Source organism: Calliphora vicina, chromosome X (genome assembly GCF_958450345.1).
Source record: "Calliphora vicina chromosome X, idCalVici1.1, whole genome shotgun sequence".
Lineage (NCBI taxonomy): Eukaryota > Metazoa > Arthropoda > Insecta > Diptera > Calliphoridae > Calliphora > Calliphora vicina.
This window is the reverse complement of record NC_088785.1, coordinates 4,745,476-4,889,654: the sequence shown is the minus strand read 5'-3', so window position 1 is coordinate 4,889,654 and position 144,179 is coordinate 4,745,476. Positions and strand designations below refer to the sequence as shown.

The 144,179-nt window shown below is 32.0% G+C and overlaps 1 protein-coding gene and 1 long non-coding RNA gene across 3 annotated transcripts; both read right to left on the bottom strand.

Annotated features, from left to right (window-relative positions):
- Positions 1–39,763: 39,763 nt before the first annotated feature.
- On the bottom strand, positions 39,764–108,509 carry LOC135962857 (serine/threonine-protein kinase Wnk-like). 2 transcript variants are annotated; one of them, XM_065514768.1, is made up of 13 exons: positions 107,483–108,509; positions 107,232–107,404; positions 104,419–105,694; positions 101,082–101,684; positions 79,760–79,891; positions 70,948–71,010; positions 64,256–64,970; positions 62,866–63,263; positions 52,131–52,529; positions 48,033–48,906; positions 44,474–44,568; positions 40,538–40,709; positions 39,764–40,440 (listed from the first exon to the last, which is right to left on the bottom strand). In XM_065514768.1, exons 1-13 carry the CDS (start codon positions 108,419–108,421, stop codon positions 40,013–40,015), a joined length of 6,267 nt encoding a protein of 2,088 aa, XP_065370840.1. In that variant the 5' UTR covers positions 108,422–108,509; the 3' UTR covers positions 39,764–40,012. The 2 variants fall into 2 exon arrangements, with proteins under 2 accessions (XP_065370840.1, XP_065370841.1); XM_065514769.1 differs by lacking the exon at positions 70,948–71,010.
- A 17,137-nt stretch (positions 108,510–125,646) lies between these two features.
- Positions 125,647–126,541, bottom strand: LOC135962809 (uncharacterized). Its single transcript, XR_010576695.1, has 2 exons — positions 126,379–126,541; positions 125,647–126,308 (listed from the first exon to the last, which is right to left on the bottom strand). It is a non-coding gene; the product is annotated as an uncharacterized LOC135962809 (long non-coding RNA).
- Between the last annotated feature and the right edge of the window lie 17,638 nt (positions 126,542–144,179).

The following is a 144,179-nucleotide window of genomic DNA, read 5'->3' as shown; positions in this document are numbered from 1 at the left end:
TCCGTCTGTCTGTCTGTTGAAATCAATTTTCTGAAGACTCCAGATATCTTCGGGATCCAAATCATCAATAATTCTGTCAGACACGCTTTCGAGAAGTTTCCTATTTAAAATCTGCAAAATTGGTCCACAAATGGCTGAGATATGAGGAAAAAACCAGGACAACCCCGATTTTTGACCTATATCTGGATTATTAAGTCATTAATATAGACAATATGGATATCTAACCAAAAAAAATTAAAAAAATTTCGAAACAATTCGAAAAAAATTTTTTTCCAATAAATGAAAAATACAACTTTGGAAAGAAAAATAAATTTTATTTAACTAAAAATATTAAAAATTTGTATTTTGAAGTATAATTTGGTGAAGGGTATGTAAGACTCGGCACAGCCGAATATAGTTCTCTTACTTGTTTTTTGTCAAATTACTCTTACATCAAAGAAATGGTTATTTTCGAATATTTTGTGTAAATTATTTTGATACCAGTCCGCTGTTTTGCCAAAAATAAAACGGATCGGAATTTAAATATTTATTATCGAATATCTGCAGAACAGTAATAGTGAGATTGTCTAAACATTGTGAAGGGGTGGATCGAAACAGTGGGCGTGACCCCACTATATGTGAATTGTGTGTCACATATAGAAAAGCGTGTCAACGCTTGTGATTTTTAGAGAATGACACTCATTGGGAATACACATTTGGAGATGCTGTCAAATGCTCATCAAATACGAACATTATTTTCGAAAATGTTTGCCGAAAAAATTCAGTAAGTAAAGCTCTTTACGGTTAAAAAAATAAATTAAACCCCACCTTGGATCTCACATTTTTTTAAAAATCGCCAAAAAAAATCCATTTATGATCGGAATGAGCAGATATTTAAAATATAAATAGTTCTTGATAAGATCTACAAAAAAAAAAAGATATATACATATGTAGGGCATCACTTTTAGGTCAAGATTTATTTAGGTTTATTTATTTATTTTTTTAAATTTTGCTCGATCTTTTTTTATTTTTTTAGATATGTACTATGTCGGGCCATCTGTATTTGCGATAAAATTTCGAATACAATAAAAACAAATTGCTAATAGTTATCTCTTTCCTGCAAAAAGTTACACGCATTCAAAGTTGGAACATGTAAAAATCGCCATATTTTTTACGCTTTTTCCAAAACACATTTTGCATTTTTTAAAAGGGAGCAAGATTTGTGGAGCTCCTGATGAATAAATATAAGCTTTTTGTATAAGTAGTTGGTATTGGTGAAAACCAGTAGTGAAATTAAATAATTTTATGAATTTTTCGGACGTCATTTACCTTAGAAACTAAAGAATTATAATATAGGGATTTTCCTTGAACAAAAATATAAAATTTGAATTAACGTAACATTTTGTGATAGTAAAATTGATTGATTGTGGAGCTCTTTCGAGGATTGGTGCTTTGTCTTCTTACAATTTTTTTCTTAATTTTTTTTTAATTGGCAAAGTTTCGATAGGACTGGTAGCGAATAGGTCCGCTTAACCCTCCGTTATTGTAAATATTTTTAAACACCCTAAGTTTAAAGCTATTTTTTGATAAAAATATATTTATACTGCAATTTTATTTTTATCATTCTTTTAAATACTTTGAATTTAATATTCTTTTTATGATTTCGAAATAAAAAGTGAAGAGATTCTTTTATTGATATCAATTTGATACATTGCGACTAGTCTCGATTGAAAATAATTGCGACTAACGGAGGGTTAAGTGAGCCAAACTTTACTTTTGCATTAAGTTATCCTTTCGGATCATATACAAATTATATATAGTCCCGAAAATTCTTTTTTCTACAAACTTTTTTTTCCAAATTTTAATGCATTAAACTTTTAGCAAGTTATTTATATTTTATTCAGAATTTAATAGCAAATATAGATGATACTTTAAAAAAATTCGACTCTCCATAGGCGAAAAATGTTGCCGGAAAATTTTATTGGGGGTCACCAAAGATATCAAAGTTGAAGAAATTTAAAATATAAATGCAATGTTCAAGAGTTTATCATAATAAACAAACAAAACAAAAAAATATCCAGCAGAATTAAAAAAAAATAAACCTAAATATCTCTTGAACATTAGACTATTTTTATGTTCTCGAAAAAATGGTCTAGAGGGTTAAGATCTTCCACAAAAATCATGATCCCCATAAAATTTCACAATATAACTCTGACAATAAGAATGCTGTCAGACATTAACATTTTCTTTTCATATAGTATAATGCTCCTTTGACCCATTATAAAACAAAAAATGTTTGTAATTGAAATCGGAACACAAACGAAGAAATAGGATCGTTTTAAAAATGTAACATACCCGAGGTGTCCTACTTTGAAGACCCTTGGTCGCGCCCCTAGTGGGCCAATGAGGTCCAAGTTCAAAACTTAAACTCGACTTCCTCTTTTTGCATGTGAAATTTCATTCAAATCGGACTTACCGTTTTTTTTACGCTTTCTCGCATTCTACGCTACTGTCAAGAAAGTTGAATCAATGTATTTGTACGCTGCAAGTTACAAGTACAAAAGCGTAGAATGCTTAAAGTAGATCTACTTTTACGAACATGTCAGCTGATTTTGACAATTTATATTCTTCTTTAATGTTTATTTTTAAATTTTAATAAATTAAAACAAGTTTAATGGTGAAAAAATAATTAAAAGCTGCAGAAAACGCGACGTTTTTTTAAATAATAAAACAAAAAATTGACGCTTAAAAAGCATCGCATGTAACTTGAAGCGTAGAATGCGAAGTAGGTATGAAAAGCACGCAATGCTTTGATGCGAAGACGCATAGTGTGGACCTCCAGCTTTAGAAGTTACATATTTATTTCCCACTATTTTTTGTATACCACTGTTTTCAATTTTGCCACGTAAGCTTTTAAAAATCCAAACTAAAATTTCATAAAAGTAATGAAAATGAACGAATACGTTGCAATAATTTAGGCAAATCACTTTTTTAAATGTTTCTTTGTCAGTATTGATTTCTTAGACGTATTCTCAAGTTATTTTCCAATGATTGTTTTCTCACAGTTCTGGAACTAATATTGATATTAAGACCACTCAGGGTCTTAACTCTTTGCGGTTTGGTGGTTAGTTTACTAACCACATTTTCTATAGTCTTTAAAACATAGTTTATTGGAATTTATTGCCATTTTGCTAAACAATTATAGTTTTTGAAGTCATCGTTTATGATTTTTAGCAAAACTTTGCCGTCAGGGTGCTCTGGTTAGATAAATATATTAATTTGCCATTACTGGTAATTGCAATTGCCAATTTTGCAATTACAATTACTGTTAATTGTAATTGAATTTTTCAAATTACAATTACATGTAATTGTAATTGAAAAATGGCAATTGCAGTTACTAGTTTAGTAATCATAACTCTCCAATTAGAATTACATTTAATTGTAATTAAAAATTATCAATTGCAATTACACCTGAAGTAATTTAATGGAAATTTTCTAAACCACTGTGCGATATTAGTCATTCTAATTTACATATGTATGTACATTTTTTTATGAACGCCCTAATGCTGTAACATACAGATGTTACAGCATTGGTTTGTGGGTGGGGGTGGCAGGATTGTTTGTTGGCTCTGTTAAATTAAGGGAAATAGTAACATTATGGTTTTAGGCAAATTGAGTAAATACGGATGCACACAATACAATAATTGAAATTTTGCCACAGTCAACAACGATGACTTTTTCAATTAATTTAAATCAACCATGCGTTTTATGACGTTTTGTTTTTGGTGGTTATTCTTTTTAAGTCTATTTCTGTTTTTTTTTTATTTTTGCAATGTGATACATATGGGCAATTCCATATCATCGTACGTGACATTTGTACGCCTATAGAGTGGAATAGATTTTGCAAAAATAAGAGTATCTGAAAAATAATTTTGTCTTTATGTTACATTGAGAGGGTACTATATTTGAAAATAATAAAAAGTTGTTTCGAAACATTGTTGTCCAAAATATCGAGCGAAATAAGGGTATATCGTACGTGACATAAAACGGAAGTAATTTTGAGGTACATGTAGAAATATGCGATTTCAATAAACAATTTTATAATTGCAAATAAACAATCAGAGTCAAATTCATTTCATACTATATGCTAATTTGGAGCTTAGTTTTAACCGCAATTTTAGCCTAAAGCATGCCAGTTAAATTAAAAAATTAAATATAGTCAGTTTAAACTATTATTGTGCCAATTAAATGTTGTAATAAGCTCCAAATACTTACACATATTAATATTTTAGTGTTTTCTCCTATTCAAATCATATTGAAAAAAGAGTTTCAAGGGTTTTTACGTTTTCAGTCGTGGTAGTCATTCTCGTGGAATTGCCCATATGACACTAAATAATAGGAATATAGACTACGTATTAAACACAATTTATATGTACATTTGTAAGTTAATATGCTTGTGTTATGAACCTGTATTAATAACATTAATAAAACAGGTTATACAAATATTTAAATGACAAAAAATTTTGTTAACTTTTAGGGTATCCTAAAATGTATAATGATTTTCACCATCATCGTTGCGTTGTGGTCCAATTGGACCAAAATTGGTAGTTTCAATTTAATAAAATGTCGGTAGTTTGGTTGGGTTGTTCCGATTTTTGTCGAATAAAAAAATGTTGGTAAATATTAAAGAAGTGGCCACTTAAAATCGGTACGCACTGTAGTAATCATAACAACGCCCCCTGTTATCAAAATGGAAAAAGATTTACATATGTTTTTAACAACAAATCTACCGTTATTCTACAACCGCGATCGGCAGACATATACTACTACATTTTGCACTTGTATAAGTGTAAATAAAGGCCTAATTAGTTTGTACATTCCGTAACGAATCAGCTGTTTTGTTTTTAGCATAGGGAAAGTTGTGTATGTCGTTAGTTTTTCTGTAACGTTGGCGTTCTGTTGCGGATGAATCTGTTGAAAACAGAATTTTGTCCGCAACGTTAAGTGACAGCTAAAACAGCTGATATCATATACACACAAAAATGCTATCAATATGAAAGCAGTGGTGCCAACATTTTTGAAAGGGAAATATTTATTATTAACAAAAGAATAAAGAATATAATATTTTCAAAAAACATTGAAATTTAATAAAATAAATTTCTTCTAATGTATGTAAAACAAATTAGTTTAAATTAAATCATTAACAAACAATATATGTATGTATTTATAAAAATGTTCACAATAATATGTTGACGGTCTAAATACAAACAAGTAAGAAAGTATGGTCGGTCAAGCCCGACCACATAATACCCTACACTAAGTAAAAGAGCAAAAAAATGTGTCTTTTAAAATTTCAATAATTTATATTTTTGAGTGATTTTCGGTAGTGGGCCTTATATGACCAATTATGGACCGATCACCATGAAATTAGGTCGTGTGATTTGTGTCTATATGAAAGTTTACTATGTTGAATTTTGTGAGTATACCCACATTTTTAAGCGATTTATGCACGTTAAAGTGATTTTCGGAAGCGGGTCTATATGCGAGCTATGACTAATTATGGACCGATCGTAACAAAATTTGGTGACATGAATTTTGTGTATATAAAATTTATTTGGAGCGGAACTTGTGGAGATACATATATAAATTAAACATTTATGAACGATAAAGTCCAATTTCGAGAGGACATTTATATGGGGGCTAGGTGAAATAATCGACCGATTTCAGCCATTTTCAATATTCTTGGTCCTTGAGCCGAAAAAATAACATGTACCAAATTTTATCGAAGTATCTTCAAAATTGCGACCTGTACTCTGCGCACAAGGTTTACATGGACAGCCAGCCATCCGACCAGACGGACGGACATCGTTTAATCGACTCAGAAAGTGATTCTTAGTCGATCGGTATACTTTAAGGTGTGTGTTAGACTAATATTTTTGGGCGTTACAAACATCTGCACAAACGTATTATACCCTCCCCACTATGGTGGTGTAGGGTATAAAAACACTAAAAATAGTAACAAAATCACGAAGTTGGTTTTTTGGTTATTATTTTAAAAACAGCTGATACGATCTTACGGAAGAACTAACTACAATATAACAGCATTCAGAACGGCACAGAACAGAAACGTTGCAGTACGCAAAGACTAATGGTTAAGGCTCCATTTAGAAAACACAAGAAATGAGAAATAGTTGTACTCTCATCTTCACTACAAGACAGGCATGGAAAACTGAAATTTAGATATAATACTAATCTGGAACAAAAATAATACTGTTTTAGTTCAAATGTAGTAAATATTTTTTTGGGTTTCTTTGCTCATATTTATTTATGAGGAAAATAAATGTTATAATTGAGTTGTAATTTTTTTTAAGAATATACATGTTAATTAACCTATATGTCTATATGTACAACAATAATATGAATTATCCACCTCTGCATTAACATGTATTCATAAACAAAAGCAAGAAACGAGCGACAACACAACCTTCTTCTGTGACAACTCATATGAGACTGAATTGTGAGTAGTCTGTGTAAATTTAGTAACGCCCAAAATGCACTGTGCATAGGAGTTGCCGATCGTGGTTCTACAATGAATTGCAAGTCATTATGTTAAGTTTTAAAAAGTGTAGACACAATGATAAAAGAAGCTAGAGAAAAAATTGTGCAGAAATATCTAGAACCATGGTAGGCGTTCATATTGTTCAGGTTACGATGATTTTCGTCAAACAAATGTGAACAAAAGATCGTAATAGAGCGTAAAAATACACACATTTCATTCAGTTTCTTGATGTTGTTGTGGATATTTTATTTTTTACCCAAAAGTGCACACAAATTAAATGCCTCTTTTGCCTACCAATGATCTAGAAAATCCGACTTTGTCGGGTTATAAGATAGCCAAAATCTGATTTTCCGCAGATATCAGATCAACAATTTTACGTCTCGGCAGCTCGAGGTTGCCTTTAAATATGAATACGTAAAATTGAACAAAAATATTAATTTTGCAGAATTATATATAAAGAATTTTCAGAATTATATGTATATAAAAAGAGAGTTTGGAAAAGCGATTGCTGTCATTTATAAGACATCACACGTCTGATGAATAATATGCTGGAATAACGGTAGAAGTGGGAAGAAAATTTATTAATGGGAGGCATAAGAAGAAAAGCCAGAAAATTTATTTGCAATAAAGACACATAAACCTACAGTTATATTTTTTAAAGCTTAATAAATTACCTTTAATTTCATGTATAAAATGTTAACATACGTTGTTTAATTTAAAAGTAATGCTCACTTTAATCCGTACTGATTTTAAGGGCCACTTAAATTTGGAATTATGAAAAATGTTAAACAAATTAAAAAATTTAAATATATTTGTACATTTATTCATTTCATTCGATTATTCATCATCAATACAATCGAATTGTTCGTTATTCGAAAATGGTAATTTTTAAATCGTTCGAATAATTATTCGTAAGAAATTGTACGATTAATCGAACGATCATTACTCGAATGAATACCCTAGCCATATTACATGAGTAGTATTTAGGGATTTCGGAGTAGTGTTTTGGCAAAATCATCAATACAACATAATTCAAAAAGCTATCAATGTGATTTTTGGAAGAAGAGTTGATACACTTTGTTAGAAATTATTAACTATCATTGACTACCATGCTGCTTCATTGCTACTTATGTAACTTCCTGTACTTCATTCCTCATGTCTACATTGCCACGTTCCTGTTGCATATATTTCCTTATACATATGTATTAGAGTGACAGCCGATTTTTTTTTTTTAGATTTCAAAGAGTGCCGGGTGGAATATTGTGACACTAGGCCTAAATGTTAAGTGCTGAAAATTTGAGCCAAATCGGGCAACGATTTCTGGACGCGCATCGAGGTCAAAGTTCAGATATATGCAAAATTTTACTGTTAATATGGAATAAATAGGTGAAACTCAATAACTTTCTGCATTGTTTTCTAGAAATGTGTAGATTTATTTATATTAATGAATATTACATTAAAAAAAAATTTTGGAAATTAACCCTGTATCTCCTTTGGTTCAAAATGACCCAAAAACTGTATTATCGCTAAAATTAGAGAAAAATGCAAATTTTTCAGTTTTTGAAAAAATTTTGCTACTAAATAAATACTTTTGCAATTGAATGCAAAAGAATCGAAATATGTACGTAATTATCGTTGTAATGAGATATAAATGACAAAATTTGATTAAAAAATTTTAAAGTTATTACCAATTCGCCAGACCATTAACGTGTTTCAGGCCACTTGAACAAAAAATTTAGGAAAAAAATTAAGATATTTCGAGAAAAATTAAAATAAAAGCTAATTTTTACTTAAAATATGTCCATATTTACTTGTATATGAGTTTTTGTCTTCTTAGGGTACCGTTAACCTATTCGGAGGGATGGCCAAAAAAAATATTTTTTTTTAACGGCTGTTTCAAAACTCCATTTTCAAATTTTTAAAAATTTTGTTAAACAAATTTCAGATTTTTTCGATCATCACATTGGGGTTTATTGAGATCAAAATAGGGAATAAAAATATGAAAAAATTATGTCAATACCTCTTACAGTTTTTCCGTACCTGCGATTTAAATTTTGCGTTTTTCAAGAAAAACTAATTTTTTGTCCATATTTAGGCGAATGAGTCCAATTTCCTTACTGTTATAAATTTTAAGTAAAACCAATTCATAATATTATAGTCCTTGTAATTTTAAATACGTTCTGAAAGTTGTACTAAAATCGGAAAACGATAACCTTTGAATCGTGAAGGTCAAAGGTCAAATTTTTCAATATTTGGAATTTCTAATGAAAATATAGCGAAATGTTATATATTTTTGGGCCGATTTTCATGAAACTTGAGGAAAATATATAATGGTGTCTAGCATTTACAACAACAGTACAAAAATGGATTTTAACCTTTAAGAGTACTTGGGGTCAAAATTGTTGTGTTTTTCGTGATTTTAAAAGTTGAGGGTAATTTGGACCCCAAGTGCTGCTAAGGGTTAATTTCCATTTTTATGCTGTGATTTTAAATTCTGGACTTTATGTTATATTTTCCTCAAGTTTCATGAAAATCGGCCCAAAAATATATAACATTTCGCTATATTTTCATTAGAAATTCCAAATATTGAAAAATTTGACCTTTGACCTTCACGATTCAAAGGTTATCGTTTTCCGATTTTAGTAAAACTTTTAGAAGATATTTAAAATTACAAGGACTATAATATTATGAATAGGTTTTACTTAAAATTTATAACAGTAAGGAAATTGGACTCATTCGCCTAAATATGGACAAAAAATTAGTTTTTCTTGAAAAACGCAAAATTTAAATCGCAGGTACGGAAAAACTGTAAGAGGTATTGACATAATTTTTTCATATTTTTATTCCCTATTTTGATCTCAATAAACCCCAATGTGATGATCGAAAAAATCTGAAATTTGTTTAACAAAATTTTTAAAAATTTGAAAATGGAGTTTTGAAACAGCCGTTAAAAAAAAATATTTTTTTTGGCCATCCCTCCGAATAGGTTAACGGTACCCTAAGAAGACAAAAACTCATATACAAGTAAATATGGACATATTTTAAGTAAAAATTAGCTTTTATTTTAATTTTTCTCGAAATATCTTAATTTTTTTCCTAAATTTTTTGTTCAAGTGGCCTGAAACACGTTAATGGTCTGGCGAATTGGTAATAACTTTAAAATTTTTTAATCAAATTTTGTCATTTATATCTCATTACAACGATAATTACGTACATATTTCGATTCTTTTGCATTCAATTGCAAAAGTATTTATTTAGTAGCAAAATTTTTTCAAAAACTGAAAAATTTGCATTTTTCTCTAATTTTAGCGATAATACAGTTTTTGGGTCATTTTGAACCAAAGGAGATACAGGGTTAATTTCCAAAATTTTTTTTTAATGTAATATTCATTAATATAAATAAATCTACACATTTCTAGAAAACAATGCAGAAAGTTAACGAGTTTCACCTATTTATTCCATATTAACAGTAAAATTTTACATATATCTGAACTTTGACCTCGATGCGCGTCCAGAAATCGTTGCCCGATTCGGCTCAAATTTTCAGCACTTAACATTTAGGCCTAGTGTCACAATATTCCACCCGGCACTCTTTAAAATTTTAACAAAAATTTTTTTCCATACAACTGATTGTCACTCTAATATGTATGTATGTTTAAATATACATTATCGCATTCACAGAGTTGCAAACTATGTATAAGCTTTGCAATTACCGATAACTACTTCTTCCTGCATATTTCGTTACGTGATTTTAGCAGTCTGGCCGCCATCGTTTGATGCTCTACGCCTATATAACGGATATCCTTTTTCAATTTGCGATTGCATTGAAAAGTTTTTGGTACATTTTCCATAAATGGGGATGATAATTTCATGTAGTTCCTTGTTGTTTTTGAATATCTGCAGGACTATAAAAGTGACAGTCTTCAAACTTTATACGAATAAATTTCTTAACACAGTATGAAGTTTAACCAATGAAACACATCGGAATAGGGGGTGTGGCACCTTCCATGGAACTGTAATTGTGGAAGTCTTCAAATTTGTATATAGTTAGGTTGAAAATGGGTAGTGTTGGGTTATTGGGCGTGGCACCTTCCATACAATACAATTTATTAATTTCGAATATCTGAAGAACATTAATCGTAAAAGTATTCAAAATTTGGAAAGTCTACAAACTTTACATGATTAAAGTTCTTAACCAAAAATGGGAGGGATCGGAACAGGAAGTGAGCCACCTCCCATACAAAGTAAAAAATTATTTCTAAATATTTTGAGAACTATAATTGCAAGACTCTTTAAACATTGTCCGAATGGCTCTCTTACCATTTTACATAGTTTTGCTGGAAATTTTCTAGATTGGATTTATGGTCGTGGCACATCCCATACGAAATACTTTACTAATTGTAAAGTATTTAAACTTTATATGAATCAATTTCCTATCACGGAGTTTAGTTAAAAATGGTCTGGATCAAAACAGAGGGTGTGAACACTCCTAAACAGAGTACTGAGTTTTGAATATCTGGATAACAAACTGTGTCTGAAGAATATTTTCATAATTTTACTTTCGAGAGCCTTAAAGCTTTGCCTAAACACTTTCTAATATTTTTACGATGTTTGACTGAAATTGGGCAGGATTGAATTAGTGGAAATGAAAGTGGGAATACATATAAACAAAATAGTTATAATTGAATATCTGGAGAATTATAATAATTAAAGTGAAGCATGAAATGAGTTATTTTGTTATCATTGTATGGTATTTATCAGAACATACATAGTAAATAGTTATTTTTGAATTACTAAAGAACTGTTATAGCTAGAATCTTCTAAGTTTTTATAAATTAATTTCACAACATTGTAAGTAGTTTGAAAAAATTGGCTGGATCGAAACTTGCACACTGTAAAAACGAAATTATAGCGGACCGAACGTTTTAAGAAAAATATCAAGATTTTTTAAAAACGCAGGGTATTTTTTTCATTATATTTTATTCATTTAATTTTTTTTATAAAATTCTTTCATATTTGTTTATATTTTACGACGATAGGGTTAATGAAGCGCACCGGGTTAAGCTAGTATGCATACATATGTAGATACAATACAGAGAATCTTAGAGACTAGAATGCGAGAACATAAAATGGACTTAATAAAGGCGTAAGAGACAACTACATTGGCACGACATACATACATATATTTTGAAAACAGGGAGCTTAGCTGATTTTTAAAGCTTAAAAATATTGGACAAAGAAAACATGGATAGACTTTGGAAAGGATTTGGCAGTTAATGAATGTAGGTATAATTAATGATATATTTTCTATAACTGGGAACCTTATCCAAAATTTTTTTGGAATTCTTTTAGAATAAAATTATAATACGCGATATTCAATGTCATTCCCGCGAAAATCGGGACATTTGGTAACGCTAATATATAAATATCATTATTCCATTCCATAAATATTTATTTAATATTATTACGTTTTCGTCCTTAAAAAACTATGTTTATTTTCCGTTAAATAAACCGGATTATTTTAAATTGCAATTAAAAGCGCCAAGTACAGGTAGGCCTCCATTTACGCGGTTTGTTGGGCCCAAAAAAAAAATAGCGTGTAAATCAAATTCGCGTAAAACGAGGTTCTAATTTAGAACGAAATGTTTTTGTGGGGCCAATATTTTTTTATTTCGTGTATAACAATACATCAGTCACATAACAAAAAAGAAATTGGGGCCTAAAAATCGCGTTAAATAAAAACATACTTACATATAGTCACTTTAAATGAAAGCGGACGTAACTACACAAAAAATTAAAATCGAGTTTTTGATTGATTGAACAATTACCAAGAATACTCTATTATTATTGATTTTATAACGTATACTGTAAAAACAATAAAAATGTAGTTACGTCCATTTGTATTTAAGTCGACGATATATACTTTAAGTAAACTTATTTTATTTGCACTTTTAAAAACATACTGAAAACAAAAGTGAAGTAAAAAACTCAACTAAAAAAATTATTTCTTATCGAAAATTAAGGAAAAAATGTCAATTCAAAAAACAAAATATTCTAATACATAAAAGAGATCAAAACATAACAAAAAATTCATAAAAATTAACGAAGTTTTCAAAAAAGAAATCTGTATTCGATTGTGTTTTTTTTTTATACCCTTCAGCTTCGTGAGAAGGGTATATATAAGTTTGTCATTCCGTTTGTAATTTCTACATTTTTCATTTTCGACCCTATAAAGTATATATACTCTGGATCCTTATAGATAGCGGAGTCGATTAAGCCATGTCCGTCTGTCTGTTTGTCCGTCTGTCTGTCTGTCTGTCTGTCTGTCTGTCTGTTGAAATCAATTTTCTGAAGGCCCCAGATATCTCCGGGATCCAAATCTTCAACAATTCTGTCAGACATACTTTCGAGAATTTTGCTATTTAAAATCAGCAAAATAAATAACGGAGATATGAGCAAAAATCCGAGACAACCTCTGAAAATTTCATCAAAAAACACAATGTATTGCATGCTTTGACAAAAAAGCAACAAAACGTATGTTTTTGGATGTGCATGCTTTGCGTATTTTGTTTTTTTGTGTTTTGTTTCTTTTGGCGTTGTTGTTGTTTTTTATACAACTAAACGTTTGTTTGATTGTGTGTTGGTTTTTTTGACAAAACAGCAACAAATCGTATGTTTGGATGTGCATGCTTTGCGTATTTTGTTTTTCTTTTGTGTTTTGTTTCTTTTGGCGTTGTTGTTTTTTATACAATTAAACGTATGTTTAGATGTGTGTTGGTTTCATTGGCTTGCGTATTTTGTTTTTGTTTTTTCTTTTGGTGTTTTGTTTCGTTTGGCGTTGTTGTTTTTTATATTCTTGATAAATTTAGGATGCTGTACGCTGAAAGTGGGCAATGTACATACATACCTATATACTAATTATAAAAAATAATAATGCATCCACAACAAAGGTGAAGGGTATATAAGATTCGGCATAGCCGAATATAGCACTCTTACTTGTTTCGTTTCTTGTTGTTTGTTGCCGCGTTATATAAAAATCGTGTAAAAAAGTCGCGTATTTCAAAAAATGGTTGCTAATTTGAGTTCGCGTTATATCGAATTCGCGTAAATAAAGTACCGCGTAAATGGAGGCAATTGTTTGCTTATTAAAATTCACACAACAATTTAAATACTCACGGTTGCTGTTAACTCAAACAGTGTTTACGATATACAGTTGATACTCTTTCTACAGCTTTTAAAGAACAGCGCCATCTTCTAGAAGTTTCAAGAATTATTTAACGGAAAACTCGAATGTTCTCCATATTTCCAAAATGCTTCACATTTAATGTTGTCATACTTATAAATAACGTTAATAAGAGTGTGTTATCTATATTGTTATACCCTACACCACAATAATGGGGAGGGTATATTGGGTTAGTGCTGATGTTTGTAACGTGCAAACGTCAGTATTTGTTGAGCTGTATCAACGGATAAAAATATATATTTTTTAAGGTTTTTATGTTTTTTTTATATCTCGCGAAGAAAACATATGAAATATTGGTATATTGTGAAAGGTCTTTGGATGGCGCAGAGTATGAGAAAAAAAATATAAAAAAATGAAATGAATGAAATTTGACATGCGCAAAGTAGCATACCTCGGGTATGTTCAATTTTTAAAACGATCCTATTTCTTTGGCTGTATTCCGACCATTACACCATTACATATGTAGAATCTCCTCGTCGAGCACGTGCACTACAAAAAACTCATAGTGCTATCAATTATCTCTTATAACTTAGGAGATATTCGCATTTGAAAATTAAATTTTCAAAATTTTTACCCACCCTACTCCAGTTTTTTGATAACAGCGGATCCCAATATTTCCCGATTTTCTCCATTTTTCTTTTATTGAACTAACAATAACTGTATATGTCAAACAAAAAAAATAATTGTTTAAAAATCGTGACTGACTCCAAAGTTATATGCATTTGAATTGAAAATTTAAAAAAAAAATTGATTTTTCGCTAGTTTTTGGGAAAAAAGTACTTTTTTTCTTTTTAAGTTATCTAAAAAATTTCTAAGAAGGTGTATTATGAATTTATACTTTTTTAAAAGCTAAATTTACATTAAATATTTTAAATGAAACAAATTTGAAAATTGTTATTACCGAGGGGACCAAGTCCATCCAAAAAACGCCTATTTTTTATCTAAAATTCAACTTTAGGAAAAAAATTCCCAAATCACATACTCTATATCAAAAATATAGTAACTCATTTTATATGGCCAAATATGTTTTTAATTGTTTTGTAAAGGGTTCCGATAACCCAGCCCTTGGTATGGATAGTATAGCCAAAAAACTAAAAAAAATTGTATGGTTTTTCCACACTTTTCAGGAATTGCGGGATGCCTGATTACAAATTTCAAAATTTATTTTTAGTTTTCTATTTTCAATGGCAAAATCTATATACATAACTGTAAAATTTTATTAAAAAATATTCATAAATAAAAAACTCAATAAAAAGCAATTTTTGTCATATTTTTCAAAAAAGTATTCCATGAATTTTTTAATTGTAAAAAGTTATATATATATATCATCAACAGTTCTGTCTTCATTCTCGGAATTACTTTTGTCTTCATCTGGAATAACTTCAACGCAAGGCTCATTACTATTCAAATTCGGTAATTCGTTCAACTTTCCGAGCTCTTTCCTGCATGATCCACAAATTTCCAATCGTTTTGACAGCGTAGGGAATTTTTTTAATAAGCCGTCGGAAATATTTCGCATATCTGATGATCTGTGCTTCATTTTGTTAAAGGGATTAAAACAAAAAGACGAATAAATTTCATTTTCAACCTTAGCCTTTTTAGAAGTCGTAGACATTTTGAATTTTGTAAGTATTTATGTAAATAACACACGTCTTAACTTAAACGCTGTTTCTAAAAAACTGATTTCCGTATGTCTTCAGAATGACAATAAATAGTTTTTTAAGATCATATAGGTAGTACGTTTTAATGAATGAGTCTAAAATCTTGTATTAGGGTCAAGAAGGGCTTACATACTAAAGTACCTAGTTTAACCAAATGTTACAAATAATAATAAAAATAAACCACCATATAAATAACCTACCTGTCAACTTCTACCTCTCCACCCACTTCTTAAAGTCAAATGTCATAAAATAATAAATAAACTGGTACTTCGGAGAAGGGCCATAAAATATTTCCACTTGATTCCAAAAATTTGTTTCTGGGGCACCTGATATTTTAACAATGAAAATCACGTGCGCTGAAAACTACCTCTAGGATTGACTAAAAAAGCCGCTAGATACAAAACTCAGACAAATTTTGGGGGTGGAAAATTAATAGCGGTCGGCTTCATATTGCACCCCTCCAGTGGCTATTATCGGTCAGTTGTTGTGGTTTTTATTTTTAAGGTTTTAGAAACACTTACACACAAATATGAAAAAAATCAATTTAAAAACATTTGTCTTGAGTTACAAAACATTTATTTTGATAGATATCCCACTCGCATCCCACTAAGCGACCAAAAAGGTTTTAAAGGAAAAGACCTAAGCTTTCTTTTGAGAAAAAAAAAAATTAATAAAAAAAGAGTCCATTTTGGAAAAAAAAAGTCAAAAAGGTTTTTGATTTTTCAAAAAAAAGTAAAAAATTGTATGTCTTGAGTTACAAAACATTTTTTTTATATAGATATCCCACTCGCATCCCACTAAGCGACAAAAAGGGTGTTAAAGGAAAACACATAAGCTTTCTTCTGAGCAAAAAAAAATTAAAAAATGGGTCCATTTTTTTAAAAAAAGTCAACAAAGTTTTTGATTTTGCAAAAAAATTCAAAAATTTTAAATCTTGAGTTACAAAATATTTTTTTTGATAGATATCCCACTCGCATCCCACTAAGCGATAGGTCGCTTAGGAAAAGACCTAAGCTTTCTTAAAAAAATAAAAAGGGCCCATTTTGAAAAAAAAGTCAAAAATATTTTTGATTTAAAAAAAAAAAATCAAAAATATTTTATTAAATTTTTTTAATTTTTTTTTTTCGAAAGATTGCATAAATAGCTATCTAAACTATTTGGGACACATTTTGCTAAGAACAATAGGTAATAAGTTATATGGATAAAAAAAAACACCTGTTTGGCCAAAATGTCAAATTTTGACCTCCTGTAACTCAGAGAGTTCTTGACCGATCTTGTTGAAAAATGGTGTCCGAATTACTATCCAATAGAACTAACATTGGTGCAAATTTCATCGCGATCGGAAGACATCGATTTCAAAAGTTGGTTCACTTGACGTGAAATGCCCCATATATATATTTGAAAAATAGACAAAATCTCCTATCCATTGATATATAACATGTCTACCTTATGGTTTTTAAGTGGCAAATAAATTAGGGAAAACTTAACCAACTCACAGAGAATTTATCTAACATAAATTTTATGAATGTATGTAAATAATAGTATTAAGTAAATTCTCTGCGAGTTGTTAAGTTTTCCCTAATTTATTTGCCAAGTAAAAAAATAAGGTAGAGTATTCAACTTTTATTCTAGATGGGAACATCCTCAATTTTATTTTGGGACCACCATACAATACATACATATCGCTCATTTGCTGCAACAACGTCACGTACGGGTTTCAAAAAAATATTTATTTACGTATAACTTATTGAAATATATGAAAAAATATTCACACATTCTCCCGACTCTTCCACAATCACCTGACATGAATCCCATAGAACATCTGTGGTATAAATTTGCCGAACGTGTAGGAAAGCACCATATTATTAGTAAGACTCAACTTAAAGAAGTCCTGTTATAAGAATGGCAAAATATTGGGGCTGATGTCACCAAAAATTGGTCGATTCAATGCCAAGACGATTAAAAGAAGTCATTAAAAAGATAGGCTACTCCACAAAATATTAAACTATTAAAAAAAACTATTTTCCTATTAAAAATTAGAAACTGTGTGAATAATTTTGTCCCCTTAAAATCGAACTTCGAAACATTAGTTAATTTTTTTTTCTGAAATGTGCCAACTTATGTTTAGTTTTTTCGTATATTTCAATAAGTTATACGTAAATAAATATTTTTTTGAAACCCGTACGAAAGTTGTGGCCTTCGTTTAAAAAATATGGAAGATTAAAGATAAATCTGTATGCTGTGTGAATATTTAAGTCCGGCACTGTAAATAAAATAAATGATTTCACGTTTTTACTTGACATTTTGTATATTTTACTATTTTCGGGTCCAGTTTATTTTTTCTGGGAAAATTCGATTAGTCCATATATAACTAAGAAAACTTTCAAAATATTTCATATATTTGCAGAGATCTACGAAAACTACCCGTAAACGTCCTTGTGAGAAATTGACCAATGACGACAATGAAAAAATAATAACTTATATGCATGAACATGATATTAGCAATAGTGTAGCAAATGTGAACACATATAAAGATGTACAAAGTGATATTGGGAATAGTGTGGATTCTAGTACAAAATACAGAAGGAAATCTCTTGAACCCAACTCAAAGGAAGCACAAATTTTTGAGGCATTGACTCAGAAATATGAATTAACCTATTATAAAAATAACAACTCCAACAGTAAAAATAATCACACAAACAACAATAACAGCAACAACAACAATCAAATAATAAGCAATAATAATAGCAATGAGTTTTGGCAAATGGCACGATTGTGCATGCAACGACCAATTAACTATGAACAAAATAACAAAATACAACAACATAATCATCAGCAATTTGCACGATTGCCAACATTTTACTATCATCAGCAACAACTTCTTCTATCGCCAGCCGAACACAATCAACAACAACAACATCAAAATAGTTCAACACAAGCTGTTCCCGGCACACAGCAAGTCTACCTACATCTTCAACAGCATCATCAGCAAGCAGTACAAAAATCTCAAAATCATTATTCAAATGAATTATCACAGTCGTCCCACTCTTCCAATCATAGACCGGTGTCAACGCAAGTATACCCTCCTGAATCCGCTGACTTTGCATCCGCCTACATCAACATGCGTCAAAATAACCACGATCCAGCTAATAAACTAAATCGAGCGAATGGAGTTGGCTAATTCATTTTATGTTATTATATTATAAAAATATTAGCCTACAATTAAAAATATGTACGTTATTCGTACATACATATTTATTTACTAAATAAAATTAGGTTAATTTGATGTTCCTTTTCAATTATACATACATATTTACATATAGAGTAAGTATGTACATATGTAGTATGTCAAGAATGACATTTCACATTGAAAATAAATTTTTATTTTCGATTTTGATAGCAAGAAAATACAACATATTGTCTCGTTAAATGTACATACATATGTATTAAGGTAGGATCACACGATTGCCGCAATGCACTAGTTTAATACAATTTCTATTGTGCCGAATAAAGAAATTGTCCCAATCAAATTCCCTGCAGTCACCTGATTGCCTCATTTTATATAAATTTGATTGTCGTAAATTGGCGCAAAGCTATTTAGTGGCAATAATTGTCTCATTCCAGTCACACGATTGTTCTAGTTTACGTCAACTCAGAGAAACAGCTGTTGTGCTAGATGTTCAATTTTGTTTTGAATATTTCATTTACAAAAATGAATATTGGCGCTAATTGTCTTCTATAATTGCCGCACTAGAACACAACAAATATTGGTGTATTTTTAACTTTGTTTTATTGGTGCATGTTGCCTATCAAGCATTCACATGATTTTCGCACCAGGGTTGAATTTGATTGGGCCAAATAAGCACAATATTGTTGTGGTTTAACATATGAGTTGTGAAATCACACGATTCACGTATAAAATTGACTAATAATTGCTGCATAATTAAGGAAAATATACATTGGGGTCTAGCATTTACAACAACAGTGCAAAAACAACATTTAAGAGCACTTGGGGTCAAAATGGCTGTGTTTTTCGTGATTTTAAAAGTTGAGGGTCATTTGGACCCCAAGTGCTGTTAAGGGTTAATTTCCATTTTTGTGCTGTTATTTTAAATTCTGGACTTTATCTTATATTTTCCTCAAGTTTCATTAAAATCGGCCCAAAAATATATAACATTTCTTTTCATTAGAAATTCCAAATATTGAAAAATTTTACCTTTGACCTTTACGATTTAAAGGTTTACGTTTTCCGATTTTAGTAAAACTTTCAGACCATATTTAAAATTACCAGGACTATAATATTATGAATAGGTTTTGCTTAAAATTTATAACAGTAAGGACATTGGGCTCATTCGCTAAAATATGGACAAACAGTTTTTCTTAAAAATCGCAAAATTTAAATCGCAGGTACGGAAAAACTGTAAAAGGTATTGACATAATTTTTTCATATTTTTATTCCCTATTATGATCTCAATATATCCCAATATGATGATCAAAAAATTCTGAAACTTGTTTAACCAAATTTTTTAAAATTTGAAAATGGAGATTCGAAACAGCCGTTAAAAAAAATATTTTTTTTGGCCATACCAGCGAATACTTTATCGGTATCCTACCAAATTTTGTCATTTATATCTCATTACAACGATAATTACGTACACATTTCGATTCTTTTGCATTCAATTGTAGCTTTGTAGTTTTGGTAGTTGTAGTTTTTGGGTCATTTTCACCCAAAGGAGATACAGGGTTAATTTCCAAAAAAATAAAATTTAATGTAATATTCATTAATATAAATAAATCTACATATTACTAGAAAACAATGCAGAAAGTTAACGAGTTTCACCTATTTTTTTCATATAAATAGTAACATTTTTAAGATATCTGAACTTTGACCTCGATGCGCGTCCAGAAATCGTTGTCCGATTTGGCTCAAATTTTCAGCATTTAAGTTTTAAGCCTAGTGATACAATATTCCACCCGGCACTCTTTGAAATCTAAAAAAAATCGGCTGTCACTCTAGTATGCATGATATAAAAAATACAAAAAAAAATAAACTGCAAAAAGTCTCCGGAAATAGAATGGAATTCTCCCTTTATGCCGCGCATTATCTCGAACAATAGTTTCCAATATAAACTCCAGGAATTTGCCATAATCACGCACATCCCGAGCAATAAATTAAAAACATTTGACGGCAAAATTGCTAACATGTGCTTCATAGCGTCTCTCGTCCAGTACACAATTGAAGACAACGCCTATATTTCGTTTCAAATAAGGCTTAAGAACCTTAAATAGATAAGCCAACCACATTAAAATTCCACTTCAGTTGGTCAGCATCGTGGGTATTGCTCAAACATATTAGTCTATCCAGAACACGTTGGAACTAGGGATAAAAGTCTTCTCGAAAATATCTAGCCAACACATAAAGTAGTTCCTGCAAAGACTGCAGTGACAAGTTTGTAAGTTGGGCACAAAATCCCTTTGATGCAACAATTTGAGGCAACGTTACAATGAGTATTCCTCGGATAAATTTAAAACCATATATTTTTTAATGTCTGATGAAAAAAGGTTTCATTATCTTCGGGCATCTCTTCATTTACATTGCCTTTGTGATATAAAGCCAAACGTCTTATACTACGTTTATACGCACGACTTATTCGCAAATAAATATATTGAAAGTAGAAAAATTTGCCGTATAAACAGTGAATTATTTTTTTTATTTGCGAAGAGCTAACTCACGAAAACAATTCCTGATTAACGACACTATTTGCAAATACGATTTTAAAAATTGCCATGTTTTTTTAATTTTTTACTTTTTCTATCGTTTTTTAAATATTGCATTGCGTTTTTGCATTAATTGGATTGTAAGACAAACAAGAATTTTTAATTCTTTCATTTTTGAATTTAAAAAAATAAGAATTTTCCGTAACCAAAGTGACATATAAACAGAGAGTTAGTTAATTGCAAATTATTTTCATTTGCGAATAGGTTACGTATAATCGTAGTATTAGATTAGTATTGTGAATTGTTACACACTACACATATTTCATTGAAAATTTCTTGGAGTATTGTAACCCTTCTCTGAATGTGGCAACGCTGAATATTTATAAATAAAATAAACTTCAAAAATCTCCTTTCTTGTCAAAAAATTATAAATGAAACTACCTTGTAATTTTTTTATATCATGCTAGTATGTATACATTTTTGGTTTATTATGAATACCCAGCAGTTTGAAAAGTGCCAATTGGAAACCTAACACTAGCTATATTACTAGTTGTACAATAAACTAGTTCGCTGTGGCTGCTAAAGTGGCAGTTAAATGGTTATCATTTGCACTACATTTCGCCAGCGTATTCAGTAACAACCCAGCAGTTTGAAAAGTGCCAATTGGAAACCTTCACTAGCTATATCCTCCTCGGTCCTGGCGTGCAGCTAGGGATGCCAGATTCAGATTCGCAAAAAGCTGGACCTTGGCAATAAAAACTGGACATTAAAAAATGACTGAGAAATTGTTAATTTTGGTTTTGTGTAAATAATTTTTATTAAATTATATTTTTATCCATTCCCTGCAGGAAATGTCAATAGTGAAACTGTACTGACTTACAATTACTGGTGAAGTAGTGACTTATTATACCCCACACAATGCAGTTTGAGGAGGACTGAGAAGGATATTACAACTAACTAGTTCGATGTGGCTGGTGAAATGTAGTGCAAATGGTTATCATTTGCACTAAATTTCACCAGCATATTCAGTAATAAACTTTAGTTTTTGTAATAAATTCAAGAAAAATAAAATCCTCTAAAATATACCTCTTCGATGGCTACATGTAATGCTGAAAATACAAAAGAGCAGTACAAATAAGAACTCAGCGGCTTAGTGATTAGCGCATTTGACTATAAAATGAGGGGTTATGTGTTCAACCCCGCTCTCAGAAAAATTTATTTTTTCTCAAATGCTGGACTATTCGTACTATTGAATTTAATAGTGAAGTGTTAGGCAGAGTGTGCCAATCGGCCACCTGCAGTGACATCCCCATGTTAAATTCACCAGTCAATAACGTTGCGAGTGGGTTGAAAATTCACTAGTGCTAGAACAATTCGACCTAGCTGAACTAGTTCAATGAACTGCAGGGTATATATCAGGGATGGCAAAATTGGTACAATTGTACTTTTTTTGGTACAATTTGATATTAAAAGGTACAATGGTACACCAATGACTCATTTGGTACAATTTGAAAATTTATTTCAGAGTTAATATATCAAAACCAATTTACGAATTTATGTTCTCTATCAATTATACCAAAATACTAACAATAAACTTTTTAAAATTATACTTATGAGTTTTTGAAATAAAGAAAAAATAGCGACATTTGACTAGTCTTGTCACACTCGTAATTTTAAGTGTTTTTCAAACCAAAAAGTATTAAAACAATTTAAGCCAATATTTTCTGTTGAATATGAATATCCATAGAATTTGTATTTCTTAATTTTTCTGTTGTGGCTAGAAAATGTTAGACTCGCATCTGCCCACCCCAGATAAAAATTTGGAAAGTCGCAGAAAGATTTTTTTTGGAGATTCCAGTGCCCTAGAACATTAATCATGGGGTTTTTGGAACCCAAAAAGTTAAAAAAAATATTCCAATGCCAATCGTAGAACGGAGCACATGTAATGTTTGGTTTTAAAAACCGTTTACAAGCTAACATAAAGGAGTCAAATCCGCAAGCCATTTTGGTTCATGGTTTATCCGACAGGCTAAACTTAGTTATTGTGGATTCGTGTTCACACATATGTATCATGTATGCATGCGTAGAATAAAACAATGGTTACGTAGTGTAATGCTTCAGGAACGATTTTCAAATTTAGCAGTTTTTTTTTTCAACTGAATTCTTTATTTATAACAATATTTGTACAAAGGCGTATATATGTATACAATATTACATTTTTAAATATAGAGAGTTTAGATATAAATAAATCTTTTCAACTCAAAAATAGTATTTTGTCTAACTAATATAATAAGGAACAAATAACAGTTTAGATCAAGAGGAAAAAACCCATTTAAATATAAAAAAAAATTATAAAAATATTTTATAAAATAAATTTGCAGTTTTAAATATGGAAAATGAAGTAGTTATGTTAGCAAACTCAATTTTTGTGATATTTTAGTCATAGATAATAGACATAGAGCGAAAACTCTCCTGTCAAAGACCTAACTCAGTTGTCAGAAACCTACACTCATAAAAAAAATTGAGTAATCCGTACTTAAATCAATCCGGAGCGGTGTCAATAGTAGGGTAAGTACGGATTTTCTTAAACCGAGTATATAATACTTGACTCAAGTACGGATTCATTAATCCCAAAAATCTTAATTTTAGCTATCCCTAAGTACGACCGAGATTGAATTAATCCCAAAATGAGCTTGTTTCAAGAATTCTAAACTAGATTTAAGCACGAATTCGTACTTGATATAATCCAAAAATCTGATTGATTTAAGAATGTCCGAGATTGAATTAATCGCAAAATAAGCTTGTTTCAAGAATTCTGAACTAGATTTAAGCACGAATTCGTACTTGATATAATCCAAAAATAGGATTGTTTTAAGCCTGAATTCGTACTTGATGTAAGCCAAACTAAGATTGATTTAAGAAAAACACATTATTTTTAATTTTTAATAAATTTTATTTTGTTTTTTTTTTAATTTAAATTTAATACAATTTAACAATTATTACCTTGCTTAAAACTCGTTTGCCACGGAAGTCATCTTCTTCAATTAGCCAGTTGTCAACTGTGCACATGTCAATACATATATAGGTGTTTGTGTGTCTATAATATAGAGTCTATATTATAGACACACAAACATCAAGCACGAGAATTCTTAAACTAAGAACAAAATGCTTGTATTATTTGTTTACAAGTGCAAATTTTGTTGTTTGCGTCTTAAAAAACCTGTTTCTAAACGATATGCGCAACTACATATGTATGTATGTGTGTGTTAGTACAAATGAAAAAATATTTCTTATTGAAAAGATTTGTACGTACATACCACGTTGTACCGTTATTTTGTTTTTAAAGAATTTGTTGCAAATTCAACAGTCTATTTATAAAACATAATATAGTAAGCCAAAAGAAAACATGTAAAAAGAATCATATCCAAAGTTTTCGATTGCCTTGCTGTATTATGTTTTATAAATAGAATAACTGTATTATTTAAAAATAAATCACAATAATAAATAAATTATAGACTTACCTTTTAAATAACCATAAACACTGGGCTGATGAAACCCCTGGAGAAGCTGGAGCAGGAGGGTGTCTTCTTTGTCCGGAACCACTTCTGCCTCACTCATATTTTTTTCACACAACACAAAAAAACACAAAAGACCGAAAACAATACAGAACAACACGGAACACGGAACGCACAACACAGACTGATGAAATTTATTCATGTAACTAACCGACAGCGCGAGTAGAAAATTACTTTGAGAACAGCTCAGAGAGTAAATTTTATACCGCTCTTTTTCTATTATGGATCAATATAAGAATTTTTTTCTTATTTCAAGTTATCTTACTCTTAATTTGAAGTTTAAGAATTAACTACTTGATTTAACTTCTCACTTCTACTTAAAACAAGATTTTCTTACTTAATTCAAGAATTTCGTTCTTGTTTTAAGAAAATTTCCGCTTGATTTTTGTAATCAATCCCGTTTATACTTATTCTAAGTACAAATGAGTATGAATCGTACTTAAATTTTTAAGTACACTTCTGGCTAAATTTGAGTAAAATAAACTTAAATTTAGAAGTGCTTTTTTCTTTCTGTGTAAGTGGTGAGAATGTATTAGTAGAAAAAACTATGTGAAAACAAAAACAACACTCGTATGTGTGATTATTATTATTAATTTTTTGGTTTGATCTTTTTTCTAGTTTTCGCTCTATGTTTCTCTATGATTTTAGTTTTATTTTTACTATCTGGGAAGTGTACTTGCCCACCCCAGAGTAATAGTCTAGCTACGCTTATGGTTGTTGTTAACTGTGGCTAAAAAAACACTAATGTCTTTCATTATGTTTCAATTTCGAACACTGGTTCCAACGCTAAATCATAATAAGTATAATTGTTAAAATTTGCATTTTTAACCCTCAAAACAATTTTTTTAACATTTAAAAGCATTTTTGAAAATGTACATATTTAAAATTAGTGATTTGAGATATGTCCCAACAATGAAAATAGCTTCACCAACAATATATTCGATTTTCAGTTTTTAATGCAAATCGAATACATCATGATACAACAACATAAGGTACATCCAGTAGAAAATAAATTCTCAATTATAGAATTCTTGTAACGTCAAACAAAAGAAAATATAAAAAAATATGAAAAAAATCAAAATCAAAGTTTGATGTTATAGGACTAAATATTGAAAACTCTCCCAAGTGATTCTACCTTCTACAATTATTGTATCATGGAATACATAAAAAATTTGTAGGTAAACAAAATTTATTTTTTTTCAAAATTGTTTTTTTTTAATTTTTTAGAAACATTTTTGTTTGAATTATTTTAATTTTAATTTTAATTTTTTTTTTTTATTTTTAAAATTTTTAAAAAAAAAATTGGTTTTTTAATTATTTTTTTTGTGAAAAAAAAATCGGGTTAAAAAATATTTTTTCCGATTTCGACCCTTGTAGGTCCAACTTACTATGGTCTCAAGAATGATAAACTAAAGATTACGCCATCAAGCAAACTCATTTAAAATTTTCTGCGCATGTGGTATCTGTGACGTCACGCAACCTGTGTTTCTATTGGTTCAAAATTTTCAGATGTCAAACTATTATTTTATATATAAAAATAACAGTGGGACAATTTATATTTTTTCCCGCAATTTATTTGTTTATTATAAATTTAATTAAAAATAATTATATATGATTATTATTATGTTGTTATTTTACTTAATTTCCTTTTTCTTTTATTCATATTTTGAGAAATTTCGGCAACTGTTTCTTCACTTCTTCATTTCCCTCAATATCCTTTGCTTCCAACAAATGTTTTTGGATATAACCACTTGTAAGCATTAATTTTTCGCCATTTAATTTTAAAAAAATAGCATCACATTTTTTTAACGTTTCCATTAAACCCATTTCCATTAACCCATGAGAAATTAGAATCTGTTTGAGGATTAACTATAATTTTTCGGTTTTCATTTTTTAATTTGTGGCAAATATATCCGGCCAAATTTTCCAAACCGTCATACTGCAGGTTTTCTATCTCGTTGTCATTACTTTCTGTTTGTAATACATCCTCTTGGATACCAGTATTAATGCTCTTAAATATAAAACCTTAATTAAGAACAAGGAAAAATTAACACTATTATTTCAATTCTAAATGTTTAAAATTACCTGTTGAAGAATTCTTCTTCAGTTCTAAATCGGGTGTATTGTCAACCTCGACATTTGCGTTGTTACTTGAAACATCTTCATTGTACCCCAGAATATATGACCTAAGTTTATATTTGAACTCTTGGCGATCGGGTTGATCGTGAAGTCCACCTTTAGATCTAATTATTCCAAAAAAGATTCCAGAACATCCTGCAGCATTTTTAAAACGTTATTTGATTGAATGATACCTGTGAAATAATTCAATGTTTTACATTTAAAAAAATTCATAACAAGGAATGTATACCTTTTTGAAAAGGTAACAGTGTTTTTTTGCCAATCACAATTATATCTGACATCATTTGCGACATATTATTTAAGATTTCATTTTGTATTTCTAGTGCCAAACCGTATGCGTGGCATCGCTCTCTTGTGTCTTGCCTTGGCACCCTTGTGTTCATTACTTTACATTCAAGAAAAATAAAAAAAAAACAAGTAAGAGTGCTATATTCGGCTGTGCCGAATCTTATATACCCTTCACCAAATTATACTTGAAAATTTTAAATATTTTTAGGTAAACAAAATTAAATTTTTTTTCCAGTTGTTTTTTGAATTTTTTGGAAAAAAAATTTTTTCGATTGTTATTTTAAATTTTAAAAAAATTTTTTTTTTAAATTTTTTAAATTTTTTTTTTGTTTTTAAAATTTTTTTTTTTTTTTTAAAAATTCGGGTTCAAAATTTTTTTCCCGATTTTGACCCATTGTAGGTCCAACTTACTATGGTCTTATATACGTCGTTGCAAATGTCTTTGAAATATCTATCATTAGATATCCATATTGTCTATTAATGTCTTAGTAATCCAGATATAGGTAAAAAATAGGTCAAAAATAGAGGTTGTCTTGGTTTTTTCCTCATATCTCAGCCATTTGTGGACCGATTTTGCTGATTTTAAATAGCAAAATTCTCGAAAGCATGTCTGACAGAATTATTGAAGATTTGGATCCCGAAGATATCTGGGGTCTTCAGAAAACTGATTTCAACAGACAGACAGACAGACAGACAGACGAACAGACAGACACAGACAGACAGACGGACATGGCTTAATCGACTCCGCTATCTATAAGGATCCAGAATATATATACTTTATAGGGTCGGAAATGAAAAATGTAGAAATTACAAACGGAATGACAAACTTATATATACCCTTCTCACGAAGGTGAAGGGTATAATAAGTTTACTAATATTTGAAATAAAAGTCATTACCAGTTTAAACAATTGACTACATTCGCTCCAATTTTGATCTTGCAAATGTCCTAAACTCGCAGCACGCGTAATAGATTGCGCAACAGTATGCGAGAAAAGTTTGGTAGCCAGTTTTACCTTCTGCCTTTCGACTCCAAATACATATAGATTATGTGCAGATATTTTATGTGTGATTTTTAAGTCATTGGATTGGAGAGACAGGAGATTTAAAATAACATCTTTTTTAACTTCCTTGTTATTAATGATGAATCCACTATCAATAAAATGATTTCTTAACAGTATGATTAGATGGGGAACATCATTGAACACAAATATTTTTGTATCGTCGTACAAAAATCTGAAAATTTAAAAAATAAACTAACTATAATACAATAAATGCGTATTTGCATAAACCAAGGCTTGTTAAAATCAACTCCACCCAGCTAGCATTTTCGATCGTAGAAGAATCTTTCGCGAAAGAAGCTGGCGATTAAATTAATCGTCCACGATATCGTATTCCGATCGCGCAAGTTCAGTACAACGGTAGAAACTGTGTCCTGAAGGCGACTCTTTCATATGAGAATCGTGTAAGACTCATTTATTCCTACTTCAAACGAGCCTTGAATAAATCGCTGTAATGAATCTTCTACGCTGCGCCAAAAATAATCGTGTAAGACTCTTTAAAACCTACTTTAAAAGTGTCTTGAAACAATCGCCAAAATAACCTTTAATTGATCCTAACAGTGGGTACTAAATAAATAAATAGTTTTTTTTTGTGTTTTATATTCTTTAATAATAAATAGAAATATGTATAGTTAAATATATAAAAAATTTAATTATATTATTATTAAATTATACTACGTTCAGTCACCTTTTCAAGTCGGTCACCAGCATGCACAAAGTGTTGATGCAATACTTTATTCGTCCCTGCATCGTCCGCTTTGGGGAATTTCGAATGTCATAAATCTTTGAAAAGAAAAAGAAAGAAAAATTTAGAATACTGTAAGAGCATGTCATAAAATCCACTTGTTATAATATGTTTTATATTAAATTGTTGAATGCTGGGCTTATTGTTTGTTCCCCGCCAGCTTAACTTTGAAGCCACCTCGACGCTCAGAATTTTGTATGACATTCCTAATAAATGATTTAGAGTGGCGACTGCTCTGTGTGTTGAAATCACTTTTGTTAGTCGCCCACTTTTGCTAGTTTGCCCATTTTTGGCCTAAATGTGTAATTTATACAAAGTTTCAATTCTTTACATATCAAAATTATACAGATAGATATGAATATTGTATGGGAGGTTCCACGCCCTCTATTCATAGTCCGCCTACTCTTGTCCTAAATATTAATATTGATGGTAGAATAACCGTACAAAATTTATGGACTCTATCTCTTATTGTATCCCATATATTAGATTTTTTTTTAATTATCATCATATGGGAGGTGCCACGCTCTCTATAGCTACTACTCCCATTTGCTTCAAATATTTATACAAACGGTGGAATTGCTTGAGGACTGTAGCAATTATAGTTTCCTAGATATTTGATTTTTTAAATTAACTTAGTATGGGAGTTACCACTTACCCACTTGAAATTTCAAAACAAAAAGTAGTCTATACATCCTTTCAGACATACAGAAACATACTGTCAACATTTCAAGCAAATCGGTTCAGCCGTTTAGACGTCTATAGAGCTCAAACTGCTAATAATAAACATACAAACACACATTCACTCTTATTTATACAGTAGTTTTCGCTTATAGTCCACAACTATAGTTGCACAATTTTTGTGGACTATAAGCGAATTAGGACTATAACCGAATTTCTCTTTAAGCCACTTTATGGTTTATTTATTTTCATACCTGTCACGTAAGTTTTCCAAAGCTAATTGAAAACCATCATTAAATTATCGCAGGTAGCAAAATCTTTCTACACCAGACAAATCCGCACCATCCATATAAACGGCATTAAACATGTCCCGAAAAGATGGCCATCACCTTTAAAAACTTCGGTGATACAAGATGGCAACTTCAAACTATGCCTTTGACACAGAGGTCTCTTTCTACCACACTAAATTTATGACATTCCAGGTTTATTAAAGAAATAATCTGACAACTCTAAAATTTGGGCAGAACAAGAAATGTATCCTATCCGATATTCTTTAAATACTGTTAGAACTTTCACAATCCTCTTCCGAATCTACTTCGTTGTTTTTTGTGGCAAAATCTTCGTAAGACTTGCTTGTCCACAATGTTTTAAACTCTTCCGTTCTAATTTCAAACAAATGAGAATTAAGAGTTTCATGTGGCAACCATTACATTCGCGCAGTCCTTTCAAAAATAACATGTTTTCGTGATTTAGGCATTTTTATAAAAACAAAAATGAAAAATATACAACATATTATTATATAGGACTGTAAAAAATTTTTTTTGTTTTTTTTTTAATTCGGGTTAAAAAATATTTTTTTCGATTTTGACCCATTCCAACTGGTCCAACTTACTATGGTCTTATATACGTCGTTGCAAGATATCCATATTGTCTATATTAATGACTTAGTAATAATTTTTTCCTCATATCTCAGCCATTTCTGGACCGATTTTTTTTTCTTTGACCAGCACTCATTGGATGGCCCCTACTCATGCAAAGCATTGTGTTGGAACTAGGAAAATAGGTTATGGGAGGGAGGATAGAGGGAGTAGTGTTTGTGGACATTAGATCTGAATTTTCCTATATTGAAAGTGATAGGAAAGACTTCAGGAGGAAACTTATTTCACATACGAACAGTACGGCTAAAGAACGAATTTTCTCTGTAATGTGATGTGTGATCCACTGTCCAGTCGACAACGAATTGGTGAGCCCTTGCCGAAGAACATGTGTTGCGTAAAAATCTACGGGTTTCGGGAACAAGTTCCCTAATTTCTGCAGAGCACATACCATTGTAGTATCGGTAGAACAGTGAAACATAACCCACATTGCGACGATGTTCCAGTGAGTCAATAGAGCTGGATACCCTACTGTCACCGATAAGCATCTTCGCCCTCTCCTGTACGCGGTCGAGTAACTCCAAAATATATTTCGAAGCACCGGCCCACACATTAAAGTTGTATTTCATTTTAGGTCGGATATAAGTGGTGTAAATAAGTAGTAAGGAGATCATATGGAGTGAAGTAATTCTTACACCGTTTTAGAAAACCAAGGCACTTGAATGCTTCTTTCGACACTCGAAAAATGTGTTTTGTCCAGCGGACATCGCACTGAATACTCATGCCTAGAACATTAATTACCGACACCAATAGCAATAAGTTTTAAAATATACAAAAATCGTAATGAAAAAAACGGAGACCTAAAAATAAACGCTATTGTTTCATAAAATTATCAAAATTTCAACAAAAAAAAATAACTCAAGAAATCTAAACTTTAAAATGTAAAAACACTTCAAAGTTTTAAAATTCCAAAAATTCACACGAAACAAATTTTCAAAACTCGAAATTTTTCAATAAAATTATGAAAAGATTAGTTTCATTCGGAACGCTAATATCCAATAAAATTGCAAAAGTTTTACAAACTGATAAAAAGTTCGAGTATAGAAAATAAAATTTCAACAAAACCAATCGAAGTGCCAAATAATCATAATATTTATCAAATTATATTAGATTTCGATGTTATCTTCGCTATCATTCAAATAATTAATTTTTGGTTTGTTATACAAATTATGTTATTGTTTATTTAATCGCTGTTTGTACTTTGGGATTTATTGGCCAAGATTAGCTCGCCACTATTGGCCAATGCAACTAGCAAATAAGTGGTTGGTTGCCAAATGGCAAACAATAACAAAATATTTATACACTGTATGTATGTACATACTAGGGTATTCGAATTATTCGATTTTTCTCTTGTTCGAATAAAACGAATAATTCGAATAAGAGATTTTAACTTGTTCGAATAATTCGATCACACGTTTAAAATTAATCGAATTATTCGAATAATTTGATTTTTTTTAAAAAAGTAAAGAATAAAGTTTTGATCTCGGTTTTTTAATATTTTATTGTTAAAGAAAAACAAAAAATAATGTTAAAGTTAACAATTCTAGTATTGATAATGTTAAAAAACATTCGAAAACAAAGTCCATCATTAAATTTTCAATGGATATACTGTTCAGATTAACTCCCGAACAATCTACAAAACAATTGACTAGCAAACCCTTTTGTTTCCGTTTTGGAGCTATGCTTTAACAAATTTGAGCTAGTTGGACATGATCCTGAATTCAAATACAATATAAACGTATTAAAAACTTTTTTATGGCGTTCATTAATTCGGGTTTTAAATTGAGTAACTAATTCTATAGTAAATTAATTATTCACTATTTCTAAATTATTTATAACAAATTCTATTCTACATCAAGGTCTATCAACGTTGCCAAATCTTTGCTTAATAAAGTGGTCTTGGGGAATTGTACAATAAAGGGAATCTGTCCAAAGTTTGATATCATTGTCAGTGAACGTGGCTAATTTGAAGTCAGGCAGTGCATGATTGACGCATTTACAAATACGCAAAATGTTTATTACCATGTTAGACAAAGATATCTAACGATGTTTAATATCATGTATAAGACGAAGTCCATGCTTTTCTTGCAACAAGACGTTAGTTTGCAATATTTGTGTTTATCATTCGATTTATTAAATATTTTGCAACACTTACGTACGCGGTTAATGACATCACTTAAATATATATTTTAAGATCATTGCCTTAGTCTATTGCAACGTAATCATTATAAATGTCATCCTCAATATCACTTTCGACGACCGTTTCAAAATCACATTCTCCATCATATTCAACTCCACTTTAATCTAAGTTAATATTTTGATTATTAATTGCGATTCTTCCAATATTTCGCTAGCTAAATAACAAATATTTTATTCCATACCTTTTATTTTCATTGGTTCAAGTCCTAAGTTAAAAATTTTGAAAGATTTGTTTTTAGAATTGTAACTTCTTGCAGTAATATTTATATATTTATAGAAGGAGCTATCGGAACACTCATCTACAGTGATCGAAAGTCCCTTTGTCTTTAGTAATTTGTCGAATTTCAGAAACAATACAATTTTTGTGAGTCATTATTACTTATTTAAATTTGAAATTATGAACAATTTTAAGCAATTTAATAAATTTAAATATATATGAACATTTGTTCGTTTCATTCGATTATTCTACATAAAATTGTTCGAATTATTCGTTATTCGAAAATGGCCATTTTTAAATTGTTCGAATAATTATTCGTAAGAAATTATTCGATTAATCGAACGATCATTAGTCGAATGAATACCCTAGTACATACCCAGCAGTTAAGCAAGTAGTCAATGTATCCCTTAAAGACAGTAATTGTCACAAATGTCTTATCACACGTTTGTGCACTTTGTAGTGCAGAGAGAAGACAATTGGTTACTTTATACATCCCAAGTAATCTAGCGTGAAGACAATTGACACTTAAGTGTCTCTAAGTAATCTGGAGTGTAGTCACTTTAAACGTTTTATGAGTAATTCGTACAAACTTGTTTTATACAAATTGTGTTGATATAATTCTCATACAGTTTATTTTTGCTTAAGTATACTGATATCTCATGAAGTCAATAGTCACTTTAGTGTCTCTTAGTAACCTATGGTAAAGTCACTTCAATTTTTTTTTTTGTACTGCACTTTATTTTAGCCACCAGAAGCGTTGACTACTTTCGATCAGCTATCAGATAGTCACATTGTAATCAAAAGGATCAATTGACCCCCTGCTTAGGACATGCACGTGTTAAAATAACTAGTCAAGTAGCTGATCAAGTAACCAATTACAAAGCTAGTAAGGTAACTGACGCTATGTAACCAGTATGTGAAGCCAATGCGTTGCCTACTTTGGATCAGCTATTAGACAGTCCCATTGTAATCAAAAAGAGACAATTGATCCTCTGCTTAGGACATGCCCGTGTTAAAATGACTAGTCACGTCTCCTAATCCTTTTAGCATATAGTCACAGAATATAACAAAGCAAGTCCATTATTGTCTTCCTTTAAACATAAAAGTTGACTTGGTTTTATGTAGGCTACTAGCCAGGTGTACTTTTTTCAGCTGTATGCATACTTCTTTTAATCAGTGTACTGCTGTCTGCATAACCCCTAAAAAAGTACTTTTTATGCCTTTTGTACTTGTTTTCTCTGTTTGGAATCTTTAGTAACATATTTTTTTTAGTGCAGGAAGAATTTTCATGAATTTGCAGATGTCATTAAATCGTTTTCTATCAAAAACATTGACATGGATCAATTGTTTGATAAATTCGTTAATTTACAAAACTTTTGCTGAAAATGTATCAAATGGAAAAACTGTTGAGGAAAATGGAAGGAGTTTTTAAATAGTGGATCATTTCCAAATTTTGAAAATATTTTTATGTTTAAATACCACTTTCAAATATTCAGAAATATGATTTTAGTTGAAAATTTAGAGAGTGAATTGACTATTAAAACTAATTTTGAATGTACATGTGCCGAGTATTGTTTATAAATATTTGTAAAATGTACAAAAACAAGTGATATTCAGTATTAAAAATATTAATATAAACTTGTTTAAATTAACTTTCAAGTTATTAATTTGTTGTAAATAATATTTACGTTTTCATTTTTTTGTTCTTTGCTGAAGAATATGTTATTTAATGAATTTAAGGACGTTTTCAATAAAAACACAAATGTACGATTTTTTTATTAATTTTACTGCTGTTTTTTCTTTGGTTTAATTATTTTTTTTCCACATCAATATCAGGCTACCCTAGTTTTATGATTCACTCAATTCGTTTCGATATGCTTATAATGATTTTACTAATTTAACAAATTAAATAGAAAACCACAAAAAACAATGCAGAAATTAATGTAAATAAAATCAAAACAAAACCAGCTGTTGAAATTGACATTAAAATGACATGTATGATATGTGTGGATAATGATGTTTTACGATGAAATGGCAGAGTTTTTGAACAAAACAATAATTTGTATTGCCAACTAAATTTTGGTCAATGGGTTTGTATATCAACTAAAATTATCGAATTCACACACATTTCAATCAATATGGCTCTATTGTGAGTTGTTTGTGATAAAACAGTATACAATGGTAATACAGTGTAAATTAGTACTTATCTAATTCACATACCTTTTGCGCTGTATTACCTTTTATCACAAAGCATTTAACTTGTATTGAACCAAAGAATCATAATCGCACAAGAGAAATAAAAACAAATAAATTTAACCTGATTTTTCCGAGAAAGTCCTCTGTTTTACCATGAATCCACTAATCCGGCTCGAAGGACCAATAAATAACCACCGATGAGATTGCGCTGGAGAGGATTTGGAACAAATATGAGCAACGACCAAGTTGCTCATAGTCCAATTTCGGAAGGACATTTGTATGAGGGCTAGGTGAAATAATGGACCGATTTCAGCCAGTTTCAAAAGGCTTGGACCTTGGGCCGAAAAAATAATATGTACCAAATTTGATCGAAATATCTTCAAAATTACGACCTGTACTCTGCGACTTAGAAGCGATTCTAAGTCGATCGGTATACTTTAAGGTGGGTGTTAGACTAATATTTTTGAGCGTTATAAACATCTAATACCCTCCCCACTATGGTGGTGTAGGGTATAAAAACAACAAATGTGATCTATATGTATATCACTTTCCTTTTTTTATTATTCGTTTTTTTGGTAGTTTTGCTTGGGGTTTACAAATTAATTTAAGTTCAAAATTTAACTTTAGTTCAAAAAGCACAACTTCACAATTAAAAGTATCAAAAAGCTATGGCAACGATTTACAACAAAAACATGACATTAGAGCTTCCAGATGCATGCCATAAGATTTGGGATAATACAATCCTAAAAAGTACCAATACCGTTCGTTCATACTTGAACAGTGTGTATTTTCCATATAGATCTTAAAGAATATATGAATTTAATATTAAAAAAAATAATAAACAAATATTTGTATTACAATGAGACTAATTCTATGATCGTAATAGCCTAATAATTGAAAAATTACCTATAAGAAAAATTCCATTGGATGTCCTAACTTTATTAGAAAAAATGTCATAAATCTTATATATGTATGTATGTAGCGATTTATTTTTTGTTTTTGAAAAGTCAATTGGGGTATTCACACAGTCTACTATTTTGTCATATTGTCCTAATATATTTTGATAGTTTAAACAAATTTTTGTTGTGTTTCAAACAAAAAAATTATAAACTTATGTTTATAGTTTTGTCATAAAAAATACTTTTTTTTGTTTAAAACACAACAACAACTATTATAACATATTAGGACATTATGACAATATGACTAATATCAGACCATGTGAATAGAACCTTTGGTTTTCCTTCTATCTAATTACAGTTCTGGTGATTTAACGGTAGTTGCACTAGAGCGACAAGGGTTACCAACTCTAATCATATCATCTGCGTACCTACCTTACAACGAGGATAATCCTCCCTCACGTGCCGTACGCACACTTGTAGACTGATGTAATAGAACGGTCCATGATCTCATCACAGGATGTGATGCTCATCATACTCTGTGGTGGAGCTCGGATATAAACGACAGGGGTGAGTGTTTACTTCAATACCTTCTATCTAATAACCTAAGTGTTTGCAATAGGGTAATAGACCAAAGTTCTTCAATAGGATCAGGGAGCAGGTCATTGATATTACTTTGGTAGGCAATACTGACTCAGTTAGAATACAGGAATTGGACTCTGTAGTTTTTCTATCAAGGTCACTAAGGGAAGCCTACTATGCTTCGTGTAGGGAAATTCCGGCAACCATGGTGGAATCCTGGGCTAATGCAGCTAACGAAGGAATGTAGAAAACTTTTTAATAAGGCGAAAAGGGAGCAGAACCCGTTAAGCTGGGACGATTATTGTCAAAGCTTCAACACTTTCAAGAGGGAAACCAGACGGGCAAAGAAGGAATCTTGGGAACGTTTCTGTGAGAACTTCTCGCGTTGGAAATTTTGTATTTGTGACGAACGTTTTCTCCACCTAAAGCAATCAGCAATCGCTGTGCTGCTGTTCTGCCGACGTTATTGCTTGTGCTTAGCAATAAAAATTGCTACGTGTAGACCTAGGGTAAGCAAGCTTGAGTTATAGTCGGGGCGGTTCACACAAGACACGAATGCGCTATAGAAATCTCGGAAATCGGATTTTGGTACAATTTGATCTTAAAAAGTACAATGGTACACCAATGAATCATTTGGTACAATTTGAAAATTTATTTCACAGTTAATATATTAAAACCAATTTAAGAATTTATGTTCTCTATCAATTATACCAAAATACTAACAATAACATTTTTAAAATTTAAAATTTTGAAATAAACAAGAAATAGCGGCATTTGACTAGTCTTGTCACATTCGTAATTTTAAGTGTTTTTCAAACCAAAAAGTATATAAACAAATTTAAGCCATTATTATTGCCATATTTTCTGTTGAATATGAATATCCTTAGAATTTGTAATTCTTAATGACAGAATTTTTCTGCTGTGGCTAAAAAATGTTAGATGGATGACAAAAATTCGATAATTTAAACTACGATGCTTCATTATCAACTGAATATCTGTTGCTAGAACCAAAATAATGAATGGATGTAATGGAATCAATCTAAATTTAATCATTACAACTGTTCATTAGTTCATTGTAACTTTAAAAAAATCCCGAAATTTCACTGGAATTTTAAAATATATATATATTCTCGGGAAAAATTTTTCCGTGGAGGAACACTAGTTTTGGTACAATTACAGTCGAAAAAGTAGAATTTCTGATACAATTTCTGGTACAATTTTTAAATTCCATTCGCCATCCCTGGTTCTCACCATAGCTGCCAGATTTGACAATTTTTGGTTTCAAAAATAGCAATTTGACGATTTCTTTCTCGAAAATTACGGTTTTCTGCATTAAAGAATTTTCCCATTTTGTTGGAGAATATGAAAAACAAAATATTTAGATTTTGAAATTTGTCAATGTCTATTTTATGTGTTTTATTTAAAATTAAAAGAAACTTCTGTACAAAACCTTATATTATGATTAAATTGAGCATTACTTTTTTATTTTAGTGATCCCTTATTTATAAACTTTAATTTTAAGAAATGTTTTTTGATATATGTTATGTTTTCGTTCACTTTTTAAATAGATATTTAAAATTCCTGTTAGAAATCTTGACCTTTTTAATTTTCTGATTTTTTGACGATTTTTAAAATTCGAAATGACTTGATTTCTTTTTTAATGATTTTTTTCTTTTTTATCGGCATATTGACCATTTTTTCCCAAATTCATCTGGCAACCCTGGTTCTCCAGTGATTTTGACTGTCTGTTCTCACAGTGACTTCGGTTGTCTGTTCTCACAGTGGCTTCGGCTGCCTGTTCTTGTAGCATAAGCAATCATTTACTACGTTTATACGTAGCCTATTCGCAAATAAAAATTATTTGCAATTAACTAACTCACTGTTTATAAGTCGGAAAATTTATGTTTTTATGTGATGCCGGATGGTAAACTTTAATAAATTGGTAGTAATGTTTTTGAACAAAATATGATAAATTTTTTATTTTTTAAATGCAAAAATGATAGAATCTAAAATTCATATTTGTCTCGCAATCCAATTAATGCAAAAACACAATGAAATATTTAAAAAAAGTCTTAAAAAACTAAAAATGTTAAAACATATGGCAATGCTTAAAATCGTATTTGTAAATAGTGTCGTTAATCAGGAATTGTTTTCGTGAGTTAGCTATTCGCAAATAAAAAATTAATTCACTGTTTATGCGGCAAATTTTTCTAAATGCAATATTTTTATTTGCAAATAAGCCGTGCGTATAAACGTAGTAATTGTAATATTTAGAATTTAGATACTAAGAATTAAAGATTGTAGTATTTTAAAACCATCCCGATCAAAAAGCACCCGAATGCAGAACGCGGAACCTGCGTTAAGCCGATCCTGATATAAACCCGAACCTGTTAGCACTGAACCCGAATGCAGAACGCCAAACCTGCGTAAAGCCGATCCTGATATAAACCCGAACCTGTTAGCACTGATCCCGATTATACTACCCGAGCCTGTGTCAAGCCGATCCTGAATCTAAACCCGAACCTACTAACAGCGATCCCGATTACGCAGACTGATCCTGAACTTAAACCGAATCCCAACAGTAGCCGATACTAACTCGACTAAATCAACGTAGCTATTCCATCGTAATTTATTTCATATATATTGATTGTATTTAAAATTAAGAAAGTTTTCAATAAAGTACTATTTTAATTAAACCCAAAAAGGGTAAATAATAATCGTCTTGTTACTTAAGGTTTGTGGACCCGTAAGTAAGCCCTGTACACGACTAAGTTACCTCAGCCGACGACAAAACCACGTTACAACTTTAGCAATAGCGTTATTTCACTACATTTGCGAATACAAAAAAGTTATAAACGAAGTGATCGAGAATAATCATTTCCGAACTCTGTGAACTCCAATACAATATACATAATTGCATATTCTTGGTCTGTTCTAAAAGAAATAGATAACGCAATATAAATCGAATCGAAGTATACTAGGCCACGATATCCTAGTTGGACAAAAATTAATATCTGGGCATTTATTAATAGAAAAAAGTCTTGAATTGCAGAATATTTTAGTAAAGTGTGATTCCAATTTATAATAATTCAAATATTTTTCAACCGATTTTTGCATTTTATATTTTGTTTCAATCAAATTCTATATACATATATTGCGTGTACAGGAATATTTAATAACAATTTTTTTCTCAAATGATAAATGAATAAATTTAAAGGTTATGGGATTTCCTTTTAGTTTTAAACACATTTGATTTGGATGTAGTGTCACTCAACCTGAGCTCTTCTGTATTCGAAACGCTTTTATCGGAATTCCGCATTTAAATGAAACTTGCTGCCTAACTTTACTTAGAATTAGCGTCTGTTCCAGATGAGTTCTGATTAACTAACTGTTGGTTATGTGTTGAATCTGCGGAACTTTGTTGTAAACCTGAACTCGTTTGGAATTGTTTAGGAGGAGCCTGTAGTTGCTGTTGTAGTTGCATATTTTGATTTGTTAAAATAGTATATGGCGAGCTAATTTGCTGCTGCAAAGCTGCTGAATGCTGCGTTTGTGTTGGCATAGTTAACTGAGGATTAAACATAACAGTATAACCTTGTGCTGCGGCTGACATAGCAGCTGTTTGTGAGTTCGTATTGACAATTTGTTGTTGAGTGTGAGCGGATTGCCCTGTATTAGGTATAAAACTGCCAGCAAAATTAATAAAGCCTTGTTGACCTGCACCAGATGGCTGTATATACAAAAGAGGCTGTTGAGTTGGAACATCATTAGCTAAATTATAGAGATAAAATACAATAACAATAGTAAACATTCAAATCACATTATTTGATTTGTCCTATACTGTCCAGTTATGTGTAGAGACACTTACATTGACGCATAGCCTTTTGAAACTTCTCATATTCGACGTAATGCTTCAATCGCAACTCATCTTCTTCAATCAGCTGACGTTGTCTTAAAAGTAACAATCGTTGGTGTTGATTTGTACCCAATCGTAAACTGCACAGCTGGTTTACCAAAGAGTCCAAATTATGTTTTATATCCTTCAAAGTAGAAATAAATGTAAAAAAACACTTTATAAATTGAACATTTAATATGATTAAAATAATAATAATAAATACATATATTATAACCATTGGTAGGCAAAAAGAGGCATTTAATTTGTGTGCACTTTTGGGTAAAAAATCAAATATCCACAACAACATCAAGAAACTGAATGAATTGTGTGTATTTTTACGATCTATTACGCTCTTTTGTTCACATTCGGGTTGTTTGACGAAAATCATCGTAACCTGAACAATATGAACGCCAACCATGGATTATAACCCAAACATTATTGCATATATCATATGTATATTAGGGTGATCGGCCTGGTTTTTAGTAACCGGTTATAACCGTTTTTTTTTGGTAAGGTCGGTTTCGGTTTTTTTGAAAAGCTCACATTTCGAATATCGAAGAAACCGGGTTTTTCTCCTCGAATGGCCGGTTTTTTCTAAAAGTGTGTTTTTATGAGTTTTAGTGTATTAAAAACTTTAAAAAATATTCAAAATCCAAAAAAATTAAAAATTTAAAACAAATACTTCAACTATTTTAGAAGACTTTTTTTATATTTAGAAAATGTCACAAGTGATCTGGTAAGCCTGAAAACGTACTCAATGCTTTGTTTTCTATATGTCCTACAAATACACCGAGTAAAAGATGATTTTCAATGTCTAGTTTTATAAAAACAAAACAAAAATCGATATACATACTCCAACGCATTTAAACTTTGTTTTACTTATTCCTAAGAGATTATTTTACCTTCATAAGGTCTTCAAATTTACTGACGTTAACGATCTTCGGGTCAAATTTGACACAAATAGAAAATAGATTGTTTAAAAAAAAAAAAAACTAACGTATAAAATATCAAAAATATCAACCACTCATTTTTAGAAAAAATGCAATTTTAATTTTAAAATGGGTAAAATTTTACCCGAAGACCTTATGAAAGATAAGAAAAAAGGTAGTTCGATTATAATGTTCAGCAAGTATGATAAAAAGAGACAGATATATATTCCAGCTACCAAAGATATATTGTAGTACTACCAAAGCTCTAAAAAAATGTAACTTAATTGTGCGTAACAAAAGTCCAAACAAGTTTATAGATATTTTTTTGCCAATTCGTTTTTCTAAAAACCTAACGTAGTTATTGACATTTGAAATTAAATAAAATTCATTAAATATCAAAAATATCAACCACTCACTTTTAGAAAATATTAAATATTAATTTCAAAATGGGTCAAATTTGAACCGAAGACCTTGTGAAGGATAAAAGAAGTAATCAAAATTGTTTTAATCACTATTATTTTAATAAATAAACCATTTCTTCATCTTATTTCTAGGCGTTTTAATATTTTATCAAAAAACCGGTTAACCAGTTATTATAAAAAACCCGAAACCGGTTTATATTAAATTGCAATTTTTCGAAGAAACCGAAAAGCGGTTTCTAAAAAATGTCGAAGAATCGTTGTATATGCATATCATCAGCATATAGTATTGCAGTAGAATTATTTGTCAGGTTGGGAAAATCATAAAGAAACAGATTAAATAACTCGCCTGGGGGACTCCACTTTTCACCCATCCATAGTCGAGAAATAAATCGGGAATAATTTTATAAAGAATTTGTCAACTTTCTGCTCAAACAATTTGAATAAAATGCCCCTATGAAAGCTAGCATCAATATTAAGGGATATGTCCACAGAACATGATTTTACCGCAGATTTCTTTTTGGAAATATGTGTTCCAAAAACTGAGAACTGATAAAAAAAAAATGTTGTATGTACATATTTAAAGAACATACAGGGTTTTACGAAAATTGAGCTTTTTCGAGGATCGGTGGTGCTTTGCGTTTTTTGAATTTTTTCCTCAAACCTAAATTTTTTTAAAAAAAATTGGCTTAGTCTGGATAGGTCACCGCGGTACCCCTACCTCAACTAAACAGCTCTTCGCAGCTAACGGATACCACACTCAATATTAATGCCATCGTATCGTATAATATGCATTTTATAAATACACTAGCTAAAACCCGGTGTGCTTCGCTACCCGTACCGTAAAGATTTACCCCCATATGCATAAACAGTTTATAAATTTATCAAAGGTTTATGAAACAGATTTTGTATGGAATTTTTGTTTTATAAACCTTTGATAAATTTATCAACTGTTTATGCATGTGGGGTTACAATATATTTATAGTGCATTTACACTTGTAATTTTCAAACTAGTTTATGATCATAAGCTACTTCCATAAACAATACCGTTTACATCAGCATTTTAGACAGTTAATATGGTCCAATGTGAGTGAGAATTTAAAGGGGGACTTTATGGTACTTCTTCTATTTTCTTCACCATATTTCCGGAATTCTTCCGGTTCGGTTGCTATTTAAAATCGAGAAAATCGGTCTACAAATGGCTGAGATATGAGGAAAAAACCAGGACAACCTCGATTTTTGACCTATATCTGGATTACTAAGTCATTAATAAAGACAATATGGATATCTAATGATAGATATTTCAAAGACCTAACGACGTATATAAGACCATAGTATGTTGGACCTACAATGGGTCAAAATCGGAAAAAATATTTTTTAACACGAATTGTTTTCTTCACCAAAAGTTTTTTTCGCTAAATATTAAAAAAATTATAAATGCAAAAAAAATTAATATTTAAAAAACAAGTGGAAAAATGTTTTTTCCAAAATATTTAAAAAATTGAAAAAAAAATAAATTTTGTTTACCAAAAATTATTTAAAATTTTTATTTATAAGTATAATTTTAGCTCTCTTACTTGTTCTTTATTCTAATGGTACTTTTTGAATTTTCTATAAAAATGTACTTAAAAACATGAAATTAAACATACATATGTATATGGTAATAAGTGAGTGAGAATTCTAGGGGGAGACTTTTTGGTACTTTTTCATTATTCGAATGGTGCTTTTTGTATACTCTTCACGAATGAACATTAAATAAAGCTTATATGTACCTGATCGAGTGGGAATCCACAAGTGGGGTTTATGGTACTTTTTCTTTATTTTAATGGTACTTTTCGAATTTTCTATAATAGTGGACCTGGAGAAATTAAATAGAAATCAGATGGAATAGGACGATTAAATATTTTAAAAATTATGTACAAACGTTATTTGCTAATCAAATAGTTTGGTATGTTAAGATGTTTCATGCTGCATAAATAATACATTTTTAATTGTACATTTGCATACTTTTATTTTAATATCAAAATACATCCTAACGAAGTAGCGGGTAATATGCTAGTATTTAATAAAACAATTTAAAAATAATATTTTAATTGTTTTATATACTACTTTGATTGTTTTTTACGGAAAAGTTGCATAGGTTTCGAACAATGCTGTATATCGCTACCTTAATATAGAAAGGCCCTAACTAACATTTTCATTACTTTGGAGGAGAAGGAAACTACTTAATAAAACTTAAAGTTCTGTAGTTGCAATTTTTTTTTAACACAGACTTTTATGAAGGTCTTCAACCAATTTAATGTTGTGACATTTAATTTTATTTTATTGATGGTGTATTACGGGATTATCTATTGAAGTATGCAAAAAACTAAATTTTGTGAAAAAAAACGAGTTAGGACGTTTCTATATTAAAGTAACGATATGTAGATATTCGAAAATAACTATTTGCTCTGTGTTAGATCGCATGATAAATTTCTGTATGTATATGTATATAAATTTAATAATAATAAACTATTACAATATTGATACATGAAAGTTTGTTTAATTTTTTGTTAACTTACCGATTGTATGACTGTTGGAAGTAAATTGGGGTGCGTGGCTGCTAAGGATACGGGTTCTTCCTGAGGCATTTGCATGCGCATAGAATTTTCAACACCTAAAATCAAAAATAATAGAAATTTCGCTTAGGCCCCTTTCACATTAGGTAATTAGTTGTGTAATTTTTGTGTTTGTTGATGTCAGAGGTAAGGTCGGGTAAAGGCAACAATTTTTGTATATAGCTTTTATTTGTATTGTTTCATATTTGTTTCTCCTGCTTTTAGTATTTGATAAGCTGGATCAAATGATCCAGTGGAATAGATTTTGCAAAAATAAGAGTATCTGAAAAATAATTTGGTCTTTATGTTCCATTCAGAGGGTACTATATTTTAAAATAATAAAAAGTTCTTTCGAAATATTGTTGTCCAAAATATTGAGCGAAATAAGGGTATATCTTACGTGACATAAAACGGAACTCATTTTGAGGTACATGTAGAAATATGCGAAAATATTCGAATCGTGATAGGCGTTATGTTATCTTTTAATTTCTTATACTAAACGAAATATTTTTCCTTTACAATCCGTCATATTTAAATAAAAACAATCTTTGGATGATTTTATAATAAATAAAATTTAATATCGTACGTGACAGATTTTTCTCTTATAATAAAACAATATATATTCAGTAAATATGTATATGTATGTATACAAAAACTAAAAAAATTAATAGAAAATATACATTCGGTTACAATAAACAATTTGACAATAGCAAAAAAACCATCAATGTCAAATTCATTTCATACTACAAGCTAATTGAGAGCCTAGTTTTCGCCGCAATTTTTGCCTAAAACATTAAAAAATTATATATAATCAGTTTAAGCTATTATCTTGAAAAAAAGTTTCAAGGGTTTTTGTTTTTTCAGTCCTGGTATCGATTCTCGTGGAATGGCCATATTCTGCCATATTGTGCAAGTCCAAAAATATTTGAACTTTTTGTATTTTTTTTTCGCAAAAACGTAAAGATTTGATTTTTAAATACATATAATTATTTAAAAAATTTGTTTAAATTAATACTTTATAAAGTTCATATAATTTCACATAAACGGGTTTTCGAAATTCAATCTAGTTCGAATTTTATTTGAATTTTAGGAAACCTATTTTCTTCTTGATTTGTAGTGCGATTAACTAATAATTTTTAACGATCACAGACCTTGAGGTATATTTTTCGCCACTTTCATTAAAATCGGCACAAAAATATATAATATTTCGCTATCTTTCATTTAGAAATTCCAAATATTGCAAATTTTTACCTTAAGGTTAACGTTGTCCAGTTTTAGTAAAAAAAATATATTTTTAATTATCTGGCCTATAATATTCTGTATAAGTTTTACTTAAAATTCATAACAGTAAGAAAATTGGTATCATTCGCCAAAATATGGCCAACAAATTTTTTCCCGAAAATCGCAAAATTTAAGTCGCAGGTACGGAAAAACTGTATGAGGTATTGACATAAAAATTCTGAAATTTGTTTAACAAAATTTTTAAAAATTTGAAAATAGAGATTCGAAACAGCCGTTAAAAAAATATTTGTTTGGACATACCTGTGAATTGGTTAACGGTATCCTACGAAGACAAAAACTCATCCACAAGTAAATACGGATATATTTTAAATAAAAATTAGCTTTTATTTTAATTTTTTCTCGAAATATGTTAATTTTTATTCCTTAATTTCTTGTTCAAGTAGCCTGAGACACGTTAATGGTCTGGCGAATTTGTAATAACTTTAAAATTTTTTAACCAAATTTTGTCATTTATATCTCATTACAACGTAATTACGTACACATTTCGATTCTTTTGCATTCAATTGCAAAAGTATTTATTTAGTATAACATTTTTTACAAAAACTAAAAAATTTGCATTTTTTCCGAATTTTTGCGATAATACAGTTTTTGGGATGTAATATTCATTAATATAAATAAATCTACATATTTCTAGAAAACAATGCAGAATGTTAACGAGTTTTACCTATTTATTTCATATAAATAGTAAAATTTTGCATACAGTGGTGGCCACCAATTTAAGACAAATACTTGAATTTTTTTCATCAACTGAATTTTAAGTGCGATAGAGCGAGCCAAAATAAAAGGACCTCTAAGGGTATGAAATTTATTATTAATGTTTCTAGTTTCTGAAAAATGTTTGGAAAAATCGGTAAAACATATATGGACAAAGATATGTGGAAATACGTTGACCCACCTCAGCGAACATCCGCTGTTAATAACATGAAATGACCGAAACTAATGGAACTAAAAATAGGAAATTTGGTCCGAATATTTTATAATAATCAAAATATAATGATATAAATGTGAGAAAATATGTTTATTTAAAAAAAAAAAAAAATTGGTCAAGTTGTAGAAAAATTTTATGTGTTCATGGTGAATATGTATGAATTGACACAGTCGAATAAAACACACTTGTGTGTTAAAACAGTCCTCATGCATACATATTTGTGGAAATATTTGAAAAAATAATTGACAATCACGTGGAATTTAGCAAATAATTTTTGTCTTAAATTCCTGGCCATCACTGTATATCTGAATTTTTACCTCGATGCGCTTTTACCTTTCAGCACTTAACTTTTAGGCCTAGAGTCACAATATTCCACTCGGAACTCTTTAATATCTAAAAAAAAATTCGACTGTCACTCTAGAGGGCAGATTAACTGTTGTTACCAGTGATTTTTCAATCACAGGTATTGAAATATAACGAGTGGTCTATTTGTGGTACACTTTTATATATGTTATTCTCCACTAATATTGATGATATATGGTTTAAAAGGTTATTTTCTCTAGATATCCACAATATACATATATAAAAATCTTTTTAAAAGTGGTCGAATTTCGGCCAACCAATCCGATCCTAGTATACATAAAAAAGTTACTGAGAGACAAAAAGCCTTAGTTGTCAGAAACCCAAGGGCCGTTTTCTCAATAGGTGATTATCTTATTTCCCAACGAAAACTGCCGATTAAAGAAATTTGGTTTTCTCAATGTCTCATTTGCTTCTATTCTGTCGCAAAGCTAACCCGACCTCATCTGCCTATTATTTATTTATCGTGTAGATAAATTCAATCAGCTGACTGCTGTTCATAGTTTTTATGAGTTTGTGTTTTTGTAAACGATATTAAAAAGATTTAACAAAAAAAAAATTTTAATAGACGAATTAACATTAATTTGATGAAGGATGAACTCGAAGAACATGAGTTCCAAGTGAATGCCAGGCCTAACTACCTAGCAGACATGCAGGATAATGATTTCAAAGGATTCCGGCTGTTGATGGCCACATTAAACAGCTGATTTATGTAAACATGTTGTCACTTGAAGGCAGGGTTCCCAACTTTCACATCTATTTTGAGAGGTATTGTCGGTATATTGAGAAAACCAAAATTGTTAACGGACAGTTTATCGGAATAAAAATTAATGTCGACATTTAGTAACAGCCAGTTTGTCGATACATTGAGGAAACGGGCCCAAGTCTTGCAACAACTGTAGTTTCTTTAAAAAAAAAATAAAATTTACATACCATCGCTGTGCATATAAATTGGTTGCTGGTTAGTGGTTTGAATCTGCGATTGCTGTGAATAAACTGGATTTACCATATGTTTTAGCGAAGGCGGTTGAATAATATACGATGTGGAATTTTGTGGTAATGTTGGTGTAAGTAAAGAACGAATAACAGGGACTGGTTGAGTTGGCGGAATTTGTGGCTGAGTCAGATTTGTTTGAAGTGTCAGCATACTGGATTGCTGAGTAGTTGTCAGTTGCTGAGGTATTAAAGTGGGAGTATGTTGTGGTTGTTGCTTTGGCGTCTCTGCAGGAATCGAAGAAGCTACTGTTTTTTGTTGATTTAGTGACGTAGTCGTATTTTGGGATAATGGTTGCTGTAAATTTGGCATTAAAATTTGTGTGCCAGCAGTTGGAATATTTTGTTGTTCCACAAGTTGTTGCTGCATCTGAACTGTTGAATTGCTGTTACTAGGATTATATAAAACCGCTGGTTGTGTTTGTTGTTGCAAATCTAATACTGGTGGCTGTATTTGTGTCGGTAAGGGTAAAATAATAGCAGTTACAGCACTTGAGTTAGCAGGCTCTGGTTGAAACTGTTGGTGCGGTTGTTGCGAGCAACTTAAAGGCGTAGTTAACTGCTCCGTAGGCGTATTAATTAAGCTACTTATATCATTGGTATTGCCACTATTCTCTGCTTGTAAATCGATATTAGGAGGAATGTCTAATGGAGGTGTTACTATGTCATTTGTCGACTTTTTATTGCTTGCATTTTCGCTAGATTTTTGCTCCTGAACGCGGCTCACACAAAAGCGCGAAATTTTGCGCACGCCACCACGTTGCTGCTCATCTTCAACTTGACTTTGAGTGGTTGATGTAGTTGAATTTTTAGTCTATTTTGTATGAGTGTATAAAAGAAATATGTTAAAATAATGGTAAATAAATGTTTGGGAATTTCGTGGAATGCGGTTAGGTTTTTGTGTGACACTTAATGCAATTGGAATTCTTTCTAGTTCAGAATTATCTTTCTAATGATCAAATTTATTCAGTAATTAAAAATTGATATTTAATATAAACAAACAATTACTTCATTGTCAACTGCAAATTGACACAGTCAAAACAAAAACAAATAATAATGATAACAAGTAAGAGTGCTATATTCGGCTGTGCCGAATCTTATATACCCTTCACAAAATTATACCTACTTTAAAATAATTTTTTTTAAATATTTTTAGGTAAATAAAATTTAATTTTTTTTTAAATTGTTTTTCAAAATTTTTTTATTTTTTTTTTCGAAATCGTTTTTTATTTTTTTTTTTTAAAGTCTTTTCAATTTTTTTTTATAGGGAACTTCTCGAAAGCATGTCTGACAGAATTATTGAAGATTTGGATCTCGAAGATATCGGGGATATTCAGAAAATTGATTTCAACAGACCGACGGACATGGCTTAAACTCATATACAAGTAAATATGGACATATTTTAAGTAAAAATGAGCTTTTATTTTAATTTTTCTCGAAATATCTTAATTTTGTTTCTAAATTTTTTGTTCAAGTGGCCTGAAACACGTTAAGGTCTGGCGAATTTGTAATAAAATAAAAAGAATTTTGAATCAAATTTTGTCATTTATATCTCATTACAACGATAATTACGTACATATTTCGATTCTTTTGCATTCAATTGCAAAAGTATTTATTTAGTAGCAAAATTTTTTCAAAAACTGAAAAATTTGCATTTTTCTCTAATTTTGGCGATAATACAGTTTTTGGGTCATTTTGAACCAAAGGAGATACAGGGTTAATTTCCAAAACTTTTTTTAATGTAATATTCATTAGTATAAATAAATCTACATATTTCTAGAAAACAATGCAGAAAGTTAACGAGTTTCACCTATTTATTCCATATTTATTTTTTGCATATATCTGAACTTTGACCTCGATGCGCGTCCAGAAATCGTTGCCCGATTTGACTCAAATTTTCAGCACTTAACATTTAGGCCTAGTGTCACAATATTCCACCCGGCACTCTTTGAAATCTAAAAAAAAAAATCGGCTGTCACTCTAATATACATATGTACATATTAGTATCCAAGATATACATATGTATGCAAAAATAGTTCCCAAAGTCAATAGTCGTAAGTATTTGTAAATATTTGTTATTTTGACTGAAATATAACATTATTTTTTCTACCACCAACATACAGTAGCCCAATAAAGTCTACATACAGGAATTCTAATTAAATTTCTTTCGTTGAAAGCTGTATTTGTTAGTTAAAAGTAATGAAATATATTTGTTAAAAAAATAAATTCACACCAAAAAACATTAAAACAACATCACTTAACTCGGGTTTAGCAACATTTCCTATCACGTCCAAAATTTCACCGTTATTAGAATTTTTGATTCTGAGTCAAATAACGAAATTTTTTTAGGTATAGCCCCTAAAAGTAGGCGTGACCGAGAATAATTTTTTCGTTATTTTACTCAGAATCAATAACTCTAACGGTGAAATTTTGGGCGTTATTTGAATTTTTTTTTGCTATAATCGACATAAGCCATGTATTATTATCAGGGAAACCGGAAATATGCTCTAAAAAAAGCGTTTTAGGCGCTTTAAATATGCAGTAAAAACTTTAAAATATGCTCTTATAATTTAAAAAATATGCTCTTAAAAAAACAAACTTTTACATAATTTTTAACCAAAAAAAATTTACTTAAATTTTCAAATAAAAATCGATGTCTATTGGATCTGAAAACATTTTTAAACATAGAAAATGTTCTTTCGACATCAACTGATGTTACAGGAGCAAATTTAAAAGACAATATTTATTTAACACTTAGAACGGTTAAGTTTGAATTAGAACTAAAATTTGATATTTAGATGGAGCTATTATTAAAATAGTGCTTATTTTATATTAAAAACAAGTAAGAGAGCTATATTCGGCTGTGCCGAATCTTATATACCCTTCACCTAATTATACTTCAAAATAAAAAATTTAAATATTTTTAGGTGAACAAAAATTTGTTTCAGTTTTTTAATTTTTTGGATAAAAAAATTTTTCGAATTGTTATTTTAAATTTTAAAAAAATTATTTCTGTTTTTTAAATTTTTTTTTGGTGAAAAGCCATCTATTTTTCAATTTTGAATTTTAAACAAAGGAAGTAAAAACCTGTAACACAACAGCGAAAAATAAGTAAGACAAAATTTGTTTTTGATACTTAAAAAGTAAAATATGCTCTAAAAAACGCAAAATATGACATAAATATGCTCTTAAAACAAATATATGCAAAAATATGTATTTAAGGGTAAAATATGCAAAAATATGCACTAACAAATCGATGCCAAAATTCTTAAATAGTTCTGAAACGTGTAAATATCTTATCCATGTGCTCATTAGACTCACCAGAAAAAACATGCATTTGCATATTTTGGTTTCCCTGATTATTATATATCTCACAAAAAAAACTTAAAAAAACTGCTTTAAATTAAAGTAACATAATAATTTTTACTGTATGTAGACTTTCTTGGGCTACTGTACATACGTTTAAAATTTAAATAAGACACATTGAACAATTCTGCATACATATATCATTTATATCCAAAACCAAAACCCATTTTTTATAACTGCTAAATAATCGTCATGTAATAGTTCTTCTGTGTCTAATAAATGGCTGTGATATTTTTTTAAATTAAACAAAATAACTATACAAACCGGTTAACCGATTGAAATTACCAAAGCCAAAACTGTTTATACTTTACTTCCTTGGTTTATTTAGATATGCAAGAGATCTATCTGTTAAACGAAATAGTTATTACAACGAAAAACAACAAAAACAAAATAGATCAATACTCGTTAGATTGTTTGATTGTCATGCTTTAACAATTATTTTTTAATAAAGCATATTCTTAGGCGCATAATTTTATTTATAAATGCATGAAAATCCGCCCCCTATGCATATCTTATGCATAAACAAACTTGCGAACTTTCGCACATTTATCTACAACAAAAATTGTGACGTGAATTATCTTAAAGTTTTGAGGAATTCATTTAATGGACTTAATTGAACTATAGTGAAAGCTGTAAAATATATATAAATAAATATAATTAAGTTATATTAACCTCATCTGTTATTTCAGCATTCCTTAGGGCAGCCAATTTTTTCTCTAGATCTGCTATTGAACTTTGAGTAAGAGCACCTTGTCGTTGATTGAAATTATTTGTTGTTGAATCAGCGCTACCTGCTGAAATTGATTGCACCGTTTTTTCCAAACTATTTTGCTTCGAGAGCTTTTGAAAAACTTGAGTATTCTCCGTTATATCATTTTCCAAATTTGTATATTGGGCTTGTACACTTTCATTACTCTCTATAAGATTAGTTAAATTTTGCAAATCATTACCAACACTATTGTCAAGAGAAGTTCTTCGGGAATTATATGTTGAAGAAGATCTTGTAGAGCTCAACGGACCAGTCGGTGTGCTGTGACCCAAAGAATGACATGACGTATTCGCTACTGATTTCTACATGAGTAAAAAACAAACAAAAAAACATATTATATATCATAAATGCATAAAACGAAATAAGAAAATACAACAAATCACCCTTCAACACATTTTCAATATAAAATATATTTCCTTTTAAATTGAAATCTACACAGACGAACAACATAAAAATAATAGAATAACTAGATAAGAAATTAAGTAAAAAATAACTTAAACTCTTTGCATACGTTATATATGTATAAGATAAATTATATTTTTATAGACACACACCATCTTTATATTTACATAAGATAATAAATATACTTCGTCCACCCATTTTGCATGAAGTTTGGTTATTAATTATAAGTTTACATTTTCAAGATTTTTGTTCTAGGAATAACCGATTACTCGTAAATCAAATTTTATAATCCATTATGTTTAAATTTCTTAGCCTGTTCCTATATGTGTAAGTAATTAGGACATTTTATACAGAACGCAGGCAATGTACCAATAGCTTTTTAAATATTTATATTCTGACTATATTTAAATTATTTTAAATTTTCTAAAATCGAAATAGCAACCCTGCAGTTCATTGAACTAGTTCCGCTATGTCGAATTAGTTAGCCACTGAGAACTACCACTAGTGAATTTTCAACCCACCCGCAACGTTATTGACTGGTGAATTTAACACGGGGATGCCATTGCAGGTGGCCGATTGGCACACTCTGCATAACACTTCACTATTAAGTTCAATAGTACGATTAATCCAGCATTTGAGAAAAAAAAGAAAAAATAAATTTTTTGAATCCGCTAATCACTAAGCCACAGAGCTCCTATTTGTACTGCTCTCTATTTGTTATTAAGAAGTACATGTGAGTCTACCAGTGTTGCCACTTCATGTGTAATTACACATATTGTGTGTAATTTTAACTTGGATGTGTAGCCCATGTGGAATTGAGTGAATGTGTAATTCATGTGTGATTTTAAATTCCAATTATATCCAAAATATATTGTCAATGTATGTCTTTTATCTATATTTTGGATTTTAATTGAATGAATAATGAATTGTGGATTGTTCAGATTTCAAAACCGACTGAAATAAATAAGTACATTTATGAGGAAAAGTAGCTATATCCTCTATTTTAGTTGATAAATAAAAATCCAGTATCTCAAAATGTATTCATATTTATTATATTGTACTCGTTTGTTACTCAGTATAATGGAATTATGGTGACGTGAAATAAGGCCATAGGTAATAAGGTCATATGGCCTTATTACACATTGTATTGAGAAATAAGACCATATGACTTTATTACCACCGTGGTAGTGAAATAAAGTCATAATCAATAATTGGCCAAAGTAGAAATAAAGCCATATCAGTGCAAAATTGCTTGTTATCTATATATATAAAAGAGTAACGTTACTGACTGACTGACTGACTGACTGACTGACTGACTGATTCATCATCGCACAGCCCAAACGGCTGAAGCTAGAATCACGAAATTTTAACTGTGGGTTCCTCCCTCCCCAAAACGATCCGATAAGAAGGGATTTTTGGAAATTCGAACGTTTAGGGGGTAAAAACGGGTAAATTCGGTAACCTTATATCTTCAAAACTAATAAAGATACAAAAAAACTTAAAGTTTCATGTTACTCCATTTAAAAAATAAGCTGACAGGTGTTTCGTACTTTTTCGAAATTCGAAACATTTAGGGGAGAAAAAGGGTAAAAACTGTATTTTGGTACTTTTTTTGCACCCTATGTATCTTTTAAACCATTAAACATAGAAACAAATTTTAAAAAATAAAAAATATAAGTTTGGTACTTTTTGGAAATTCGAACCCTTAAGGGATAAAAATTGTGTTTATTTTTGGTACTTTTTCATAAAATATGTTTTTCTATAATTTGACATAGGCATACGAATATTTTATTATGAGCTCCCACCACGATACAGAAATTTATTTGAATTAAATTTTACCAAAACAATGGGGATAAAAAAGGTACCAAAAAGGGGATAAAATCGGAAAAATACATTTTATTGAAATTATTAAGCCAATTTTGATAATTTTTTTAACACTGGTTCCTGGGTTCATACAAAAATTAACTAACAGGGTGTTATTTGGAACTCGAGTGCCAAGGTGTATATTGGGCCAAATCCGGGTAAACAGTTTGGTACTTTTTTAAAACATATTTTTTCTTGGGCATATTAACACAGATTTTAATATTTTGAGACATGTCTGTAGCATAAACAATTTTGGCAAAATGGAATATTTTTAAAGGTCGAACTTGAGGGGTGTTCGAGGAAGAAAAGGGAAATTGGTACTTTTCTCCTAATGGTACTTTTTTAATATTTTAAATTATTGCACTTATCGACATTAAAGTTAGCTGATTTGTATCTGAGTGAAGTTTGTGTTAGGCATAGGCTACAATATTTTGGTACCAAAATGTGAGAACTGAACTATAGGTACTTTTTTGTTCTTCTAATGGTACTTTTTTGAAATTTCTATAACAATGGACTTAGAAACATGAAATTAAACATATATGGTCCTAAGTGAGTGAGAATTCTAGGGGGAGACTTTTTGGTACTTTTTCTTTATTCGATTGGTACTTTTTGTAATTTTTTCACCAATGAACCTAGAAACATGAAATAAAGCTTATATGGAACCGAGTGAGTGGGAACCCACAATTGTGGGGTTTTTGGTACTTTTTCTATATTCTAATGGTACTTTTTTGAATTTTCTATAACAATGGACTTAGAGACATGAAATTAAGCATATATGGCCCTAAGTGAGTGAGAATTCTAGGGGGAGACTTTTTGGTACTTTTTCTTTATTCGAATGGTACTTTTTGTAATTTCTTCGCCAATGAACCTAAAAACATGAAATTAAGCTTATACGGACCGGAGTGAGTGGGAATCTACAAGTGACTGCTTTTTGGTACTTTTTCTATATTCTAATGGTACTTTTTGAATTTTCTGTAATAATGGACATAGAAATATGAAGTTAAGCATATATGGTTCTAAGTAAGTGAGAATTCTATGGGGAGAGTTTTTGGTACTTTTTGTTTATTCTAATGGTACTTTTTTTAATTTTCTATAACAATGAACTTAGAAACATGAAATTAAGCATATATGGTCCTAAGTAAGTGAGAATTCTAGGGGGAGACTTTTTGGTACTTTTTCTTTAATCGAATGGTACTTTTTGTAATTTCTTCACCAATGAACCTAGAAACATGAAATAAAGCTTACATGGGCCCGAGTGGGTGGGAATCCACACGTGGCTGCTTTTTGGTACTTTTTCTATCTTATAATGGTACTTTTTGAATTTTCTACAATAAAGGACCTAGAAACATGAAATTAAGCGTATATGGTCCTATGTGAGTGAAAAATTTTCTATAACAATGGACTTAGAAACATGAAATTAAGCATACACGGTCCTAAGTCAGTGATAATTCTAGGGAGAGATTTTTGGTACTTTTTTTTAATCGAATGGTACTTTTTGTAATTTCTTCACCAATGAACCTAGAAACATGAAATAAAGCTTACATGGGCCAGAGTGGGTGGGCATCTACAAGTGACTGCTTTTTGGTACTTTTTCTATATTATAATGGTACTTTTTGAATTTTCTATAATAATGGACCTAGAAATATGTAATTAAGCGTATATGGTCCTATGTGAGTAAAAATTCAAGCGGATACTTCATGGTACTTTTTCTTTATTTTAATGGTACTTTTTTTAATTTTATATAACAATGGACTTAGAAACATGAAATTAAGCATACACGGTCCTAAGTCAGTGAGAATTCTAGGGGGAGACTTTTTGGTACTTTTTCTCTATTCGAATGGTACTTTTTGTAATTTCTTCACCAATGAACCTAGAAACATGAAGTAAAGCTTATATGGACCGGAGTGAGTGGGAATCCACAAGTGCCTGATTTTTGGTACTTTTTGTATATTGTAGCGGTACTTTTTGAATTTTCTGTAATAATGGCCATAAAAATATGAAATTAATCGTATATGTTCTAAAGTGAGTGAGAATTCTAGGGATGGACTTTTTGGTACTTTTTCTTTATTCGAATGGTACTTTTTGTAATTTCTTCACCAATTAACCTAAAACCATGAAATTAAGCTTATATGGGAGTGAGTGGGAAACCACAAGTGGGGCCTTTTTGGTACTTTTTTTATATTCTAATGGTACTTTTTGAATTTTCTGTAAAAATGGACATAGAAATATGAAATTAGGCGTCTATGGTCCCAAGTGAGTGAAATTTCAAGGCGCTTGTACTTTTTCTTTGTTCTCATACGTAGTTTTGTGAATTTACTATAATAATGGACCTAGCGTTTCCAAAAAACCAAAGAATTTCAAAACCGCGGTTTCGTTTTTTTTTGGGTTTTGTGATAATTTTTAAATATTTATTGTTATAGAAACAAAATTAGTTGATAATATAGGAAAGGCTATACAAATTTAAAATTCAAAATTGACGGGTTATGGTTTAGTGAATGCGAATTCACTTGATTGATTATCACCAATGGTACTATTTGTTTATTGCAATGGCACTTTTTGAATATTTTATAATAATTTTAGGCACACATGATTTTAAATGAATTTGAATTCACAAAAGGTGACTTTAGTGGTAACTTTCTTTTGCATTTTCTATAATAATGGACCCAGAAATATGAAATTAGACATTTACAATTAGATTCACAAAGGGAGACTTAATAGTACTATTTCATTCTTCTAATTGGGGTGGCGAAGCGCACCGGGTCTGCTAGTAATTACATAAATACATATGTATAGTTATTTTAGAGTGAAAGACAGTGCCGCGACAAAAAAATATTTTATAATCATTTGCAAGAAAGGCTTCATATAGCGAAGCCGCCTGCCGCGTTCCATGGAGGAGAAAGTCCCTAAGAGCGGCCACAGGCCCCCAATAAATAAAACCTTTTCCTGCGAATCCGAATAGTTGCTGGCCATACTACTGAGTGCAAAAAAACTTGTCTTCGCAAATAAAGTTTTTCTGCGTGGCGGCCTGCGGCCGCTCTTAGGGACTTTCTCCTCCATGGAACGCGGCAGGTGGCTTCGCTAAATAAAGCCTTTCTTGTAAATAAATTATTAAAAAATACTTTTTTGGAGTGGATGTTCTTTAATTTTTGATAAAACTTTCTTTTCTTGGCAAATTAAATAAATCATTTTAGCAAACAAAAAATTGTCTAAGATGCAATAATGTCATAATGGCTTTATTTCACTTCTTCCATGGAAATAAGGTCATATGGTCTTATTTCTCAACACAATGTGTAATAAGGCCATATGACCTTTTTGCCTATGGCCTTATTTCACTGCACATGGAATTACATGTACCAAGATCGCCCGGTGGCCGAAATTCGAAAACCATATAAGTTTTATTAATATTGGTGGACAATAACATACTTAAAAGTGTACCACAAAAAAACGTGTGTCCTATTTATGTATAAGATGAAGATATGAATCAAGTTTGAACTAAATTAACATTAAGGTTTGCAGAAAAATACGATAAGTAATTTGAAGATTGCTATGTTTGGTTTTCCAAGTGGACATTTCGTCTTTTGTGATAGTTTTGTTTGCGTAATATTGGTAATAGAAACTAAATTTTAGTTTATATATAAGACTTTTAATTCCAACATGAAAAAAATATAAAACAACAAATACTATTCAATAACTATACATTTTTACAAGTTATTACAAATTGTTATTGGAAAAACGTTAATTTTCAAAATAACCCAAAATCGAAAATTTCAAATTTATAACTACAAATTTTAAAAATATAAACGTTACAAGATTTTACTGCTAAAGTATTTACTGGGAAGGAAAATGATCAGAGCTATAATTTTTAAACTGAAAACAAAACTAATTTCCAAGCACTTAATATAAATTAGGAATAAATTAAAATTCGAAAGCAAACAGTGTGCTATTTTTTAAATATTGTTAAATTTGTAATAGAAATGTAACAATTTCCAATGGAACAATCTCCGAATGGACATTGATTAATATTAGTTAAAAGCGAATTTGGAATTGACATATTTAACTGATCTCAAGAATGCATTAAATTAGAAAAATTCACAAAAAAGAGATTGCTAACTTTGTTTTAATACCCCTCATATATCCAATTCCTGGATAAATTAAAATCACCGCAAGTGAAAATTGTCCATTGACAATAAAGTGATCGTATTTGGTCCAAACATCCCAGAGTCCACTGTGATAAACATTTTATATTCATCACAATTTTACACAATTTCTCGTATTGAAATCACGAAAATTTATTTACACGTGTAATTTTTTCTCGTATGCACAGTGGGGGATTTGAAAAAAAAAGTGGAAATAAATCTGTAACTTCTAAACGAATAGCCCGATTTTAATAAAATGTTCCATGGCTATAGAGGAGGTGTCGATAAGTTTAAGTTTTGAATTTGGGCTTAAACAACCAAGGGGGGGCCGAGCCACAATGCCCCAAAGTGGGGCACCTCGGGTATATCAAAAATTAAAAATGATGCCAAATTTTTGTTTGCGATCCGATTTGAAAGATTTTTATATATATGTAATGTACTAGACGAGATCTACATATATTATCTCTTATAGTTTACGAGTTATTCGCATTTGAAAAGTAAAATTTTATTTTTTTTGCCTACCTTGGTCTGCCATTTTCCTCTATAGCCATGGGAAATTTTATTAAAATCGGGCAATTCGTTTAGAAGTTACAGATTTAATTTATGTGTTATTTAGGCATGTGTAATTTATAATTTTCTTGGTGGCAACACTGGAGTCTATTTTTGCTTTTTTTAATTATCAGAGAGAACGATTGTAAGTCTACTCTCATATTCTGATGCAGAAAATACAGAAAATGGCTGCAGTTGCAGTCGTGTGGCAGCTACTGAATTTTTTTAAAGACGGCAGCTACAAAGTAAACAGCTGATTTATAATTCAGTGGTGTCACTTTAATTTTTAAAATTCCAAATGAAATTGGGAAAATTCTAATTGAAATTAAGAAAGATCCAAATGAAATTGAGAAAATTTTATTTTACTCTACATAAATAAATATTATAATATACATTAAACAAAAAAACATATGTACACAGTCTTATTGATCAACAGGCATATCTTGAAATTCCAAAGTGCTTTGGTGGAATGATGTTGTATTTTGTATAGCTCTACTGCAATCTCCAGTAGTTATACAGGACTTGGAATCGTTAATTAATTCTTGAAGATATAAAATCCTCTGCTCTCCTATATTAGGAGGATTTACGGTTGGTATATTCATCCTTGACTTCGCAATACTTTTGATTTTGGACCAAATTATTTCAATAGGGTTAAGCATTGGTGAATAGGGATTCAATGGTGAAAGGGTTTCTGGAAAAGTTGTCGAAAATTTCACATAAACGACTGTGGCAAGGGGCATTGTCACATACCAAAACGAGTTCAGATAACTGATTACCCAACTCTTGCTATGAACACTTTTTACCCATTCGTTTGCGCTTTCGGCAGTGAACGAACCTCTGCGACTTTCCATTTGAATAATACCTGCGGTACCAATTGCACTTATTAGGTGGATATCTGGGCCACGAGAAGTAGGTATCGAAAGAACTGTTCGGGATCCAACACAAGACCAACCATGTTTTCTACGACAAAATAAATTCAAATTGGTCTTTCTACCCACACCACCACATCTTTCCACATCTGATATAATCGTTAATTTGGTTTTTTTTAGTTTAAAATAATTTATATAATGTTTCTCAATTTTATTTAGAATTTTCCCAATTTCATTTGGAATTTTCTCAATTTCAATTGGAATTTTCCCATTGGAAATTCTCAATATCATTTGGAATTTTCTAAATTTAAAATGGAAATTCTCAATTTCATTTGGAATTTTCTCAATTTCAATTTGAAATTCTAGAATTTTCTCAATTTCAATGAAAAATTTACTCTAAAAAAAATTTTTCGACAATGGTTTGTGTTAATCCTTGTTGTAGGTGTATAATTTTACATGAGAGTTTTCATAAACAAATTATATACATATATCGTGATTGGCAATTGTAGCCAAAAGATTTGAGAAAGAGTAATTGTTTTAAAAGATATTTACGATTTTTGCGATTTAGGTCGGATAACTCATCAAAATTTTAAACATAGTTAAGGCATAATCAATGTTAAAATATATTTTTTCCATACAAAAAAAATATTTAAACATTAAATTTTAGTAAGAATTGTGCTAAATTTCCCAATTATTGATAAAGATGTACATAAAAATAATTGTGTAAAATAACTGGAAAAAAATATTTTTAAAATATTTAAAAAAAAATTTAATTAAAAATTATTTCTGTCGATTTTTCAGAATATATTGGACACAAATAGAAATTAGCCTAATAGAAATAGAAATTAGCCTAATGCTTTAACACATTCAAGACAGCAGGCTACCAACTTCAATCTGTCAAAAATAAAATGCTCACTTTTATATGAAAACGATTATTTTGACGACAGCGCAGCTACACGGACACACGTCTACTCATGCCGATGTAGCCGAATTAGTCAAATTTCTATTTTTGTTAACTACAAAACAGAAATAGTGTTGCTAATATAATAAAAAATGGAAATCAAATATGTGCTTAAAAAAATATATTTTTTTTACTTAATTAAGAGAAGTTTCTGATAACCATATTGAAATAAATTAATAACAGGTACATAATTAATTATAACCATATATATATTTTTACTCAAAATAATTGTTTCAATCTTAATTACTTTGGAATTTTGTACGGTTATTTTTTATTAAAGTGGAATCACTGAATTATAAATCAGCTGTTTACTTTGTAGCTGTCGTCTTTAAAATAATTCAGTAGCTGCCACACGACTACAACTTCAGCTAGCAGAATTTGTGTTCGTGTAGTCGTGTAACCTGTTGTCTTGAATGTGTTTAATGCATAATTCGGCTGCAGCGGCAAAAGCAATCGAGCTGTCGTGTAGCTGTGCTGTCGTCAAATTTTTTTTTTTATTTTTGACAGGTTGCAGTTGGTATCCTGCTGTCTTCAATGTGATTAATGCATGAGTGCCAAAATACTAACGGCCACATTCAGCATTACATCGAAGTGGTATATTTTAATAGATTTTATTTCTTGAATTTATGTTCAAAAACTTAAGGCGAATATGTAAATATTGTTTGTTACTAAATACGCAAATGATAACCATTTAACTACCATTTTAGCAGCCACAGCGAACTAGTTTGTTGTACAACTGAGGTTTCCCATTGATACTTTTCAAACTGCTTGGAAATCCTAGGCTGACAAACAAACGTCACCAATCGGACAGACAATTTAATTTTGATCCAAAACTTCTCTATTTTTTTTGTTGGACACATAAATTAGCTATAACTATTTGTGTAAATTTCGTTGTTTAATTTTAAACGTCGCACAGTGCAAAAAAGGTTTGTTGCAAAAAAAGTTGCAACAAATCTGAATCTTCTAAACTACAAGTCCGATTGCAAAATAATGTATGAGCGTAGGTTGTAGGAGAGTACATGGACTATAAATTAAATTTGTGACCACCCAGTTAAAATACAAGTTGAGATATTGAGGTGTCAAAGTCGATGATCTCTGGTGATATTTTCGAAAAACAAAATGAAGTCAAGGTAAAAACGAACATTTTAAAGTATATTAGTATTTCGTGAAATACATGCATTTCTTTACTTGCTTTATTACGAAGTTTCATTCATTAAAATCTGTATATATTTCTACAAGATTTCCTAACCAGAGGTGGTCGACTTTGACACCCTGCTTTTTATTCTAGCAGACAGGTCACAAATTTTAAATATGTGAAATAAATCTCAGCCATTTATGGACCGATTTTACTGAGGATCCAGAATATATACATATATTAAATTGTTCTTTTCTTAACTATCTATATATCTATCTATATATGTATATAAAAATGAAATGGTCCATGTATGTAATGGCATCACGTGATAACGGCTGGAGCGATTTGGCTGATATTTTTATTCGATTCGAAATTTTCAGGATAAGGTTTGTAAAAAAAAAATGCAAAATAAATAAATAAGAGCAGGCAGGTGTATGTGGGTTGGAGAAACTAGAAGAACTAACATTAGTCAATGCTACCGGGCGAAGCCGGGGCGGTCAACTAGTTTAAAATAAATAGCTGTAGGTAGACAATACATATGTTGTATTCCTTATATTAACCAAACTTCATTTCCGGGAGATTAGTTAGCATGGACGGTGTTAGTCAGTCAGTCTAATGCATATTTGTTAACACATACAAATTAAATAACAAACAAAATGTTAAATCAAAAATATACAGATTCAAAACAACACTCACTGCATTCAACACTAATATAATTAATACCTCTTCTTGAGTTTGCTGTAAACTAATATGTGGCTGGGATGTTGTTTGCTGTTGTTGTATATTGACTTGATCGTTGTTAATAGAAGCCACAATAGCTGAGGCAAATGCTTGCGCATGTGTTATGTTTTCCAATTCAATTTTAAGTTGTTCTAATGAATTGTTCGTGTTGCTACCCGTATTTGTAACAGAACTGGTTCCAAAACCTGGTGGTTTCGTTACATTATTTGCCGTAACTACATCATCATTAGTGGCAAATTTGTCCGTTGTTTGTTCTGAATTTTCTTTATTTTCCGTATTTGATGGTGATGTAGTTGAGCTTTTTTTGCAGCTTTGATCTGTATTGTTTTCTGCCTCTTCTATGTTATATTTAACATGTTGTTGTATATCGTTCACATTTCCTTCAAGTGACAATAAAATAAAAAATCATATAAAAATTAAAGAGGGAACGTGTTTCAGAAAAATAAGTAATAAACAAAATTTAATTTTCAAATATGAATGAAAATATAAAAATGTTAAATTAGAGCATATAGGTAGGTAGTTAAACTAATATTAGACATGACATGTAGTGCTACAAGGGTCTCGCTTTTTATCTTCTATTTTCTCATTTAGATATTGCATGCCGTGAATACAGCATAACAAAGATTCAACCAAACAATACATAAATAATGAAAAAACATAATTTGGAAAAAAAACAAGTAAGAGAGCTTTATTCGGCTGTGCCAAATCTTACTTCAAAATACAAATTTTAAATATTTTTAGGTAAACAAAATTTATTTTTTTCCAAAGCTGTGTTACTCATTTTTTGGAAAATTTTTTTTTTTTTCGAATTGTTATTTTAAATTTAATTTAATTTTTTTTTTTTAATATTTTAAAAAAAAATTTTTTTGTTTGAAAAAAAAATTCGGGTTAAAAAATATGTTTCCGATATTTTTAGGTAAACAAAAATTTTTTTTCCAATGTTTTTTCATTTTTTGGAAAAATTTTTTTTTTCGAATTATTTAAAATTTTTTTTTTAAATTTCAAAAGGTCAAAAATCTATGTTGTCCTGGTTTTTTCCTCATATCTCAGCCATTTGTGGACCAATTTTGCAGACTTTAAATAGGAAACTACTCGAAAGCGTGTCTGACAGAATTATTGAAGATTTGGATGTCGAAGATATCTGGGGTCTTCAGAAAATTGATTTCAACAGACAGACGGACAGGCGGAAATGGCTTAATCGACTCCGCTATCTATAAGGATCCAGAATATATATATACTTTATAGGGTCGTAAAATTATATTGTGGAAATTACAAACGGAATGACAAACTTATATATACCCTTCTCACGAAGGTGAAGGGTATAAATATAGTATTTTGATGAATAGAAAATAAAATTAAAGCTTATTTATACCTGTCGGAGGTGCTGTGGTAGTGATGACGGAAATGCCACTAGAATTTGGTAATACTACAGGATTGACATAAAATCTAGATATTTTCCGAGCTGCTGTTGGATTTGTAACAGTTGCATTGCTTGGTTGAGTGCTTTGATTTTCATCGGTATCCATCGGGATAGATGTATCATCGTTTGTGCATATAATTTCCTCAGTACTTTCCAGGTTGGTGTTTGTCGTAGATGTTGTTTTTTGTACATTGTCTTTAGCGTTACTATCACTGTTTGTCACATCAACACTTTCGTTAAGTTCAAAATAACGTGTGTTACGTGCATTTTCTGCTAAAAATGCTGAGTTTGGTGTAATTGTGTTGTCCGGTGTGTAATCAGATGAAAGTGATGTGTACTCTGACGCGGTACTAGCTTTACGAGACGTAGACGCTGAAGAGATCACATTATCGCTGCTATTGTAACCGCCTTCAGATGTAGTAGTTGGTGTGGATGACGATATTGGTGTTGAACACATATTGCCAACGATATTTAAATCTGGTTTTTGCTGATGCTGCTGTATTTTCGTAGCGGGATCCGAATTATCACCTCCATCCATAGACGTTTTATTTAATGCTGTAAGACTAGAGCTAAGATTTTCACCGATATTTAAATTAGATCCGGTTAGTAACACTGTTGTTGTGTTAGAATCAAACATTTTAGACAGATCGATAGAAGTCTCGTCGCGCTAAAATTAGATATTATTTTTTTAGAAAGATATTAAAAATGTATGTTTTATATAAATATCAAAAATTAGTTTATATGTATATGATTAAAAACCAATAATTTAAAATATATTTTAAACAAAAGAAAACAGATGGCCGCAAGCAATATTTACTTATACAAATTTATGCAGCATATTCGTAGTTTGTTTCCAGATATTTGATCATAGACATCACATTATTTGGTCATTTTTAATTCAAAATAGTATTTCATATATTTTTTTTGTTTGTTTATTGTTCCAATTATCAAAACATTACATATCAAGCATCAGTGTATTTCATTCTTGATTATATTGTTAACGGGATCCATAAACAAGCCTTAACTGATAACACAGGACAACAAAATCGAGACAATTTTGGAGGCTTTTTAATCGATTAGCACAAAAATGGTAAAATTTTTAAATTCATGGATAGATTTTTATTAATTTTTTTTTAAATTTCTCCACATAATTTATGATAACTCAGAACCGGTTAGTTCGATATTATTGAAGTAAACTTAAAAAAGTTCAAATTTACATAGCCATTAATCTGTTTATATACTGCGTTTTAATCGGCAATTGAAGCAAAAAATATATTTTTTACAATATAGCAAATTTTTGTGTTTTAAAAAACTCATGAAAAATCGAAAACGGCAGAAATTTTTTATATTTATTGCTTCGCAAAACCACATGTAATAGGAACAAAATGAGATATCGATCATAAAAATCGATGGATTATTTTAGAAATTTATTCACAATTAAGTGAATTCGCTCAATTTCACAAAATTTAACTTTTTTGTTTGATATACATAAAATTGAGTAGTTAATGTTCTTATTTCGATTGCTTGAATGTTGAAAACCTTTTTCCTGTGCTATGACAAATTTGTATTTATATATTGCGTTTTAATCGGCTCAGTAGTTTAGGAGTTATAATAAAAATTGAAACAACAAATATATTTATTGAAGGAAACTTTTCTAAGTTTACTTCAATAATATCGGACTAACCGGTTTTGAGTTATCATAAATTATGTAGAGAAACATTAAAAAAAAAACTCACAATTTTAGAAAATAAAATTTTAAAAAAATTCTATCCACAGAATTTAAAAATTTGACCATTTTTGTACTACTGGAACTACAATACATCAAAATTGTGTAGTGGTTTAAAAAGCCTCCAAAATTTTTCGATTTTGTTGTCCTGTGTAATCAGACACGGTTTGAAAATGTTGACTTTAATGTATAAGTAAATACAATTTTTTGTATTTTGCGTAGCGTTTCAATTGCGAATTAAGAAACTTAACTAGTCAATATCTCTAATTGAGATATTGACTTTTTTTATTAAATTTTTTTTGTAAGACCAAAAATTAACTTAACTTAACAAAAAAACATTAGTTCGAAATAAATGTGGATCAAATTGTTCCTAATACTTGCAATCCTATTAAAATTTTGATACAAATTTTAGTTTTATATACTCAATAAATATGCAACAAAAAAACTTCCTAAAAATTGGACCAAACATGAAATTTTTTCAATTTGCCCATAGGGTCCACATTTCTTTCGGAGCTGGGAAAATACTTTAGAAATAAATAGGGAACACATCATGGCTTCCAAAACTGTTTTCCGTTCTCTGATCCCAGATTTGGGATTTTAGAACATGTTTAGAAATGCCAGATTTATTTCCAAAAAAATTTTACGTTTGAAATATTCCAAAAAAAAACAAAAAAACAAGTAAGAGAGCTATATTCGGCTGTGGCGAATATTAGATACCCTTCACCAAATTATACTTAAAAATATTTTTAGATAAACAAAATTTAAATTTTTTTTCCAAATTTTTTTATAAAAAGTTGTTTTAAATTTTTTTAAAGTTTTTCTTTTCGATTTTTTTTTTCATTTTTAAAAAAATTTGTTTTTGGAGAACTAATTTATGACAAAAAAAAATTTTTGATGAAAAAAAATTCGGGTTACAAAATATTTGTTCCCGATTTTGACCCATTGTAGGTCCAACCTACTATAGCTTTATATACATCGTTGCATTGGACTTTAAAATATCTATCATTAGATATCCATATTGTCTATATTAATGACTTAGTAATCCAGATATAGATCAAAAATAGGCAAAAAATCGAGGTTTTCCCGTTTTTAATATCCATATATCTCAGCCATTTGTGTGCCGATTTTGTCGATGTATGAATCTTTATTGAATCTTTCTTTTGAGAAATTTACAATAAGTATTAAAATCTTGACCCTCAAATGACAGCAACTCCCTGTTAAGGTGATTTGGATGATCCAATAGTTTTGAAAGGTAGTTTAAACTAAGAGTTTGATCTCCTCGCGTATTATGGAGATATTGAGATCCCTATGGATATTACTATTGCGAATGTACCATGGGGCAACTGTTATTGTAATTAACAGTGATGACAGCTTTCTTTGCAATTTTTCAACGTTAGATGAGAAGGCTGTTCCACATAGCTGAATGCCGTATAGCCATAAAGGTTTTATAATTGTTTTGTACAAAAGCACTATGTATTCCAAGTCTAGAGCAGACCGTGGGCCAATTAGCCAGTACAATTGAACTGACTTTAATTGTATTTGTGTAACCTTGGCTTCAATATGGTGGGTTCATGTTAAAAGGCGATCAAGATGGATACCGAGATATCTCACATGGCTCTGTACTGGAATTTTGATATTATTTATCATGTTTGGAAGGGCAACTTTCTCATCTTAGAGTAAATGTAACGTGAATAAATTTTGTTGTATTGACCTTAATTTTTCATTTGTCCAGCCATTTTTCTAAATCGCCGATGTTCAGAAGCTATTGCGGGGTTTTCATGTGTACTTAAAAAAGCGGTATCGACCGCAAATGTAGATGTGTGAGTCAGTACGCACGTAGGCATATCTGCAGTATATAAAATATATTGGAACGGCCCTAGAATACTTCCCTAGGTATACCAGCGGATATTTTTCGACGTGAAGAGATCACATCTTTTGATCTAATTTGGAAAGATCTTTTTGTATGTAATTTTGAAGCAGTTTATGTACATTCACAGGTAGTAATTTAGTAATTTTCTGTATTAGTCCATCGTGCCAGACTTTATCGACGGCTTGAGATTTGTCAATAAATAATGCAGTGCAATACTGCTTGCTCTCGAAGGTTTTCCGAATAAGTGTAGTTATCCGATGTACATGTTCGATAGTACTATGTTTCCTTCTGAAACCAAATTGATGGTCAGGGATAATGCAATTTTCGTAAAGTTGCACTACAAGTCTCTCAAGTAACAACATTTCAAAAAGTTTTTAGAAGATTGATAACAGGCTAATATAACCAATATCCAACACGTAGTATTGAGTTAAATATGAACAGTGCTGAGTTGGGCAGATTACTTATCATCGTGGTAGTAATTTTATCTATACCAGGTGATTTTCCTGCCTTAAGACCTTTGATTGTCGTCTTCACGGCAGAGAACCGGAATTTTATTGGGGTTGGCACCACATTGTTTGACAGTGGATTGTATTTCATATTCATTTTTCAATGAGATGTTCTCTGGCAAGTGTGAGCTAACATACATTTTATACTTTAACCAGTTTGTTTTCTTGTTAGGGAAATAAGAATAATATTTTTCCAATTTACTTGGAACTTCTAATAACGTTAAAACTGTATGCTAGTGGTCTGACGAGAAATCCAGCGAAGGGATCACTGAAATAGATTATCGTTTTATATTCTTGATTACAGCGAAGTCAATTAGATCGGGAATCTTATTTAGGTCTGTAGGCCACTAGATATGGCATCTAGTCTGTTAGACGATATTGATTCTAACAGTTGCCTCCCTCTAGGAGTTATAAGGGGAGAGCACAAAACGTATGTTTTGCTTTGTAATCACCAGCTGCTATAAATCTTGAGACCTAGAGTCCTAAAATATTCGAGAAACTGCTCTCGTTGAAGATTATACCTAGGAGGACAATATATTGAAGATATTGTAACTCTTCCATCAGGTATATTTTTATATTCTGGCATTGGGAAATGCCTAATTATCGGCCATTAAAAGGGCGTCAACTGGCTCAGCTATATACTGACAGTCAGGCCGCAATAAAATCTGTAACAGGCGACGAATCCTTAAACAGGATGTCGATACATTCAACAGTCGTACTCAAGTGGGTATGTGGACAAGGAGATATTACGGGCAACTGTGTTGCTGATGATTTGACAAAAAAGGCGCCACGTTGCCTGACGGAGACACAGAATTCCTATGCGGGATTCTTTTACTATTCTTTTACTCGCTCAGACTAGATGGGGCTGTGAACTCACATGCACTATAACCAGGACGATATGGCCCCGACTACACGGAGGGCGGTCAACATATGTTCTTGGATTGACACGCTCACAATTTAGTGATACAGTGGCGGTTATAACCAGCCACTGCACTTTTAGCAACCATGCGAGGAGTACAATGAGAATATTTATCATGTGTTACCCTACCTTTACTTAAAGGTAATTCTATTGCGTAATACTTACCTTTACTTAAAGGTAATTCTATTGCGTAATTTCGGTTTTTAGTTTATTCCATACGCTTTATTCAATTAGCTAAACCGTTTTTGAGTTACGCGAATATATGTATATTGTGCAACCTTCTCCATTTTTGAAATAACGGCATATCTCGGAAATACGAGCTAACCTAAAAAAACGGTTGGCAAAACATAATTCTGAAAAAGATTTAAACGAGGGACAGATAGAAACTAGAAACGAAAAGAGAAGGGGACAGTCAGATGTGATTCAGAGTTAGAAAAGTGAAGAAGAAGAAGGGTAGATCTCCTAATGCCGGACAATGACAAAAATTATGAAAAAATGTACTCATCCTCCTCTTCATTCGAATAAACATCAGTTTATTCGAATAGAATCGTGTGAATTCGTGTACATTCTCGTGTATTTCTGCGAATTTATAAACGTGTATAAAAAAACACGGAGCGACTATTTAATTCTGTTGTTGTACATTTTAAATATATAAAGAATTGTTACAATCTTTAAACTACTAAACGGCTTTTATTTGCAATCAAAAGTTTCCGGTTTATTTAAGGGAAATAAACCAGCGTTTTAAAAAGGTTAAAACGTAACAATATAAATTTTTTGTTGGCAAACAAAAATAATTTTTTTAGGAAAATTTCGATTTTTTTTTAAACGGCATAAAAAAATACTGAATTTCGATTTTTTCAGTTTATTCCACTTTGTATACTTTGATTTATACACTTACCACTCGTGGTGAAGGTTTATAATTTCGAATTTTTTTAAATTTTGTGTTAGTTTAGTGTAAAGCAATGGCGCATAATGGGGGAAATGAACAAAATGTGGAAATAAATATGCAATTTCTAAACTTTTGAATAATTTGAATCCACTATTAGCAAAAAACGAGAAACGTGTACCATTTTTTGCTGTCTACGTGACTTTGTATCGACAACGACTTACAGAATTGGGCTGAATATATAGTATGTTTTTTTAGGTCTCTTTAGATTATAACAAACATTTGGCATCACTTTTAATTTTTCATATTCCCGAGATACCCCAATTTGGAGCCTTAAGGCTGCATCAAAGCTTGGTTTTTTTTTTTTTTTTTTAAAAAACAAACACAAAATGTGAAGCGTTTTGCTTGTCTGCAAATACACCCAGAGTCTCTGGCGTTAATCGAATCCGCAACCCTCAGATTAATAGTTCAGCACACTATCGAATGGTTTATCGGGACATCCTCATAACTTGAACTCAACTACTCTTCTATAGTCATAGAAAATATTATAAAAAAATACTACTTTCCGTTTAGAAGTTACTGATTTATTTCCACTTTTTTTCATTCCCCCACTGTGCGGCGGTTTATAAAAGGCTTAGTAAATAAATTTTAAAAAAAAACTCTTAAATATATACAAATAAAATTCTTCAAAAAAATACAAAACGAAACGATGGTCTATTACAAAAACCAGAACTTACAGATCTATGCCGCTGATGGGTCCTGAATGCCGACCGTTGTCGTGTTAAAGACGCATGTCGTACCTATAGTTTTGTTCATAATAAAGAAATGGGAAGAAATGCATTATATATTGAATTAAATTTTGGTAAAAAAAATATAACAGTTGACTTTATTAAAAATGAATATCATACATATGTTAATTTAGGGATATAACTATTGAAATTATTAGCAAATTGGCATATATATTTTCAATAATTATTTTGAAATACAACATATTTTATTATAATAATAACTGCGGACATACTTCAAAACATAATTATTAAATAAGGGAAGTATTCCTGACACTTGCAATAAAAAAATATTAAATTATTGTAAAGTTTTAACATTTTCAAAACGTTGGTTTATTTCCTTTAAATAAACCGGATACTTTTGATTGCAAATAAAAGCCGTTTAGTAGTTTAAAAATTGTAACAACTCCTTATTTATTTAAAATGTACTACAACCACAAAATTAACTAGTCTCGCAGTGTTTTTTATACACGTTTATAAATTCGCAGAAATACAGACACACTTTAAGGCACTCAGTTGATGTTTATTCGAATAGCGTATCTGATAAACTCACTCACGACTGCAACCATGGCCACTATTTATAAACACGCCATCTCTCGTGAACTTTCTACAATGTTCTTTAACTGTCAAATCTCGTATATTCGAAGTCTAGAGCTTTCGAATTCGAATATACGAGTCGCAGCAAATATTCAGCTTTTATTCAATGTTAATAATACCCACAGATATATTACAGTTTGAGAGGCACTGCTGTTTGAAACTGTAATGCAACTTTAAATCAGTCGTTAAAATCGTTATATTTGAATTCAAGTACAATTTCGTAACACTGCCCCCCGCTTAAGGCTATTCGTCTCGAATAGGCATAGATTCACTTCTCCCATAGGCAGCTAGTCGTTCTAGATGTACGACCTTCATTTTAGATCTCGGGCTCTTTTCTTTCTGTATTATGTACACCAATCGTTTAATTTCTTAATCACCTTGTTAGTCCATCCCAATGGGTTTGTAGATTGGGAGACAGTCCTTTCTTACGTTGTGGGTTATACAGCAGTACATTGGTTGGCCTTCATTAAATCCCTCAGAATTAATTCGCTGCTCGATCGTATCTGGCTTTCATTTTGTCACTGGTCATTTTTATTCGTCTGCGTACGAATTCATGAAGTTCGTTAAGGTCATCTTGCTCTTGGAAAGTGTTTTCATTATTTGTTGATGAGGGCTTAATACGAATTCTAAATCACCAGGCAACTTGAGTTCTGTCCCGAAGACAATTTTTTCAGGTGTTCGAGAGGTTGAGTCGTGAACAGCTGCTCTGTATGCCAATAGAAATTTCGGTATGTATTCACCCCAATCCTTCTGATGTGCACTGACTAAATTCCATAAATTGGCCTTCATTAAATCCCTCAGAATTAATTCGCTGCTCGATCGTATCTGGCTTTCATTTTGTCACTGGTCATTTTTATTCGTCTGCGTACGAATTCATGAAGTTCGTTAAGGTCATCTTGCTCTTGGAAAGTGTTTTCATTATTTGTTGATGAGGGCTTAATAAGAATTCTAAATCACCAGGCAACTTGAGTTCTGTCCCGAAGACAATTTTTTCAGGTGTTCGAGAGGTTGAATCGTGAACAGCTGCTCTGTATGCCAATAGAAATTTCTGATGTGCACTGACTAAATTCCATAAATATTCCTCCAGAGTGCGATTGAATCTTTCGACCATGCCATCAGATTGAGGATGCAATGGCGTTGTTCTAGTTTTTCTTATTCTGTATAAATCGCACATTTCCTTGAATACGGCAGATTCAAAATTTCTACCCTGATCCGAGTGCAACTCCAGTGGAACACCAAAGCGGTACACCCGGTTGTTCACAAATACACTTATAACCGTTTTAGCTTCCTGATTGGGTATGGAATATACCTCTGGCCATTTGCTGAAATAATCCATAACCACTAGAACGTAACGGTTTCCGGCATCACTGACAGGGAAAGGGCCTGCTCATTGCAATCCGCTCGAATGGCACACCTGAGTCATACTGCTGAAGTTGTCCACGACTGCTTCTTACTGGGCCCTTCGCTGCTATGCATTGTGGACAATTGGCTACCCAATCGGCCACTGCCTGCTAACAACCCACCCAATAAAAATGTTGTTTTAGCTTTTCTAAGGTTTTTGTCACACCAAGATGACCACCACTGGTACCGTCATGGAACTCTTTCATTACTTCGTTAATTTTAGAGGATTAGATTTGTTACAATTTTACCAAATATGATTTCATTAATGGATTTTCTGCCGATAATTCATTGCGGATTGGCCTTGTACCTTCTTCTTTTGCCGATATTATTTTCGCCAGTATGGGGTCATTTCTCTGCGCAATCAATCAATCAAGATCAATCTTCACTGGACTCTATATGCATTAGTTGAACAACGATGACACATTCCTTTTCCTCGGCTTTTGCGCAATGCTTGCATCCCACGTTGTAAGACCATATTGAGAGCGCGTCCGCATTGGCGTGTTTCAAACCTTCCGGTGCTCGATGCTAAAGTCATAGCTCTGAAGCCGTGGAAGTGCTGATCATACAAATACTTGTGGAAATGCTTCACACACTCTAATGCTGCCGGGAGTTCACGTCGCGTTACGCAGTAATTTCTCTCAGGCTTGGAAAGTATTTGGCTCCTGCGAAAGCACACGGTCTATTCCGCATCCACTCGCACAAACTTCGCCCCAGGGATGGGATATGCCAAAATTGGTGCTGTACACAACAATTCCTTTAACTGCAGGAATGCCTGTTCTTGAAAATCACTCCACAGGAACGGACTCACCTTCTGGGTTAGCGGCAATACTGGGAAAATTTGGTACAAATCGTCAGTAGTACGTCCAAAGGCCTAGAAAACTGCGCAATTCGTGAAGATTTTTCGGACGAGGCCTATCCTTTACGGCTCGTATTTTATCTTCATCTCTTGATATACCGTCTGCTGTTACGCGATGCCCTAAATACTTAACGTCTTTCTGGAACAATGCTCATTTCTTTACGCTAAGTTTTAGTCCAGCCGCAGATATTCGTTTAAGGACTTTTTCAAGGTTTTTCAGGTGTTCATCGAAGGACTTCCCCATGACAATTATGTCATCGAGGTACACCAAGCATGTCTTCCAGTGAACACTTTTTTTTTAAAAAAAAATAACAAACAGAAATTGCGTAGCGTTTTGCTTGTCTGCAGATACACCCAGAGTCTCTGGCGAGAATCTAACCCGCAACCCTCAGATTAATAGTTCAGCACACTATCGACTGGTCTATCGGGGCACCCGATCATCCATTAAACGCTCGAATGTGGCCGGATCATTGCAGAGTCCAAAGGGCATTACATTAAACTGCCATAATCCATCACTAACACTAAACGCAGTTTTGTCTTTGTCTGAAATGTTTACTTGCCAATAACCACTTTGCAAGTCCAATGTGGAGAATCATTTTGTTCCAGCTAATGTGTCCAGGTTGTCAACAATTCTTGGTAACGGGTAGCTTTCTTTCTATAATCGACGCAAAATCTAGTACTGCCGTCTTTCTTCTTAACTAACACAACAGGCGAGCTCCAAGGACTTGAAGATGGTTTGATTACTCCATTCCGCTCCATTTCGTTAACCGCTCTTTCACCTCACTTCGTTTTGCTATAGGAATACTTCGGGGCGCCTGGTTTATGGGCCTCGCTTCGCCAGTATTTATTTGATGCTTGACAATTGCCGTTCTACCTTGATTTTGACTTTTTAAGGCGAAGACGAAGGTATGTTTCTTCAGGAGCTGTTTGGCCTTATTCCTATCGGGCGGCGCTAATTCCGCTAGTAGTTCGTGTTCTTTGGTGGACTTATTGACAGGTTCCGGGCTTTTCTCTCAATTGATTACCGCCTCTGCTGAAACGCATTGACATATTTCGGAATTTGGCTTAACGACTTTTTCATAGCTGGACAGGTTAAGCACTCTTACCGGAACTATTCTGTTGTTGCAGGGCTTAACGAGGGCTTTTGCAATTATAATATCACTTTTTATTTCTGTTGGTTCTACCACCCCACAATCACACGAGCCCACAATAAAGTTTCTGACTGTGGTGGTAGTTTCTGATGATCGACGGTAACTAGCTTTCTCACTTGAGTCCTATTTTCATATCCGACATCAAGGCGTATTTCCCCATTTCGGCAAATCATAACCTTTTGTCCCTTAGCCAAAGTAATGCCGTGATTAATCATGAAATCAGCACCAATGATTACATCGTCCACAATGTCGGCAACAATAAATACATGATTGACGCTAACGTTGGCAATAGTAATAACACATTTACTTTACCATAGATAGTGCCCGGCTCGGCAGTAGCTGTGCGCAGACTTACCCCACATAATGGTTCAATTGTTTTCTTGACTAAATCGGGCTTGACGATAGACTGTGATGCCCCAGTGTCTATAGTAAAAACGTGCTTCTGACCGTTTATGTACCCACAAGCAGTAAGGTTGCTAATTTTCTGCTGCATTACAGATATGGAGATTGTGGGGCCCTCAGTTGTGGGAGCTAGTTCTTGCCTTGTAGCCTGCTGCCCGTTTCTTAGTGGCGACACGGATCTGGTTCGTTTTGCTCGGTGCTTTGCAGTTTCGCTGAATATGACCAGCTTTTCCGAAGTTATAGCATCTGATCTTGGCTATACCTTGTTTCTCACTAAATGCTTCTAAAATCTTTCTTAAATAGTCGACTATACCTCTCTCATTATAAGCAACAACCTCGACATTTCGCACCTTGCATATTTGCGGCTTAGACATTAATTTCGCTGTTTATTGTGCCAACGCGAAAGAAACGGTTTCTGCAAATGTTGACTTGCGTGTAGCATAAACAGCATGTTTTACATCAGGGTCTCGAAGGCCATTCACAAATGCATCAATCTTGAAAATTTCCAATAACGGATGGTTTTCGTCTGGATATGTAAGCTGCATCAAACGTTCAATTTCCGTCGCAAAGTCTTGTACCGTCTCATTGGGTTTCTGAACTCCACCACGCAATTCTATTCTTACGTTGTAGAGCATCCATTATGTCATCATAACTATTTCTGTTACATATTGGTACGCTTTCAAGAACTATTGTTGCGTTTCCTTTCAAGGCCAAAATCAATTCTATAGCTTTTTCTTCATTGCTCCATAAGTTTCTCTTGGCAAATTGGAACTTGAAAACGTTAAATGGTGTGCTGCCATCAAAACTAGGAGCCTTTAATCTACTGGATGCTTTTGGAATAATTCGCACCGGTCCATCTTGGCATTGAAGATTATTAATTTTTATTTCTAGATCGTGTAGTTTGTTATCAACGTCCTTGGCTATTTCATTCTCTAAATCGGACAGCTTTTTATCAACTTTATCAACGACTTTGGCTTATATATCTAAGCAGCTCTCTAAGTCGGACACCTTTTAGTCAATGCAATCCACTCTGCTGTTTATTTTTAAGGGTTTTTAAGGGTTTAGAAGTTACAGATTTATTTCCCTCTTTTTTTTCTCATACCACTGTGCGCCGCTTGAATTCATATATCAGCCTCTTTTGCAATTCCGCCTTATTGCCAGTTGTAGGTAACTCCAACTTACTCATAATAGCAGTTAAGGAACATTATGCAACCAGTCATTAAATACGTTATATTTGAATTCAAGTACACTTTCCTAACAATATATTAAACTAGAGTTTCTTCGGTTTTTACTTTTAATTTATTTTCAGTAGAAAAATTAAAAATTTAGAAATGAACAAGTAAGTGCGCTATATTCGGCTGTGCCGACTCTATATACCCTTCACCAAATTATACTTCAAAATACAAATTTTAAATATTTTTAGATAACAAAATTTATTTTTTTTCCAGTGGTTTGGAATTATTTTAAATTTTTTTAAATTTAAATTTTTTTATTTTTTTTAAATTTAAAAAAAAAAATTTTGGTTTTTAAAATTTTTTTTTTGGTGAAAAAAAATTCGGTTTAAAAAATATTTTTTCCGATTTTGACCCATTATAGGTCCAATTTACTATGGTCGTTACGTCGTATGGTGGTATACGTCGTTGCAGAGGTCTTTGAAATATCTATCATTAGATATCCATATTGTCTATATTAATGTCTTAATAATTCGGATATATGTAGGTCAAAAATCGAGGTTGTAATATTTTTTCCTCATATCTCAGCTATTTGTGGACCGATTTTGCTGATTTTAAATAGGAAAATTCTCGAAAGCATGTCTGACAGAATTATTGAAGATTTGGATCCAGAAGATATCTGGGGTCTTCAGAAAATTTATTTCAACAGACAGATAGACGGACATGGCTTAATCGACTCTGCTATCTATAAGGATCCAGAATATATATACTTTATAGGGTCGGATAATTATATTGTGGAAATTACAAACGGAGTGACAAACTTATATATACCCTTCTCACGAAGGTAAAGGGTTTAAAAACAATATTTTTCATTCAATGATTCATCTAATTTCTCTAAAAATTAAAATATCTTAAGATTTATTAAAATTGTATTACAATAATTGCTTCAGATGATGTGGCAGTAGGCTACCTATCGCAAGCTAGGGAAACCTGTTAATAAAGAATGACATAAACTCATTTAAAAATATTGATCATACGAGTGTTTCATGAAAATTATACTTCAAATTACTGTTTATTTATTTAATTTTAAAACAATAATGCAACATTTTAAGTATGTATGGAGGACCTGCTGGCGCGGAGTGCTTTTAAGTCCCCTTTGTGAATTAATACTAATTCAGGATAACATGTCTCTAGTTTCATGTTAATTGATTCATTGTAAAGTGGATTCTATCTCAATACCCACATTTCGTATTTCCACTCAGCATCATGATTTTGGGTCCACTATTATATATAATGCTAAAGAAAGTACCACTAAAGTCACATTTTGTGAATTCTAAATTTTTCAGGTCGAAAAAACGATCAATTGTAGTTTTGTAAGCGAAGTTTTTGCTGGGAGACTAGCAAACGGGTATAGTTGTTGGTTCGACTCGTGGCTGCGACTTATTTTTTTTTTTTGCAAATACAAAATTCTATAAATAACTCTACTAACAAAACAACTTATTTCCGGCCAAAATATAAAGGATTACTTTTGGGACATCGCGAACAAAAATAATGACTTCTTTCTGTAGAAAAATAAGTAGTCGAATCGTCAAATTCTCCTTATTTTTCGGCTTATTTGTAAGTAAAGTTTTTGCTGGGATCTCGACTTCTGATATGAAAAACGTTGCACAATGCCGTTTAAGAGTAACTTTAGTGACAATACAGACTTTAAATCAAATAACAGCGCACAGTGAAATAGACAAACAAAGAGGGAAATAAATCTGTACGCAAATAAGAAGTGCTGTCAAGTTTTGAATTTGGACCACAAGGCCCCACCAGGAGTGCGGCCAGGGGTCCTCAAAGTAGGACAGCTCGGGTATGTTAAATTTTTAAAACGATTCTATTTCTTCGTCTAAGTTCCGATTTCAAAAACCTCAATGTAGCTATCAATTATCTCATATAACTTAGGAGATATTCGCATTTGAAAATTCAATTTTCAAAATGTGTACCCACCCTACTCCAGGTTTTTCCCGATTTTCTTAATTTTTCTTTTATTGAACTAACAACAAATATGTTTGTCAAACAAAAAATAATTGTTTAAAAATCGTGACGGCCTCCAAAGTTATATGTATTTCAATTTAAATATTTTAATAAAGGCGAATTTTCGCTAGTTTCTGCTTTTTTGAAATATTTAAAAGCGTGACAATTTCAAATCAAAATCACTGGTGAAAGAGCAAGTTGACCTAAGAAGGTCAATGGCCATTTTTTGAATAGTTATTAGTTATTTTGCGAAAAATTAAAAAAAAATTATATTTTTGAAATTTCCTTAGCACAATTTTTATTATTTTTTCTAAAATATGTCACGTTCGAAACATTGAAGGAGTAGTTATGAAAAAAGATTTTCGTTTTGATACATTAGGACGAAAATGTGCATGATAGGAGTAATAATAAGTTTTTTGAAAATACCATTTCTCAAAATGTTTGTTCTGGCATCAATTTTTGGTGAACTGGATAAAAAGGTTCTTTTTAAGGCTTTTAAAAATATGAAATATTGGTTTCAAGTGAAAGGTCTTTGGTCACACAATTTTTTTGGAGCTACCCCACTGACATATATTTAATTTGATTCTCAAATAATGAAATAATACAATTTTCAAAGGACTTTTTAAATTGTTTGTATTGATGAATCAAAACAAAGTTTGTATTATTTCTGCCACAAAATAATTTGCAAAAATATATAAGTTACCACCCTTCTGGCTCCCAACGTGTTAAACAAATTGCAACACGCGCATGACACAAATGCGATTCTGCATTTTATGTTAGCTGCAACCGGACACCACCAATTAATTATGCGCGTGTGGACAATTTAGTGTGTAAGAATATTTTAATAAATTATTGGTAAGCATATTTTAACTTAAAATTAAGTTTATATTAATTGTTATTGAAATTATCAGTTCAGTTCAATTCTAGGACGCGAACGTAATAAAGCTTACTTTTGTAGAATACTAATTAATAAATTCGGTGTTTTATTGAATTAGCAAAGGTGAGTTGGGTCCCATGGGTGACCCAACCCTTATTTTACACAAAAATATAAAAAATAAAGATAAAGAATTTCCCATTTGTAGTCCCATGGAGTGTGCGACTGACACTTGCCCATATGTAGTTTTCATTGGAAATATTTTTCTGTTTGTGTCTAAAAATAAACTTACCATTTCAATATTTTTCTTATAAATTGCAGGTACCGGAATTTTGTTAGAATTTGATTTAACTTGGCGAATAATATCGTTAATCATTTCGATGAATGCATTATTTTGACATTGAGAAAGTAAATCCTGTGCAATCTGAAAATATATAAAAGAAATAATAATTTTGTTAGCTGAATTTATTACAAAATGTTTATGAGAGTTGCATAATTGGAACCAATTGTGGCCTATTTGCTAGGTTTCTGTCAGTGTTTCGAAGAACAACTAAAAGCAGTCGCATTTTACTAAATAGTTAACTTTTTACATGGTTACTGCAAACAGATGACTGTGCACACAGTTTTCAACTCTACCGAACTGATTACACGACTAAAGGTACGGTCAGACACAGCTAATATTTGACGTTTATCGTCAAATATTTCATTGCCTGAATCTGACCACAAATAAAATTTAGAGCAAACAACAAAACAGATGATTTTAGTCAAACAAAATTATTTGTCGGCACACAAAATATTTTCTTAATGTGAACAAAGTGTGACCACTAGCTATATAAATACTTAAAAAATATATAATTTGATCTTGCAAATATTTTTAAGGTTAAAGCACTTATTTCGAATTCTAAAGCAATTATTTTATTAAAGTTTTAATGAATTTTGTTATCATATAGTGAATTTAATTTTTCACGTTTTTGTTTGACCAAACTGCTACGAAAAAGAATCAGTAAATTTATTTGCCGTGTGGTCACACTATATCAAAAGCTACGTATACACGGTTGTCATATTCTTACAATATTGCCAGAACATGCTCATAAAATGGTTAACACAACCATGAGAACTTATGTTGAAACATATGGGTGTTAACCATTTATTGAACATTTTCTGACAATATTGTAAGAATATGACAACCGTACGTAGCTAAATACTTTCATGGAATAATTGTTTGATCAAAGAGAGAAAAACAGAAAATTATTTGCTCAGTATGGCGGAAAAATAAGAGGAGTTTATTTAAATATTTTTGGTACTAAAATAAAGATACAAATTCACTATTTTTTTTTAACATAAATATATGTATATTCAATATTTCTTTAAAATTTTTTATTTAAATTATTTTCACTAAATAATTGCATAAATAAATGAAGTCTTCTTCTTCACGTAAAAGTCATTCAGCATAGGATGACATACTGGGAGAAAAACTAATTGAAGACATGAAGTCTATGTTGCGATTTCTGCAATTTTATGCGATTTATATTTTAATACGTTTAATATAGTCTGATGTTTGATTATTTTTTATTTATACATGGATTTTGTCTATTTTCAAAATTTAAAATTGCTCATATGTACATATGGAATATTAACTGAAATTTTATACAGATTGAATTTTAAATAAAAAAAAATTTTGTATACATACTTAAATAGTATGAATCGATTGTAATTAAAAAAATAATACTTAAACGTAGAGTTGGGTTTATTACAATGATGTCCATTTCATTGTGCTTTCGCGCTGAGTAACAACACACATATTCTTATTCTCTTTAAAAGAGCATAACAAATGTCTCATTTTTTTAGAAATTCATTAAGCATTATTGTTGGTTGGTTTTTGGACGAAGCATAGCAAACACACGCGTTTCAATTACAATTGAACGCAAAACAACAAAGTCAAAAATAAATAAAAAATTTGAGAGAATTTCGGCCGTATAATGTATATCTTTTATTTCCTTAAAATTTAAATTATATTCTTTTAATAAATTGGTTATATCTGGCAAAAATTCTAAATCTAAACATTCTTTATTTTGTTCTTATTTTAAGTGTTTGACATTATGTTTGCTGGGTAGCTCTCTCACCAATACATCTTCATTTTTATTTTTGAACATCACTGGTTTATTAGCTCAGTGAAGTGACCGCTCTTTTCAGCTCAGCTCACTGAAATGAACTAGGTCGCTCTTTTAGCTCATTAGCTCAGTATCCCAGCGGTAAATGAAACAAAGTACCTAGATAATAATCGATAACGTCAGGATGATATTCTAAGCGATCAATCTAAGTACTTAGAGTATAATCTGTGCGTAATCCAACACATCATGTACTAATTATAACTTCGATTACGATTTAAGCGGATAGTCAGCAGCTATTTATTTATTTTTGTTTTGTTTTTTATTTTTCACTAAAAATAAATAAACTACCGTTTCTTTCTTGTTTATACTTGAAAAACAAAATCGATAAAATTTATATTTATGTTGTAAGTGAAGGTGTTGATTTTAGTGCCGTAAAAATTATAAATAAATTAAATGAAAATTTAAGGTTTTTTCTCCAGAAATTTATATATGAAAATATACAAAAGTATTCCTTCAATTACGAAATCAGTATGCATGGTACTATTCCTTAACTTGCAAATGCAAATAGGATTGTAATCTACATTTATTACATTTTAATTTGCAAGTCTTTATAGGCGTATCATCAAGTTCGCTTAGAACTCCGCTTTTAATGTAAACTAAATAGTAGTGACACCTACTGATATTGTGGCTTACACTCTAAGCGAGAGCACACCGATTATACAGCCTATGACACTTTTATGTTAAATCTAAGTGGGAAAATAAGCGAAAGAATCACCAATGACTGCTACGAAATATTGCTTAGATAAGCGCTTACGTAATGTGTATTTTTACCGCTGGGAAAACAAAACCGCTCAGTTGAAAACGCTCAGTGCTGAGCTGAAAACGCTCAGTATGATGAATGATTCACTTCGCTCAGTTGAGTGAATAGCTCAATTGACCTAGGTCATTCATGAGCTACACAACTCTACTTAAACGGTATGATCTGTTTAATTTTTTATTTTTACTGCAGAAGAAGAATATCAAGCCTTGAATTATAGTCAAGCAATTGAATTACAGTTGTATTACACTTTATTTCAATGGCATTCTCCAGTAAAAAGGAAACATAAATTCAAGCCATATGTTTTTTGTTTGAAAAATATTTAATATTTCAAATATTTTTCAAGTATAAAACATAATTACATTTCCATTCTATTTCAATTATGAATTGTGATAGTAATATAATTTAATAAATAAACATTTAATAATTATATTATTAAATTGTTCAAGCTTGTGTTCTTTTCTCGATTTGTTTTCATTATTTAGCGATTTTTAATTTAAGATATAGCAACACTACTTTTGCGATAACACATGATGCAACAGCTGTTATTTGACGCTGTTTGATCTTGCAAATGAATTGCAAGATCAAATAAAAAATTACCCAAAATGTAGGAAAATATTTGCTGTTTAGTATGTTCAAATTAAAAACATAAAATATTTGACGTTTAAATAAAAGTACTGAAATTTCACAATTATTTTAATTGTAAAGCAAAATCTGGTAATATTTTACTTTCTAGAAATGTCTTTTTTATTGATGAAAGAAATTAAAGTTGTTTTGCAGCTTTATTTAATAATTATTTAGAACAAATATTACCATAAATGTGACCACAAGACAAATATATTTTCCCCTTTGTGTGTTTGATAGTATTTCGGTGTAATTTGATTAAACAAATATGGCAAATAAATGTGTACAGTGTGAACACAAAACCAACCCATGAATTATTTGATGTAGTTTTGATCAAACACATGAAACATCTTGTGTTAAATAATTTGCGTAGTCTGACCCTACCTTTAGTTGTCCGAACCATTCGGTGAACCATATTCATATTTATAACATTTAATGGTTACAGTAACTAAAATATTGTTTAAATTAAAACAACAATTATATGTTTACGACAACAATATATTGTTACAACGTACATAGTATAGTTGTCGTAACCATGTCGAAACATGTTTTTTCTCTGTGTGTATACTCTCTAAAATATTTGTTGAATCGTAGAGTAAATATAGAGGAACCTCTTAAGCGTAATCGTCCAGTCTACTACAATCTGTCTTGAAGATTTTCATCGAAGCTTAGTGATTTCGTCGATATACTCACCCCCTAGATTTTCAATTACAGAAAGTCAATATAATAGATTTTTTAAATCACTGATTACCCCTGAAGGTCGTGTTTTGTTTGATACAATTCCTAAATTGGGTTTGAATGTGATTTCGAGCGGCCAACCTACTTACTGACCCACGAAAACTACCGGATGTTATTGATTTTAGCGTGATGGAAAATATCCCTAGAGAAATGATTCAAATTGTATCCTCGCTGGAACTATCTTCAGATCACTCACCCACCATTGTTACTTTATTGAGCCCCCGAGAAATTGTATCCCCGACTGGTAATTTACCGATGGCAGGCACAAGAATAAATTGGCTCAAATATAAAAAATACCTCACATACACATTGCTTGGAAAACATACCGCTAAGAATACCAGAAAACATCGATCACTCTCTTATAAATTTCGATAAAAATCTCAAACTGGCTCATTATGGCGAGCAATAAAAAATCTTAAAAGACCTGTCATATGTAAGCCCCCCTTGCGAAATTCAAGTGGTTGTAGGGCAAGAAATTATACTGAAAAAGGGAATCTGTTTATTAACCATTTGAAAAAAGTATTTGCACCGAACACATCAAACGAAGCAATTGAGTTGCCACCTGTTGTACCCCATTTTGGAGCAGCCGTACCCCTACGTTTTGAGATTCGAGAGATCGAAAAAGTTGACTTAAATTCCAAGAAAGCGCCTGGTATTGACAAAATCATTATTTTTAATGCTATACTTGAATATTATCCTCCAGAATGGAAGGTTTCAGTGGTTACCATGATACCCAAGCCGGGAAAAGATCAAACAAAAGTAGAATCATACAGACCCATCGGCCTATTGTCTAATATATCAAAGTTAATTTACCCGCAAACACACATAAGCTGTTGGGAAGCTATTTAATTGGTCGAACATTTAAGGTTAAAGAAGGAGACTTTTTAAGTACTGCACAACCCATTGATGCTGGAGTCCCTCAAGGCAGTATCCTGGGACCCTTTTTATATTTGATATATTCGTCTGATATGCCAACTAACAATCGCACTCATACATCAACATTTGCTGATGATACTGCTATTCTAAGCATTCATGAAAACCCTCAAGAAGCGTCTCGTTACTTACAAAATCACATATTTGAATTAGAAAAATGGTTAAAACAATGGAAAATTAAAGACAACGAGCAAAAATGTACATACATAACATTTACATTGCGTAGAGAATCATGCCCCCCTATTCACAGTAATAACCAAACAATAATTCAACAATCGGAAGTGAAATACCTCGGAATACATCTCGATCTTCGCCTTACATGGAAAAGTCATATAGATGCAAAGTTGACTCAAATGAAATCGAAATCCATTCAAATTAATTGGCTTATTGGCAGAAACTCTACGCTTAGTTTAGATTGTAAACTACTACTTTATAACATGATCATAAAACCGATATGGTGTTATGGCATACAGCTATGGCGCACGGCCTCAGCGTCAAATGTAGAAAAGATCCAAAGACGCCAAAACATGTTTCTAAGAATGATCACAGTTGCCTCCTGGTATATCAAAAACGCGAATATACACAAAGATCTAAACGTGCCCATTGTAAAAACTGAAATCTCGAAAAATGTACAAAAATATTTTAAAAAAACTTGAAGTTCACCCAAACCCGCTGGCCCGCAACATATTAGATAACCGTGGCAGCAGACCTAATCTAGAAGGAAGAATGCCAATTTAACCAAAACAACCATGACTACAAAATTTTTTCGTCCGGCACTGGCTGGACTAATTAAATAACAATTATTAGATATAAGATTTTAACCACTTATTTTTAGTTCATTAAATAATGAAGATACAATAAATAAATGAAAATGAAAACAAACAGCATGCCACGCACACAATTGACAATATTTATACCCTTCAGCTTCGTGAGAAGGGTATATATAAGTTTGTCATTCCGTTTGTAATTTCTACATTTTTCATTTCCGACCCTATAAAGTATATATATTCTGGATCCTTATAGATAGCGGAGTCGATTAAGCCATGTCCGTCTGTCTGTCTGTCTGTCTGTCTGTCTGTCCGTCTGTCTGTCTGTCTGTCTGTCTGTTGAAATCAATTTTCTGAAGGCCCCAGATATCTCCGGGATCCAAATCTTCAACAATTCTGTCAGACATACTTTCGAGAATTTTGCTATTTAAAATCAGCAAAATCCGTCCATAAATAACGGAGATATGAGCAAAAATCCGAGACAACCTCTGAAAATTTCATCAAAAAACACAATGTATTGCATGCTTTGACAAAAAAACAACAAAACGTATGCTTGGGTGTGCAAGCTTTGTGTATTTGGTTTTTTTTTTTGTTTTTTGTTTCTTTTGGCGTTGTTGTTGTTTTTTATACAACTAAACGTTTGTTTGGTTGTGTGTTGGTTTTTTTGACAAAAAATCAACAAATCGTATGTTTGAATGTGCATGCTTTGCGTATTTTGTTTCTTTTGGCGTTGTTGTTGTTTTTTATACAATTAAACGTATGTTTGGATGTGTGTTGGTTTCATTGCCTTGCGTATTTTGTTTTTTCTTTTGGTGTTTTGTTTCGTTTGGCGTTGTTTTTTGTGTTCTTGATAAATTTATTTGATTTGTATATACTAATTATAAAAAATAATAATGCATCCACAACAAAGGTGAAGGGTATATAAGATTCGGCATAGCCGAATATAGCACTCTTACTTGTTTTATATAATTTTTTTGGCTACTTTAGTTTTAATGTGTCTACTATTGAATGGCATTAAAATTTTTGAGTTAACAATAGACTTGCCACCTTTTGAAATTTCCAAAACGGGATACCACTAAATGATCAGAGAAAAATTCAAACATTCGTTTATAATTATTATCCTATTTTATTTATTAAAATCAACAATAACACATGAATTTTAATTCTGTAAAATATGGAGAACTATCACTGTGACTTTATACAAGCCAATTTCTTATTCATAGTATGAAATAAATACTATGACGTGTTTTTTATTCGCTCCGCGATTTAAGTGGTTTCAGTGAAAATTTAAATAAAAAGGAAAAATTTAGCGATTGGACGGAAAAAAAAATATATTTCTCTAAGTGTTTAATATAAACAAACAAAAAAAATATACAATATAACAAAAAAATAGAAATTTGTTTAAAAGTGCTTTGTTTATTTTCTTTTTTCAAATTTCGTTAAATTGCTGTGAGCATATGAACTCTCATAATGAGAGTAGACTCAGTTTAAACGGTAGAAATGCCTACATATTTTTGAACGGGGAGGTTGAAAATAGAAGTGCTAACAAAAATATAAGAGATCCAGACCAAGGCGAATTAATACAAGGTGGTGTTAGTTCTACAAAAACAACGATTGGTCTTAACAAATGTCAAAAAACCAAAATGAAAAATTTAACAAATAAGTATTTAAACTTAATATAGTGTAGATAATTGAATAGTGAGGGCTTTACTTATTTATGTAAACAATAAATATTTTGTTAATAAGCTTAGAATATGTAGATATTTAAATATAAAAACATGATTTGACAATTGTTAGAACCAAAAAGCGAAAAAAAAAATTATCAGCTGTTTGACTGACTCCACCTTGTATAAATTCGCCTTGATCCAGACTTTAACAAAAATTATTTAACCGCCAAACCGATTGAGAGAGCGCGCTCTTGTTCCCCCGTGATACAAATACATGAGAACAATATTGCACACACATCATCACCTAGTAATGCTTGTTTAGAACAAAGCATAAAAGAAAATAAAAAGTGTTCTGGTACAACAACAAATACTGCAGTAGATATAACAGAGTCGACAATGATAAATACACAAGCTTATGATAATCCACTAACAACACCTAGTGAGAGTTTTAATGTATTTAACACTGAAAATACCGTGATGGAAGATAATGGAACATCAAGTGGTGCTATACCTAAGGTTGGAAATAAGATAAGTAAAACTAAATCTCCAGTTCAAACAGGTATGCTTAGATATATAAGAATTAATAAGCGAAATTTAAGTCCCCAGAAAAGTCTGCCTTCTGAGAAGAAGCAAAAAAGTAACCGTTTTGCTCTCTTGAGTGAGGAAGATTCTAATCGTCAAAAAAATGATGATAAATCCATCCGTAAACCGTTAAAACCACCACCAATATTCCTTCGTGAAACTAGCTCTAATAGCTTAGTGAAATCATTTATTGAACTCATTGGAAAAAATAATTTTCATATTGTTCCAATAAGAAAAGGAGGTGTGCAAGAGACAAAAATAGTTGTATACACTGAGGATTGTTATAGAAAAATTTCTCAACACCTAAATGACAGTAAGAAAAACTTTTATACATATCAACTTAAGAGTTGCAAGGGCTTGATAGTGGTCATAAAAGGTATAGAGTCCAGTGTAGATACAAACGAAATCAAGGAGGCCCTGGAAGAATTGGGCTATCAGACAAAGAATGTAGTCAATATCTTTAATAGAGACAAGGTTCCTCAGCCAATGTTTAGGGTTGAGTTAGAGCCTGATGATAGGAAATTAAAAAATAATGAAACTCACCCTATATACACTCTAAGATATTTGTTGAATCGTAGAGTAAATATAGAGGAACCTCTTAAGCGTAATCGTCCAGTTCAGTGTAGTAATTGTCAGGAATTTGGACATACACGTAATTATTGTACCCTACGCACAGTATGTGTTGCATGCGGAGGCCTGCACTCTTCGTCACAATGTGATATAGTTGAGAATGGTCTCAGTAGGAAATGTGGTAACTGCGGTGGAGATCATTCCGCTAATTATCGCGGATGCCCGGTCTACAAGGAGTTACTAAAAAGATTAAGAGAGAGGCAAAAGCTGTTGAGAGGTGAAATAGTTGAATCAACTCCTACAAATTCGGTATCTACATCTAGACCACTAAGCTCTGGAGTAGATTTTTCAAATGATAAAATAAATGCGGCTCATCCAGTATCACAGGAAAATGGCCAGGGAGCTACAATTAATGCTGGAGCCAGCTCATACGCCAGTATTTTAAAAACGGGTTATCAAAAGCCAAAAGTCCCCAAAAATATGGGAGGGTTGGAAAACCTTATGCAAACACTTACTGAGAATATTTCCTCTCTTAATCAAAATATGACTAACTTCATGTCATCCATGCAAAACACAATACAAGAGCTTCTGAGAGCACAGAACCGAATGATTCAAATTCTATTAACAAGAAAATGAATTTTTTGAAGATATGTTTCTGGAATGCAAATGGTTTAAACCAGCACAAATCGGAAATTTCCCATTTTATGTTAAATAAAAGCATCGATGTGATGTTAATTTCGGAGACACATCTTACAAATAGATATAACTTTAATATATCAGGATACTCATTTTATTACACAAACCATCCGGATGGTAAGGCACATGGCGGTACCGGTATCATAATTAGAAACCGATTGAGACACTATGCCCTAGAAGCGTTTTCAAAGGATTATATGCAAGCAACATCTATTCGCCTTGAATACCCAGCTGGAGACCTAACTCTGAGCTCTATATATTGCCCACCACGTTTTTCGATGACCAAGGAAAAATTTGAAGAATTCTTTATAACACTAGGAGATCGGTTTCTGGCATGTGGAGACTACAATGCCAAACATACATATTGGGGTTCGCGATTGGTAAATCCCAGAGGTAGACAGCTGTATAAAGCTCTAGTTGATCGCAAAAATTGCTTAGATTTTGTGTCTCCTGGACACCCAACTTATTGGCCAACTGATCCTAGAAAAATTCCTGATCTAATAGACTTCGCCATATGCAGAAATATTATTCGGAATGCAATATCCACAGAAATATCCTATGATCTATCTTCTGACCACTCTCCTGTAATTATTAATTATTGTGAGAGACCCAACACCCCAAGATTTCCTAAGGACTCTTTGTATTTTAAGACAAATTGGCTAAAATATAGGAAATATATCAGCAGTCATATCCACACAAATCCTAATTTACAGTGTGAGGAAGACATAGATAGGAACGTTAATGACTTCACGTCATTGATTGTTATGGCTCTGGAACACTCTAGGTGCCAGATCCCTCCAAAAACTAATACGCCTATTTCAAGTTCGGATATTGAAAGACTTCTTCTCGAAAAGAGAAGACTCAGAAGAGAATGGCAACATAATAGATCACCTGCTGCAAAGCAGAGGCTGTCCGCAGCAGTACGAAAACTGAAAAGAGCCCTTCATTTAGAGGAGGATCGCATAAACGAAAAATATGTTAAAAGTTTGACGAGTACAAAATACACAAATTTCTCTCTTTGGAAGGCAACGAGGAACATTAAGCCACCGGTAGAGGCACAAAGCGCTTTAAGAAAAGCTGACGGAACCTGGGCACGAAGTGCTATAGAAAAAGCCTCAGTATTTGCTGAACATTTAAGTGAAGTATTTCAACCCAACTTCACGGCAAATGAGTTTGAACTAGAAGAACTGCCAGCTTCAACAATGGCTAATGCAGCCCAATTCGATATTAGTCCTGAGGATGTTAATAGAGTAATTAAAAATAAATTAGACCGGGATATGATTTAATAACGCCATCAATGATTAAGAACCTACCAAATGTGGCAATAATTGTGCTATCTATATTGTTTAATGCGATCTTGAAACTAGGAATTTATCCAAAAAATTGGAAAATTTCTCAAATAATCATGATACCTAAACCGGGTAAAGATTTAACCCTGCCATCTTCTTATAGACCTATTAGCCTACTCCCTTGTTTGTCGAAGTTATTCGAAAAAATATTCCAGGAAAAGATAATACCTTTTTTGAATGATGGAAACATTATCCCAGTACACCAATTTGGTTTCCGTGAACATCATGGCACCATTGAACAGGTCAATCGTTTAACTGGAGAGATTCGAAAATCTTTTGAATTAAAGAAATATTGTTCTGCCATCTTTTTAGACGTTGCTCAGGCTTTTGACAAGGTATGGCATAAGGGTCTAATACATAAAATCAAATGTTTACTACCACTATGTACTCATAAATTGCTGGAGTCTTATTTATCGAATAGACTTTTCGGAGTTAAGTACAATGATTATGTGACGAGAGAATGCAAGATTGGAGCTGGCGTTCCACAGGGAAGTGTACTAGGACCTACGCTATATTTGATTTACACCTCCGACCTCCCTACGTGCGATAAACTAACAATTTCAACATTTGCTGATGATACCGCCATTATTAGCTCAGACGAAAACCCACTCATGGCATCTAGTCAACTACAGAATTACCTCGTACGTGTGGAGTCATGGTTGAAAAACTGGCGAATAAAGGTAAATGAGCTGAAAAGTAAACATGTTACGTTCGCTCTAAGGAGAGGAAATTGCCCACCTGTCACACTCAACAACGTTAATATACCGCAGTCTGATTATGTCACCTACCTTGGTATTCATCTAGATAGACGGCTTACTTGGCGCCGACACATAGAAACCAAGAGACTTCACATGAAGTTAAAAGCCTCTAGCTTTCATTGGTTAATCAGTGACCAATCAAAATTAAGCCTTGAATATAAAGTCATCCTGTATAAGACCGTTTTAAAACCAATTTGGACATATGGAATTCAATTATGGGGAATGGCTAGCAACACCAGTATTGATCTTATACAGAGGGCCCAATCTAAAATTCTTAGGACCATGACGGGAGCACCATGGTACATAAGAAATGAAAACATCCACAGAGACTTAGAAGTGACATTGGTAAAGGAAGAGTTCGAGAAAGTCCGTGAGAAATATATTGTGAAGCTGCGAAACCATCCCAATACGCTTGCAAGACAACTTGTGCAGACCCAAACCCGATCCAGGCTCCGTAGAGCAGATCTACCACCCCGCTAAGATGAGTGACAGTTTACCATAATGGCTCTCTTGCTGAAGAGCAAATAGTTTTAATTTTAGTTATAAGATTTAAATACTTATTGTAAGGTCAAAATAGACAGATTCAATAAATCAATAAAACGTTAAAAAAAAAAAAAAAAATCTTATCTGTGTATGAAGTCTAACCAAAAATGGGACGATATTGTCGACTGTGATAGAGATTGGACGTGTTCTATTTTTTACTCCAAGTTAATTCGTTATCCTAATGTTTTTATCGGGAAATAAATATGAATTACACCTGTTTTTTATTAACGCGAATAGACGCTTATATTTTAATAATATTAAATAAAAAAAATCAAAACATAAACTAAAATACAAATAAGTAAAGAAAATTCTTTATTTCTTTTTTTTAACCTTTTTTGTACATTATCATTAAATAAAGATCAAGAGTGTTAACTAAATTATTTACAACTACTCTTAAATGAGTCTCTTAAACGAAAACAGTGAGCGAAGGTTGAGTGTAAACGGCAGAAATGCATATGTAACAGATAATGCAGATGAAAAAAATATAAACAAAACAAACAGAAGAATAGATGACAGCTTGTTTTTAACCGCCAAGCCGGTTAACCGTGCTCGTTCTTGTTCCCCCGCATTGTCAAAAACTAATGATTGTCAAACAAAAGAAAACCCAACAGCTGTTAATCTAGAGTTACCAAAAAATACAAATACTTTATTTACGCCTGAAAGTATGCTAGCAATATCAGCTTCAGAAACGAAATCCACCACACCGACTACAATTAAAATTAACCCATTAAGCGGCGCAATGCCCAAGATTAGTCAACCATTAAATAAAGATAGCAAATCCCAAATACAGGTTGGAATGGACCGGTATGTTACAGTATTAAAAAGGGCACGAAGTCCCAAGTCTTCGAAAGCGGCACCCTTGGCTAAATTATATAAGGATAGTGAACCTGATAGACTAAATAATGAAAATCGTTTTTCTATTCTGGAATGTGAAACAGATGAACCAGTAAATAAAATTACCTCTATAAAACCACCCCCAATTTACTTGAGAGAAAATAATTCAAACTCACTGGTTCAGAGCCTGATATCATTAATAGGTGAGAACTCTTTTTACGTTATCCCAATCAAGAAAGGCACGATTCATGAAACTAAAATACAGGTCAATAGTGAAAACGATTATAGAAAGGTTGTAACAGTTTTGAAACTCAAAAGAAAAGTTTTTACACTTATCAGCTGAAAGGAAGCAAGGGTCTACAAGTTGTAATAAAGGGTATTGACTGTAATGTTGAACCACTCGAAATAAAGCAAAGCTTAGAATATAAAGGTTTTAAGACAAAAAAATGTGATAAACATTAGAAATCGCGAAAAAAACCCCCAACCACTCTTCCGTGTTGAACTTGAACCCGGTGACATAAACCTGAAAAAAATGAAACACATCCCATATATAACCTGAAGTACTTATTGCATCGTAAAATTACGGTAGAAGAACCACATAAACGATTTGGCCCCGTCCAATGTATGAATTGCCAAGAATATGGACACACCAAGGCGTATTGCAAATTGCCACCCGTATGTGTTATTTGTGGAGAGTTGCATAACACATCCCAATGTAACAAATCCAAGGATGATCCTAAAATGAAAAAATGCAGCAATTGCGGAGGTAACCACACAGCGAACTACAGGGGTTGTCCTGTCTACTCAATTGTTAAAAAATTACAAAGCCATAAACCGAAGATTTTCCCCGCTCAGCCATTAAATAACATCAATATGAACTACCCCCTGTTGCAACAGACATATGACAACAAAGAAACATATGCTAATGTACTAAGAAACAACCAAACTCAGACGCAAGTCCGTCAACCACAAAACCAAAATATGAACCCAGAGGTAAGAGAGCAAACGCCAATTTTTAATTTTACCAGACTAGAATCTACAATAGAAACTCTTGTGCAATCTGTACTGTTACAAGACCATATACTCGACATAGAAAGGTGGTTAAAACAATGGAGAATAAAAGTAAAGGAGCAAAAATTTATAAATCTTACATTCACATTGCGTAGAGAATCGTGCCCTCCAATCCTAATAAATAATCATATAATACCTCATCAAACTGAAGTTAAATATCTAGGTCTGCATCTAGACCGACGTCTTACCTGGAAAAAGCATATAGATACGAAATTGACTCAAATGAAGTAAAAATTACTACAAATTTACTGGCTAATTGGTAAAAACTCGAGATTGAGTTTAGATTGCAAACTTTTGCTGTACAGCTCAATAATAAAACCCATATGGTGCTATGGAATTCAATTATGGGGCACGGCCTCAGCTTCTAATATTGAAAAAATTCAAAGATTCCAAAATAAAATATTACGAATGATAACAGCAGCGCCTTGGTATGTGAGAAATATTAACATTCATAAGGACTTAGGTGTCTCCCTGGTGAAAAATGAAATAAAAAAACAAGCGGAGTCATATTTTCAAAAGTTAGAAGTTCACCCAAACCCACTTGCACGAACATTAATGAGAAGTAATGGCTACATCCGACTAAGAAGAAGGAATCCAACAGACCTGCGCTAATGATAGGATCTATAAATTAAACAAAATTTTTCGTCCAACTGTGGTGGGACGTAAATAAAAAAATAATATTTAGATAGTTCACATTATTTTGTGAAGATACAATAAATAAAATATGAAATAAAAAAAAAAATAGATAGTAAATAGTTATTTTCGAATATCTGCAGAACTATAATTGTGGCAGTCTTAAAATTTTGCCCTAATATCACCCTACATAGCTTGGGTGAAAATGTTATTGTGTTAGTGGGAGTGGCATCTCTCATACAAAGTAAATATGAGAGGTATGGTCGGTCAAGCCCCTACACTAAGTAAAAGAGCAAAATCATTTTTCATTTAAAATTTCAATAATTTATATTTTTGAGTGATTTTCGGAAGCTGGCCTTATATGGGAGCTATGGCCAATTACGTCGTATTGCGTACCCTGACTTAGAACCTAAATTAAAATGCAACAATGAAATTAAGCACACTAAAATACAACCTTGTTTTTAATAAATTTGATGACGTGGTAAAAAATTAATTCTTTTGCAATAAGAAATCGAAGACTCGTCACTTATTGACAGTCAGTTTCAAGTAATTTGTTCTATTTCAAATAGTTTGTTCTAAATTATTAAATCTGTTCAACCGCGGGTTAAATTCACGAGAAAACATAAATGTATGTATAAATGAATAGCTTATAAGAATTTTAATATGAATTATCAAATTTCAGATTTTAGCTGCGAATAAACGAACGAACAATTTTTTTTTTTTAGATGTATAGAAATAAAACTTGTTTTTATTTCGGTCAATATTTTGAATAAGAAATCAACATAAATTTCTTAGAAGTTGGCATCATTACCCCATGAGGATTTGACGGTATCGTCATTCCAATCTTCAGTACCGCCAACAGCTTCGGCAGCAACTTCTTCAGCCCAGTTAGTGGCTTCTTCGACGGGATGGTCAACGACTTCAACAACTTCCTTGGGTGCAGGCATGAGCTCCTTAGCTGCAGCTTCTTCCTTCTCAGCCTCCTCGGTATCACGGTAGAAGAACAAATCGACAACAACGGGCCATTCAACGCTAGAGGAGATGGTGCCGCGAAGACGACAAACTTCACGAGGCAACAACCACCACATCAAACCGATGGAATGAGAAGATTTGTTGTTGCATTTTAATTTAGGTTCTAAGTCAGGGTACGCAATACGACGTAACATATGGTGTCGGACAGTTCAACAGTACCGGATTCGTTGGTCCTTATCTCCATATGCGGTCGACATTGCAAGTTACGTTTGAGGTTATGTTGACGTAATGAATCAGCTCAATTGATTTTCAAAAACAAGTCCCAATGTTCAGATAAATATTTTAGAATTTTGGTCACGATCAGAAATATGCAAAGATACAGTTTTTCTTCTTTTGTATTATTTCTCCTGTCCACTGTAAACATAACTCATCAGCTGGGCTATCTAATCCTAATTGCTCTGCCAGTTCACTTTCAATTAGAGAGCATGATGCACCCTCATCAATTAATGCGTAAGTATTAAGAGTATAGCCATTGCCAACGAGAGCTACAGGAATGTATTTGAAAAGAACTTTCTCTTTTGCGTGGAACAAAATAGCTTGATTGTCGTTAGTATCTCTTTGTTGTTGCTGCTGAACAACAATACGCTTGTGTAGTAGAGAATTGTGTGCCATTTAACAGTCGTCTGCCCCACACTGCCGTTTTGATTTACATTTTTTAATATTGTGTTTTTTAAAACAACGTAAACACAAACTGTTTGAGCGTATAAAATTCCATCTCTCGTCTATACTTAATGCGGCGAATTCGGGACACTCAAAGAGACGGTGGTTGTTGTTACATTTGTAACACGAATTCGATTGCATGTTGTTTGTTTTGTTATCAGTAATGACGTCATGTACTAAAACACGCTCTTTCTTTACGTTTTTTGTTTCTCCAGCATACGGTGAGTAGCGGAGTTCAGTATTAAGTGCGAATGGTATTGCATCATTGCAAATGCAAAATTGTAAATGTTTTTGTGTGTATTTTGTTATTGGATTACGGTAAAATTTTGCATTTGCAATGATGCTAGACCATTCGCACTTAACAGTGAATACCGCTAATATGTAGTGACTTGAGATGCACACGTTGCTAGGTTATACAACCAAGTATCAAAACAATCTAATTTCAAATCAGCTGGCAGTTTGTCTACTAATTCGTTAAGTAGCATAGGATCGTTTAAATAGTCAGAGAGACCCATTGCTTGCATCGTGCTTCTATAGTTTTGTACAAGGGCAAAATTAATTAAAGTTTCAAGTTTCTCCTTACGTACAGTAGGCTCGTTTTTTAAATTCGTTTGTAAAGCATGGTGTATAATTTCGGGCCGTCCATATTGCATTCTTAGTGTCTCTATTGCAAAATTTACTGTGCTAGGCATCATGAGCTTGCCTCTCACTGCTTTAAGAGCATCACCTTTTAGACATTTTTGTAGTCTTATTAGATTTTCTTGATCGCTAAATCCGCACCTTTCTGTTGATTGCATATAATTGGTAATGAATATGGGCCAGTCTTCTGGTTTTCCTGAAAATATCGGCAAATCTTTACTAATGACTTGTCGGGCTGCCATATGTGAGGTCGATAATGTTACATCAGCTGTACTATTGGGTAGATTTGAGCATTGAAAAGAGGGTGGAATCTGAGCATTAAATGAAATGTATGGGTTATTGAATTGTGGTGGAAAATTTGAATTATTTGGATGTGGAGTATAATAGGAATTAGCATTTTGCTGTAGATAATTAAAATTGTTATTAAATGGCATATGATTCATTTGAGATGTTGCAGAAGTGCTTGGTGCCATAGGAGGTGCAGCAGGTTTAGTGTTATAAAATATGTTCCATGGCGCTATGCCGCTGTTTGTATTACCATCGGGTCTTGTGTTGCCAATAACATTAGCACTAAAACTAAGGCCTGTAGGCTGTTGAAAGTTAATGGCAGAATTTTGTTGAGCTGCGTCACTCTGCTGTTTGTTTGTTGCAAACAAATTATTGGCAAATGTATTTGGTTGTTGATCAAACATCCTTGAACTCGAGGCCACTGGATTGAAGAAGTTTTGTCTCGTTGAGAATGCTGGAGGCTGTAGAGTTTCTTTATTATTGGCCGCACTCGTGATTGAGAATGTCGACATGTGTGACGTAACTAAATCTGCCGTTGAACTATTTTGGTTCGGCCGTGTTGTAATAGACGATGTGCTATAGCAAGGGGCTTGTCCTAAAGCTTGTTGGTTTTTTGTAAAAGATTTATCTAATGTCCTTGCACTTACACGTGGACGCTTAGTTGCTGGGTCCTTACGTACTAGACCGGAGCGAGTGGTTGAGGGAGCGATTTTAACTGATAATTTACTTACCTTGCTTGACCTCTTTGTTTTTGATATGGTTGGTTTTACCTTGTCGGCTACTGTTTGTAATTGGCCTTCAATGACATTGGCTGCAAGAAATGAGGCGGTTGCCGCACTGGTACCTGGTGGTGTTTCTGTGACCCCGGTGGTGGATGCGGCGGCAGCTTCGTGATTTGCGGGTGTGTCGAGTGAAGTGTCGGACAGATCAACAGTACCGGATTCGGTGCAGTCCTTATCTCCATGTGCGGTCGACATTGCAAGTTACGTTTGAGGTTATGTTGACGTAATGAATCAGCTCAATTGATTTTCAATCACAAGTCCCAATGTTCAGATAAATATTTTAGAATTGTTCGTTCGCTTGGTTAATTAAAATAAAACTTATTTTAAGCTGGTTTACTAATTCAGTTTTATTCGCAGCTAAAATCTGAAATTTGACAATTCATATTACATTTATGTTTTCTCGTGAATTTAACCCGCGGTTGAACAGATTTAATAATTTAGAACAAACTATTTGAAATAGAACAAATTACTTGAAACTGACTCAATAAGTGACGAGTCTTCGATTTCTTATTGCAAAAGAATTAATTTTTTTCCACGTCATCAAATTTATAAAAAACAAGGTTGTATTTTAGTGTGCTTAATTTCATTGTTGCATTTTAATTTAGGTTCTAAGACAGGGCACGCAATACGACGTAACAGACCGATCACCATGAAATTAGGTCGTGTGATTTATGTCTATATTAAAGTTAACTATGTTGAATTTTGTATGTATGCCAACATTTTTAAGCGATTTGTGATTTCGAAAGTGATTTTCGGAAGCAGGTCTATATGGGAGCTATGACTAATTATGGACCGATCGTAACATGAATGACATGAATTTTGTATACATAAAACATATTTGGAGCGAAATTTGTGTAGCTACATAGATAAATTAAACATTTATGACCGATAAAGTCCAATTTCGGGAGGACATTTGTATGGGGGCTAGGTGAAATAATGGACCGATTTCAGCCAGTTTCAATAGGCTTGGGCCGAAAACCTGTACTCTGCGCACAAGGTTTACATGGACAGCCAGCCAACCAGACGGACGGAAATCGTTCAATCGACTCAGAAAGTGATTCTAAGGTGGGTGTTAGACTAATATTACAAACAAGGGTATTATGCGTTACAAACATCTGCACAAACACATAATACCGTCCCCACTATGGTGGTGTAGGGTATAAATATGTATAAGGAAACTACCTAAAATAGGGTAATATACTATTTATTAATTAATTACCCAAAGCGTTAACTTTATTTTGTTTAAGAAAATCATGCACTTGATGATACGTTGTTTGAATTTTGGTTATAATTTGGTTATTTTTGAAAGTAAAAGTTTAATAAATGCATATAAATATAAATTTTAAAGTAAAATATTACAAAATATGCATTATCAATAAAATATGCAAAAATATGCACTAACAAATCGATGCCATTTTACAGCAAAATACGTGATTCGGATAGATAATTAATCTACATGGTATTTTAAAGTTCAAGAAAAAACAAGCATTACTGATGAGTTTAGTGATACAGGTAAGCCTTAATTTACGCGGTACTTTATTTACGCGAATTCGATATAACGCGAACTCAAATTAGCAAACAATTTTTGTAATACGCGAGTTTTTTTACACGATTTTTATATAACGCGGCAACAAAAAACAAGAAACGAAAAAAACAAAAGCAAAACAGATTTCTTTTTTGAAAACTTCGTTAATTTTGATCTCTTTTATGTATTAGAATATTTTGTTTTTTTAACTGACATTTTTTACTTCACTTTTGTTTTAAGTATGTTTTTAAAAGTACAAATAAAATAAGTTTACTTAATGTATAGTATATCGTCGCCTTAAATTCAAACATTTTTATTATTTTTACAGGATACGTTATAAAATCAATAATAATAATAATAGAGTATTCTTGGCAATTGTTCAATCAATCAAAAACTCGATTTTGAATTTTTGTGTAGTTTCTTTCATTTAAGGTGACGATATGTATGTATGTACATTAGGGTGGCCCCAAAATTTAAGTTGCGGATGTTCCCACCTAAAATGAAAATTTAATTCATTCTAAGACTACGTTTTGAATTTTTTTCGTCCTGGGGTCAATATTTGGCGAGCTGGATCGAAGGATAAAAAGGTCCTTTTTTGAGGTTTTTTACATTTTTTCCATATTTCTTCCAAAGGAAGTATATGTAAATTTGGTATCATATGAAAGGTCTTTGAGAGACGCATTCAATTGGTTAAAAGAAATTTAAAAAAAAAAAATTTTAATTAAAAAATTTTAAAAATTTTCGACAAAATTTTAGTTTTTTTTAATTTTTTCATAGAATTTATTCAAATACATAGATGAAATTTCTTGATCAGAAACATCATGTAATTTCACCGAAATGGTTTTTCTCGTTTTTTAAAATTCAGTCCAGTTCAATGTTTATTCAAATTTGTTTAAACCCAATTTCATCCCTATCTGTTAAGCAGTTTTTCACATGTTACTTAAAATTAACAACAACATTCCAAAGGAATAACATTAAAATAATCATTATAGCGCGATGTATAGTAAATGTTTTAGCTTAAATTTAAATATTCGTAGTGTAACAAAAGAAAAGTATAAGAATTTATACATCGATGGAAAGCTTATAAAATTTGAGTTATTTTGATGCCCATACATATACTATGAATTGAGTACAGGGATTGTCAGATAGGGATGAAATTAGGTTTAAACAAATTTGAATAAACATTGAACTGGATTGAATTTTAAAAAACGAGAAAAACCATTTCGGTGAAATTACATGATGTTTATGATCAAGAAATTTCATCTATGTATTTGAATAAATTCTATGAAAAAATTAAAAAAAACTAAAATTTTGGCGAAAATTTTTAAAATTTTTTAATTAAAATTTTTTTTTTTTAAATTTCTTTTAACTAATTCAATGCGTCTCTCAAAGACCTTTCATATGATACCAAATTTACATATACTTCCTTTGGAAGAAATATGGAAAAAATGTAAAAAACCTCAAAAAAGGACCTTTTTATCCTTTGATCCAGCTCGCCAAATATTGACCCCAGGACGAAAAAATTTCAAAACGTAGTCTTAGAATGAATCAAATTTTCATTTTAGGCGGGAACATCGATACCTTATTTTTTCTCCATACAAACGGGGCCACCCTAATGTACATATGTGTTTAACACGATTTTTAGGTCCCAATTTCATTTCTGTTATGTGACTGATGTATTCGTTTTCGTTTTACGCGAATTTGATTTACACGCTATTTTTTTGGGAACAGCAAACCGCGTAAATGGAGCATTTATGTGGTAATAAAGCATTTATGTGGTAATTAATGTAAATTAATTTAATTAATTAATGAAAAAGTTATGTTTTTTTTCAAAACGGGACAAATGGCGTCCCGTTCAGAGTATCGGCGGGACACGGGACATTCAACTCTAAAACTGACCTGTCCCGACGAAAACTGGACGGTTGGCAAGTCTAGTTAACAAAAAGTTTTACTGATATAAATATGTATGTAGCTTTAATAAAAAGAATATCTTACCAATTTGCCAGCTACTTCCACTGGATTTACATCGCGTATATCAAATTTAAATGTTATAGTCTTTTGTTTGTTTTCCATATGACAATTAATTACGGTGCCGTATTCTATACCAGTCACGCTTAATTTTGGTACGCGATCAGTAGTGCCACTGCGCGTTGAACGACGAGGCTTTGGTTTTGCTGATTTATCTTCTGAATGTTGTTGATGCGAATGTGATGGAGAGGGATTGTAAGCATTTTTGTTGGGGGTTTGAGAGCTTGGTTCCTCTAACTTTGGCTGCTGAGATGTAGATTGTGATGTTGTCGTTTGTTGTTGTTTTTGTATGACAGGATCTGAAGGTGGCTGTTGGACTGGTTGATTCATTTGTGTACTATTAAGTTGAGGCAAAGACATTTGCTGCAGATTTGTTTGCTGTGTGTCAACTTGCTGTTGTGGAACTTGCTGCTGAATAGTTATTTCCTGTGGCATACATGGTGTTTGCATAATTTGTTGATTTATTTGCACTACATTTTGTGTTTGCTGGGCTGCTTGTTGTGCTGTATACTGTGTAGGAAATTGTTGTGAAGGAGTGGAAAGCTGTGGTTGGTTTTGTAAATTTGGTGACTTCAATGAAAACAAATAAAAAAAATACATTTTATAATTATTAAATGTTAAAAACTTGGATCAAGTTATCATCTACAACTAACATGAAATCTCGTTTGAATGAAATATGTACAGTAGCGAGCATAAAAATGCAACGCTATGCAATGTGATTTTCAACAGCACTGATTTTACTCAAAAAGGTATCCAATTGTCCACATCTGCTGTTTATACCCTACACCACCATAGTGGTGCATAAATATCTTAAAAATGTTGGTATACACACAAAATTCAACATAGTAAACTTTCATATAGACATAAATCTCATGATCTAATTTCATGGTGATCGGTACATAATTGAACGTAGCTCCCATATAAGGCCCACTTTCGAAAATCACTCACGAATATAAATTATTGATATTTTAAAAGAATAAAGTTTTTGCTCATCTACTTAGTGTAGGGTATAATATGGTCGGGCTTGACCGACTATACTTACATGTTTTATATTCTTATTGATCATAGGACATTATTGTATGACATTTTGTCCAATATTTTTTTACGTAAGGATAATTATGAAATTTTTAGTAAAAACAGTGGTAAAATTGTGCGAGCAAAAAAATGTAATTCTACGGAAATTGACTTAATTTTTAAAATTTTGCAAAAATTAATTATAAAAAATTGCTAAAAACTGTAATACTTTTACAATACAGTAATTTACTGTTAATACTAATAAATTCAAGGATATGAAATCTACAAAGGATAACAGAATTAACGAATGATGCATTTTCCGTTCAATATGGTGAATTTTTCGAAAACCAAGAAAATTTTAAGAATTTTTATTTATTTTTTTACCAATTTAAAATCTTGCGGGTATTCTCTATGAAAAGGAAATCAAATAATTGTGGTGGTGTGCCTAAAACTGGGTGTATAAGAGCTCAAGATCAAAAGGATATGACTAGTTAATGTTAGAAAGGTGCTGAAATTTAATGCTAAAATAATATTTTCACAATAATATGACATCATGTGGCCTTTAAAAATTACAAATAATAAAATCATATTCAAATATCCATTTATTATGGCAAGTAAACGAATTCCAAAACAGTGGAAAACAACTGTAAATAATATTAAATTTGACACTGTTCATATTTCATAGAATCCTATATTTAGCTTACGTGATTACTAAGCGATCACAATTTTTTACTATTTGAATTTAATATTTAAGGGAATATCTGTGACCAGACGGCCTGAGTAACAGATAGAAACTATCAGACACGAATAAATTAAAATTACGTTAATTGACCTTCCATATCATACGACTGCACCATTTTAAGCATAAAGGACCTGCTTCGAAAAGCATAGGCGCTTAATTTATTTTTGTAAATAATATATGGTTTATTGGATTGGTTTCTCCTTATTATATTTGCATCATTAAATTATCTTTTGGAGGTTGCAATAGTCTTAAATGTCCACATGTGTTCGTTTGGTTATCATCAAATATATGATGTCACCTTCCATGGATCAGGTAACACAGCCTTGATTACTTCAATGTCTAACATTTTAGTTTTATTTCAATAAAATCCAATTCAAAACTAGCCATCAAAATTATTTCGGCACTCTAATCATAACACAATTCTTAATTATATCTAAATTTTTATAATGGAATAGGAGTATGGAGTTTTTTGGATAAAATGTTTATCCTTTTGAATTTTAATGTCCTTAAATTTGTTTGTATTAATAGTAAATGATGATAATGCCACATTGTTATAGTTTTTAGCAATTTTTTATAATTATTTTTTTTAAAATTTTTAAAAATTAAGTAAATTTCCGTATAGTTGCATTTTTTTTGTTCTCACAATTTTACCACTGTTTTTACTAAAAAGTTCATAATTATCCTTACGTAAAAAAATATTGGACAAAATGTCATACAATAATTGCCAATGATGAATAATAATATAAAAACAGCAAATGTGGTTGAAAAATGCTGTTGAAAATCACATTGCATGGCGTTGCATTTTTTATGCTCGCTACTGTACATACATATCGAGCCCTTAGCGCCAAATTATCGTAAGCGACATTTTCTGAATTTTTTTATTGCACAAATTAAAATTTTATGGGCCGACTGATGTTTTAGCGTTTTAAGAATATCAAAATTGTTAATAACTTCAAAATTATAGGGGGTAAGATTTTATCGTAAGTCAATGTTTACATTTTACAGTAAACGAATTTAATCGTAAGCGACACATAGTGGTATAGAAAAAAAGAGGGAAATAAATCTGTAACTTCTAAATGGTTAGATTGGTTTGAATAAAATTTACATATACAATATACAAAGAAGAAGTGTTGTCGAGTTTAAGTTCTGAACGTGGACCTCATGAGCCCACCAGGGGCGCGACCAAGGGACCTCAAAGTAGGACACCTCGGGTATGCTACAAAAGACCTAGTCATTGCTATCAATTATCTCTTATAGCTTAGGAGATATTCGCATTTAAAAGTTAAATTTTCAACATTTTTTCAAACCCTACTCCAGTTTTTGGATAACAGCGTATCCAAATATTTCCCGATTTTCTCCAGTTTTCCTTTATTGGACTAACAACATACATATGTATGTGTCAAATAGAGAAGGAACTGTTTAAAAATAATGACTAAGTCCAAAGTTATATGCATTCGAATTTAAAAAATTTTAAAAATGCGATTTTTCGCTAATTTTTTGGGAAAAAATAACTTTTTTCTTTTTAAGTTGTAGTAAATGAGTACATACCTGTGTTTGTAAAGTTACTGTTTGTTCCTGTGGATTTGGTTGTTGTGTTGCGTAGTTCACTTGCGATTGACTGCCAGCTGTGTTTGACAATGACTGTTGTGGAGATGTTTGGGAATTATAGTACTGGGCTTTAGAGGGAACGGTTGTGGGCGATAACGCTTGTTTTGGCGGTTGTACATCTTGTGGATTTGAGGTAAAACTACACGGAGAAGTCATTAATGGCTGCTGATAATCCGCAAACGTTTGATTTTGTTGTGGTTCATCAATTTCCACGTTTCGTTGAATAACATCATCGCTTTGTAAAGTTGCTGGTTGCTGGGGTAGTTGTGGATTTATTTTCTTGGCATCATCGTCATCTTCGGAATCAACCTCATCTTCTTCCTCCTCTTCTTCGACATTTGGTGGTAGCAATTCTCGTTGCTTTTGTAAAGCTAATTTTTCCAAACGAGATTTTTCATTTTGTAATTGTAATTGCGTCTGACGCTGAATACGTTCTTTTGATAGGGAGTATACTTGTACCTTTAACAGTCTTACCACAGCCCTGGCATCTTCTTCAGATATGATATTCTCTTGCTTCATATCATGACATAGTTGTTCACAATCATCCTTTTTTATATCAAACTCGAATTGTATGGCCTCATTTTCTTTGTGTTTGGAAGAACGTTTTTTGGGATCCAAAAATCGTAACCGAAATTCAATAACATTGTTATCGGGATTATTAAAGAATGCTTCGGTTGCAGTTGGTTCTACACGAATGCCAATGTCTTCTTCGAAAAATTCGGAATTCAACAAATCCTTACAACTTGGACGGTCTTCTTTTTTTAATTCAATACATTTTTCTATAATTTCTCTGACTTTGGGATCCTCAACTTTACTCAAAGCGGCCGGCTTAATGCCAGATATAACTTTCTTGTATATTTGAGCTGGTCCCTTACATTCACTATATGGATATTCTGACACTGCCATTTCCAACATGCACATACCGAAAGCGTATACATCAACAGACTCATCATAATGTTCTTCATACATTTCAGGTGCCATGAATTCTGGAGTACCAATAACAGATTTAGCATGCGAACGATTTTTAAGTGTAGCCAGACCCAAATCACCTATTTTAACACTACCAGTGGTTCCAGTTATAAATATATTATCGCACTTTAAATCACGATGAATTATGGGCAACTGGCGGGTATGTAAAAAATGTAAACCTTTTAAAATTTGACGACACCAAGACTTAAGAACCTTTGGATTTATTTTCTTGAAACGTTTAAGATATCTGAAAAAGATTAATAATTGATAACATTTTCAAAGAATTTCAATTTCAACATAACACGTCACAAAGTGCCCGGAATTGCTAAGTAAAGTGATTTTGAATATGTGTATGCAACAACAATCTTTATCCCCACTGATTACACCGTACGACACGAACCAGATGGTATACATACGTCTGAAACTATAAATTAAATTGAGAAAAACTGCGTTTTCAGTTTTTCATTTCGTGATCCTGTTTCCTTTTAAAAGCACTTAAAATTTTCCGAGGAGTACATTTAAAAAAAAATGTTTTAAAATATTTCTTATCATCTTACTACGGCAAATTTGGTGTCAAATGGTCAAGAAGAGTTGTAAAATATTTCGTATTATTTTTATTTTGAATTTATCTTTGAATATCCTGTTAGATTTCCAATAATTTCTTTTCAAAAAAATAGTGAGTTAAAGATCCAAATATTAAATACCACATGCAAAAATCTATAAAGGAATTTATTGGCAATCTTAAAGGATACAAATTTTAAAGGACATTTTTGACATCTTTTGATCCTTCCAGGATAAAATAAAGATAATACAAAATATTTTACAACTCTTCTTGTTCTTTTCACATAATATTTGTCATTGTTGGATCAGCAGGAGTATTTTAAAATATTTTTTTGAAAAATGTACTTCTTTGAAACTTTGAACAGAGGATCACGAAATGAAAAACTGAAAACGCAGTTTTTCTACAATTAATTTATAGTTTCTAATGATTTTTTCTCTTTTTGTGGTACGGTGTTATCAATAGAAAAATTCTCGGAAAAATACCTGATATATTTTAAGGTTTTAGAAAATCTATTTCTTCTTTAGAAAATCTATTTTTAAATATTTTTTTTTGTGAAAAAAAAAATTCGGGTTAAACAATACTTTTTTCCGATTTAGACCCATTGTAGGTCCAACTTACTACGGTCTTATAAACGTCGTTGCAAAGGTCTTTAAAATATCTATAATTAGATATCCATATTGTCTATATTAATGACTAAGTAATCCAGATATAGGTGAAAAATCGAAGTTGTCCTGGTTTTTTTCTCATATCTCAGCCATTTGTGGACCGATTTTGCTAATTTCAAATAGGAAACTTCTAGAAAGCATGTCTGACAGAATTATTAAAGATTTGGATCCCGAAGATATCTGGGGTCTTCAAAAAATCGATTTCAACAGACAGACGGACAGACAGACAGATTGTGGAAATTACACACTTATATATACCCTCCTCACATCATTGATATTTTTTTGCGATTTGATCTATCTGTAATGCAACAACGCTCTGAATATTGCAGAGCTATTAATAGTTGAACCGATCAAAAAATCGTTTCCTTTAGCATAAATTCAGTGATGAAGAAGATACATCGATATATAATAGTAATATAATTATTCGATTCCAAACATGATGTGGTTGGTGTTCAATAATAGTTTTGGAAACAATGTATGTATATTTTATTAATTATGTATTTTTAAATGAAGCATTCAAGGTACTTTCGATTCAGCTTAAATTCTGCAGTTCTTACGATTTTAGAGTTCCGGAAAGCATTAATTCCGTGACTAGAACAATATTTTTCCTACGAGATATTGTGAATTCCCAATAAGTATAAAAACGCACAATATTGGGATGTTGCAGCTTTTTTAACATGTCCGCTTCTTCACGAAAACGTTTACGCTCACTCTTTTTCACTTGCTTGTCCTTAATGGGATGATAAAAATATAAAATGCATAAGTTCATTTATAATTTTAATATAAAGTACTATAGTTTTCTATTTACCAATAACTCACACCAGGCTACAGCAACTCCTGTCTCTGTATCCAAACCTCTATAAACTGTTTTAAAACTACCACGTCCAACTTCTTTGTCGTATTTAAAAAAGCGACCACATGGTGACATAGCAACAGGTTCATCATCATCATCTTTAATATAGGGTTTGCTTATGGCTGGAGTGCTAGCAGATGACGAAAGAGCCGTCGCATTTACGATAGATGACAATGACGATTTCGGTATAATGGTACAAGACTGAGTAGCTTTTACTTGACCCGTTTCTGCAGCTAAAGTTATGTAAGCTTCAGATTTTTCATCGACTGATGCATCTTTTGGACCTAACTCAAAGCATTGCGATATTTTTGTAATCCCTTTTGGTATAACACTGCTGTCTTCAAATTTATCTTCCACTTTAAATACTACACGTTTCACATTTCCAATACCTTCTTTTGATTTGGTTTCTTTATTTGATCTCGACAGAGTATTATCTACAGGTATCTGACTAACATCAGTAGGTATTGTTATTACTTGTGTCAAAGGTTCACAGGATAGTGCAACATTAGGCGTTGAAGAATTGTGCTGACCAGTCAAATCCGTTGTACTAGTTCTAGTTGGAGTACGGAACTGCTCTTCTAAGTGTTCCGCCTCGCGGGACAGCATTTCAATGTTATCATCATAATCGCGTGGAAATTCTGTCTCAAGTTCTAAATAGTTTGTGTTTATGTTCCGTGCTGATTGTTCCACACTTTTACGTATAAAACGCATGTTTGGATTAAATTTTTGTATTGCTGTACATGGAATTGACTCTATCGTTGTGTTTATATTTTTATCCACCTGTTGTGCCGCAGCAGGGCTTGTAAATTTGACCGGAATTGTGTTTTCTTTTGAGTCTAATGTTGATTCGGTGATGCAATCAACCGGTGTTTGACTAACCCTTTTATCATCCATTGTACATTTATTTTTTTTAAGTGAATTTATACTTTTTAAATCACTATCGACAGCCGCTTTATCAATATTGCTGCCTGAATTATCTTTTGAGAGTCTTTTTACTTTGCTGGAGTATATCTAAATAAAAGCAAGAGAAATAAATTGATATGAAATCGTTGGAAGTATTTTAACCCCGTCTAGAGTGAACGAAATTATTATTACATTAAAATCTTCCTGATTCTGACAATAAGTTGAGTCAGTGTTTAAAAAACTAGACTCCAAGTAGTTAACAAATTAATAAAAATTCGGTGTTAATCAAATACCTACTACTAGTTATTACTACCGCTACCTTTACAATTTAGTAGGAGTAGTGGTTATTACTACCGCTACCTTTACAATTTAGTAGGAGTAGTGGTAGTAAATAGTAGCAATAAAAGTAAAATTTTAAAGTAGCACAGTAGTTTGTTTTTTTTTAATGCTACCTTAAAAAATAAAAAGCTTTAAAGTAGCAGAGTCATTTGATTTCTATTACCGCTGCTACTTTTAAAATTTAGTAGTAATAGAAGTATCAGTTGAGGTAGTAGTTGACGTAGTAATTACGTATCAGTTGATGTAGCAATACACAGTGGGGCAGAATCAAAATAGTTTAGAAATAAATCTGGCATTTCTAAACGGATGGTCCGATCGGGATAGAATTTGATGTGGGCGTAGCCAAATTATTAAAATGGGCCCTACAAATGATCCAGGACCTTCGACATGTACAATTTTTAAACAAGTGCAATTTTTTTGTTTCCCATCCGATTTCAAAGAATTTTATATTTTTGGAAAGCGCTTGCGTGCGCTATTTATCTCATATAATTTCCGAGTTATAGGCATTTCCAAATTGACATTTTAAAATTTTGCCATACCTTGGTCCTCTTTTTTAAAAATATAGGTCGTACTTTTGGACCGAATGGACTCAAATATTTTTTTTGGAAATCGGATGGGAGACAAAAAAATTGCACGTGTTTAAAAAGTTTATATGTCGAATTTTACACCATAGCGCCGACACTGGATCATTTGTTGGGCCCATTTTAATAACATAAACTCGAATACTCCTTGGCTACGCTCACATCAAATTTTATCCCGATCGGCCGTTTAGAAATGCCAGATTTATTTCCAAAAAATTTTGATAGAAGTATTCAAAAATAAAAATATTCAGCCGAAAATGTATACTGTGTGTTGTTGTTGTGAATGTTTATTTGAGTAAGATGTTCGTGTTGTAAGCAAAAGTTCGTTATGCACAAAGTTACCATCCTTTTACTGAAACATTAGGGTACTTTTTGGAAATTTTAACCTTTCAGGGGAGAAAACGGTTAAAAACTGTTTTTTGGTACTTTTTTTGAACACAATAAACATAGAAACACATTTTAAATCGTATTCTTTACTTATCAAAATAAGCATATGTATATTTCATTCCAAATATTTTATATGTACATAGTTTGACAGCATTTCGCACGAAATTTTGAACAGAGTACCTAGCTTTAAAAGATAATAATTGTCTTTATTTTTGGTACTTTTTTCTATAAATTTATTTGATACAGAAATATATACACAAATTTATTTGAATAAAACTTTACCACCGCAATGATGATAAAAAGGGTGCCAAAAATTGGGTAAAAACGGGAAATTAAATTTTATTTGATATTAAGATAATTTTGATGATTTTATTAACATTGGTTGCTGAAGTCATACAAAAATTTCGAAATAACAGAGTGTTATTTGGAACTCGAGTGCCAAGGTATATTGAACCAAATCCGAGTAAGTAGTTTGGCACTTTTTTTAAAAAATATTTATCTTGAGCATTTTTATTGAGATATGTCTGTAGTACACACATTTTTGGCAAAACGAAGTATTGCCAAAGACTCAAGGTGCTGTGGGTAGTCACCTTGAGTCTTCAGGCTTAAGGATGTGATATAAGAACTACCCTCCCCATACCTCACAGCGTCTGTCCTCTATGTTAAGAGCGGATGTTGGGTAAATGACCATCTTCGGTCGCCTAGCGATCACGACCTCAACTGGTAGCGTCTGTTCCCTTAGTTAGGGCGGCTACCAAATTTCATCTGTCTGCTTTTTTGATGTCGGTCCGGGACTGTGGTTGGGTTACCTAGGCAACATAACCGTTCCATCTGGCGTCTGTTCCCTATGTTAAGGGCGGCTGGAAAGTACAATCTGGTTCTGTCAGTCCGAATGTTTTTGGTAAAAAAACTCAAATCCAGGATGCGTCTGACTCACGTTGAGCGGCATCCTGGTCTGCGTCTGACTCCTGTGGAGCGGCAGTGTCTTCTTTCTTACCTATGGTAGAGGTATAAACTGCCAAAACCCCCCCCCCCATGGAATGTCAGACGAAAAAGACGGCCCTATGTCCTTTGTCGATGGTTCTAAAATCTCCAAGGGTAACGTGAGTACTCAGGCGGAAGCCACAGGTCTGAGTGCCACTGGAGCTACTGTGTCTGCGATGAATCAAACGAATACCCCGGGCTGGTAGTCGGTGATGCTACTGGGGTCAAGAAACCGAACAGTTTTTTGACTAGACTGGAAAGAGTCGCTAAAATCGAAGGAAGACGTACATAATCCGGAGGCCCATGACTCTGAAAAGGGAGACACAGAACAGAAAAACAAGAAACAGTACTCAGAACAGGGCGAACGGAAAAGGTTGGCGGGCTACAAACGCTCTCTCCGGTTTGTCAGGACGTTGGACTCACGAGATCCCGCGTCTTTGACCACCAGGGAAAAGCGTTTACGGGGTAAACATACCTACCTCATACAGAAGTACGAGGCTATGCTAAATACTACTGTTGTGGAGGTCAGGCCAGCCAAGACTACTGCCAAACCAGAGCAGGCAGGTGATCACATCTAAACATGTGCCCCATGACAGCACTGGACCGAACACGATCACCGTCTCGGAGGATCTCGACGTACGCGCATCTACATCAAAGAGGGCCACGTCGGGACCAAAGAGAGGTGATGACCAATGCGGCACGACGAAGTCTGCTAGCACAATACCCAAGGTGCTGTCCGCAATCTCATCTACTCGAGGAACCACGACGGTTGCCAAAGGTCCAGCAAGCAGGCCTAGTATTAAGCGGCAAAGGTCAGGTGAAACGCAGGTGTCTGAGGGTATGCGGCTGAAACCATCAACTAGCTTAACATCAGCACCTGAGCTACAAGTAGCCATCATAGATCGTAGTCAACCTGATGGGAAAATGACTACGGACAGATGGCTGCTTCTGGAGGAGAAGATCTTGCGGGCACTAGTTGACGAACTCTCATGCAGTGAGGATGATTCCTTCACTGCATTCGACGGCGCAAAATGGTTAAAGGGTGTCAAGATCATCGGGTGTGGTAACGAGAAGGCTCTAGGCTTTCTCAGAAACTGTATCCGAGGAGTTGGCGAACTCTGGCCCAATGCAAGAATCGAAATCGCCCCACTGGATCAAGTACCTTTTCATACCACGGTGAAAACCAGACGGGCAAAGAAGGAATCTTGGGAGCGTTTCTGTCAGGAACTGGAGAATGCCACGGAAGTATCGCGTCTACGAAAGGTACTATCCAAAGATCCTGGTACGCCTGGATTCCTGATGAAACCGGATGGTAACTTTACAGAAAGTAGTACCGAAACTTTGGAACTGCTTATGGAGACACACTTTCCGGGTTGCAGGGAGGATGAAAATGAGGGCTCCGCTTCGGAGCACCTTGCAGCTTCTCAAATCCACATAAGTGAATTAGTTAGCTCCATTGTTAGCGTGGAGAAAATTTCGTGGGCCCTATAAATCTCCAGGGCCAGATGGCATATTCCCAGCGTTACTCCAAAAATCGATTTTAACCATCATGCCATGGCTTATAATGATATTTAGGTACAGCCTGGAAACAGGATACATTCCTAAAGAATGGAGAGAGGTTACAGTGGTATTTATCCGCAAAGCGGGAAAGGTAAACCACAGTACCGCCAAGGACTATAGACCGATCAGTCTGTCATCGTTTTTATTGAAAACACTGGAAAGATTGGTCGATATCCATGTCAGGAACATCCTCTCCCCTGATAATTTCTGTATGGTACAGCACGCATACCTTAAAGGGAGGTTTGTGGAGACTGCCTTGCATGACGTTGTCGGAACTATAGAGGGGACACTTGACAAAAAGGAGTATGGCATCTTTCTTGGATATAGAGGCTGCGTTTAATAATGTGAACATATCCGCAATAGTTGATGCTTTGGGTAACTTAGGTGTTGATCAGCGGATAAGAAATTGGACAGAAAATATGCTTAGGAACAGGGCCATTAACTCTAATATGGGCATTGGTAGGACAAGGAAAGTTGTGACAAGAGGCAAGGTGGTGTCATCTCTCCACTTCTGTGGAATCTTGTCTTCATCTTATTGTGGGAAGTTTCTTCCCACAATAAGTGAACTCACGCTCTCAGCGTTCTGCAAGGAAAACGGTCTAGGTGTTAGCCCTGCCAAGACCGAACTGGTTCTTTTCACCAGGAGATATAAAACTCCAGAATTCAGACCTCCACGACTGGATGGTATTTTTTTGATGTTTTCAAGCGAAGCCAAATATTTTGGCGTAATTCTGGACTCTAAGCTCTCGTGGAAACGTAATGCTGAGAGTCGAATGAAGAAGGCTTTATGTGCCTTCTATATATGCAAGAAAACCTTTGGGAAGAGATGGGGTCTTAAACCATACATTGTACACTGGATATACACCGCGGTCATAAGACCTATTTTGACCTAAGGGGCTCTTGTTTGGTGGAGATTGGTAGACACTAAGACACAAAGTATACAGAGGCGTCAAATTTGACAGTTCAAAAACACTAAAATCAGCTTTTTTGAAATTGTTTCGATAGAAAGAGAAAACAAATTTGCGGTTTAATACAGACAGTGCGTTAAAACAAACAACCATACAAATAAGCACAAAACCAAACCAGTTGAAATTGTTTCGAACGAAAGAGACAAATATATTTTTTTTGCCGTGTCGCCTCTGTATACTTTGTGACTAAGACTCACCTTTCTATTTTAAACAAGGTGCAAAGATTAGCATGTCTTGCAATTACTGGCTCTATGAATTCCACCCCTCAGGCCAGTCTAGAGACGATGCTAAATATAACTCCCCTTGATATATATATCAAATGCATTTCTGCTAAGTCTGCTCTACGAAGCTTGATCGTATTGGTCATGGCACCATCCTACAAAAGATAGGCAGGCCAATCATAGGGCGGGAAACGGACTACATAATACCTACACCGAATTTTGACAGAACATTTAAGAACAGAATACCGACAAGGGATGATTGGGCCGCGAACTCTGTCCTAAGGGATGACGTGATCTCAATCAACACTGATGGTTCAAAGACAGAAAGAGGCACGGGTTCGGGAATCTTCTCAGATGAGCTGGACCTTTTGATGTCTATTGGATTACCCGATACCTGCACGGTTTTCCAGGCAGAGATTTATGCCATCGATACAGCCGCGAGAAGAATCCGGGAACTGAATCTCGAAAATTCGACTATACATATCTACTAGGACAGCCTTGCATCAATCAAGGCTCTTAACTCCAACGTGATCAGGTCGAAATGTCTTCTCAATTGTATCAAATCACTGGCACAACTGATAGAGCTAGGACTTTTTTGTCTCTTAGCAGGAATTCGATTAGGCTTGTTACGGGTATAATTACTGGGCACTGTATGATTGGACATATGTCGGAACGTATGGGTTACCCACGTTATAGCTATTGTAGAAGTTGTTTAGATGAAGAGGAGGAGGAATCGGTACAGCACCTTCTATGTGAATGCCCAGCCTTACAAGAGCATATACTACTACCTCTTGGTAGAGCTCTTTTCCATGATCTGGATTGTCTCAGAGATGTGTCACTAGTAAATATGATCAGATTTATTAGAAGTACCGGTTGGTTCCCACGGGGACCACAGGAATCATAGTCAACGAAAATAGGGAGGGAAACTATTCTCACTATGTACAAATTTTCAGCATAAGGGAATAGTATTTCTAAGGGTACCACAATGGGCCACACCACCTCCGAGTGAACTTGCTAAATTGCGAGCAACCCATGTAACCTAACCTAACCTAAGTATTTTGAAATTTCAAACTTAAGAGAAATTGGTACTTTTTAAGATTTTAAATTATTTACCTGATCGACATTAAAGTTAGCTTATATGTATCTGAGTGAAGTTAGAGTTAGGATTAGGGGATAATATTTAGGTACCAAAATGTGAGTACTTTTTCGTTCCTCTAATTGTACTTTTTGAATTTTCTTCAATATTGGAGTCAGAAATATGAAATTAAGCGTATATGGTTCTTAGTGAATAAGCAAGCTATCTATGTAATGTCATCACGTGAGAACGGCTGGAGCGATTTGGCAGATTTTTTTTTATTCGATTCGAAATTTTCAGGAGATGGTTTGTAAAGAAAACAAATTCAAAAATTCCGGGTAAAACTCGGAAATTCTTTTTTTTGTGAGTCCAGTCAACTGTAATAAAAAAGCTCACTAAAGTATGCAGTACAAATTTAGATATTTTATTTGCGAATAAATAAGAATAGGCTGGTGTGAGTGGGTTGGAGAAACTTGTAGAACTAACATTAGTAAATGCTACCGGGCATTCATACATATCAACTAGTAGTAGTACTTTTTATATACTTATATATATATATTATTACTTTTTGAATACATTTCTAATAATGAACCTGGAATCATGAAATTAGGCGCATATGATCCGGAATAAGTTAGAATCCATTTTTATCGTATCGTACTTTTTTATTCGAATAGTACTTTTTGAACACATTTATAATAATGAAATCATGAAATTAGACACATATGCTGCTGAATGAGTTAGAATCCGCAAAATGTGTATTTAGTGGTACTTTTTAAATTTTTTATAATAATGGTCCTAGAAACATAAAATTAAGTGTATATGGTTCTAAATGACTGAGAATTCAAAGCGTGAACTTTATGGTACTTTGTATACCCTTCACAATGAGTGGCAAGTTTTTCATTTGCGACCCCACAAAGTATATATGTATATTAGGGCGGGTCGATTTTTTTCACGAAAAATCGTATAGCAGAAACGCATTCAACGGAAAATTCTAAGAAATTTTCCCCAAGAAACCATAGGTCTAAAATCAAATCCTATCTTGCGCATTTCGTCTTTTTTTCCGATTTTGACCCATTGTAGGTCCAACTTACTATAGCCTTAAATACATCGTTGCAATGGACTTTGAAATATCTATCATTAGATATCCATATTGTCTGTATTAATGACTTATTAATCCAGATATAGATCAAAAATAGTATACAAATCTTATGTATGTCAGGGCTATAACTTTAATATCGATAAGTGAAATAATTTAAAATATTAAAAAAGTACCATTAGGAGAAAAGTACCAATTTCCCCTTTCCTCCTTGAACACCGCTAAAGTTTAAATTTTATAAATATTTCATTTTGCCAAAATTGTTTATGCTACAGACATGTCTCATACGATTAAAATATGTTTTAAAAAAAGTACCAAACTGTTTACCCGGATTTGGCCCAATATAAACCTTGGCACTCGAGTTCCAAACAACCTGTTAGTTAATTTTTGTATGAATCCAGGAACCAAAGTTAGAAAATGATCAAAATTGGCTTAATAATTTCAATTAAAATGTATTTTCCCGATTTTATCCCCTTTTTGATACCTTTTTTATCACCATTGCGGTGGTAAATTTTTTTTCAAATACATTTCTGTATCGTGGTGGGAGCTCGTAATAAAATATTCGTATGTCTATGTCAAATTATAGAAAATTTTATTTCATGAAAAAGTACCAAAAATAAACACAATTTTTATCCCTTAACGGTTCGAATTTCCAAAAAGTACCAAACTTATGTTTTTTTATTTTTTGATAAGTAAAGAATACGATTTAAATATATGTTTATTGGTTTAAAAGATACATAGGGTGCCAAAAAAGTACCAAAATACAGTTTTTACCCGTTTTCTCCCCTAAAAGGTTCGAATTTTATAAAAAGTACGATACACCTGTCAGCTTATTTTTTAAATGGAGTAACATGCAATTTTAAGTTTGTTTGTATCTTTATTAGTTTTGAATATATATGGTTACCGAATTTACCCGTTTTTACACCCTAAACGTTCGAATTTCCAAAAATCCCTTCTTAGTGGATCGTTTTGGGGAAGAAAGAATCCACAGTTAAAATTTCATGATTCTAGCTTCAGTCGTTTGGGCTGTGCGATGATGAATCAGTCACTCAGTCAGTGAGTCAGTAACGTTACTCTTTTATATATGGGGCATTTCATGTCAAGTGAACCAACTTTTGAAATCGATGTCTTCCGATCGGGATGAAATTTGCACCAAGGTTAGTTCTATTGGATAGTAGGATTCAGACACAATTTTTCAACAAGATCGGTCGAGAACTTTCCGAGTTAGAGGGGGTCAAAGTTTGACATTTTGGTCAAGCAGGTGTTTTTTCTTATCCATGTAACTTATTACCTATTGTTCTTAGCAAAATGTGTCCCAAATATTTTAGATAGCTTCAATCTTTCGAAAAAAATATTTAAAAAAAAATAAAAATTTTTTAATATTTTTAATATTTTTTTTCCGAAATCAAAAACTTTTTTGATTTTTTTTTTTAAAAATGTGCCCTTTTTTTCTTAAAATAAAGCTTAGATATTTTCCTTGAACACCTATTTGGTCGCTTAGTGGCATGCGAGTGGGATATCTATCAAAATAAATATTTTGTAACTTAAAACAAAATCAAAAACTTTGTTGACTTTTTTTTTTTAAATGGACCCTTTTTAATTTTTTTTTTTAGCTCAAACAAAAGCTTAGATATTTTCCTTGAAGACCCTTTTGGTCGCTTAGTAGGATGCGAGTGGGATATCTATCAAAATAAATATTTTTTAACTCAAGAATTACAATTTTTGACTTTTTTTTTGCAAATTCGAATTTTTTTTCAAAATGGGCTCAGAGAGTTCTCGACCGATCTTGTTGAAAAATTGTGTCTGAGTTACTATCCAATTGGTACTTGGTGCAAATTTCATCCCGATCGGAAGACATCGATTTCAAAAGTTGGTTCACTTGACATTTCGAAATTTGATCTTTAAAGGAAACAAACTTAAGAATATTATAGTGTGTATTAGAAAGTGTGTAGTAACCCGAAAACCAAAACTATTTAGAAATCACTTGTAACAAGCTTACAATCGTAATATTTATGTAAGCTTAGGAATATAACCAAATAATATTTGTACACGTTTTTTATAAGAATTTAAAAGTTTTAAACTTTTTAAAACACTTCACTCTTTTAACAAAACATTATGACTACAAAACTTTACCAAATAATACGTAAAAATCTGCAAGTATTTTCCTCTTGTTTCTTCAGAAATAAAATGATCTATTTCTTTGCAAGTTGCAAATCTACATTATTATTTGGTTTCGTTGTTGTTATTTGGGTTTTTTACATTTATTAATAATAATTTTGTTCGAGCTCCTCATCTGAGATAAAATCAATTTCTTTTGAAGAGGATTTAAATTGAGTTTTGTTAGATAACTTACAAAAAAAAGGTGAAGAATTGATTTTCTAGAGCCCCACTCAAGGAAAACCAAAAATACAGTTTCCTTTATTAACAATGATGTAGCTGGAGTTGAGCTTAACAACTTTGCTGTATTCGGGCATGTAGAATGTCAAAATGCATGAAAAAAGCACATAAAAATTACATTTTCTCCTATTTACTTATGATAAACGGGATTTAGGAAATCCCGAAAACCCCGGGATTTTCGGGAACTGGATTCTCCGTTTGGCATCTCTAATTATGGATAACACAGTTCGCTGGGATATACCGATGTTCACTGGTATTTACTTTCAATGAGTAAAATAACTTTAAAATCGGTGACTAAAAAAAATTAGTTTTTACTTTACTCGTAACCGATTTTAGATGGCCCAATATGCTTTTAATTATTTTGTAAAGGGTTCCGATAACTCCGGTCCTGGTATGGTTATTATATCCAAAAAACTTCGTTTTTATTTTTCCATTTTAAATAGAAAAATTTACATAACTTTGAAATTTCATTAAAAACTATTCATAAATAAAAATTTTATTTCAATTCAAAAAATGTCTATATATGCAAAAATTATAGCAAATAGCTTGAAGGAAATTATATTCATAATATTTTTAATTCTATGTATAAATGTCAAAATAATCGCAAAAAAACCTTCTCCTATAAAATTGTGTTTTGTCGCTTACGATAATTTGGCGCTAAGGGCTCGATATGTATAATTCATATTGACAGCAATTTCACCACATTTACACAGATTTGAATGTGTGAAATCTCTTTTAATTCAAACTTCGAACAATTCTATAATAAATTTAAGTTTTATTTTAATTTTAAATATGGGGGATTTCATATCAAGTGAACCAACTTTTGAAATCGATGTGTTCCGATTGGTATTAAATTTACAACAAGGTTAGTCCTATTTGATAGTAATTCAGATACACCTTCTTTTCAAAATGGCTCCTTTTTTAATTTGTTTGTTGCTCAAAGGAAAGCTTAATTATATTCATTTAAGAGGTTTTTGGTCGCTTTGTATGATGCGAGTGGGATATCTATCAAAATAAATGTTTTGCACTCAAAACATAAAAAAAGAGAAGTAACATTCAGGCAATTAATATGCCTATATATAAATGTGTTACTTTCTTTGGAAAGGTCATAGAGTGTAGAAGAAAAGGTGGTGAAAGGAGGAGAAAAGCTTTTATTGACAACTCTGCAATTGCGCGTTTTGTTTGTTTTAGTGCAGGTTGCTGCGCCTCTGGTGGTGAGATGGCGCCTTAGTCAAGCCAACAACCTTTATTTAATTATTTTACTTCGGTGGCGTTTTAGTGTTATACCACCGAAGGAGGGCGCTGTGATAAATATTAGTTATTAGTAAACTAATAATTATTATAAACTGAACCCAGGTCAAAAATACCATATCATGCTTAATGATCAAACGCGCTAACCAATTAAGCCACAGCACCCTAGAGGTAAAATTAATTAATTTTAATTGAATTTTTCAATTACAATTACAAGTAATTGTAATTGCAAAATTTACATTACAATTACATGTAATTGTAAAGTAATTGTAATATGACTACAAATATATAATGATTACTTTCAAAGTATTTATTATTAAAAAATATATAAAATTACAAAAGTTATCAATTACTTATTTTTACAGTGCAAATTTGAATGCCGAATAACATTATTTTAAAGTAATAATTCTCTAACGATACGCAATTGATTTATATTTTTTCGAAATATAAATCAATAATTTATTTGGGGGATTTCATGTCAAGTGAACCAACTTTTGAAATCGATGTCTTCCGATCGGGATGAAATTTGCACCAAGGTTAGCTCTATTGGATAGTAACTCAGACACAATTTTTCAACAACATCGGTCGAGAACTCTCTGAGTTATAGGGGGTAAAATTTTGACAATTTGGTCAAACAGGGGTTTTTTCTTATCCATGTAACTTATTACCTATTGTTCTTAGCAAAATGTGTTCCAAATAGTATAGATAGCTATTTCTTCGATCTTTCGAAAAAAAATATTTAAAAAAAAAAATAAAAAATTTTTAATATTTTTTTTCCGAAATCAAAAACTTTTTTGACTTTTTTTTAAAATACGCTATTTTTTTTTATTTTTTTTTTTTTCTTAAAATAAAGTTTAGATATTTTCCTTGAACACCTACTTGGTCGCTTAGTGGGATGCGAGTGGGATATCTATCAAAATAAATATTTTGTAACTCAAAACATAAAATTTTTGACTTTTTTTGCAAAATCAAAAACTTTGTTGACTTTTTTTTTCAAAATGGACCCTTTTTTAATTTTTTTTTTTAGGTCAAACAAAAGCTTAGATATTATCCTTGAAGACCCTTTTGGTCGCTTAGTGGGATGCGAGTGGGATATCTATCAAAATAAATATTTTTTAACTCAAGACTTACAATTTTTGACTTTTTTTTTTGCAAATACGATTTTTTTTCCAAATGGGCCCTTTTTTTAAATTTTTTTTGTAGTCAAAAGAAAGCTTAGGTCCATTCCTTTAAGATATTTTTAGTCCCTTAGTGGGATGCGAGTAGGATATCTATCAAAATAAATATTTTGTAACGCAAGACATACAATTTTTTAATTTTTTTTTGCAAAATCAAAATTTTTTTCCAATATGGGCCCTTTTTTAATTTTTTTTTTTTGCTCAAAAGAAAGCCTAGGTCCATTCCTTTAAGATATTTTTAGTCCCTTAGTGGGATGCGAGTGGGATATCTATCAAAATAAATATTTTGTAACGCAAGACATACAATTTTTTAATTTTTTTTTGCAAAATCGAAATTTTTTTCCAATATGGGACTTTTTTTTAAAAATTTTTTTTGCTCAAAAGAAAGCTTAGGTCTTTTCCTTTAAGACCTATTTTGTCACTTAGGAAGATGTGAGTAGGATATCTATTAAAATAAAAATGTTGTAACTCAAGACATTCAATTATTGACTTTTTTTTTGCAAATTCGAATTTTTTTTCAAAATGGGCCCTTTTTTAAAAATTTGTTTTTAGTCAAAAGAAAGCTTAGGTCCATTCCTTTAAGATATTTTAGGTCCCTTAGTGGGATACGAGTGGGATATCTATCAAAATAAATATTTTGTAACTCAAGATATACAATTTTTGATTTTTTGGCAAAATCAAAAACTTTTTTGACTTTTTTTTAAAATGGGCCCTTTTTGTAATTTTTTTTTTTGCTATAAAGAAAGCTTAGGCCTATTCCTTTAAGATGGTTTTGATCGCTTAGTGGGATGCGAGTGGGATATATATCAAAATAAATGTTTTGTAACTCAAGACATACAATTTTTGTGTTAAAACATTTATTTTGATAGATATCCCACTCGCATCCCACTAAGGGACTAAAAATATCTTAAAGGAATGGACCTAGGCTTTCTTTTGAGCAAAAAAAAAAAATTAAAAAAGGGCCCATATTGGAAAAAAATTTTGATTTTGCAAAAAAAAATTAAAAAATTGTATGTCTTGCGTTACAAAATATTTATTTTGATAGATATCCTACTCGCATCCCACTAAGGGACTAAAAATATCTTAAAGGAATGGACCTAAGCTTTCTTTTGACTACAAAAAAAAATTTAAAAAAAGGGCCCATTTGGAAAAAAAATCGTATTTGCAAAAAAAAAAGTCAAAAATTGTAAGTCTTGAGTTAAAAAATATTTATTTTGATAGATATCCCACTCGCATCCCACTAAGCGACCAAAAGGGTCTTCAAGGATAATATCTAAGCTTTTGTTTGACCTAAAAAAAAAAATTAAAAAAGGGTCCATTTTGAAAAAAAAAGTCAACAAAGTTTTTGATTTTGCAAAAAAAGTCAAAAATTTTATGTTTTGAGTTACAAAATATTTATTTTGATAGATATCCCACTCGCATCCCACTAAGCGACCAAGTAGGTGTTCAAGGAAAATATCTAAACTTTATTTTAAGAAAAAAAAAATAAAAAAAAATAGCGTATTTTAAAAAAAAGTCAAAAAAGTTTTTGATTTCGGAAAAAAAATATTAAAAATTTTTTATTTTTTTTTTTAAATATTTTTTTTCGAAAGATCGAAGAAATAGCTATCTATACTATTTGGAACACATTTTGCTAAGAACAATAGGTAATAAGTTACATGGATAAGAAAAAACCCCTGTTTGACCAAATTGTCAAAATTTTACCCCCTATAACTCAGAGAGTTCTCGACCGATGTTGTTGAAAAATTGTGTCTGAGTTACTATCCAATAGAGCTAACCTTGGTGCAAATTTCATCCCGATCGGAAGACATCGATTTCAAAAGTTGGTTCACTTGACATGAAATCCCCCATTTGTATAAAATAATAACTCCATAAAAGGTCTTCGCTAATGGGAATTCATTATTAGGTAATTCCATTTTAATTTGACTCAGTGTGGATTATCACAAACTCCCATTTCTTTGAAATTTAAAGTATATTTTCTACTGATTTTCTGACGAATAACTCCAAATCCATATAACTAATTTTGTATAGCCTTCTAAAGTTAGATAGTTAATAGTTTAGGATAGAATAACTTTAGAATGCGTTATTAAATTTTTACAAAATTTTTAACTCACTATGAGAAAATATTTTAAATTTGTTATTCAGTTTTAATTTACTCCTAACAAACAAACTAAAAGTCCTTCTACGACACGAAGTTTAATAAGCTCAAAACTATTTCATTTTTAAGACCCATTTCATCGATTGAGTAGCACTCTACTCAGATTCCCAAAAAGCCGTTCCTCGGGATTTTCTTTCCGGTCAGATTTCTTTGAAACTTAGAATTACAAAAGAGTAGGGTTTGAACCTTACCTTCATTTAAGGGCTTTTATTTGAATATAATTCTGTCACACATGTTGAATGATTTCATAAAAAAATCATTCAACCTTTAAATGGTTCAGTTTTTGTTAATTCAAATCTAATCCTAGTTTAAAGAAAGTATATTTTCATCATTGCATTTATTTTTGCATCGTTTTCAATCATTTCCAAATGAATTGAACAAATTTTCTAAAGCCTATTTGAATTGAAGAAAAAAGGTATCATTCAGTACAAATTTATTATAATACTAGCGATACCCGGCATGTGCCACTATGCTAAAAATTTTATAATAAACACTTGTTTACCAATTTAAAAAGTTCAAAATCCATTTGAATTTTTTTACAAGGACTATAAGTATAATTCCATTTAAATTTAATTTCTACGATACAAAAAAAGTACCAAAACTAGGTTTTCGCCCGTTTGATGAAAAATGGCAATTACAATAATTGTAAAGAGTAACACATCAAGTAATTTAATGAAAAATGTATATAAAAAATTCTAAAAACTGTAATACTATTACAATACAGTAATTTACTGTTAATACTAATAAATTCAAGGATATGAAATCTACAAAGGATAACAGAATTAACGAATGATGCATTTTCCGTTCAATATGGTGAATTTTTCGAAAACCAAGAAAATTTTAAGAATTTTTATTTATTTTTTTACCAATTTAAAATCTTGCGGATATTCTCTATGAAAAGGAAATCTAATAATTGTGGTGGTGTGCCTAAAACTGGGTGTATAAGAGCTCAAGATCAAAAGGATATGACTAGTTAATGTTAGAAAGGTGCTGAAATTTAATGCTAAAATAATATTTTCACAATAATATGACATCATGTGGCCTTTAAAAATTACAAATAATAAAATCATATTCAAATATCCATTTATTATGGTAAGTAAACGAATTCCAAAACAGTGGAAGACAACTGTAAATAATATTAAATTTGACACTGTTCATATTTCATAGAATCCTATATTTAGCTTACGTGATTACTAAGCGATCACAATTTTTTACTATTTGAATTTAATATTTAAGGGAATATCTGTGACCAGACGGCCTGAGTAACAGATAGAAACTATCAGACACGAATAAATTAAAATTACGTTAATTGACCTTCCATATCATACGACTGCACCATTTTAAGCATAAAGGACCTGCTTCGAAAAGCATAGGCGCTTAATTTATTTTTGTAAATAATATATGGTTTATTGGATTGGTTTCTCCTTATTATATTATAAATTATCTTTTGCAGGTTGCAATAGCCTTAAATGTCCACATGTGTTTGTTTGGTTATCATCAAATATATGATGTCACCTTCAATGGTTCAGGTAACACAGCCTTGATTACTTCAATGTCTAACATTTTAGTTTTATTTCAATAAAATCCAATTCAAAACTAGCCATCAAAATTATTTCGGCACTCTAATCATAACACAATTCTTAATTATATCTAAATTTTTATAATGGAATAGGAGTATGGAGTTTTTTGGATAAAATGTTTTAAATTTGTTTGTATTAATAGTAAATGATGGTAATGCAACATTGTTATAGTTTTTAGCAATTTTTTATAATTATTTTTTTTAAATTTTTAAAAATTAAGTAAATTTCCGTAGAGTTGCATTTTTTTGTTCGAACAATTTTACCACTGTTTTTACTAAAATTTTTCTAATTATTCTTACGTAAAAAGAATAATTAGAAATTATTCTTTATAAAAACAGCAGATGTGGACAATTGGATATCTTTTTGAGCAAAATCAGTGCAGTTGAAAATCACATTGCATGGCGTTGCATTTTTTATGCTCTCTACTGTATATACCCTTCTCACGAAGGTGAAAGGTATAAAAATAATGTAGAAAAGGTTTCTAACTTCTAAATTATTTACAAGTATACAACAAATATTATTAATAAACTTAAAAAATAAACAAACTGACTAAATTGGTTAATGGAATATAGTGAAATGTAAATTGACCTTCATTATATATTTATGTTCTAAAAAAAGTGTTTAAACTTTAAAGTCACCATAAATCACTAATTGGATTATTGAGATATAAAGGTCACACAAAATGATAAATTAGATTGAATATCAAGAGAGTATGTCCAGTGAAAAATAAATGCAATATGTTTTTAAAACGCTGATGTTGTGCAAACATTACCTGTAACTAATGGTGTTTTCTTTTCTGAGAAAAATTTTCAATTTATGCTACCATCGGCGCAGGGGTATGTTCCATTCTAAAAATGTATGCAAACATGTGAAAAGTTGCCGTTTTCCTTTCTAAATATGTTGCATAAATAATTGGTGAATATGTTACATATTTCACCCTCAATTATATTTCAGGGAGTGATAATACCCAATTTTGCAACTGCGTTAAGTACTTTTTTGCAATTGAGTAACAACTGATTTCTATTATTGAAAATCAATGTTGTTAATGCTGTTGGCAAACACACACAATTGAATGACAAAAGTCGCTTTAACAGTGTTAAATATCGCCTTTTAATACAAAATTCATTCAATATTTGGCACGCTAAATATACATACATTAGTTTTAAGTGTGAAATCAAGAAATTATTTTGTTCATTTTTTTCCAATAGAAAAAAATGTTTCACTACATTTATAAGGCATCATCAAATACAAAATTTAAAGATTTTTATTTAAAATTATCATGAGCACAATAACTGAATATAAGTATTTTAAGATTTATGGAGGCTTTTCGCACATTTTTTTGAGAACAAAAAGAAGGTATATGCCAAATTTATTACATGATCTATCATTTCACAATGTTTGTGTATAACGAAGAAAAACCATGAAATAAAAATCAAATTAATTGAAGATTTAATGAAATTATAATTTCGTTATTTTTTAGAGGGTAGTTTTACAAGAAATCAATTGCAATTTTTGAAACATTATATAAATTTCGTTCACTGGACTTGAGATTTAGCATTACATACATTATTTTTTGAACTCGCTTGTATTGATTTCGGCGTTCGTATTAACAAATCTCCAGAAAACTCATGTAAAACACGATTTAATGTATTTGTAGATTTTTTTAACGTTATACTTTCAGAAGTTGATGTTAAATTAGCGGGAAATCTGTTGCTTTTTTTTAGGCGCTGCAATAATGTTGTACCGAAATGTGATGATGTAGTGGGTGAAGTTGAAGCGTTTGCGGTTGTAGTCCCTGAATAACTGGTCACTGGCTTTGTAGTCGTCAATGATCTATATTGCAATGAAAATTCGTCCACATTTTTATTACATCTTATATTTAGTGAAGATGATTTTCCCAAGAAATGTCTATGATTCGCCTGGCATTTCTGGACATTACCATAGATATTTTCAAAATTAATACTTGAATTTGGTTTATTAATACGAATTGATATAATCGGTGAAGTGTAACCGGACGTTTTTAGATTTGCACTTTTATCACTTTTATCACTCCTAGTTCTGCGTAATCCCCCTGGTGAGGTTGTAGCAGCAATAACTGTAGTACTGTAAAATAAGGAAGTATTTAAATTAATCTAAAATATATTTTCATATAACATTTTAGGATAGTAATTACTTTTGCGGAGGTGTGGTGGACCAACTTGGCCCATCTTCGCTAGTGTTACCTATATCCGTAGCAATATTTGTTGGTACGACCTCTCGTAGTCGTACAAATTCGCAAAGAGTCTGTCCAATTTTGTAATATTTTTATGTCAAAGACCCTTTGAAAGTATAAACATCAAAAATTATATGATGTTATAAATAAATAAATTAATTAATAAATAAAATTACTAGCAATCTATATCTAATTCAATATACATACAGTAAATCTAAGAATTATAGCATGCTTAAATTTAATTTAATGTATTCATGTTGCCTTCATTTGTGTGTTAAACCAAAATATTTATACAAATATTAAATTAATATCACAATTTTTTTTAAAATAAAAAAATAAAAAATTAGCATAATTTACAAATAACTCTTAAATGTTGGAAATCAAATTTAAAATTTTGATTTTCAGTTAACTGGTTTACCCGGTTTTTATTCGACTTTTAAAATTTAGCATGTGGATTTTTATTTACATATATTAATTGTTATACACATTATACACAAACATTTCGTCTGATTTAAAATCATAACAGTTTATATAAAAACCTCTGATTCCAATGATTCATTCTAAACTTACTGATAACACTGTGCATCAAATTTCGGGTCATTAAATCTTTCCCGAATGAGACCAACGGGAAGTCATAGTAGAACATCAGTAGACCAAAACCCCCAAAGTTAGCTCGTATTTTAAAGTTGTGCGCCTTTAAAGTTCAGCTTTTTTGAGTACAAATGTTTCATATATATTTAATTTTTAAAATTTAATTTGTATTTTTTTTTACATAGTTTATATAAAAATGAACTACATTATATAGTTCGAGGTCTTTTCTGGTCTGGTGGATGCTCTGTAGAACCAGAATTTGAAGTAGACAAATTTTGTAGTTCATTTCCTGTGTTTTCTTCTCCTTCATCATCGTAATGCAAGTTCTTGCTCCACCAACAAATTTCCGCTAATACAGCATCGGGAGACTTTTTTCCTCGATATCTGCAAAATTTGTGTTAAAATGTATTGGGGAAAAAAAATATATGTATATTAAAAATTACCTCATTTCAAATGGCATTGGAATTTGTTCATCTGATTCGGTCGCTAGTTGCTGAACGAAGTAGTCTAGATGATGATGTAGCTAATGAATTTTGAGCGACATATTAACACCTATTTTAGAAAAAGCTTTCATCATTGCGTTAACAGATCTCTGATAGCTGTCAGACCTATTTTTACCCAACATATATAAATTCTTCTGTAAACGAACCATGTTTTAACATTTGTGGTGTGAAATGGCCACAAACGTAACAAAAATTGTTTATATTGCAAGACATTTCACATACTTTATTAAATTAAAAATATTTTTTTTAGTAATAAACTTTATTTAAAAACTTCTTTTCACTTTATTAAAAAATAATGGTTCACAAATTCACAAAACTACGATTTGATTTCAAAAAATTAAAACATCTTAATACTTTGTTCAGCAATAGTGCTGTAACATTCTACTACTTTTAATTACTCAATACTACTCAACACTTTTCGTTTGGGTACTCAATACTATTCGATACTTTTAACGGATTTTTTTAAATTTAAAAACGATATATTTTTCTGCTTTTCGGTAATGTATTAGCAGACATCACTCCTTTTTAGAAACATTTTAGGTTTACAAGATTATATCAATAAATATTTTGAACTTTTTAACTATTATTCCAGTTTTTTTAATAATATTTTATTCTGATTTGAAAATTATTTACGCTAAGAGTTGCATTTCTAATATTGATTTGAGTTGTATTTATAGTAGAGATGCATTTTTTGCACCATAACCGTTAAATTTAAATAAATTAAATTGTAAAAATACAAGTCTAAAAGTATAGAGTAACTACTTTTGAGTATTGAGTACTCAAACAATATGGCAAATACGCGATACGCGATACCCACTACTCAATACTTTTACAGCAATATTCAGCAATTCTCCAAAAATTGGTAACTGCGTATCTAAGTACCAAAAACTATAAAAATAAATCTGTAAAAAGTGTTAAATTAATGAATTTTAAGTATATTAGGACTAGAACATTCAACTAAAATTACTTTATATAAATATTGACTTACTTCAATAGATTATTCATAAAATATATATGAAACATTTTTACTCAAAAAGCTGAATTTTATAGACGAATAACTTTAAAACACGAGCTAACTTTTAAAAACCCTTTGGGGGTTTTGGTATACTAATTATCTACTTTCATTTCCCGTTGGTCTCATTCAGGAAAGATTTTCTTGTTGCACAGTGTAATTTAAATTGAATTTGATGTAAAAATAAATCATCATCTTATTTCCATAAATTTCTTTAGATTTTAGTTTAAGAATCTAGATAAAACTTAATATTAATATTTATTAAATATTTTTTAATCATTCCTGATTACTAACAAGTAATGGGAGCTATATTCGGCTGTGCCGAATCTTATATACCCTTCTCCAAATTATACTTCAAAATACAAATTTTAAATGTTTTTTTTATTTCTTTAAAAAAAAAAAATTTTTGGAATTGTTATTTTAAATTTTAAAAAATACTTTTTAGTTTTTTAAACTTTTTTTTGGTGAAAAAAAATTCGGATTAAAAAATTTTTTTTCCGATTTTGACCCACTGTAGGTCCAACTTATAACCATAACTGATAACCATATTAAAATAAATTAATAACAGGTACATAAATTATTACCACATATATATTTTTACTCAAAATAATGGTTTAAATCTTAATTACTTTGGAATTTTGTACGGTTATTTTTTATTAAAGTAAAAAATTAAAGTGACACCACTGAATTATAAATCAGCTGTTTACTTTGAATTCGTGTGTTCGTGAAGTACTGCCTTCAATGGCCCATAATCATAGTCAAAAATAAAGTACATTTTAAGAGAATTAAACTCGACTTTACTTAAGAGTGGACTTTAGGTCTATCATAGACAAGTTAAAGTATACTTCTGACGCTGAAGTCGACTCTAAATATAAAACTAGCTGAAGTTGTCGCCGAGTAAAAAACTTCGTCACAAAGTAAAAAATGTTTAAGTTACAAGATATTGGTAGTGATTTTGCAATTATTGAACAGTTATCAATAAAATTAGTACCAAAATATCGTAATTATATTAATCTTATCTTTTCCGTTTTTCCACAACAAACAACTTTCTTTCTTTAGATGTCCCGGTTACTTTTATTGTTTACGTTTTTTTGTTTTTTTTTTTTAATTTTGTATGTCAGCTGTTCAGCGTTGCCACTTGTCTGTTTTTTGTTGTATATTGTATGAAAACATTTTCTACATTTGCGGTGGCACCCAGTTAAAGTCGGTTCAATTTAAAACATACTTTAATTTTGACTATGGTTGCAAATTAATAAAAAGCTGGTTTTTATTTTAAAGTTGTTTTTAAAAAGAACCGACTTTAGTGTTTGACTATGATTATGGGTCAATGTGTTTAATGCATAATATTGAACATAACATCTTCATTTCCGACATCCAGGAAACGAAGCTGAGTAGAGATTGTGGACTATTGCTCGGAGAGATAGAGAACGTGGCCATCTCAGACACTTGCTTTTATCACTTAAGTTATATATAAATAATAAATAAATATTAATATTAAAAACAACAAAAAAGTGCCTCTTATATAAAATAAATATATCAGTGAAGCGAAAATAAAATTTGTATCACTAAATAAGAAAAATAAAGAATAAACTATTGTGTATAGATCTGAGAGCTTTGATATCAATCGCCAATTGGAGAACGAAATCGATGTTGTGGTCCGCCAGGAACAAATGTTACAAATCGTCACCTAAAATGCAAAATAACGGAATTTCACTTTTCATAAGTTTATAGAGAAGCAAAAACGATGTAAAATGAAAACTAGTTGAGATATGGAAACAAAATTTTCAAATCTGACTTGCAATGAAACTAGTGCAAATATATGTAGTAATTGTTTTTAAAGCACACTTTAAGCTATGTGTCTTACGTTTTTTTGAACTGTTGTTTTTTAAAACCAAAATAACGTATCATCAATATAAATTTGTACGAAAAAATAAAAAATTTAATAAATTTATGTTTTTTTATTTTAAATAAAAGCTATTATAGATATTTTTATTTTTTTATATTTTAATTAATAACAACTACTTGTTTAAACTAAAAAAGTTACTTCATCAAATTTTCATACAGACTGCAAAATACATTCAATTGCAACAAATGTAAGAGAGCTATATTCGGCTGTGCCGAATCTTGTATACCCTTCACCAAATTATACTTCAAAGTAAAAATTTTACATATTTTTAGGTAAACAAAATTTATTTTTTTGCAGTTTTTTCATTTTTTGGAAAATTCGAATAGTTTTTTTAAATTTTTGTTAAATTTAAATTTTTTTAAATTTTAAAATATTTTTTTTGATTTTTCAATTTTTTTTTAATATTTAGCGAAAAAAAAATCGTGTTAAAATATTTTTCCGATTTTGAACCGTTGTAGGTCCAACTTACTATGGTTTTATAGCAAAGGTCTTTGAAATATCTATCATTAGATATCCATATTGTCTATATTAATGACTTAGTAATCCAGATATAGGTCAAAAATTGGTCAAAAATCGAGGTTGTCCTGGTTTTTTTCCTCATATCTCAGCCATTTGTAGACCGATTTTGCTGATTTTAAATAGCAAACTTCTCGAAAGCATTTCTGACAGAATTATTGAAGATTTGGATCCCGAAGATATCTGGGGTCTTCATTAAATTGATTTCAACATACAAACGGACAGACATGGCTTAATTGACTCCGCTATCTATAAGGATCCAGAATATATATACTTTATCGGGTCGGAAATGAAAAATATAGAAATTACAAACGGAATGACAAACTTATATACATATATCCTTCTCACGAAGGTGAAGGGTATAAAAACTGAAAAAATAAAGAAAAAGTCATACACCAGTGCTCATGCGTATTCCTAGTTGTGTCGTTGAGTGGACAACGACTACTAAAATGTAAGAGCATAAGAATACGTGTGATTGGATTTTCCTCAATTGTGGTATGGGCTGCGCATCATTGTTCTAGTATTTGTTTTTTTGGTCGGAAAAAAGTCGAACAATCGATTATGCTTTCTCAAAAGTCGAAAATAGTCGATAAAAATCGAATAATCGGTAAAAGTCGACATTTTAGATTGTTAAAAAATATTTAATTGCAACATTAAGCTAGGTCTACACGATATGTTGAATCAGCATATTTATGCTGAAAAATTTGCTACCAGTACCAACATATATTGTAGACACAAACTTTTTTCAACATACGTATGCTTAATCACATATGATGGGCATTTGTTAACAATTCCAACAAACGTATGTTCACAAATTTAGCATATCGTGACAACATATTTTTACTTTTTAACAAATTTCCATCGTTTGCTGACAAATATGTTATTTGTTAAAAAGTGTATATAAATTTTTCAGCATACGGAAAATTTGTTAGCATAGAGAATATATATTTTAACATGTAGTCTTGCCTGATTTATCAATTTACTGCAAATTACACATATACTACTGATTTAAAATGTAAATATATTGAAAATATATATTTGTTGGAAGATATTTATGCGTTTCAAAATAATCTTAAACAAAAAAACAAAAAATTTTAAGGTACAAAGTGATCTTTATGAGCTATTGAAAGTGCCTAGGTACGATCAGATTGCATTGATATGTTCACAAGAGTTGTTCAGCTTTACCGTAGCTACAACTTTGGCAAATATTGTTAGTAAAAAATTATATTTTTTTCAAAAAGGCCACGAAAAATTTATTTTGTTGGCAAAAATTGTAAACAAATTTGTTTTGTGGGGTCTTAGCTGTATTATTGCCATATATAGTAACGCGGTATCACCAAGTTTGAATTCGCTGTAGGTCAAAAACTGATGACGCGTTTTTTTTAGGGCCCACTGATTTTCAGAAAATTGGTCATCAAAATCGCCAAACTGAGTATATGGTTTAACTACTATAGTAGAGTCGAACCTATACTGTTCAGTCCGTGTGTTTTTCCAAAATTCTTTACTCGAGAAAAAATTAGCATTTGCATATAAATCCGATCCCTAGTCATTAAATATTTTTAGTATTATTATTCTAAAATAAAGAAGTAAGAATGTATAGTCTGTCAAGTACTGTGTAATAATGATGTGCAGATATACTCAAACGAGGCCATTAGAATCATCAAGAAATGGCTGGTAAAATCGAACCTCAAACTTGCATAACACAAAACAGAGGCCGCAGAAGAGAAGCAGCAGTTGGAAGAAGCGAAATTGTTTTCACGGAAGCAATAAAATATCTGGGCGTGATCATTGATAACCGACTAAATTTTAAAACGGCATATTGAGTACTCATTCCAAAAGGCTACTAAAGTCGTGCATTCGTTGGCCAGAAATATAGGAGGCCCAAGGCAAAGCTGCAGAATACTTCTATCGAGAGTGGCAAACTCTATACTGCTAATGGGTCACTTATCTGGAATAGTTCACTAAGATGCACCTCCAGGAAGGACATGATGTCCATTTTCCGTAGAAGTTGTCTACGCGTATGCATAGACATACGCGTAGACATAGCAAAAGCATATGCATATGCTTTGGGACATCAATCATCAGCAAGAAATTGCAGATTTTATAGGAGAACGAACTGCAGACGAATGCAAAGCTAAATTTAAAACAAACTAAAGCAAAAGCAAACAACAATGAGAATTTTTAACTCAATTTGTTTCATTTTTATTTCGATAATTTATTTAATAATTAATTTGACATTTTGAAACAAATGTTCATACGACTCAACATACATATTATCATATGAAATTCCATATATCGTGTAGACACAACAATCGTATGCTAACTCATATGTTGAATTATCGTTTGCTGGCATATGTTAAATTAAAAAAATTTACTACTTTCAGCATATCGTGTAGACACCTAACATATTGAATATGCTGATAGAGGCATTTGTTTGTTATTTTAAAGCATATGCGTTTAAGCATACATTTGCTGATTCAACATATCGTGTAGACTAAGCTTTATACTAAAACTATTGCAATTTGGTCATGCGTACCAAAATGTGTATGCTAAAATAAATAATAAATAAATGTTTATAAAATAAAGCTGTTTCTACACAAAATACTCGAATTGCAGAAACTTTTAGGAAAGTGTTTGTAAAAAAAATTACAATGCAAATAAAAGAAAATATATTATATTTATAATTATATGAATAGTTTAAATATATATAACTGCAAAACACAAACAAATTGGAATTTTAAAAATATATGGTTTAATAAAAATAATACAAAATATTTAAATCTTAGCGAAAACACATGTGTAAAATACATTAAAATACCTCCATTAATATTTTCTTAAATCTGTTTAACGAATGAGAGAAATGCCTCTCATCGTAGGGAACATGATTATTCCGTAAAAGAGCAACTCGAACAACAAATGAGCGTTGCATATATAAGGTAGAGAATCTGGGAGTTATCAAACCTCTTGTTCTAGTAGAATTAAATTTTTTTAAATGTTGAGACGGTACCCCTTGAAAACTTTCGTAATGACATAAAATACCACCAATAAAAATTTTTAGCTTGTTCTACGAAGGGCAACCCGTGCCGACTTTGCGATTTAGTTTTGAAGTGCATTTACAAGGGGAAAAATGCATTTTTTTTCAGTTTTTGTAAAAATGTTGCCATTAAATAATTACTTTTGCAATTTAATTTAAAAGAATCGAAATGTGTACGTAATTGTCATTCTAATAAGATATAAAAGACAAAAATCCATATAAATATATTGTTACGTTTTAGCCTTTTAAAAACGTTGGTTTATTTCCTTTAAATAAACCGGCTACTTTTGATTGCAAATAAAAGCCGTTTAGTAGTTTAAAAATTGTAACAACTCTTTATTTATTTAAAAATGTACAACAACAGAATTAAATAGTCACTAAATATTTGTATACACATTTATAAATTCGCAACCCTTAAAATCATTATATTTGAATTCAAGTACAATTTCGTAACACTGCCCCCCGCTTAAGCCTGTTCGTCCCGCATAGGCATAGATTCACTTCTCCCATAGGCGCCTAGTCGTTTCAGATGTTCAACTTTAATTCCCGATATCGGTCTTCCACATATCCGTATTATATAAACCATGTCGTCCAATTTCTTAACCACCCTATGTGGTCCTTTGCAGTGATTGGTTAATTTGGATGACAAACCCTTATTACGTTGTGAGCTATGTCTGGTTTTCATTTGGTCATTTGTTATTTTAATTCGTCTCCGAACGAGTTCATGCATTTCTTTTTCTGCTGAAGCACCTTCACCCATTTTGGAACCCGGCCTGATGATCTTTTCTCTGCGGGACAGACCAAGCACTCCAACGGGAACCATTCTATCGTTGCACTGTTCAACGAGGGCCTCCATTGTTACATGGCCACTTCTCACATCCGCTGGTTCCAACACCAACAAACCATTGTCTATACAATCCTCCACTTCCTCACGTGCCCATACCAAATCCTCTGCCTCAGTGCTAGCTCTTTTTAAAGGTGGCTCCTGTAATGCTTGATGATTCACCAGCTGGTTATTTCTTTATAGTGAAACATATCTGGTTCGCTTTCTTGGTGCTCTACAGCTTCGCTGAATATGACAAATTTTACCACAGTTATAACATTTAATTTTGGCTTTACATTGTTTCTCATTTAAAGCCTCTAAAACTGCCTCTTTTTGACATTGAACATTATACAAGTCCGACACATGTTTATCAATGTCATCCACTCTGTTGTTAATAACATCAGACACTTTTTTGAATTTTCTTATCTGTGGCTCTAGAAGATTCTTGAAGTTTTGTTAGAAGTTTATCGTTGTTTACTCTGAAAGTTTCTTTAACTTCAGCCAACAGCTTCTCGTTGTTTACTTTAAAAATTTCTCGAACTTCTGCTTTAACTTCAGCAAGTTGTTTCGAATTTTAGTTCATTTTCTCCATCATGGCGGCAAACATTGTGTTTAAGTCCATGTTGCTCGTTGTTGAACGGGTACATATCTCAGTTTCTTCTTTGTACTCAAATTCGTAAGTACTGATGTCAATATCACGCCGCTTGAATTCATCTATCAGCCTTTTTCGCAATTCTGCCTTGTTACCTGCTGTTGGTAGCTCCAACTTACTCAATTCTTTCTTGAGTTGTGCAACTTTCAGTTCTTCAAACTTCGTGTTTATTATTTTGCAATCCCACTTCTGACACCAATTGTTACGTTTTAACCTTTTCAAAACGCTGGTTTACTTCCTGTAAATAAACCGGATACTTTTGATTGCAAATAAAAGCCGTTTAGTAGTTTGAAAATGGTAACAACTCTTTATTTATTCAAATGTACAACAACAGAATTAAATAGTCACTCAGTGTTTTTTTATACACGTTTATAAATTCGCAGAAATAAAGACACACTTTATAATGTACACGAATTCAATTGAAAAACACAGCACACTTTAAGGCACTCAGTTGATGTTTATTTGAATAGCGTGTCTGATAAACTGACTCACGACTGCAACCTCTGCCACTATTTATAACACTGCCATCTGCACTCTAGATTGTTCTTTAACTGTCATGGTGTACTTTCTACAATGGTCTTCAACTGAATATTCGAATTCTAATACAGCGTTGCCAACTTACGATCAAATCAACTGAAAGCTTTTATTTAATAATGCCCACAGATATGTTACAGTTTGCTATTACAGCACTGTTATTTGAAAGCATTATGCTACTTTTAAATCAGCCCTTAAAATCGTTACATTTGAATTCAAGTACAATTTCGTAACAATATAAATAGTTATTTTCGAATATCTGGAGTACTATAATTGTGAAAGTTTCAAATTTCATACGAATCAATTTCTTATCACTGCATGAAGTTCAACGAAAATTAGTATGGACCGGAACTGGGGGTGAGTCACCTTCCATAAAAAGTAAATAGTTATTTCTAAATATTTTGAGAACTATAATTACGATATACTTCAAACATTGTCCGAATATCTCACTTATAGTTTTACATAGTCTGGCTGAAAATTATTTTAGTGGCCGAGGCCCCTCCCATGCAAAGTATTTTCGAATATCTGCAGAACTATAATTGTGAGTCTTCAAACTTTATACGAATCAATTTCTTATCACTGCATACGGTTTAACCAAAAAAGGTAGGGATCGGAACAGGGGATGAGTGCCCTACCAAACAAAGTAAATAGTTAGTTCTAAACAAATTGAAATCCATAATTACAATATTCATCAAACTTTACATAAATTTTCTGAAAATGGACGGAATTCGACCATTTGAAAGTGAAAAATTAATTTAGTATATTTAGACCGTAAAAGTATTTAAACTTTGTGTGAATTCATTTATCATCACTGTAAGGAGTTTAGTTAAATATGGCTGGGATAGGAACAGTGGGTATGGGTACAAGGTACTTAGTCAATTTTGAATATCTGAGTAACTAAAATTGCATGATTCTTCAAACTTTCTCCGAAATATTTTTTTATAATTTTACGTAATGTGTCTGAAAACGGGCGGGTTATTAATATTGGACATGGAACTGGACATGCTATCGAATATCTGATGAACTTTATTAGAGAAAGTCGTAAAACTTTGAAGGATTTATTTCGTTACCACAGTTACAAATGGGTGGTATCAGATAATTTGTAACTGTTGTGACGACCAAAGTCTGCAGGCATCGTTTTGTTCTCAACAGTCCTTATTATTAATATTTGTTATTTGTGATTTTATTCTATATTATATTTTAATATTGTTTCTTATATTTTTTTATTATGACGTACCGTTGATTTAGTGCTAGACTGAAATGTTGAGCTTTGTTTTATTATTAGGTTAAGTCCTTGTATTCTACAATTTCATATTTTTCTTTTATATTATTGTATGGTTTGAATATAACGTATATTTTGTGAATAGTAACGCCACCTATTGCTAACTGGACAAGTATGATTTACATCAAAACAATCTAGTGGTGCCCGTGCAAAACATAGTTGTAAGCAATGGTGGTGACGTATACAAAACACATGCTTGTATCAAGTTGTGAGTACAACACATTTATAAATGTGTGTATATTAAATGCATGATCATGATTATATGTAAAACACATGTGCGTATATGGTTATACACACAATACAAAAGGTATAAAAGGCGAGCTTTTAGTCGACAGAGGAAAGTTGGTTCGTAGCGGCCAGTAAGGTAAGATCTACTAAAGACAGTGGCTTCACATCTTTAGTATATTTTAAATTACTGGTTACTAAGTACTAGTGTGGGGGAATTGGGAGTATTGGCAGCAGGCTTCTCTGCTGATACTGACAATTCTTGGAGATTCCAGGAGATTGTGGTCAGTGCGCGTGGTTTCCGCGTGCTGCTCCTACGCTCCTCAGTCGCGAGACTAGACGAGGAACGAGTGCTGTTGAGAGGACGGTGGTTTCCCGCTCTTTCAGGAGCACTGGTTGTGAATCTACTACACAATTACGTGGCGTATTTTCGAACCTGTTTAAAAGTTTGTAACGTTTTCTAAAGACACGTGTTTTTATTAACCGACCCTGGACACCGCTGAGCATACCCCAGCTTACAGCGGAAACGTGTCGTTACAATTGGCGCCCGAGCAGGGACATTCGTGCCCAACAACAACAGACGACTACAATTATGTCCAACGTATTGCGAGCCACGTGGGTCTACTCCCTAAAGAAGGACGAACTAGCTGGTTAAATACAACACTTTCAACAAAACGCTACAGGTACTGTCGAAGAGTTGCGGAAGAGGTTTGCTAAATTTGTCACCTCCGATTATGATGAAGAACGCCGGGAGAAACTCCCAGAACTGCAATACCAGCATGTGTCTAACGCCCCGATGTCCGGCTGGAAGTCCTCGGTATAGTTAGCAATCGGACCCCGACAAACAGCGAAACGACGTCCAGGTCAATGTTTCATAGTGCATCCGTCAAAGCCGAGACAACTAAGCGGTCCCATGAGCAGTGCTACATGCCCAAGCCAGCGACAGCATCTCGAGAAATGGTCATATATATCATCCGTAAATGGGGAATCACCTACTATGGCGGAAATAACCCGTTGGAGTTCCTGGAGAGAGTTGAAGAGTTAGCTGCCATGTATGATATTGCCTTGTGTGATGTCCTCCCTGTCATGAGCGAGTTCTTCCAGGATAAGGCTTTGGTGTGGTTGCGAAATAACCACAAGCCATGGCCACATTGGACAACTTTTAAAGATGACTTCTGAAATTCGGAAGCGAGTCCAGCGCCCACGTGAGCCGTTTAAGGACTACGTTCTGGCCCTTCAGGACCTAATGCGTTATACCCACCTTACGGCCGAACCAAAACTCGAAAGGATTTTCCGAAACTCACAAACGGATTACCAGTGGTATATTCGGAGGAAGGATTTCACTACCTTAGAGGATCTCATCCAGAAGCCTGCATCAAACTATGGTGTTCACGAGGTGAACACCATAGTTTGATGCAGGAGGTTGCCGCCTCAGCAATAAGTGAACATCCACCACTACCTGATATTGACATACATCGCGATAAAACGTACATAGCCTGGGAATCTGATCGATTAACAGCCGCTATCATGATAGAAGGAAACCGCTTCTCAGCCCTCATTGATACCGGTGCCACCATTAGTTTTATCACGCCAGCAATAGTACGGAAGGTGCCGTCCAATGCTCCAGCTACCCCGGTCAACATCGAGGTAGTTCTGGCTGACGGGACAAGTAAGTGCATCACTCACGCAATCAGCTACAATGTAATATTAGGAAAACAAGCAGTTGTCAAAGAGTTCTTGATTATTAATGATGCGACGGAGAACATTGTGCTTGGGATGGATTTTCTGCGGACTTTCGACATACCTTCAGTTGTGGTGGCCTACACGTATCCGCCATACCAAATTCCACCCTCAACAATACCAGCATGTATCCAAGCGAACACGTAAACAGCAATGACAACATCACGACTAAAGTGGCGCGTTGCGGACTACTAAGGGCAATCGTAAGGTGGTTACCGATGCGCTTTCCCGATAGCCGGTTCATGCCACTCCAACCGAACCACCCAACTGGCTGGAAAAGCGCGTTGCCGCAGTGCGTCGCTACCCAGCGATGTTCCCAGACTATGCGATCATGGGGACCCAGCTGTATCGACGTTTTCATCAAGGGGGTCATAACCAGGATGTAACCCCATGGAAACTGCGTGTCGGAAGAACTCAAAAGCTACAAGTTATGCGCGAAGTTCATGACCAAGCCGCTGGTGGTCACCTGGGCATCAGAAAAACGAGGTGTATGTTAGCCCACCGGTATTATTGGTCCGGTATGTCCGGAGATGTCTCTAAATATGTGCGCAGTTGCGAAATCTGCCAGCACTATAAGCTTTCCCAACATGTCCGAGACGTGAAAATGTTGTCACGCACATCCGAGGAGTGGGATGGGCATTTACAGACCATAACGGGTCACAAAAACCACGGCAGAGGCGTGTACCGGGCGTACAAAGTTTCACCGCGAAGGAAGCTGAAAACCCCAGCGTCATCATCGTTACAAACATCCTCGTCATCATCACTCATATCGGAGTCATCATCGGTCGTATCAACAGTATCCGCGGACGCATCCAGTGCATCATCGTCACCATCAGTCATACTGGTGAAAACCACAGCGTCATCATCGTTACAAACATCCTCGTCATCATCACTCATATCGGAGTCATCATCGGTCGTAGCAACAGTATCCGCGGACGCATCCAGTGCATCATCGTCAACATCAATCATACTGGTGAAAACCACAGCGCCATCGTCGTTACAAACATCCTCGTCGTCATCACTCATATCGGAGTCATCATCGGTCGTATCAACAGTATCCGCGGACGCATCCAGTGCATCATCGTCACCAGCAGTCATACTGGTGAAAGGGTGAAAGTCACCGCATCGCCAGGAAGAGCGAGACCAATACCCAGCAACACACCCCTCATACCACCGAATTATAATCTAGCGAGGCGAACCTATGAGAACAGTGTAGCTGACTCCCTAGGCTGTCCCGGGAGGGGGAAGGCAGTGTGACGACCAAAGTCTGCAGGCATCGTTTTGTTCTCAACAGTCCTTATTTTTAATATTTGTTATTTGTGATTTTATTCTATATTATATTTTGATATTGTTTCTTATATTTTTTTATTATGACGTACCGTTGATTTAGTGCTAGACTGAAATGTTGAGCTTTGTTTTATTATTAGGTTAAGTCCTTGTATTCTACTATTTCATATTTTTCTTTTATATTATTGTATGGTTTGAATATAACGTATATTTTGTGAATAGTAACGCCACCTATAGCTAACTGGACAAGTATGATTTACATCAAAACAATCTAGTGGTGCCCTGTGCAAAACAGATGTTTGTAAAAACACATAGTTGTAAGCAATGGTGGTGACGTATACAAAACACATGCTTGTAACAAGTTCTGAGTACAAGACATGTATAAATGTGTGTATATTAAATGCATGCATGATCATGATTATATATAAAACACATGTGCGTATATGGTTGTACACACAACACAAAAGGTATAAAAGGCGAGCTTTTAGTCGACAGAGGACAGTTTGTTCGTAGCGGCCAGTAAGGTAAAATCTACTAAAGACAGTGGCTTCACATCTTTAGTATATTTTAAATTACTGATTACTAAGTGCTAGTGTGGGGGAATTGGGAGTATTGGCAGCAGGCTTCTCTGCTGATACTGACAATTCTTGGCGATTCCCGGAGATTGTGGTCAGTGCGCGTGGTTTCCGCGTGCTGCTCCTACGCTCCTCAGTCGCGAGACTAGACGAGTGCTGTTGAGAGGACGGTGGTTTCCCGCTCTTTCAGGAGCACTGGTTGTGAGTCTACTACACAATTACGTGGCGTATTTTCAAACATGTTTAAATAGTATCTGTAGTTAGTGTAGAGTATAAATAAAAAGTTTGTAACGTTTTCTAAAGACACGTGTTTTTATTAACCGACCCTGGACACCGCTGAGCATACCCCAGCTTACAGCGGAAACGTGTCGTTACACTGTGGTATCGAATATCTAAACAACTGTTATATGTAGAGTCTTATACATTTTTATAAATTGCTTTCATATCACTGAAAGCGAATGTTTTAAGAAAATTATCAAGATTTGTACATATACATTCAAAGACAGACAAGAAATTCCGGTATTAATTATATTCATTTATTTTTCTATAGAATCCTTTTATATTTTTGTATTTTAATAAGACAGGGGTAGTGAAGCGCACCGGGTCAAGCTAGTTGGTTAATAAATGTTAAAGTTATTAAAAAATCGCAAGGCCATTAACGTGGCCACTAGAACATTAAATGTAGGAGCAAAATTAACATATTTTGAGAAATATTAAAATAAATGCTTATTTATTACAACATAATAGGGAATAAAAATATGACAATACCTCCTATAGTTTATCCGTACCAGCGAGATAAATTTTGAGATTTTCGAGAAAAACTAATATTTTGACCATATTTTGGCGAATGAGCCCAATTTCCTTACTGTTATGATTTTTAAGTAAAAGCTATTCAGAATAATAAAGTCCAGGTAATTTAAAATATAGTCTGAAAGTTTTACTAAAATCGGAAAAGTTTAACCCTTAAATCGTGAAGGTCAAAGGTAAAATTTTTCAATATTTCAAATTTCTCATGGAAAGATAGCGAAATGTTATTTATTTTTGGGCCGATTTTGATGAAAATTAATAAAAAATATAACACAAAGCCTAGTATTTACAAAAACAGTAGAAAAATGTAAATTAACCCATAATAACACTTACGAAAGTTTCCAGGTGGTACCGTCTCAACATTTCAACAAATTTAATTCTAAGGGACACTCTTTTTATGTTATTATATGTATATGTACATGATTTCATGAAACACTAACAAAATACATGGTCTATTGGGTTTTTTGCTTATGTCTCAGCCGTTTGTGGACTGATTTTCCCGATTTCAAATAGCAACGGAGCCGGAAGAATTCTAGAGATATTGATGTATCAATAATGTTTGTAAGTTATTTAGGGGATTTGGAAAGTTGATTTCAACATACAGACGGACAGACGGATATGGCTATATCGACTCTGCTATATATAACGTTCCAGAATATATGTATATACTGTAGAAATTACTAATGGAATTACAAACTTTTATATACCCTTGAGAGTATGAAAACAAACAAAACATTTCGCAAACGTTTGCAAAATGTACAAAACAAATCAAAATTTTTATATTGTATTGTACATGAGTAAAAACAAAACAAAAACTTTTCAAGTGACAAAGAGAGAAAACGAAACGATTAGCTTTTCACTCATCTGCATTATTTAATTTACCATTACAGTCGTACATTTGAGTACAAAACAGATAGAGAAACGTATTTTTTATTCGTTTTGTTTTTTTTTTGTACTGTGTTCTCTATTATAATGAGTAAATCAATTACCAAACGTTTGTTAAACGTTTTTAATCAGAATGTTTCAATATTGTTCTTACTCTTTTCGTTTCTAGCTGCGTACGTTTATATTAATGTACAGTTTGCGCTCATGAGCAAAAACAATACAAAACAAAATGGGATAATCATTCTCATTCTTTATGTTTGATTTTTGTTTTACTCACTGCAAAGAACAAAGCAAAACGATAGCAAACGTTTCGATTTGTTTATTTCCGTACTCTGGTTAAAACAATGTCAATGAGCAAAAATGTACAAATATAACATTCACATTGCACAAAGAATCATTCCCCCCTATTCATATCAATAACCAAACAATAATTCAACAATCGGAAGAGAAATACCTCGGAATACGTCTCGATCGTCGCCTTGGAAAAGTCATATAGATGCAAAGTTAACTCAAATGAAATTGAAATCAATTCCAAAGACGCCAAAACAAGTTTTTAGAACAACACTTTGATTAGCGATTTATATCGGATTGCAGTTTACTACAATCACTAACTATATTTGGAGGAAAATAATAAATGTTAAAAATAATAAAGGTCCAAGATATGTTCCTTGATGAATACCAGAAAGGTCTGGGTAATTTTTAATAATTTTAACATTTTTTAACCAATTTTTGTCATTTATATCTCATTCTAACGAAAATTACGTACACATTTCGATTCTTTGTAAAATTAATTATTTAGTACCAACATTTTTTTCCGAATTTTAGCGATAATACAGTTCTTGGGTCATTTTGAGCCAAAGGAAATATAGATATAGTTAATCTCCAAAAGATTTTTTATCGTAACTTTCATTAATATAAGTTAATCTACATATTTCTGTAAAATAATGCAGAAAGTTAAGGAGTTTCACAAATTTATTTCATATAAATAGTAAAATTTTGCATATATCTGACCTTTGACCACGATGCGCGTCCCGAAATCATTGTCCGATTTGGCTCAAATTTACAACACTTAACTTTTAGACCTAGTATCGCAATATTCCGGCCGGTACCCTTCAAAATTCAAACAACAATTTTTTCCATACAACTGATTGTCATTCTAATACGCATCTGTTCGTTAGAACATTTTTTAAAAAACACTAGAATATTTGAAGTTAATTTTAAATTTGGCTTAAGTTCATTTATTATAATTACCCCCATTTTCTCAATCTCCGGTTATATTTTATCGTGACGATAAACTGACAGTTCTCATACAAAAAAATGTTAATTGGAGGTTTATCGTTACGAAAAACGATAACCAAATATTGAAAAAATAGGAGTTACTCTGTAATAA

Coding starts and splice junctions, on each gene's coding strand:
- LOC135962857 (XM_065514768.1), bottom strand. CDS start 108,421: ATGGATGATAAAAGGGTTAGTCAAACACCGGTTGATTGCATCACCGAA. Junction 64,971..70,947: donor CCCATCAGCGGCATAGATCT/GTAAGTTCTGGT, acceptor ATCTAATTTTAG/CGCGACGAGACTTCTATCGA. Junction 40,441..40,537: donor TCAAAAGGCTATGCGTCAAT/GTAAGTGTCTCT, acceptor TCTATAATTTAG/CTAATGATGTTCCAACTCAA.